Raw genomic sequence first — 119254 nt, forward strand, 5'->3', positions numbered from 1 at the left:
TGACACTAATACATTGTTGGTGGAATTGTGAACACATCCAGCCATTCTGGAGAGCAATTTGGAACTATGCTCAAAAAGTTATCAAGCTGTGCATACCCTTTGATCCAGCAGTGTGACTACTGGGCTTATACCTCAAAGAGATCTTAAAGAAAGGAAAGGGACTTGTATGTGCAAGAATGTTTGTGGCAGTCCTTTTTGTAGTGGCCAGAAACTGGAAACTGAGTAGATGCCCATCAATTGGAGAATGGTTGAATAAATTGTAGTATATGAATATTATGGAATATTATTGTTCGGTAAGAAACGACCAACAGGATGATTTCGGAAAGGCTAGGAGACTTACACGAACTGATGCTGAAACAAGCAGGGCCAGGAGATCATTATATACTTCAACAAGGATACTGTATGAAGATGTATTCTGATGGAAGTGGATTTCTTTGACAAAGAGAAGATCTACCTCTGTTTCAATTGATCGATGATGGACAGAAGCAGCTACACCCAAAGAAAGAACACTAGGAAATGAATGTAAACTGTTTGCATTTTTGTTTTTCTTCCCGGGTTATTTATACCTTCTGAATCCAATTTTCCCTGTGCAACAAGAGAACTGTTCGGTTCTGCACACATATATTTTATCTAGGATATACTGTAACCTATTCATCATGTAAAGGACTGCTTGCCATCTGGGGGAGGAGAGGAGGGGGTGGAGGGAGAGAGGGGAAAAAACGGAACAGAAGTGAGTGCAAGGGTTAATGTTGTAAAAAATTACCCTGGCATGGGTTCTGTCAATAAGAAGTTATTATAAAAAAAAAGATTATCTTCAATTTTATTACTAAAGCATAGCAACAGAACAGAGAGTTATTAATACTTAGGAAGATACTTCAAGACTAAGTAATGGAGAAACCCTCACACTGATAACGGACTCATAAAAACCCTGGCTCAAAGTCTGTTTCTGACATTAGTTGTTACCACAGACAAGTGGTATGTCAGAAACTATTGTTTCATCTTTAAAATGGGAATATCTGTAGCACCAAATCCTAAGACTTATGATGAGTCATAATGAGTGTTTTGCAAACTTTAAAATTTTATGAGTCCATTATCATATTAGCTGAAAGTAATTTGAGAACAAATGAAAATGCAGCAACTTTTGAAGAAAATGACAGGGAGTGAATAATTCAGTATTACTCCTACTAACTGATTTTCTCTGCAGTAAGTCAATAAAAATCAAGTTATCCAGATCATAAGAAACAGTGGTACTATAATAGTAGTTGTGATTCTCAAAGATTCATCAGTGGGGAATAATTACAACTAAAGAGCTGACAGTGTAAATTCCTACTTTTAATCTTCATGGAAACAGTGCTGAGCAAGCCAAAGGCAAAAAAAAAAAATGGCTACTTTCCACTTCTGCACTATTACCCCATTAGAAAAGCTCTTCGGGATGTTGTGTTACCTGGACAGCTGTGCTGAAGCCTGCAGGAAACCATCAAAAAAGGGATGCTTGGGCTGAGCTGTGGCAAGGAGGCTGTTTCTCCTTACCAGTAGGTCCCAGACCAGAAGGAACCTGACACTCCATGAGAAAGAGCAGAAGTGGGCAGGAGGCTGTGAATGCCTCTGAATCTACCAGCACAATTAAAAATGAGCAGTACTTTGAGTCTGGGATGAAGTGCTCACCTTCATTTATAAATATACTGCTCTACACATAACATGAAATGGACCTGGTTGTCTGTCGGGTTGAAATTAAAGCTAGGTTTCAACAATAAGACGAATCAAATCAGTTCCATTTGTTCAATAATGAATAGAACCAGCTATACCCAGCGAAAGAACTCTGGGAAATGAGTGTGAACTACTATATAGCATTTCCAATCTCTCTGTTTTTGTCCACCTGCATTTTTGATTTCCTTCGCAGGTTAATTGTACATTATTTCAAAGTGCAATTCTTCTTGTGCAGCAAAACAACTGTATGGATATGTATACATATATTGTATTTAACATATACTTTAACATATTTAACATGTATTGGGGTCTACCTGTCATCTGGGGGAGGGGGTGGAAGGAGGGGAAAAATTGGAACAAAAGGTTTTGTAATTGTCAATGCTAAAAAATTACCTATGCATGTATCTTGTAAATAAAAAGCTGTAATAAAAAAATGCACTGAAAAAAAAAGAAATTAAAGCTAGTGCTTTTTCTTTTAGAACATCAGGATTTTCTGCATCAGAAAAAACTTGCCTCAGATGTGGAATGCCACTGCATCTGACATAGTAAAAATAATATTAAAGAGAAGGCAATGGAGAGACATGTATGGAAGTGGGCATGAACAGGATGTAGATATATAATGAATTAATTTTGAAGAGTGTGAATAAAGATTATCATAATGTCATTCTTTATCTTATAAAAAAAAAGATTGGTTAGTCATATTGAAAAATGACAAAGTTTTAATGTTTTACTATGGAGGAAGGAAGTTCTCTAACATACTGAGTATTATCCTCTGCAGTGAAGTTATGGAAAAATTTGGACATAAGTAGAATGAGATGGGTAGTCATGGATAGGTTGCATTTCTGGAGGGAGTATCCAAATTGATGAGATTACAGATCCATTTGAATGTTTTCTTTTTTTGTATTGCAATTGGGATTTCTCTTAAGTTGATTATATCTGTATATATTTGTACCAGACTGAAATTTTTACAACTTTTTTAGGTCAAAAAAAAATTCTTACTTAACATTTTGTGCACTTAAGCTCTGAAGCATTTGACTATTGTATTAGTTTCTATTTTTTTATAAATACAAAATCTCTTCTCATCTGCTTTTTTATATTTTTATGCAATTTAACTATCTTAAATGTTTTTACTGCTTAAAATGGTTTTATCAGTTTTCCTTCCTATTTTTTTATTATGTACCTTTATGTTATTAATCTTTTATATTTACAACAAATCAATTTTACATAGTATTATTTTGTATAAATCCTATAAAATAAAACTTTGGCAATTTGATAAAAATCTATATAGGGTTATATTATCATTTTATGAAATATCCATATCCATAATCCAGCCATCAACCCTGAATATGTCTACAATTATTTAGGCCTTATTTTATTTCTTTTTTTAAAAAACGTAATGGCTTTTACATACTTTGCTGGATTATTCTCTAATAATGCATTCCTTTATCATTAAAGGGATTTTTTTCTATTTTCTATATTTAGGTGGTTTTTAGATATATAGAAAGAGTCAATTTTTTATGTATCTTATATAATGTTAATTTACTTAAGTAATTGTTTAAATTCATTTTGGTTGATTTTTTTTTTTAGGAATCTAAAAAATATTTTTAAAATGTCTATTTTTTGTTACATTGCTTTGGGAATACAGACACTTTCTAGTGCAGTGTCTAATAAAAGTGGAGAAAATGAGTAACTTCTTACTGAACTGATTGAAAAAGCATTATTTAACAAGGAGAAACAATTGGAGCTATCCTGTTTTATCACTTTTGATTTTACTAGGAAAGATATTTTTCTTCCTTTAATGAATAGTATATTTTGTTGAAGGTCTTTTCTGTGCTTATTCAAATGACTTGGTTTGAATATTTAATTATGATTAGACTTCCAAAACAATTGAACTATGCCTATATTTCTATTCAAAGTCACTATTACCAAACACTATAAACATATTTTTAAAAATATATTATTTTAGATAAATATTCCTGGGTGATAATGAAAAACAAAACTTGCCTCTTTTCTAACCCATTTTCAAATTCTCTGACTGCTGAAAGTTGCCTAAAAACATGTGTATATAGTCACTCCTTACCACACCAAGTGGTCAATCAATTATTACTTACTGTACTAAAATATGGCAAACTAATAAGAATACAAAAGCAAACTCTGCAGGTTAAATTCAGACCATTTATTTGTAAACAGGATAACCCCAGCACACGGCCATGATGGCTTGTCACATGCTCTCAATTCCACATCAACTACTCAATAGAAGCCTTTAAAAAGTTACATGGAACTAATAATTACGGTTTCTTTCACAAATTGTATTTAACAAGCACTAAGAGTAAATAACAGTATCCTAGGTAGTCTGTTATTGCTTATAGACACTGCAGCTTTGGATCCATTGAAATGACCCATTAGATATGCCTGAGTTATCAAACTGTACTGCTAGAATCAAACTCAGAAACTGGGTAAAAGGCTGGAGGATAGACATGGTTCTGGCACACCACACAAGCCACCTTCCAGAACTTAAAAAATAGACCTTCCTCATAAAAATTATGTGATACTGTTAAATTTCATCCAATTTTTAAAAAAAGTTAAAATTGCATCCATAGTATTTCATTTTGTACAGAAAAGTTTTACCCAGTGGATTTTAATGGACTGTTATGAGGACTTATTTGTACACTCCAGCCCATTTTATATATATTGTTTAAATCTGCAGCTTGATAATAACCTGCATATTCTATAAATACATATAACCAGAAGGGAATGATAAACACATAAACCTCCTGATAGATGACAAAGCCTTCAGAAAGTCAGGTTCCAAAGGCAAAGGGTAAAAAGACCATTATAGCACCGCTCATCTACAAGTAGAAATGGGGCCAAGTGTTCAAAGGCAGCCTCCATGTTTGTGATTATAATTATTCTTGCCCCAGTTTGTATGCCCCCAATTTTAGATTTGAAAAATGGCAAGTATAAAAACTTAGATGTGAAAAGTTGTGACTTTACATATGGAAGCCATGTCATATTAAAACCGAGGTGTGACAGGCTGTTATGAGAATTCAGTTTGTTACAACTGGCTCCAGATTTGACAGCCTAATGTCACAGATACCAGCATATGGAATCAGCACATTTTCACAATTTCATTTGAAGTTAGTTTTGAAAATGGCAGATATTTTTAAAAGCAGATGAATCTACTATATTAACTTCACCTGGAAAAAAAAAAAAGACAGAAGCTCAGGGATAAAAGCCTCAGTTATTTCATTCCAGTTACTTTCTATTTATTTTTAAAGTATTTTATCAACATTTTAAGGCATTAATTTATCAACATAGTAAGACTACTAACAATTTAAGAATTTTAGAAAATCCATGCTGTTAAAAATAACCTGGGGTTTTATTTTCCACAATGACTCCCAAAAACCGTGGCTCTGCTAACCACCACACCCTCGTGATCCACGGGAAACACCCTTCTGCTGTTCACAGACCTCAAGTACGCCTTTTCTGTTTGGTGCCACAAGTCCAGGAGGCCAGCTCTGACGCACTGGGAAGCTGGGCGTGCTTTGAAGATGTCACTTGAGGTTAGAAGAATGTGTCAGGCACTCCCTTCCTCAGGGGACCCTACCTGTGCTTGTTAAACTAAGGTAGCAGTGTGTGAAGGGGAAAAGTAAAAGTGAAGAATGCCACAGACCACTCAGAAACAAGAAGAACTGCAATTAAAAAAAATCATTTCAACAGGAAAGAAAATAGCCACACAGTAATCCTGAGAAAATTCAATATGGGATAAAATTGATGAAAGGGATAGTGTTTCTGGAACCATAAATAAATGGGATGGACTAGGGTTTCCAGCCATTCTACTAATTTGAATATAAAATGTGTTCACATTTATAAAAAGATTAAAACCATGCCTACACATTCAATGATTTCACCAGTAAAAGAAAAAGATATTTTCTTGTCCATTATCTGTCAAATTTTATATTCACCATTGATCTTATTTAAACAAACCAGTAGAAAGCATTTTTTTTTTTTGGAGGATCAGTTTTCTTCTTAAAAGGTGTTACCCTACATTGTCACCTTTCAAAAAGCTTTGAAGCCTTCTTTGTCAAGTTAGGAAACTTTTTACAGAAAAGGCTTATTAATATATCTTTTTTTCTGACAATGAGTATTTTACAGAGTTAGAGAAGGAGCATTCTGTGGGAACAGTTTTAACATTTTAAGAAATGTTATGTCTGGGGGATGTCTATTAGCAATTAAAGGGAAGTTTAAATATTTCAATAGGTATGTAACATTCTAAAAATATACTACATCTAGAAGACTTTAATATTTTAATTAGTTTTGATTTTTAATACTCTACATAATGCCATTTGACTGCAATTGCTTTTTCTAATCATCTGTCTCTAATACAGTATGAATCTTGAATGAACCAGAAACTCCTAAAATGGGCCAGATTGTCTCCCTAATAAGAACATTGTGTTCCTTCTGAACCCTGCTGAAGACATGAGAATGCTGATCCATTTGCATTTTTTCTGTTTGTTGGGTTCTTCAGAGTTTTGCAGCCATGAAATTTATATGTGGTTTCACGAGGGGAAACAGTGGCAGACCCCGCTTGAATTCCGTCATGTTTTCGATAACTTCTGGCTGCAGTTGTGGGTGAAAAAAAAACAATTCTTAGCATCTTTAATTGAAGAGGCATATGGAAACAAGAGGGCAAATTGTTTTCTTATCCACACATCAGACAGGATCTCAAATTTTCCATAGCAGATGGAGGACAATGGGGATTTCTACATAAATCTATGGTATAAAGCTAGTGCTGCTTATAGCAAGACAGACAGCTATTCCTTGCCTTCCTCCTCTGAGAGTGCCCACTTGGAAAGACTACACCAAGAGTTCCCTGCTGCTCTGAGAGCTTAGCACAGTGAAGGGCAACTTCTCCACACAAATGGCAGGTCCTCCATCACACAAGAATCATGACTGAACCCCACGCATGAAGGGTTCATGAGGTGAGAAAAGCAAATACTTCAAGCCCCAGGGAGACATAAAATGAGAGAAGGAACATCCAAACACCTGGGCTGGGTCAAGGAAGAAACCAGGCCCACAGATCTGAAATTCTAACACCCCCTTGGGATCTCGAGGCTCTCCGTTATAGGCTGCATCAATTAACAAATCCCTCCCTTCTTTGGGTAATCATCTAAATACAACATTTCCAGCAAAGATTTAGCTTTCTTACTTGGGGTAAGGCTGGAGCTTGTGTCAAATTTACATCATTCTGACATGGAAACTCTCCAACAACAGGACCTACAAGATAACAAGAATTATATATCACATAGATCTTTTTACTGGCACACTTAGAGCAGTTTCCAAAAAGACCTCATCAAGTTTCTCATATAAAATGCAATTAAATGTGTAGTTTCTTTTTAAACAAAATTACTATATGATCATAATAACTTGACTTGTTGCTAAAAAATACTGCTTTAAAATAAAATAACAATTCTTTAGTTTTTAATATAAAAAAAAGTTTTTTGCAATAGGTCTTCTCTGTTCCTTTCCTATTCATCTAACTGTTCACCAAATCAGTGCTTTGAGCTGGGTAGGAGTATCCAAGGCACCTAGGGGCAATTATAGCTTTCCTTGGTAGAATGATTATAAAAGCCTAGAAGCAATAACTCTTAGGTCTCTCTTTTGATGTTTCTGTGATAGTAAAGGTCACACAACTGACATTTTTCATGATTAGCCATTCAACTACTTCAGTGAGATAATTAAGGGTAAAAAAAAGGCAAAATAATGAAGAAAGCTCCATGGTCAAATGCCCTTAACAATATTTCTCACATCCAAGAATATACTAAAATGAAACAAAATAAACAAAACAAGTAGCTCCCAGCAGTAATAAAAGTTACTCACTAAAACCTTTAAATTTGTGCCTTATTTTCTGTAAGGCCCCAAGAGGTGCTCATTTGCATGGTTACTAAAGAAAATCTATATTGCCAAATGGGAAAGATATTAAAGGTTCCCCAACATAAGAAATGGGAGCACATCTTTAGGGAAGCAATTTGAAGGGAATATGGAGAAATCAACTACAGAGATGGAGAAGACAAAAATATCAATCAAAAGGAAGCTCCGTTTTTTTTTTTTTTTAACCTTTTAATGTCAAGCTGGCTCCACAAGCTTAGAGCTTGAAGGAGAAAACAAATCTAATAGCAGACAGAATAGACATGTGATAATTCTCATAGAATGAATTTTAGTGAATCAGAATTTTAATAAAATTTATCAACACAACCAAAAGCACTGATAGTGCGGATTCACTACATGGGGTACATCTTCACCAGGGGCTTGGTGTATGGTGGCCTAGTCATTTTCATTTAGGGAGAGAATATTCTCATAAACCTGTGTGTATAAACTGATGCTGAGTGAAACAAGCAGGGCCAGGAGATCATTATATACTTCAACAACAATACTACATGATGATCAATTCTGATGGACGTGACCATCTTCAGCAATAAGATGAACCAAATCAGTTCCAATGGAGCAGTAATGAACTGAACCAGCTACACCCAGTGAAAGAACTCTGGGAGATGACTAAGAACCATTACATAGAATTTCTAATCCCTATATTTTTGCCGGCCCGCATTTTGGATTTCCTTCACAGGCTAATTGTACAATATTTCAGAGTCTAATTCTTTTTGTACAGCAAAGTAACAGTTTGATCATATATACTTATTTTATATTTAATTTATACTTTAATGTATTTAACATCTACTGGTCATCCTGCCATCTAGGGGAGGGAGTAGGCGGAAGGAGGGGAAAAATTGCAACAAAAGATTTGGCAATTGTCAATGCTGTAAAATTACCCATGCATATAACTTGTAAATAAAAAGCTATTAAAAAAAAATAAAAAAATAAACCTCTGTGTATAGAACTGACTTACATTTATTATGTCTCAACTGTTAACCACAGCTGTAAAATAAAGCCACTATTTGATTAAAGGAAAATTCTATTCATTGGAGAGGGATGGGGTTAAAATTGAGACATTCACAATCTACCTATATGAATCTCTTTTCTATCAGATCCGTTTCAATAACGTCAAAGCTCCAGATACTCTCAGACGTAGATCCACTGAACAGGACAAAATTAAGAATATTTTTGCTGGGCTTTGAGAAACCACCCAACATCTCCTGCCTGGCATTTAGCATTGATGAAATGCAAAATAATTGAAAGTTACTAGTACTTTTTAAAAATATAAGTAAAACATAAAGTAGATGTGATACTTACAGGAATCCATTTCCCTGGCAAGAACATGTACGGATACCTTGTGCCTCCTGGGGGCATCTACAGCCAACATTTCCTGCAGAGAAAAGGCAAAATCAGCTATTTCCCTTTTGACAGAATAAATGAGAGGGGCTATCCGTATGAATAAAAAAAATCAACTGGTTACAAGGCCAGGATAGGATCAATCCTGGAAAATGGTTTCAATAACGTTATAAAAAAAAAATAAAAAATAAAAAAATAACGTTATAATGGGGGCAGTTAGGTGTTGCAGTGGTCAAATCTCACCTCCTTAACACTTCCTACTATGTGAGCCTGGGCAAGTCACTTAACCCCAACTCTCTCAACAAAACAAAACAAAACAAAAACAATGTTATAATGTAAACTAGAGGAAAAGTATGTAATCTTTATTACAGTGAAACAGAGATCAAACAAATTATAATGAGATGAAAAAGACCTCTATTATACAATGCATTTTAGCAACATCTTAACATTTTGCCATAAGGGCAAAAGATAAGACTTAAAGGAGAAATGATATTTTCAACATGCCAACTTTTTGAATGTATATGTCTCTTCCTCTCTGTACCAAAACTAATTCTTATACTGTAGTTCTTTGGACAGAAAAGAAATAATATGTATGAAAAGGCCAAACGCAGTATTTTAGTGAATATGCTCTTATATTTGGTAGTGACAACTGATCTAAACACATATTCCAAAATAAAACACATTTCAGTGTTGGGGGAAGAGGGGTGGAGAATATTTTACATATTGTTGATTTTAAATATTCTCAAGTCCAAAGGTTCAAAAATGCCAGGTATAAAGCTGGATATGTTTTGTAAGGCTGGCAAAGATCTTCTAAATTTAAGAATAAAATTCTGCTTTTTGTCCTCAAGAACTTTTGACAATACAAACACAAGGAAGGGGGGCACTGGGAATCAAGGAGAGAAGTTAGTATTATTTCCATCTGGGTATATAAAGAAGATCTAAGTGATAGATAACACAGCAAAGCAGACTTTCTCTGTAGATTCACTGCTCACTATTTCCCTCCATTAAGGGATAAAAAAACTGATTCTACATGAAGGCTCTTGGACTTTCTATATTTCTGTCCCTCATCAATGTCAATGCATTTCTTCTCTAGTCTCACAAATGGGAGAATCTCTAAATTTGTCTCATCTACTGTCAAATTTTGACCTACTTAATCTTAAATCCTTGATATTGCTATATTTTCCATGGCTGCTTTCCTTCCTTGTTCCTTCATTAATATATTTTCATCATCTTTGGTTTATTTCCACTACTTAGCATTAAAAAGACAATTCCCTTACCACCAACCTTCAACAATTCAAGAGTTTGACAACTTTATTGTCAAGAAAAGGTTGCAGGACACCAAAGACAATACAAGAAGGTTGATCTACTATGCAATATATACTATCTATATCAAATATGTAGAATAATCTATAATGCGATCATTTACATTTTCTAGTTAATTTTTTTTCTTGTAACAAAAAAAGAGGGAAAAGCTACTCCAAAGGCCATGAGAAAAAGCAGGATTGAAAAATATTTCTCTCTGCATGTTTATATGCAATTATCATCCTTATAGGTACTATTTACTCTTACAATCTGGTAATTTACTTAATTGGTAATGATTTTGTGTGTACTCTAGTACATTTCTAAAGTGCTTAAGTTATATAAACCAATTATTTTATATTCAAATAGTCTCAACTTATAAATGTAGTAATAGAGTACTACATAATAAGATATAGTAATGAATGCATATAAGATAAGAAATTAGAGAAAATTTAAAGAAACTTTTAACTACTGACTCTTAAATGTTTCGATAAATAAAATCAATATTGAGAAGTACAGCCAAATAAAGCAAGGGACAGAGCATTGGACCTGGAGATGGGAAGACCTGAGTTCAAATCCTGCCTTAGACATTTACTAGCTGTTTGACTCTGGGCAAATCACTTAACCTCAGTTTTAAAGATTTTAAAAGGAGGCTAATGACACCACCTACTTCCCAGGGGTACTGCGAAGATCAAATAAGATGGGGCTAAGCAAAATGCGTAACATATACTAAAGTGCAATTTAAAAAATGTTTCTCCTTTTCCCTTACACTGTCTAATAATTACAAGATATAATAAGCAAAAAACAGGACACACATACATATAAAATTAGTTTAGCCAATCAGCAACAATTTAACTTCTACCAAATGCTTTATCTGCATAAAATAATAACAAACCATCACTGAAGATGACAAGAAAGTAAGACCCATCTTTCTCCACAAAAGACCACTTTTGAAATTACAGAGACAAACCAGCCAAAGATAGCTGGGATTTCATTATTCCTTAAGACATAAACAAATAACTCCATTCCATAACTGACATTTTCAGAACTTCAATCACCAGCTGCTACCTGGATCCACTGTATGTATATCAATAACCACATTTTCAAAAAGAAGGCATTTCCTTCATTCTTGTGAGAGATATTACAGTTGTGAATGATGCTCTAACCCTAAACTGTCACATTTCTTCTCCCCATTCACACAGCTACCATTCCAATGATATAAAATTGTTTACAAAGCCTATTTTTGCATGAGACCTGGTGCATGGTACAGTGTCGTAACTGGCAAAAGAGAGAGAGAGAGAGGAAGAGATACTGTAGGTCTGCCTTTTATAGAGAGTTAAGAAAAAAATTGAAGTGAAAGAATTGGAGCAGCACTGCCAGTATCTGTCTTCCTGGCTGCAGTTACTCAAATCTCATTACTTTGTACTCATCACAAAGCAGTTAAGACTACAACCAACATAATGCCTTAGAAAGCTAACACATTTTTATAAATATGATGGTGCTTCCTCACTACTGTGCTCAATAGGGGGGTGATCACGAGCACATAGCACTTAACTTCTGTCTCAGTGTCCTCATTTGCAGGACAAGAATAATACTTCTATCTACCTACCTCACAGGGAAATGAGGAAACCACTTTGTAAACTTTAATGCACTGTACAAATGGGAGTTATTATTCCACACTTAACAGCTGTATAATGCCTGGTAAAGTGCCAGAATGATGAGTGATTTCACAGGAAAGACATGGAACAGAGTTGGGCAGGAGAGCAAATGCAGGGGCTGCATCATCCTCCATGGGAGGGAGTGCCGGGACTGACCATCAAGCAGCACAGCTAGAGCTCCTTCTCCTCAGGAAGCAGCCACCATGGTAACCTCACACTACCATGCTGGGTGCTGATCCAGCTCTCAAGGACAGCTCTAGCACCAGCCCTACAATTTCTCTGGTTTGCCCTTTCTCTTCTTCTTTTAGCCTGAGAGCTTTCTGAGAGACTGGAGTGACCCAGGAGTCACACACCCACTACAGGCCAGACAAGGACTGGAACCTGAGGGTCCTTGGCTAGAAGGCTGTCCCTCTATAGCCACTACACTACACTATCTTAAAACTTTTATATGGGCATGGGGCATTGCCTTCATTTTAGAGATGTTATTCTAAAGAACAATGCAAGCACTTTTATACTCCTAATTACTGTTAGGCATAGTGTGTCCTTGGAAAAGCGTTGTGAACCAGATGAGGGAAGCAATGCTACAATGTGGCTACTATATTCCCAATAAGGACCCAAAGTACATTTCTGACATGACTAATCAGATCATAAAAGGAAAAAGTCATTCATTTAATATAAAAATGATGCCCCAAATCCCATAAAATTAACATACAACAGTCCTTGCTATTGAAGTATATGTGCAACATACGAAAAAAAAATCCGTTTTTCATATCTCTTAAGTTTCACTTTTTAGAAGCCAATATGCTTCACTATACATTAGACATTTAATAATTATTTGCATTCTTTCTTAAATTTAGAATATTTTTGGAAGGAATTCTCAGATTGCTTTTTTAAAAAGCTGTCTAGGAAAAGTTTTGAACTAATGTTGTCCTTTTCTCTGGAAAAACCTGTAAATAGCGCCCCCCCCCCCCAAAAAAAAAGACACAAATTCATTCTCCTAGTAGCAGAATGATTTATAAGTGTCTTACTTTGATTATGCTCATAAAGAGTAATAAAACAGAATAGGTATATGTGTGTGTGTGTATGGGGGGTCCCCCAAAGTTTTCTTTGTCTCAGACTCCACAATGGTAAAAAAGGATGGAGACTGGAGGGTGGGGATGCAGGGGAGTGTGTGACTTCTGGCCTTCCTCTCCTATGGTTCTAAATCTGATCATATGAGCCAGCAGCTCTTATGAAGAAAAGGAATTATCACTGTATTAACAACTCTTATGGTTGGTGTCATTCACCATTTACTTATTTTTCTTATTCCTTCATTGAACTATGGGGAAGAAGGGGAAGATTGCAAAATGGAAACAAGACAGTTATTTGGAGAAGTAGATGGAATAGCCAAATACTTTTGATTGCAGTGATGGTAGGTCAGTTTATGGGATGATTGTTTGGATTAGATGAGAAAAACTCAAAAGATTTATTTTTCCCCCCTTTATTAATTTCTTAAAAAGTACTATGTGGTAGATCTGTTGTAGTAGACTCTTGCAAACTTCCCCCCCGAACCTCCCCGCCCCATCTCTTGCTACCTATGTTAGGAACACACACTTCGCAGCAAAAACCATCAAATGAATGGATAAAGACAGCTAGATGGTCCAGTGACTAGAGCCTTCACTTGGGAATCACAAATATTTGAGTTCAAATATGGCCTCAGACAATTTCTTACTGTGACTCTGGGCAAGTCACTTACACTGTTTGCCTCAGCTTCCTCATCTGTAAAATAGGAATAACAATAGCAACTGTCTCTCAGGGTTACTGTGAGGAGCAAATTAGACAACCGTAAAATGCTTAGCACAGTTCCTGGCATCTAGTAGGGGCTTAACATTTGTTTGTCTATCCATATATTTTAAAAGGATATATAGTAATGGATATGTGTTGATTAGACATTGTGGAACAAGTAAAATGGAAAAATATGAAAGTGCAAAAAGTCTGTATTAGTACCTGGGGTAATATTCATATATATATACATGTACCAACAAAAATTCAAATTACACTATTTTTCAAACTCCAGATGCCTTTACTAAGCAGAAATTTAAAAATACCAAATTGTTATTGTAGATTGATCATAAATAAGTTTAACTCCAAAATGTAGAGATAACCATAAATTTGTTTTTTTCTAATTAACATTCTCCATATTTGCATAGAACTTACCTTATAAAACTTGATGATATCATCTTTGCTAAGTGTCTTTAAATAAGCAACTTCTGTGTTATCTGGAAATCAATTTAAAAAAATCCATCAATATATTAAAAAGTGGTTACCAATAACCCCATTATACTTCTTTAAATGCAAATTTTAAGTGACCAAGCATGTAGAAAATTGTTTTAATTTTTTAAAGGTTATATTGGTTAATAATGAGAAAAATATGTTTCAGAGTCTTTTTTAAGAGACCTGGGTTTGAGAACATCTCAGTCAAATCTAAGCTGATAGACATATTATGAGGAAATAAAGATCAGAAGCTTGAAATCTTCTAAGTATGAGACTGTGCTGATGTCTAAGTAATTTCTTCAGTTGTTTCTTGCTGATTCCCTCTCTCCTGAATTCTCCACAACACTAATTTCAAACCTTTTTTTACAATCTTTCTGATTCTCTAATTTCACATGATTCCTACCCTCCATATCTCCTTAGCAGAAGACCACTTTTTTTTAATTAAAATTTTTTATTTTCAAACTGAGTAGATGCCCATCAATTGGAGAATGGCTGAATAAATTGTGGTATATGAATATTATGGAATATTATTTTTCGGTAAGAAATGATCAACAGGATGATTTCAGAAAGGCCTGGAGAGACTTACACAAACTGATGCTGAGTGAAACGAGCAAGGCCAGGAGATCATTATATACTTCAACAACAATACTATATGATTACCAATTCTGATGGACCTGGCCGTCTTCAGCAATGAGATGAACCAAATCAGTTCCAATGGAGCAGTAATGAACTGAACCAGCTACACCCAGTGAAAGAACTCTGGGAAATGATTAAGAACCATTACATTGAATTCCCAATCCCTACATTTTTGCCTGCCTGCATTTTGGATTTCCTTCACAGGCTAATTGTACAACATTTCAGAGTCCGATTCTTTTTGTACAGCAAAATAACAGTTTAGCCATGTATACTTATTGTGTATCTAATTTATACTTTAATATATTTAACATTTACTGGTCATCCTCTCATCTAGGGGAGGGAGTGGGGGGAAGGAGGGGAAAAATTGAAACAAAAGGTTTGGCAATTGTCAATGCTGTAAAATTATCCATATATATAACTTGTAAATAAAAAGCTATTTAAAAAAAAAACTTTTTATTTTCAAAACATGCATGGATAATTTTTCAACACTGATCCTTGCAAAAACTTGTATTTCAAATTTCCCCATTCCCTCCCCTAGACAGCAAAGTAATCCAATATATGTTAAACATGTGCAATTCCAAAAGACCATTTAAAAAAAAACTTCATTTAAATAATAGAGGCCACACTTCCCTTAATCTAAAAATATTTTCTTATCTCTATTCATTCTTTTTACTCCTCTCCTGTTTTGGAGGATTTTTTTAGGATAAAATCCTCCATTTGTGTTTCAAATGCTTTCCTATATATCTTCAATTTTTGGATTTTTCTTTCCCCTCGTCCCTTGCTTTCTGCACAAATGTATATGTTGCCCCTGCTATTTAAAAAAAACAAACAAACAAAAAAAAAAAACCTTTTTTTCAGTCCTTTCTAACTCAAGCTGCTGCCCCATTTGTTACCCCACTTGTCACCTCTTAGCCAGGAGTGGGGAACATCTGGCCTGCAGGCCAAATGAGGCCTGTGAAATCATTTGTTAAGGCATTTTCCTTCAGTTCTCTATCACCCTCCTTAACACATCTGCTGCATGCCCTGTTTGTAGTGGCTAGAAACTGGAAAATGAATGGATGCCCATCAATTGGAAAATGGCTGGGTAAATTGTGGTATATGAATGTTATGGAATATTATTGCTCTGTAAGGAATGACCAGCAGGATGAATACAGAGAGGCTTGGAGAGACCTACATGGACTGATGCTGAGTGAGATGAGCAGAACCAGGAGATCATTATACACTTCGACAACGATATTGTGTGAGGATGTATTCTGATGGAAGTGGATTTCTCTGACAAAGAGACTTAACTGAGTTTCATTGGAGAAGTGATGGACAGAAACAGCTACACCCAAAGAAGGAATACTGGGAAATGAATGTGAACTATTTGCATTTTTGATTTTCTTCCCGAGTTATTTTTACCTTCTGAATCCAATTCTCCCTGTGCAACAAAAGAACTGTTCGGTTCTGCAAATATGTATTGTATCTAGATATACTGCAACATATTTAACATATCTAGGACTGCTTGCCATCCTGGGGGGAGGGGGGGAGGAGGAGGGAGGGAGGGGAAAAAACGAAACATAAGTGATTGCAAGGGATAATGTCGTGTAAAAATTATCCTGGCATGGATTCTGTCAATACAAAGTTATTATTAAATAAAATAAAATTAAAAAAAATAATAATAAAATTAAAAAAAAAAAAACACATCTGCTGCATTTGACACTCTTACTAGTCATTCCATTCTCTGGTTTGTCACACTGGACTCTCCCAATCCTCCTGCTCTCAATCCGGGGTAATTTCTTCTTAAATACTTCCATTTTCCCAAGCCACTATCCTTGGCATTTTTGGTTTCTTCCTCTTTATGATTTCCCTTCCTTCCTTCTAGTCACATGGGTCTTAACACATCTCTTCAGTTACACTCTACTTCTTCCCCTCTGTGTACATCCAAGCAAGTAACCAGGTACCATCCATTCAGTGTCAGAAGGGTTTCTCATGTCCACTGCCACAATTTCCATTCCCACTCCAGTCTAATCCTTCATTGCCTGAATAATTACTTCAAGCCTCCCACAGGATTTCCACACAAGTCAGTTATCCCTGCCTCAAGTCTAATTCATTACTACCTGAATAATTCTACTTACAAAAATAATAATTATGAGCATGTCTCTTCCCTTTTCAAGAACTTTATCTACTCCCTACCCACCACCAGAATCTCAACTTATCTTCTCTGGCATCTCCATGACCTGACCACCACCTCTCTCTGGCCTCCCATCTCTCCTTCCTTTGGCTATAATGAAGGTAAACTACATGTTACTTCCCAAACATAGTGCATTCCCTCTATTTCTACATTCATTTATTCACAGCTTTCCCCTGTTTACAATTCCCTTTCCCTCATAATTCCTTATATCAATATCTTAATTTATCCCCTCTTTTAAGGTTCAACATAAGGATTGTCTCTTCCACAAACATTTCTGTGAGAGTCCTACCCCCATAGAAGTAATATTAAACATTAAAGCCCTTCATATGAGTGATCATAATAGGAATAGCAATAATGATCATGATAACAGATGATACTTATAGAGCACTTCATGGTCTGCAAAGTGATTTACATATTATTTCCTCTGAATCACACAACAGTCCTCTGGTTTTTGCTACCATTATCTTTACTTGATAGAGAGGGAGAAAAAAGAACTGAAGGATGCTAAGTGACTTATCCAGGATCACACAGCTACTCAGTTTCTGAATCAGGCTTCCCCTTCAAGTTTTGCTGAGATTCCATTACATCCCTAGCTGTTATCTTATGGCATTTATCAGACTCTGCACTTTATGACAATTACACTTGGTTATTAATACGGAAGCTTATTTTTCCAGGATATTGTTAACACACATTTTATTCCCTTTCTGCCCAGAGGGTAATAACCAAACACCAATCATTTTTATGTCCCCCCAGAGCTGATGTGAACTGACCCTAAAGCCTACTTTCTATCTCTTAGATCACACAAGTTTCTACTATAACATGGTAATTGGAATTAATATATAAATGCTCCAATCTAACACTAAGGCTGTAAATAACTGACTTGTTCTGCCTTACCTCGGTCAAAATTATACTGCTGAGAGATGATTTCTCCCCAATATTTAGCACACTCTGCAGACAGTTTCTTTGGTTTATCTAGCCGACGGATCGCTAAGGCTTGAATGTGTTTCTGGAAGGCCTCCTCGTTCATGTCTTCTATAGATTTTTCCATAGATAACAAGAAAGCTTCCACTCTGCTTTCTAAATAGTGAGGTGGTTTTTCAGATTGGATGATAAATCGAAGACCTTGGATACCATTGGCTCGACGGGGACCACTGAATACAATGTAACCTTGAAGATAGAGTCAAAAAACAGTTATAATTTCTGAATCATGAGAGATTTTTGGTTAAATTTGAAAAATCAATGTAATTAGCAAAAGTGTTAAAAAAAAAAAAAAAAAAGGCTACATAGTGCTTCAGGCTATTAGCCTCCAAAAAAAATTTTTTTTTAAATCATCTGGATTTAGTTTCTAAAGATGAAAATATAGTTTCTAAATAACTGAAAATATAAGCAACCCCTTTCTTGTATAATGGCAAGCAGGTCTTTCTTATACTCACACTTCTAATTTTTCATCTTGGATAGCTCCTTCCATTCAGGCTGCACACTTTTACTCACTCCCAAAATTCTTAAGCAACAGAACATGGATTCCTTTATACCCTTCAAACTATCACCTTTTCTACTCTTTTCTCTTTCACATCCTTCAAATTAGTCAGCTACCTCCAGAGTTTCCTAAAAATTCACCCATTCCAATTTAGCTTCCATCTCAGCATAATAGAAAGAACACTGGTCTTTGTCTTGAATTCAGATCTTTTTCAAACTGTAGCTCTAACATTTACTAGATGAAGTATGACTCTGAGCAAGTGACTGAAGTGCTCTCAGCCTGTTTCCTAATCTGTAAAATGGGGACAATAATACTTCGTACAAACTCTGACAGTTTTCATATGCTATGATTACTGTGTGCTTTTATAATACAATAATCAAAGACTTCCTAATTATCTAATTAAAGGTTATATTTTCCATTTTAATTTTTCCCTTTTCCCCAGTATTTTGTTTTTCAAGAATTTAGTCTTCCCCTTGGTTTGCTTTCTACTAAGATTTCTCAGCAAGTCTATCAAAAAATGAAAAATAACATTCTCGGACAGAGTATTCCATAGGGTTCCATTCTTCCTTCTTACTCTTCTCATCATATAACAGATGTTACCTTTGGCAACATCATCTAGTTTTGGACATCTGCTCTCAAAAATAAGACACTAAGTCATGTGTCCCTTATTCATGCTTAATTTTAAAAGACACCCTGGTCCTGATCTACAAGAGATCATGGATGTTGCACTCCCCACTTTCCACCTCTAGGCCTTTACATTGCTGTGCCCTATGTGTGGAATATTCTCTCTATTCCCCCTCTGCACCTTCTGTAATCCCATATTTACTTCAAGACTCAGGGTTCAACTCCTGATGCCCCCCGGCTATTAATGCCCCCCCATTCCCAAATTACTTTTAAGTTATTTCATATTTGTTCTTTTGTGTGATTGTGTGTGTGTATCCCCTGATAGAATGTAAACTTGAGGCAGAGACTCAATTCACTTATGAATTGCATCTCCCATGACCAGCACATAGTAGACACTTAACAACAATCTGTTGACTGACTAAATGATTCCTTGTATTGGTACAAAATAATATCAGCTCAAGAGCACAGTTAAGAAAGAGTTCTTCCTCTTCCCTTCCCATTCTCCCCCCATATCTCATTTTTCCATTATGGAGAAAAGTATCTCAAATTATCTCTAGCCTTTCTCCATATCCATTTATGAAATTGCTACTCCTTCTTACATAAAATCTCTCTTTTCACTTTAACCTAGAATACTTGTTTTTTCTTCCCTGGAATATCATTTCCTCTTTATTGGATTCGCCCAACTGTACCTACCACGTGGCTCTTCAAATCAAAGATTACAGTTGTTGCCTGATGCCATCCCTAAATTTCTGCACCAGCTCTCAGGAGGCCCCAAGTCCTCCTCTTAGGGTAGTCTAGGTTATTTTACTCTTTGATTTCACTTGTAGACAAGCCACAAAGCTGCTTTCATCTAACTGTCCCCTCCCTGACTTGCAATCTTTTTCAAAACAGTCTCATGCTCCAAGCCCGCCATTTCTTTCTTCACTCCCCCCCCAATCTGCCCCATCATTTCTTGATTATTATTTTCAAAAAATGATTCCTAAATGGTAAAAGTTAAAGACTAAAGGATACAGTTAGTTATTAAACTTTCCAGTTCTAAAACTTGATCATATTTACCTAAACAGCTTCTGAAATTTCACATTCTCGGGTTTATCAGAAACAGCCTTCTTATGCTGTCCAGTATGAACAGACTTTTAGCTCTAAGGTCCCTGACTTCATCCTAATTCTGTGCTCTTCTCCTCATTCCTAACATGTAGACCTAAAAATGATATAAATGTGATACTGCCAGTCCACGTGTGGCTTTACTGTCTCGTGTCGATTTCTCCTACAGAGGTGTACCCTTCTTTCTTAGTCTCTAAAGTTCAGAGAAGAAAGGGACAAGGTTATTATTGTATTTTTTTCTATGCATCATCTGTACTTAAAACATTCTTTCTGAGAATGCTGATTGTTTACCTCACCTGAAATTCTGCTCCTTTTTTTTCCTCCTCAAAATATCCAAAGGGGGAGAGAACTCACCTAGCTGCTCCTTGGTACGCAGAGTGTTGAAACAAGGCTCTGAGATGATCTGGCAGAAGAGTTCCAAAAACATGTTCTCTGAGGTACTCTGCATATCCGTTTGGTAATAGATTTCAATACCACAGTTATTGTGAACTTCGTTTCTCTGCTGATAAACAAACCAGCCCCCTAGGAAAAGTTGCAAAAAATAACTGTTAGACTCCAAAATTCAATTACATTGAGGTAGTTCAATCTTCTTTGACAGATGAGAAAAATGAGCCCCAAAGAGATGAAAGGATGGACCCAGGGTCAGGATGAGACCTCAGGCCTCCCAGCAGCAGCAGAGTTCTCTCTCCCTAGGTGATAGTGCCTCATTTCTTTTTTTAAAACTGAGGCTGAGGAATTTGCTAATTAAAAAAACAAAACAATATTGACATATAATTATAAAGTGCCAAACAAATGTGTAAAATCAATCAATTTACCTCAAATAGAGGGGAAAGAGGGAAAATTCAGTAAAATTATATTTGTTTTTTGAATATTTGGCAGCAGGGTGACTCTGTGGAATGAGAGCCAGATGTAGGAGCCATGAAGACCTAAGCTCAAACTCCACCTCAGACACTCAGAGCTGTGTGTCCCTTGGAGCATGTCACATAACCTCATATGATTATTTAAATGTAGCTATTTTTATTTCTTATTTTACCTACAAAGCATTAATGTTCAAAAAAACCCATAGAAAGACAGTCACATATACAAAGAAGTGTATGTGTGCTTCCTTTCAACATAGCATTTTGCAATATGAAAAGCTATACACAAATGTCAGCTATGATGATTATAGGAGAATTTCAACAGAAATATCTTTAAGAGACTTTTCTGATTCAGAAAGGCATTCTTAAATGATAAAACTTAAAGACTAAAGCACACTAAAGTATCTTCCAGCTCTAAAACTATGATCCTATGTCTAATGCCTAAATCATTTTAGGAAGAAAGATACACACAAGTTTGGTGAGTGAGCTATTTATTGCAAAAATGTCTAATTTGTTTAAGAAATTGCAATCGTTTGTAAATCTGTGTATGTCGATCTAGTAATAGCTACAGTTTGAGCCCCACTTGTAATAAGGGAAAAAAACAAAAGTAAATACACAATACTACTTTTTAGTCTTCCATTCCTAGGCTCATCTTTAACATAAAAACTTTGACCTAATTTGGGACCATTTTTATGTTTACATTTTTAAAAGTCTAATGTGGTAAATCCAAGAGTCTAATATCTCCATAAGTTCATCTCCAATCAAGGAAGAATATTACCTTAGTAGCAGAAGGATAAACAGAAGCACAAAGCATTGACACTTAGTTGTTCTACCCTCAATCCCCATCAATTGCTGACATGAACAGCAATTCAATTTTTGGTCAAGATAGGTTAAGGATAGGGTCAGCTAGGTGGCATAGTGGATGCAGAGCACCAGCCCTGAAGTCAGGAGGATCTGAGTTCAAATTTAGTCTCAGACACTTAACACTTCCTAGTTGTATGATCCTGGGAAGTCATTTAATTCCAAGTGCTTCAGCAAAAAAATAAAAATAATAATTAAAAAAATAAAGATATGTTAAGGATGAAATATCAACATGTGAAAGTAACTTCCACAAATCCAAAAAGTTTCTTTAAAATGCTTTCATTGACAGAATAAAACATTTTTAGAAATGGAAAAGACCTTAGAAATAACCTAGACTAGTCCCTCATTTAAACAATGAAGGATCTAAAGTCCAAAGAAGTAAAATGACTTCACCACCACCAGATAGTCAGTCTGAGAGCTAGGACTTAAAGCCTTTCCCACCCTGCCCCAAGTCCTCAGCTGTCTACCACATCAAGTCACTTGTCATAATGGCTAGAAAAAAGCTAAAGGTTTAGCAAGAATAGTTAAGCTAACTGGTGATATCAAAGCCAAAAAATTTCTGAAACCACTTACAGTTAAAATAAGTAACTATCTCTAAAGTATTAATTTTTAGAGAAAATAATTCCATAATCATACAGAGAATTCTCAAACTTTCTAATCTAAACGACAGCTTTTTTCCATGCTATTTTTGGTCCTTTGAGAATACATACAAAAAAACTATGCTACTGGTTCTAGAATTAGCTTCCACTATATCATTGTGCTAAGAAAGATACTTAATAATTTTGGTGAAAGAATTTTCACCAAAAAAATGAAAAAATGTAGCAAATTCCAATATATAAAATACTGGTATTTATGGAGGTTCACTTTCTTATAAAGAGCATAAAACAAGAGTACATATTTTATCATTGGTCATGAGTTATTTTTGTTCAAATTTTTTCTGCCAAAGACTCTTTTGGCAGCTCATCTTTATATATACAGTGCCAATATTTGTAAACAAGAGTTACTACATGCTTCACTGGCTTTTAACTTTATTCCCTGACTCTTCTCTATACTATTCATATTCTGCTCTCTCCTGAATATCCCTGGAACAATAGCTCCAGATGTCAACTGAAGTCTTGTCTTCAGTTTCTTCCCTTTAAAATTGCTTATCCATGCTAGAATGCTATACTCTTGACCCAACACAAATCCAAATTCCACTTAGTTAAGAAAATAATTAAGCACCCAGCATGTGCAAAGACTTCACATCTAAATTAGCAGAGGGAACATCTATCAACATCCACATCAAATGTCATACAAGTGCAAATTATTTCCTCATTTATAAAACGGCACCTACTGTCGGGGAGTTGAACTTCTCGGTATCGTACAAGCTGACTTGGAAGGAGAGGTTTAGTATGAGCATGTTCAATGAGTGTGTCTTCAACCATTTGCATAACTCCTAATGCAGCCTAAAAAGAAAGATATCCATTATTATATTTTACACAAATATACAGATATAATGTCTTTTAAGAAGTAATCAGAGTCAATTTGTGCATATTTCTACGATGTATATATTTCTTTTCTATAGAAAAATAAGCCAATTTCCATAATTGAAACATTCATAAAAGTTTATTTCTGGTCCTACATAAATGCATTTTTATTTATACAACTATCCAAAAATTAAATTCATCAATAAAATGAAGTTTCAATTGAGGTATATATCATTAAAAATCAAGACTTTGCTATTCCCCCATTTGCAATTGTAAGAATAAGGGGAAAGCCAAGTTTTAAATTACTGAAGAAACAAAGATTTCACAGCTTACAGGGTCAGAGCAGTTGGATACCCATTTCAAGAGGCCTTCAAATTGTCTAAAAATCACTATGAACTAATGTGAATTCTTTCCATCTAGTAGGACAATGTTGGATGAAAAGTGAGTAAGGCTGAATGAGTTGTCACATGTGGTCACACATGTCATAATTTCTTTGGCTTAATTATCTTTCTTATGAGGTAGGATGCAATCAGATGTTATAAGTTAAAAATATAGGGAAGTGATAGGTATTCAAAAATAAGTGTATGACTGATATAAAATGTTTCAAATATACAGTGACAATAAAACATTTCTTTTATCTCTACTTATTTAAGCAATGTCAGATTGCCCCAGAATTTACTCATTTCTCTGGTGTGTTGCTATGGTATCTGGCAATCAGAGATGTTCCACAAGAGGCATGTATACAGCTGGGAAAAGAGGATCAGAGTAGAAACTATAAGCACATAAAGGAGAAGAGATGATTAACCTACAAGACTTAGTGAGAAAGAGGAGAGAGTACCATCATTGCTGATTGTGACAGATATGGCAATAATTTGATTTGAGCAATCCATCATTAGGATCTAAGTTGGAAAACAAAATAAAATAATGGCTTATACGTAATAAGTGATCCATAAATATTTTTAATTAATAAATGTTGAAGATAAAAATAGAAATGTTTTAATCTTATTTTAGAATGACAGTTTCAACTTAAATCTCAGTGGAAAAAACACAACTCAATCTAACCTTTAAAGATGAAACCAGTAAAAATAGTAGATGAAAACAGCAATATGTAATAAAAGTTTGGAAATCAAAAGGAATTGAATCTACTCATCTAGAATGTTAAATAGTTGTCTGATTCTCTAGCAATCCTAAGTTAAATTGAAGTCTAAAAGCCCTGAAAATTCAAAGATTGATATTACAGCTGAATGAATGACTGTGGGCTAATCCTTAACTTCTCTGAGCCTAAGTTTCTTCATCTGTAAAATAATTAGAGTAATATCTGTAATACCTACATCTCAACAGTGTTGTGAGCATCAAATTAGATAAGTAGGAAAAATGCTGTCCAAAATTTAATGTGTCCTATAAATAGCAGCTATTGCTGTTGTTATTAACAGTAAAATTATGACTCTGGAGAAGGAGGAAGCATCAAATTGACTGAATAGATCAAGAAGTGGTAATAATCATTTGATTCTAGGTAGGTGCCAGTTAGTTTACAATGCTGGACAAGGAGCAAGAATTTAGTTAGTCTAAATTTCTCAGAGAAAAAGTCTTTTATATTAAAAATGTTCTGGACATCAAAGAAATAGGACCTTGGTTAAGCAAGCTTATTCTGTTCTACCCATTCTTTTGATTAACTCCCTAAAGCAAACTAAGGTCAGCAGAACAATGTGACCATATTATAGAATTACAGAATCCCATTATTGAAAGATACCTCATATGCCATAAATTCAAACCCAAAGTTGAACATAAGTATGCATAAACCCTTTCAATATACTTTTTAAATTAGGTAAGAGTGAAAATATAGCCAGAATTGCTGCACAAAGAACTATGAAAACCTAAACACATAATAAAAATGGCACAAACCTGTTTTGCTATATTTCCATGAAGAAGAGCTTCGATATGTAACCGTGACAAGAGTTGAGGTATAAAGGCCTTAAGGCGAGGGAGAGTAACATCTATAATGTTAAGATACCATTAATTCAATAACATGAAATTAAATATTAAAATATACAAGAGCCAAAAATAGCTTGAGAAACATACCTACCACCCACTTTTGAATGTGTCACTATTTAAACGAAATCAATTTTCCCTCCCCATTGTAATCCAAACTCTACTAAAAACAATTTCTAGCAGCATAGTGATGGTGATAGGGAAAAACGGATGTAATGTTGACAATGAAGGTAAATTTTCCCATTAAATGGAATAAAAAGAAAACTTCCACGATAGAACAGGTGGAAAGAGGGCAGTTTTGGCTTGAAGGGGCTACAGTTTAGAACTATACAGATGTAAACAAAATTCAGGCCAATATGAATTTCTGATCCTTGATCTGTTTACATGCTATCTGAGTATGAGCAATATAAAATTTCAAGTGGAAATAAGTGGTTGGGATGAGGAACTGTGTTAACTCTGCCTCAAACAAACTGGACAACTAACTATAATCTGGACATATCCTAGGGCTTCCCCTCCCTAAGACTTTGCTCAAAAAGATGCTGTATGTCTTTATCTTTACCACTAAACAGCTTCTCATCCATTAAAACTAATTGCAAATACTAACCCATCCACTCTTATCCCCCAATAAATGCCTTTTCAGTCTTGTCAAGCTGGCAGCAACCTTTAAACCTGAGGTCTTTACTGCAATTTTGACAGTTTTATCCTCTCTACTGTCCCAGTCATGTATTATTCCACATAATTATATTCATATGAATCAAACCTCGTTCCACCAGATTAAAAACTCTTAGAAGGTAGGCACTATGGTAGATTCTTCTAAAAGTTAGGTTCTTCCCCTGCATCTAGCACATTCTCTGAAATACTATAGATAAAATGTTAAATAAATTTAAATAAATGCTGGTTTAACTAAATGAACAGAAGGGTCATTTCTTGAAGAAGAAGGGAAGGAAAACTGAATCCACCTTCATAAAAATATATTTTTGGAAGGAATTTTTTCATGCCTATTATATTAGTTATTCTTATAAGGCTGCTGTACTTCAAAACTCACTTGTCATTTGACCCAGGCTTAAATCACTTTAGAAATGGCTTTAGTTTCCTATTATGGTGAACTGTTCATTCACCTCACAAAATGATTAGAATCACTCACATAGTGTTGGAAATTAAAAACATTATTTAGTAAACTAAGATAATAAATATGTGTTGTTTCAATCTGTAAAAATAATATTAACTATCCTGAAGTCATTTATTTTATTAAATTATTTTCACAATTTTTGCATAAATGTAAATGCTTCATATAATTTATAAATATAATAGTTTTAAATATTTTGTTGCTAATATGAAATAATCTTCACATCAAAAGCATACTACCCTCCTCTAATAAATATGTATAAGGAGCTTTTGTTATTGAAAAAAATTCAAAATTCAAAAATATTTCCTTTCCTTTTATTTGTTGTGTACCTATTTAATTGACACAGGAAAAATGACTGGTAGAAAAGGAAAACCTGGTAAAGGAAAGGAAACCCACACTATAAGACACATATTTTCAGATTCTACCCATGTTTGCTAACATCCTTGAATTTAATCACTTAACTGATTAGGCTCAAAAGAACAGCAATAAAGGCCAGAATCTTGAAAAGTTGCAAACCCTAATTCTTCAGCTTTTGTAAATTGTGACTATTTTGTGTTTAGATCATTAAATTTCAACTATCTAAGCTTGCTTATTTTAGTGATGCTGTAAGAGTTCCAAAATGTTTTAAAAGCCACTGTGATAAACCCAAATAATGCTAGGTAAACTCCATTGATGCCCTACTGTGATATGCCATTATGATCTAGGTTTCTAGGAGGCTGGACACAGTACTGACCTCTGTTAAATCCTACCAAGCTGAAAAGGCTTTAAATATGGACCTAGTGATGGACAATACATCAACCAATACATCAACCAACCAAGGACCAGCTAAGTTCAGAAAGACATATCAACTAGCAGGAAGGCTACAAGCCAGCAGACCTGTGAGTCACTAGGGTGTTATGCTCAACACTGGCAGTTTACACCAATGAAATCACAGCTCACTGATGTATTTTTGAGGTGACACCAGACAAAAAACCCAAATATTAAGATTAAAGTGGCTAAGGGAGTTCTCACCATCTAGAGCTTCTTTTAGTTCATCTTTGGTCCAGGCCACTTCAGTCATTAACAGTCGGAGATAATACATAGCATGCTGGTGAGGTTGTTCCGCTCGAAAGTTGTTAAGAGATCGCATATACTGTGTGAAGGATAAGGCATGTACCAAACCAATTAGCCATTAGAATATTTTTTTCTTTGTAAGTTATTTTCTCATAATGCATAACATATCATGGCTCTGTTTGTGCCTTTCCAAGGTTTAAGGGATGCTCTATCCAGTTGTATGAAAGTAAAAACTTTTCTGGCATTTAAGTAGTACCAAGAAAGACCTTCCATCCTCCAGACCACTACTTTCTTGGATCAATCAGATAGCACTGCAGTTACTCCTTTCAAGTGCCCATAATTTGATCACCTTTGACTTAAGAATGGAAAACACAGAGAACTTACCGCTTCCTTGATAATTTCAAATCTTTTTTCATCAATCTCAAAAGTGGCCATTTTCTCAATAATCTTCTTTAGCAAAATAGGCTGCTTGTCATTGTATCCTTTTACAGAGAGCTATAGAAAGAGTTCAGGTTGTTATAAACTCAAGTATTAAAGTAAGATTTCTATTTGTATAAAGTTCAGCCATTTTAACATTCAGAAAAATGTTATATGAACAAAAAAGAAAATGCAGAGCAAAAAAGATTCACTTACCTCATTATAAAAATAACAACTAACATCTTTATTTATTATGACTGTTCCAACAAATGTTGCCCAAACATAATTAATATATTATGGGCATAATTATATGAAACCATCAGAAATTATTTCGGCGACAGGCACCACACTATTTTGTTATTTAAATTCTTGATTCAAAGCTAAGAATATTTTTAGGATTTAACTTTAAAAACACTTTTTGAAGAAGAGAAAGCTTTAGGCATCTTACTGAGGATACAATCTAGGGAATGTCTGCCCTGCTTTATCATATTATTCCACTTAACACAAGTTTTTTTCAAGTGACAAACAAAACACAAATAGACTCCTAAAAAACACAGCTTCTGCTGTCTGCTACTATTCTGTCCCTGATATCTCTCATTTTTTTAACCAGGCCCTTGCTCTCTCATTTGGTGGTTAGAACTGATAACCAAATATAAAAAGACCACTTTTAACCCTCAGAAAGATCACATCATTTAGCTCAACCACATAATTTAATAGATGCAGAAATCTGAAGCACCAAGGAAAGAGACTTGTCTGAGGTTCTATGTGTAACAAAAGTAGGAGGGTGGAGTTTCTATCTGAGAGCTGAGGATTCCAAATCTAGTGATCTTTCCATTAGCCATCCTACCTTTCCAAAACTGAATCATATTTCTAAAGTAAACTAACTGGCTTTTTGATTTCTATAGGCAGTACAAGTACTCAAATCTCCCCTCTTTCAAAGATTAAGGTGGGCCTTAAAGGAATGAGGTCACCCAGCCAAGATCATAGGGCCAGGTACTTGGGCTTCTGATGCTCCCCAGCAGAGGTAAGAAATGCTCTGGCATTTCCCTCATAGACACACATTTCTAGGGCCATATGTCATACGAAATGGGGGTGACTCAAGTCTATACTAGGACTTTAGACATCCAAGAAGCAGGATAGAGTGAAGGAGGTGGCAGTTAGGACACTTTGGTCCAATGTTAGCTCTTACACTTCCTAACTGAACAAGTACATGCAAGACCCATTAACTCAAGTTTTTTCCTCACAGAATGCTTCTAAGGAAAACAATAGATAATCTAGCTTTATCTTTAAGATTATCAAGTAGAAGCAAAATGATTTCTTTCCAAATGAAAAAAGCACTGATATTAAAAGTCTCTTATTACTAGAATTTGAAAAGTCAGTATTAATATGCCATTCAAAATTATAATTTTTGCATTAAATAAAGAGCTAGAAAAAATTCCTAGCCCAACTCTTTTATCTTACCACAAAGGAACTTGGGACCTAGTGAGCTTAGCCACCCCATCTAGGCTTGTTTGCTCATCTATAAAATCAGGAAGTTAGACTAGCTGATGTCTGAGATCCCTGCCAGTTGTAAGTCTATGATCCTACAAGAAGCAAAGCAAAAAATTTTGCCCAAGATGTTATAGTTACTAAGTGGCAGAACCAGACAGTGACCCAAATCCCTTGACTCCTGGGTCAGGAGTAGGATTGAATAAGACTAGAATGAACTGGACCAGGAGTTAGGCGTGCCTAGTATTATTAGAGAGAAAGGGAAAAGAAGGAAAAGAGGATTTCTTTCCATTATACCTGCTGCCTCTCAACTTTAAAATATGAACAATCATAAGAAAAATCTATTTATTACATAAAAATATATAACCAAACCAACTGGTGAAGGAATAGAAAATTAATGCAATAAAGAAACCTTTTAACTGAGAATTCCAAAGGCTATATGTTTCAGATTATTTATATCAGGCTGCTCCCAGAATAAATTTTATAGAAGATTAATATATGCTACAATAGGAATATTAATTTAGAAGTAAACTGCATGCCAAACTGAGTAACATCTAAAGTTGGTTTAGAATTAATAAATTGTAAAAAGAAAGCTCCAGATCTTTCTAGAAACATTAATAATGCTGATATATAATATATTCATGCATACTGGCTTTCCATGAACCAGTAGAAATTACAGAAACTCTGAATCTTTAAAAATTTTTTTTCCTTTGTAGAAGATAACATTTCCATAAGGATGGGAAAAGTAACATGCTTTTAGTATGAATCAGTATGTCAAACATCTAAAACACGGTGAAGAATGCAAGTGAAGTGCTCACACACATGTATACATACACACTGAAGCTTGAATGAATTGATCATTAATGCTTCAAATGTAATTGCATTTCTCATTCATGAAAAAAGATGCAAGGAGAAAAACATCAACCATCTCACTTAGAAATGCATAAATTAATGCTTTCCCAAGCTCAACATAAGGCTTTTATGCTGTTTTTTGTGTCTTTTTACTCTCCCATTTTTTTACTTACAAGTATTGCATTCATTCCTGATGCAATGCCATAGTTCAAACCTGAGAGGCGAGCTGCATATGTATACTCTTTTAAATCATCCTTCAATAACCTGATAAACAGGTATGTCATGTTGCAATGGAGAGGATCAGCATAAATGTAGCGACTAACAAAAAGAAAAACAAAAGAAATGCTTTGATACCTCAAGCAGTGACATGATAATGAAGAAACATGACCGAAGAGTATGAATATGCAGCTTCATGGTCTGGATTTCAAGGAAAAAGAAGATAATATTTTATTTCATGCTGATAGGAAAATTTCATTCCCTTCTGTTGTCAGAAACTTTGACTTCTGATACCAAATGGGACAAAGCTAACCATAAATTAGGATCTAAAACTGTATTTGAAGATAAAAATCTCATGATTTGATTAAAGATGTGGGGGGAAAAAACAAAGTGGTTTATAGGAAAAGAAAGACTGTAGACCTAAAGACCTAGAATGAGAGTAAACTTAAAAATTTAAGAGATGAGAAAACATAATTAGCCAAAGATTAAAAAAGAAACTTAACTCATATCCTCCATCAAAAATACTTTCATCAACCAATATAAGATAGTGTTGATGAGTGGAAGGCTCTAGAGTCTGGGTACTTACATACATCCCATAGATGGTATTTTGGAGGTCATAGCTCAAGCCAGCAAGCTCTGCTGCATATGCATACTCGTTGAGGGAGTCTTTGAGGAGCTCAAGGTACAAATAGGCCATGTTACAGTGCAAGGGATCCACATAAGCAAATGGGCTGGAAGAAAACGTGCAAAGTAAAAGAGCTGGTTTATTAATTTCCTATTTTGGTTTGGCCTTTTCAAATGGAACTTTCACCCACATCTGGGCCATCCACTTTCTGGAGGATCTCTTATCCATAAAACTGCTTTGAAAGCCCTTTTGTGCAGGGAGGTTGAAATCAGAATAAATACCAAACTGCTCAGCTTGTAATTAATAGAAAAGACAAATGGATCACTCAGAACGATTGTTCTGAATATGAACACATTTCACAGAAACTGGAGTCAAGCCCTTTCTTGAAACACTCAGAGCCACTCTATAATATTGCTGGCCTGAGCTTGAAGATGGCTCAGTGGTAGAGAACTCATCATTCCCTCAGGTGGTCTTTTCTATTGTAGAAGCAAGGCTAATGAAAAAGTTTTTTCTTTTACTAAGCTGTTATCACTTCTACCAAGGATCTTCACTTCTGTTCTCTGGAACCAAGAAGAATATGACAATATTCTTAATCCATATGGCAATTTTTCACACATGCTTAAAAAGTCCATCCTATGAACATATTATGAGACGCAGTTCAGTACCCCCAACACATACCTTTATGGGGGCTTAATATTTATCCTTAGAGTTGGCTCCAACCTAAAACAATTTATGTCTTCTTGGATTTTCAACTATGATTAAATTTATTAGATAGAATTTTCAGCACTCTGTTGTTCAAAACTGTGATAAACATGTCAATTAAAGCTTCACCCTACTCACTGATAAAAATAATAAACTGAATTATCCCCTTGAAATTCCATATAGGAAAAACACATTAACAAGTGCAATGGATGGCAATGGGATTGACTGCAAAAAAGACATCACTGAAAAATTCTCCTTTTCCCATGCTCCTTCCCCCTGAGAAGGATCATAAAGTTGGAAATCATATGGCTATTGAAGTAATAAAATGATTTCTATTAAAATGAACTTCAGTGGAGAGAAAGGAATCTTCTGTTTTTCTAAGTCCAGGAGGAAATGAGCTTGAATGAAAGAGTTGAGAACTTTAAATATGTTACTTCCATTTTCTCCCCATACCAACATAAATAAGCTATCCAACTATTTTCCATGTTGGATAATTTGCAACGCGTGGTTCTGTCTACAATATTAGTAAGTAAACAATACATAAGGGGGAAAACATCTTAGGAAATTATCAATGTGTAAAAGGAGAAGAGTTCAAGTCCTTAAAATATGATTCTAGAACCACATACATAACAAAGCCAAGGGCCATTTGCTTTCACAAAGGTGGAAAGTGGGACTCAATGTAAAATGGTTTTTGCAAGGTCACAAACAGGGTAGAGCTTCAGCTGAGCCCCAGCCTATCCCCCATGAACAGCAACCAGCTAGAAAGTATTACCCACAATGCACAGGGCAGAGAACTAGAAGCCTGGCATGAAAACCAACAAGTTCTGATCCAACCAGCCATGGTTGCCAAAGCCTACCAGATTATAACTGTGCTAATAATAGCAATATTAGATAAGTAGGTGTTTAAATAACACACCACTTCAGGTGCTCCTTCCCTCTCCTCCCTCACTTCTTGTACATGCACATCTCCTACCCCCCACAAACATACGTTTCCCCTACATTCCTCTTTCTTTCTCTTGCTTGGGGGTAGAAGTGGGGGTGGGGTGGGAAAAAAGCCAAACTATTTTTTTAAAAGGGATCTACTGACAAAGTCAAGCTACCATAACTATTTAATGATGGTATAAAATAAACTGCATATCTCTAAAGTACTTTTACAATTTTAATGATGCACTCAAAGGTCAATTCAAGAATTACAGAGCTGGATCTTGAATTCAGATCCAGGGCTCTTTCTGTATTATATCATAGCTACTTCAGTCTCCAGACCTCAAAGGGAACCTGGGCTACTGTGGTATGGACACCAAATCCTTGCTGCTAGTCCAATCTCACCTGAGAAAGATATATAGCTCAGTGACCAATGTCAACAAAGCATGCAAGATAAAATATGTTTTCAATGTAATAATACCTTCATAAATCAAAAGAAAAAATGGAAAGAAATATCTTATCAAAAATGATTATAAAATTAATTAAAAGTGATATAAATCTCTTAGGAGGCTTTAAAAGACATGTAGAAATGTGAGCAACAAAATCATCCTTTAGAAAACATAAGATTCTATTCTCACTATAAAGTTTATAAATTCCCTTTACCACTTCTCTTCAATGGAGATTTGCTCCTAATAAATAATTCTTTATTGAATGAAGATCAGGAAAAGATGATGTTCTAAAATTTGGCATATATTTGTTTTTTTAAACTGAGAAAGCTTCTTCCAGACAGAAGCATATGAATATTTAGTGTCCCTTTCTTCTGCCTTTTCTTTTGATAATCTTTGCTAAATTAATCATTGATTTATTCTAAGGCTGATATGGGTGTGTCTCCGTTGCTGGACAATTATCAAAATACAAAAGAAACAATTTCCCAATGGACCTAACAGAACAGTCTAATGTGTATAGTTACAGTTATTCAATGAAATAATTTTATCAGATTTTAATTTTGTTTGAAAATGTTAAAATGAACTATAAAATTAAAATACAAAATTAAGTTTCATAGCAATCTTGATCATCTTCAAAATCTGATACAAAAGTCAATGAATGATGCAAGAATTAAATTAACATTGTGCTATGAAACAGTCTTTGCACTTCTATAATCTTGATTCAATCTTCAGTGAAATGCTATATTTTAGAGATTTCTTTTGCTTCCCACTCCAAAATGTGAGTACACACACCCATATTCATATCCACACCCACATCTCTCTCTCTCAATTATGAAAAACCATTTCCAAATACTATATGCAAAGAGCTAATGACCAAAGTGATATTTAAACCCATCCTGATAATAAGAATAACTTGAAAAATTCTATAATTCTGAAATTTGTAATTAAATTTCTTAACAAATTATTGTAAAAGAAGCCGGTGATAAAAGTATCTTTCCTATTAGACCAATAATCAATTTGCATTAATTAAAATTTAAAATGAGAAATGCACTTATAAATTTAACTATGCTTTTTTCCTTCTATTTATTTAAATGAGAATAAGCCAGAATGGCATCTAGAATAAGCAATTTTACAGGAAAAAATGGAGCTTTTAGAAATTATTCAGCACATTCCCCTTGGATTTAGGCAAGGGTATTTATACCATATTCCTTGAAAAGAGTGATCTATTTTTTTTTTTAATTACATAACTTTCTCCATGTTCCATTACCCCTCAAAGTTATAAGGCTGTCCTAAACTTTAATATATATGCTTCAGCTAAAAATTCATCTCATTATCTTTTGTTCTGAATCTATTAAAAAGGGAGATCAATCCAATAGTATTCTTTTTATTATTTGAAGGTCAAACAGATCCTATCAACTTGCTCTTCTCAAACCAAGCTCCTTTTGTTCGTAGTACTATAGCCTGAAAGAATTATAAAATTTAAGAAATGAAGTTGCTGGATTTGTTGGATTACATACCTGAAAAATTCAAAGTTGAGACAAGCTTTTGGCAAGAAAAATTTATCATCTTGTTTAAACCAGAGTTTGCTCATGGCTGTGTCCTATGACAAAGAAATATATAGTTTTGTTAGGATAAAGCTGGTAATTTATGTTAAAGTTTTCCATTATTCTTCAATATAGCTAGGATGACAGTAATTCAGAGAGGTCTCCAGAAAGACCTTTAGTTCAACCACCCCAAACATTCTCAATCTTACTGTTTATTAAGTGATTGGAGGGAACAGACTGTTTATTGTTTGCCACTGAAACTAATAATCCCAACCTATACCATGGACTAAATCCTGTGCTAGACAGGATTAATCAATAGATATCTTACTTTCCCCCACCCCCAATCCCATCTCTTTGAGGAATGAATAACAGTGATAGGAAGAGACTGAGAGGGGGGAAAGAGTAAGTATATGAGACCCTTGTACTGGTTCTATACTTAATTCCAAAGGACTACAAAACCCTAAGGTTTCTGGCATGATTAGCTCAATTGCTTTTATGTTTAAGGGAATTAGAAGCTCATGTGAAATGACTAAACTCCTCAGAGAGGTAGAAAATATAACAAATTTGCTTCCTGTATTTTCTCTTTAAAAAATAGCTACAATGATCAGCTTTCCCCCCTTTCTCCTTTTAACTTCACATTTCAATCAAAAACACTAGGATTTAACTGGCTTCTTTTGTTCAGAACTTGGCTATTGTTATTACTGACTCTTCCCTGTCCCTCAAGTCTTATTAAGCACCTATAAGTCTACCTCCCCAGTATCTTCAGGGTCCCTTCCCTCTGGTCTATTCCTACCATCACATCCCTAATCTAGGCCCCCTTTTCAGTATCATACTGTATTACTACATCTGATTTTCTTGCTTCTAATTATCTTCCATATCACTGTCAGATTAATTATCCTTCTGCATGAACTGGTTCTGTTCAAAAACATTCATCCATTCAAAAAAGATTCCCTACTGCCTACCAAGAAAGTTCTAATTACTCTGCCTGAAATAAAAGCTATTTACAGTCTGGAGCCTACCTTTCCAGCTTAATTTTATCTTTTATTACTATCCTTTGTGTACCATTGCTTTAGAAAAATATTTATTCTCTAATTCCTCATCTCCTAACACATCCTTCTCTTAACTACTTTCATAATTCTACCTTGTATTTGGGAATATCTACCTTCTCCCTCCATTTCCTACTTAATTCCTAACACAATCTTTAGGATCAATTTAAATCTACTCCTTCCATGAAGCTTTCTAATATCTCATTGTTAAATGACGTCGTCATTGTAAAGCTTTGTCTTGTAATAATGCGCTTATTTTAGTCATATAATATATATAGTATAATAATGATATCATACCTACATTTGAAGAAAGAAGAAAGGGTAGAATCTTAATCTGAAGTCTGTAAGCTTTCTTTTTAAAGAATATATTTAGTATCTATATTTCAATATAATTACTTTCTTTTATAATCCTTTAATTTTTGTCTGATACATTTACATTCCCCAGAGTGCCGCCAAGTGGGTTCAAGACACAAAAGAGCTTCAGAACATTCCCCCCATAAGGGAAACTAGGTTTTCCCTAAACTGTGAATCTTCCCCAGTCCCTAACAATATGTTCTGAACAAAATCTGTACTGAACTGAAGGCTTATTTTTTTAAAGGTAAAGAAATATACATGTATAGTATGTGTATATATACATGTACATGTGTGTATACATATGTGTAGTGTTTTATATACACATAAATATGTAATATATATAACATATATTGATGCTTACACAGAAGTATAGTTGCTTAATCTGTCATTTTTTAGGAAAAATGGTTAATTCACACAAAATTTATTTGACAAAAAAAAAAAAGCAAATCCATATGCTCAGATCAAATAAAATTTTCTACATTATAATACTGATCACACTGATGGGTTACTAGATTCTCAATCGTAGGAAGGGACCTAACTGATCTAGTCTACTTTTTTTTATAGATGAGAGTCTCTGTTTTTCTAATTTCTAAATATAAGTGAATTGGAAAAAAGTTGTTAAGAAGAAAAAGTTTACATAAGGAAAAATGCAATCCTTAATTCTAAGCAAATTCAAATATAAAAAGGTGAAAAGAACTTAAGAGTCAGAGTCCCTACTCCTAATTTCACGCAGTGATTCTAAATTAGGGATTCCTAACTTTTCCCCAACTCTTGCAATTTAATAAAGACTATGGATTCCCCCCTTCTCAGAACAGTATTTTTATATGAATAAAATAAAATAAGTCATTAACAATAATCAGTAAGTTAATTATTAATAAAAATAAATTAATAAAATGAAACAAATAGTATCAAAATAGCTTACAAAATCTATGGACTTCAATTTAAGTACTTTTACTTCAGACAGATGAGAATCTAGCTAACTTCAAAATATTGCAATGATAAGAAATGCAATAATTGACCTCAGTGGGCAATTACGGAGTTTTACAAAATTTCCACATTTTCTATATTTTTAAAAATATAAGCATAATCTCATTTTCGTTTTCCTGAATGGTTACTGGAAAACAGAGAGCAAAGTCACTCTCTTCAATATACAATTAAGATAAAGAGTACTTTGCTCCAACTTAATCTTTTTTTTTTTCCTTCAAAGAAAGTCATCCCAAATTTCCATAAAACTTGTTTTCTAGCTTTTTAAAAAGCTTTATTGGTTATTCTTTCCTCTGAATTACAAAATTATCTTTTCTCACACCCTCTGAGATTATAGTCACTATGTAGGACACAACACTGAATATTAAGCTATCACTATCATCAAAAAAAAAAAAAAATATATATATATATATATATATATATATATATAGAGAGAGAGAGAGAGAGAGAGAGAGAGAGAGAGAGAGAGATTTTTATCTATCTATCTAAATAGATAGATATGGAGAGAGAGAGAAAGGAGAAAGAAAGAGAGAGAGAATATGAGATTATGAGATACCCTTCTATCAGACCCAGCACAAACTTCAATTGTTACCTTAATGAGAGCAGGGTACGATGTTGCTTCCTTTTCTAGAGGCAAGATCTCAAAATTTGTAGGAATAAATTCATTCTTTGTTGGAAGCTTAAACTTTCCATTTAAGTCAGCATTTTTCCATTTCTGGAGTGAAAATGATAAATTAAATGAACTCAAAAGTTCTTTAAAAATTCTCTTTTGTTAAAAAAAAAATTTATATATATTTTAAGGTAATATTTGCCAGAGTATGCATGTGCTATCTTTTATACAGAAAAGATAAGCATTAGTACTTAAGAACTAACTGGTTTTATATTGATCTATCTATATATACTTATTCCTTGGTGACAAGATTTCTTCATTTGCATAAATCTGTGATGATGGAAAGAAACTTCAGCTCAGTACCCACAAGAACATTAGCATCATATCCATGTCCATGACACCTTGTTTATATGTGATAATAATGAACTAAACTAACCAGTCACAGATCATTAATGAAAAACAAAACTATTAAATCTGTATAGGATGGGAAGCATTCCAAAAGCTAAATTCATCCACCAACTTACTTATCCATATTTTTAGAACTTGCTATCTTTTAGTAGTAGAAAATTAGTTCTTTCTATAGCTTGATGGTCATGCCAATTAGAACAGAAATAAAAAAGGTAATTTTTTGGTTAATTTATCTAGAATAAAAAGTAAATGAAATGAAATGTGATTCTAAATGTTTAAATTTATACATAGTTACTATTTAAAATTAAAATTTTGTAAAAACAAAGTTTACTTTTAAATTATTCTTGTTTATCTTCAGCTCACAAATAATTACCAAATAGGAGGAGACAGCACCAGAATACGAGGCTTCAACTTTATTTACTTGTTAAGATCAATGGAGCTAACTGGTTTCTGTCACATTAAATGCACTAAGGTTCCCATTTTACAATGTGGAGATTGTCAAAGCCCGCTAAAGTATTGCTTATTTCATGTGATATATGCCAGAAAGAGCAACTAACTACATGGAGGAAAATCCTAAAAATCTTTCCCTTTATGCCTGTATTCTTCCTCTTTTTCCCCTTCTCCTCCCTCCCCCGCCACCTATCTGTTTAGCAGGACAGGCATAAACCACAAGGCTTCCATTCTATCCTTGGGATTCCCTTTTAGTTGACTTTTGTCAAGCTTACCTCAATGACCTCATCTGGTATTGCCTCCTGTTTATATTGTGTTCCATACCACTCTTCTGTTTGATCTGTTTGTCCTTCAAAAGATTTGGAAACTATTGCAACCCTAAGAACAAAAATGGACAGAAAACACTGACGTTGTAAACCAACAACACCATCAGAAACTATTAAACAAAGCACAAAAAAATCCTGCTAGGACATAAAATTCTAGTAAGACAGAGAAACGCTTTCAGAATCTAGCATAAATCGCAATGGCTTGCCAGGTACACATTGTGTTCTTTTTCTTATCTAAAATAATCATCAATTAGATATCCTTTAATCATAGTTCTACTCTCAGAGAAAGAATTAGGGTGTGAAAAACATCTTTTTGCTTTGATAATTTAGAGAGGATGACTAACTCCTGAGCTAGAATCGGGGAAATAACAATACAATTCAGCAAGTTTTTGGGGTTTTTTTTGAGTGCCTACTTTGTACCAAGAACCATCTAAATGCTAGGTATTCAAGAACAAAATTAAAAAATGAAACAAGAAGGAAGGCAGGAATACAGATTCTGAGGACAAAAAGGGGGAAACTAAACTAATGCCAGGAAGTTAAAAAAGTAGTAGAAGTTAAAGTAGAAAGGAAAAATTGTGCATGACAGAATGAAGTTCTACTTGTAAGGAAATTTCAGCTAATCTGACAAAGCAACATCATCTCATGTTCCATTTGGCCCCCAAAAGGACACATAGGCACCAACAGATAAGAAAAGACTTGTTACAGCATCCAGAAGGAAAAGATACACAGCAATGAAATTCTTTTCTTAAGAATATAATGATAATTGTGAGTACACAAGATAAATCAAAAGGCACCACTCTCCTTGAAGTATGCTAAAGAGAACTTGCCAAGACCCCAAACACCCTCTAAGTACTATACCTACTTCTACTGAATTAGTACCTGCTTCTATCATATCACTAATTAATAAGTAATATAGCCAGAAAAAAAACAAAAAGCATCTCAAGAGACTCAGAAGTCCTGGGCAGGAAACAAACAGCTTTTTGAGGAACAAGTGATCTTTCCAAATATATATTTGAAAGAAAGGAAGACTTAAAAAAAAAAAAAAAGCCAAAATGTTTGGTTAGTTTTCTTAGCCCAGATGCCTAGGACACTAAAAGGACAACAGAGAAACAGAATGCATCTCTAGAAGGCTAAGAAAACGAATTTAGCAGATAATTAATAAATGTGGTATATGCCCGATTTAAAAAAGGGGGGGTGGAGTGGGAGGGTGGGAGGAGGCAGGACCTTGAAGCCAAAATATGAAAGGAAGGAGAAAAGACCAAAGATAAAACTACAAAAATCAGGGAATAAGTGCAGATGAAAGTAGAAAGAAGTAAAGTAAGCAAACACAATTGAATTTTTGGAAGAAAATAAGAGGAAAGATGGTCAAGAGGAATACTTCTGGCCTCAGATGAACATATAATAATTATTCAAGGAGCATATGGGAAAAACAGAATCTGAAATTTTAACACAAGGTAAATATGTTTTTATAGATATTACTTAAGTTTTACAAGACATAAATCCATAAACCTTAGAGTACAAACAAAATGAACAGCATTTGGAGTTTAGGACTGACTTAAAGATAGTGCTAAACATTCTCCCAATACAGATTACAACTGATATAAAGCTAAATAAAAGAAAATTGAGGAGACTTCAAATACTTCAACATTTAGTAAAAGACTAATTCTTACCAAAACACAAATTCTTTGCTTGCCTTTATGATAATTTCATTTCTCAGAAGATAGAAGATCTATTCTAGAGTTTACAGGAGTAAAAAATGGAAAACAGCAGATATGTAGCCTAAACTTTAGGAAAGCAGATTCTGAAATATTCAGAGAAGATGAGAAACCATGAAAACTCAGTTTGCCTAATTGGATTTACAGTCTAGTCATCCTGGTTGCTTACACAGCCTCCAAATTTCATCCTATTACCAAAGATCAGAAAAAAGAAAGAAAAATTGCTTATCCAATATGATTCAGCATCTAGCACAATGCTTTGTATAAAATAAATGCTTAAAATTAAAATAAAAGCTTAAAATTAAAATAAAAGATGGAAAGTTCTAAAGTAAAAAACCTTAAGTAAATTCTAATAATTCTAATAAAGAAGTAAAATAGGAAGTATTCCCTCCCACCCCAATATCAGTAAACAGAGGATTCACTAATTCCATCAAAAAACACCAATCCTTATTTTCAAAGCATGTAGTTTAAGGTTCAGATTTTAAAAGAACATGCATAGAATGATGAACACACAGGTAAGCACTGTTGTCCAAGAGTAACATAAATCTAAAGACACATAAGCCCTCAAAGGGACAGAACATTATGGGGGGAAAAATTGCTATAAATCATCAAATAAACTTTTCAATGGGCTATATTAATAGCAAGGAAAGAAAAAAGACCAAACCCCTAAACTTAAGATGCAGAAATGCTAACAAATGACTGAGAAAAGGAAAAAAATACTCTGCTCCCATCTTCTCTAGCAAGAATTATTGAAATAGAAAAGGGCTGAATAAACCTAGAATAATTTCAGTCTGTGATGAAATCTCAGCTGATCCCTATAGAAACCCTTGCAGTCATTGCCTTAACTCTAGCTCTTGTGCTTCTCCTTCCTTGCTGAGGACAGAAGAGAGGTAACCAGCTCACTGAGCCTGTTTTCATCAGCCTGATGGGGAGGCTACTAGGAAGGTAAGAGTCATCAAAGAGGGGAACAGTAGAGCTACAACACAAAGAGAGAAGGGTCCCTTCTGCTGCTTTCCCTCCATTCCTTGTAACCTTGATACTGGCCCAGGAGAAACAGTATTGCAAAATGGAGAGCAAGCTGGTTTCAGTTGGGAAGACTTACACTCAAGTGCCACCTCTGATGCCCACTGAATGGCAGATGCTAAGAGCAAGTGACTTAACAATGTCTCAGGAAATTCTGTGACTGAGCCTGTGTCAATCTGCATGGGCAGGAGGAGTGTGTTCACTGGGTGTTCCTGATAATGGAATCACAGGTCTGGTCCCTCCCCAAAAAAAATCTCTACCAGACTAAACAAGATAAAAGACAGCCTCTATGGGAAGACTGGCCAAATTTTTTAATCTTAACAAAGTAAAACTCATTATCTGGCAAATATTATATACAGATGTTATGTCCAAAAATAACTATTTTTAAATATCTATTGAATCCCACATTCCAATAGATAAACCAGATAAATTCTATTCAAGCTTCTTGACATCATGATTACTTTCTGCATGCCATGGGATAAAAAGACATGGCCACCATATCTATAGTGAAACTTAATTTTTTCTACACTAGCTGCATTTAGTTTTAAGGTCAGTGTGTTTTTAACGCTGTAGAAATGAATACAATTACTAAAAGCTAAATACAGACATTCCATTCTCAGTGTGATTTAAACCTCAAGATTCTTATCAATCATTCAAAAATTGAGAAAGCAAATTGTAAGCCTATAAGCCTTGTGTACAGGGTACAAGGTGATCTTCGGTATTTTCGAATTATAGAAATGTGGCTGGAAGTTCTTTTAGTACAAGGTTTCAGTGGCCTGGAGAATCACATTCAGGGGCACAATGATATACATATCGAGCATAGCCATATTTAACTGAGAACAGCACCAAATAAAGATGCCATGTCAAACTGGGAAACCTGTCATGTCAGCTGACATGTTGATGCAGGACAATGCAGCCTCCGACTCTCACTATGTAATCCTAAGAATCAGTCTTTTAGGCCTCAGTTTCCTCGTAAGTATAATAAAGGAGGATGCATCAGTTGACTTCTCAGGTCCTCTCTAACTCCCAGTCTAAGATTCTAACGTTATCCATTGATGGGAAATTCTCCAAGAAACTCTAGAATTCAGATTACACAAGGGGTCTAAGAATTAAGTTTTAAAAAAGAAAATGCTTTAAGAACTACTGGTTGCAAAGCCTGAAGCCTAAGTATATAAAAGTCAAATCCTGCTGTTTGAGAAATTAGGTAATCAATATTGGTCTAAGTATTTCTGAAGCCAAAGCAGAAAGGGGGGGGGGGGGGGGAGGGCAGGAAGTACAAGCATTCTAAAGGGAGGCCTTTTTGCTGAAAGCAAAGAAGAAAAGCAACTTTTTATGTAATCACAAACTGCTATAGTTCTATTCAATTCAGTTGAACAAATATTCACTAAGCACCTAATGAATTAGGCATACCACAAGGCACTAAAGCTATAAGATTTAAACTTGTCACAGTCCTTGCTCTAAATGAGCTTTCAAGGAGAAATACAAAATGTACGTTGAAAAATATAATACAAAACAGATATGATGGGGAAAAGTGCTCTTAGGAAATTTGAGAACAGGAATACTTTCAGGTGAAGTGAGCAAGAGAAGGAAGCAAGGAAGCACCATGAAAGCTGCTTGCCTTGAAGGAACAGAGGACTGGGAAAGTCATAACACAATAATAATTCAAGGTCTTAATGATGAATAGCTTTGGGAAAAATCACTTCTCTCTGGGTCTGAATTTCCTCAGCTGTAAAATGAAAAGGAACCAATCTGGGTGATCTCTCAGGCACCATTATTTCCAAATTTTACGATTCTACGATCCTACCATCCTTGTAACTTTCCAAATCCACTATTATGTTCTAATACACTGCCTCTATGACAAGAGTCATAAAGAAGAGGTTAAATTATGCTCTATAATCTCAAGAAGAAAAGATTATGTATAATGAATACCAAATACTAACATAGTATTTTTTAAAAGAAGCACAGAAAGAATTAAGTTTTAGATTAGTTACTTCTAAAATCATTCAAGTAGAATCTTTGATTCCCCACAATGACAGACAAGAGAGATCTTACTGCACCTTTTAATGCCAACTCTTTTTGTGTATAATCCTTAAAATACCCCTAGGGATTAAATTATTAACAACAGCTAAATTAAAGTGATAATAAAAAATACTGAATTTTTGTGTGTGTGACAATTTATTCCCAAACTTTATTAATAAAGTACTTATTCAACATTTGATATGAACTGAATTATATAAATAAGTCATTAATGATGACTTATAAAATTCTTTTGATTTTCATTGGTCTTTTAAAACATAATTTATAACAATGTCATCCTCAAAATGACTTACCGAACATTTTCTGGCCTCAGTTTATCAAGAACCATCTCTATTAAATCAGGGCGAAATTCTTCTAGCAAATATTCTGCTGCAAGCACTTCTTCTAGGGGATAGTACTTTTAAAAAGAAAACAGTCTTAAGATACCAAATAGTCATGAAGTAAAAAAAGACACATCTACATTTTTATTTTATTAAATCCATTCTCTTTCCCTCTAAATACGTCTCTCTTCCCAATTTCCCTATCACTGCTGCAGGCCTTTCCCTCACCTTTACCATTTTGGCTGTGGACCTAAGCTTCATCCTTAACTCTTCACCCTTGTACATCATGATCCCCTCCCACCCTTTGTTTAATCTGTCACTGCACCTCTTACATACGCCCCCCTCTTGGCTCTGACTTGCCATCACTCTGCTGAGGCCCAAACTGATCACCTGAGGCCCAGACTTGACTCTAAAAATCTTTCCCCCACCTAGGTCATCCCACATTCAGTTATCACCCCCCTTCTCATTCCCACTCCAGAGGTTTCCTGTTTCCTCTGATACAAAATCCTTCATAATCTTGCTCCCTCCTCCTGGTGCCAGCTCCAGGAGCTATGACCCAGTGACTCCAGCCTCCTCGATTTTTCTTGTCTTCTGACTTCTAATTCTTCCCCATATCTAGAATGTTCTTCCCTTGTTTCTACCTCCTAGTTTCCCTGCAGCTTCACCAAGAATTCTTTTTTGAACTCCTTAATCGTACTGCTTTCCCTCTGAGATTATCTCCAGTATGCCCTGCACATAGCTTGTTTGTACATGGTTGTTTGCATGTTGTCTTTTCCGTTAAATTGTAACCTCCTTGAGAGCAGAAACTGTTTTTGCTTAGCACAATAACTGAGACATATAATAGACTTTTCATTAAGGCCTGTTGAATTGGTTTGACTTTCTCCATTAATTTTTTATCCCACAACGGACAAGTTTCTCAAATTCTACTTTTGCAGCCTTCTTGTAATTTTATATTTTCAAGAGTTTTGGGGAGTTTATCCCACAAACAAAGGCAACATTTCATGTGTTTGAATACAAGTGTGAGATAGACTAGATACAGATGACTCTAGAAGAAATATTTGATGGTAAAATGCTGGCATCTACAGGGCATTTTTTAAATGATTAGCTCAATTAAAGATACATTCCCTTCTGTTGGGCAAAAACTGCTGTGTCAGTAAACCCAGTACTTTGTTCTGCTGTGAATAAGCATTTTAAATGAGAAAGAAAAAGGTAAGAATGCCCAAAAACTGAGCAGCTAAATGAGTAGCACCCTAGATGAAATCTATAAAAGTGTACAAGGTCATGATCACAAACTGTTATCAATATTTAAAGAAGGTTCAAAATTCAGCTCTGAACATTGGACCTTAATTATTATCTCCAGACCTCATTAGCTTCATCTGTAAAATGACCAATGGATCCATATTTTAAGGGAGTATTTAATCTGAATCATTTTTCAACATCAACAACAACAAAAAGAATTATCCAAATTTCTGTACTATCCCAATTTAACTGGCTCCAAAACCTTATGAGTTTCTTTCAGATCAACCACCATGCTTTAGTCTCCCCTCAGAAGATTGGTAAAGACTATTGGTAAAATAATTTGGGAAAACTAGCTCTTCTAAATCATAACCACCTCAAAAAAGTTCTGGTTCTTTTTGGTGGACTAGGGCATGTCTTTCTGAAATCATAAATTGCTTGGGATAAAGCAGCTGAATATTTAATTGGTAACTCTAGGGCACAAGAATATACAGTTCCCCGGACAATCACTGACACCTCCAGGAAGGAAGTCAACTCCATCTCAACTCTAGTCACAAAGTGCTGGCCACAAGGGAATCAGGTCACACATACATTTTAGGATTTTAAAAACAAAAACAAGGGGTTTAGTCACAATTGTTCCAGATTATTTGTTTTTGGTATAAGAACTGGTACTGAACCTGCAATTTTATTAGTTTAGGGAATTTTCAGATACAGAAATTCCAAAATATCTTACACATATTTTTTTTTAATTACTTACATGCAATATTCCTGCAATTTTAGATGTATAACCTCTAGGTCTCTCTTTATCTTTAAACCTAAAAGCAACAGCATTCAAATCCTAAAACAGAAAATTAATTCCATCAGGCATAGCAAATCAATTCTAATAAAAAGTCTACTCTAGTAGTACAACTTCTATTCCATTTTACATTTTATAATTTTTCTGAAAAGCATTCCCCCCCCCCTTTTTTGGTCTAAGGCAATTTTATATGTATTTGTTTGAGGAAACATGGTCCAGAAACAAAGTCAAATGAGAAATAATCTTTTAAATTTCTGAAATAACTCTGCTCACCTCATAGAACATATAATAAGAAGCAAAACTAGGCAAAAAGTGAATGAAAATGCATGTCTATTGCACAAAAAAGTGATGAGAAAATAGAATACATGCAAAATGCATCAGGTGTACAGAATCTGATCTCAGGGGGTCAAGAAAAGTACATCAAAAGAAAAGCACCCTTCCAATACAATTGTTGAAAGAAATAAACTAACGTCTAAGTTGAGTGCAATGATTCTGCTTTACAAAGATGTCTCTCACATTAAAATAAATGGATTTTATTGAATTAAGTCAAAGGATCTTTACTAAAAGGGACACTCCAAAATGTAGTCATATTTTTTTAAGCACGAACATCATTTGCTTCATACAATAAATAATACAATAGCCAGACTATTTCCAAGCATTGCTACTTAAAAATATTCTTTAGGGCAGAGCACATTTCAATAATAAAATTTTGAATTTAAAAAGGAAAGCTATCCCATTTGATTTTCTGACACATTCTTATTGTTTTTCAAATATAAGATCATGAAAGTTTACAGTAATTTACTAAATATTTATCAAGCAGAATAAGAAAATTACTGTATTTACTTATTGATACTGGAACTTATAGCTAGGGCACAGCAGCATAAGGATTAAGAGGTCCCAAAGGATTAAGAGGTACTAGCTCAGTACAAGCCAGAATTCTGGTAAGAAGAGAATTTGATTCCTTCTATCCTCTTTGGAAGCTTATAAGCTAACTGGGCCTCAAGGCAACTAACAATATGGCTCAGAGAACACTATAGCTCACCTACCACTATTCAAAATTGAAAAAACAAAACAAAACAATTTCAAATTTCAGCTGGGTCACTGATGAGTTCCAATCTAATTATTCACATGTACTGTTGTAAAATATATATATATATTATATATATAAGCTCCTTAAAAAAAAATTTGGTGAAACAAATGTACCTTGCACTCTTGGAAAACCCATTCTTGAGGTCCTTCTGTACGTAACTTCTGAATGTATTGAAACATGTGCAAAATTATATCTTCAACATGTACTGGAAAAAAGGGGCACACTTAAAAATCGTTCAGTCCTTGTATCCTTCAAATCCGTGAGCCCACTCCTAAGGTAAAGTAAGGCAAGTAGAATATGGTCCCTCTTAGAAATGAAGTCCTCACCTCCCAGCGATTGGTGGCATGGCCCAAGCATTCCTGTGAGGTGATATTCTGGGCCCATGGAATCAATAAAGTTTCAAAAGACATGCTACAGGAGCAGCAGCCCCAAGAATACCAGCATAAGGAGACGAGAAGCAAAGGGAAAAGGAGTTAAGAACACACCTGGCCCACTGCAGACTGGAAAGATAGGCTGGTTAATATTTTTCAAGAACTGTCATAGTTTTCATTTACAAGTTAAAAAAATATCTATGACATGAGGGCCAAGTGACATGGAAAATTAGAAATGTGAGCTTGTAAAGTACAGAAATTTGAAAGCTTATAGATTTATAATCTAAATTATATTCATGGGTTAAGAAAATAAAAGATATAAACTACATAAGATAAATTTTCATCAAAAACAAGGAGTGTAATACTTACAAAGTCCTTCCTCTGTCAAATCCACATTAATGATGAAAAACATAAAGCCTCTGGCTCCTTCCTTTTGACCTCCTACAAGAGTGTTTACCCAGCCTGCAATTCACAAAAGGAACTAATGTGATTTTCCTCCTATTCCTCTCAATGCAGATAAATTCCATTATTGTTGATATTATACATCATACATATATGAACACAGGCGTACATGCATAGACAAACACACCTTCTTTCTATAAATCTGTCACAGAAATTCAACACTATACTCAAAACATTCTCTTCTCTCTTCACCTTTCACAATCAAAACTTATTTTACTAGCTTTCAGGGTGGCAAAAGAATAAAATAGGGTTAAATTTTCCAAATTTAGATTATTCACACCTTCTACTTTCTCTGTTCGTATACTAGTATTGTAAAATAGTACTCAATAAAGCAACACAAATAAGAATACGGACTAGAATCAATTCAACTGACTCCAAGAAATATATATAATACACACAAACTACAAATCTAATGCTTGATGATACAATTCGGGCCAAGCCATTTTTGGATAAGTCTATTCATCCCTCACTTCATATACATTAAAAAAAAAAAAAAAAAGACTTGTAATTACTAACTTTGCATTGTAATGAGTTTCACTTCTTACTTGCCATCTTTTCACTTCATGAGAAAAACATTAAAATTATGAATTCTTAAGGATAGCTTAGCTATCAAATCCAATAAAGATAATAAAAAGACATGAGTGCTGTAGAAAGAAAGGCACAAAATACCGTGCTGCCAATCAGTTACAATCTTTCTAAAAAGTAATTTCAAATTACTGTATGCCAATAAAATAACTAAGATGTCTATGTTCTTTGACAGAGAGGTTTCACTGACAAGCTTAAAAGTGTGGAAAAATCTTTATGAAATGACACAGAGTAAAATAAACTGAGCCAGGAAAACAATATGCACAATGACTACTACAATATAAATTGAAATAATCACAACAAAAATCAAAAAATTAATGTTGTAAAATTATGAAGAACAAGCATGGCTTGAAAGAAGAGACACAAGTCATCCCACCTCTTTATAGAGGCGGGAGGTTAAATGCGAATTAGTTTTCTAATTGTTTTTCTTTTTCTATTGTCTTTAATGAGTCTATCTGTTAACAATACAGAGTGACTCTTTTGAGAGGAAATGGGTTAGAAATACTGGGGAAAATTTTAGTGAAATTTTAAAAAGAGGCATCAATAGTTGTTGTTTTTTTTAAAATACATTCTATTAATCCCAAAGACCACATCTCAAATACAGTTATGCATCAAAGTAATCTCCATAGCAATCTTGAGAAAGAACTGACTGGCAAAATTAAGAACTATGAGGTTCACATGTTGGGAAATTATCCACAAATTGATTATCAAGAGACTTACCCTTTGATTTGAGTTCTGATAAGAGACTTCCAGGGCCTTCATGTCCAATAAGATGACCAAGATAATGACCAGGGTTTGACTTATAATATTTCTGAAGGTCAGGTATTGGAAATGTAACATATAGATTTCTGATGTCCTTAATGGGTACAACTTTGTAAAGTTGCTGAAAATAAAGATATTAGGCTAGTTAAAACTCACTGAATCTAATATTCACTAATGACAAGACTATTGGTAACATGCTAATTTGGGGGAAACTAAATATCAGATATACATTTCAAATTTATAACATCTATAAATTGAATAAAATTAATGAGAAGGCATATTTGTAGATTTCTTTACAACTCAACTTGCTTCAAGAAGCACTGGACAAAGAAGTTTGGAGACCTGTAATATCCATTCCATTCCTAATTCAAGGTATGTGATACTTCAGACTTTACTTTTCTGGGTCTTAGTTTATTCATTTGTAAATGAGAATAATAATGCTGTTATTATTCCCTCCTCAGGGATATTGTGCATATTAAATGGAATTATGAAAGTGAAAGTATTTTATCACTGCAAAATGTTAAAAAATAAGTTAATGTTAGAAAGTTCAAAACTGGCACTGGAAAATAACTACAATTTACTGAACTTTCTTCATGTTGCGCTCACTATAACTACTTTTTACTGTAGCATAATACCAAATATAATTAAATTTTGCCTTACAAATAATACAACAAAAAGGGTATTGTTCTTCTATTCTTCTCTAGACAAGTTTCTATAAATTCAGATCTAAGAGAAAAATATTTACTCACCCTAAGATGCTCTTCTTGGAAAGGGTGTTCAGGAAATTCTGGAAGTGGGACATTTTTGTTCTCTACTTCTGAAAATAGCTTCACAACTAGTTCGGTCAACTCATCTAGTGATTCTGCACAAAATAAGCCATTGGAATCATGAATTAAATTAATATCAGGGAACACCTGATATTTTAGCCAATAAAATCATTTAACATAATTTTTAGCCTTAATAAGAAACTATAAAGCAAAAGCACATATAACTATATTAAAACAAAAAGTCCTCAAAAAAAAAACCCAGTAGACTCTAAAAAAGACTTTTAATCGTAACAAACTTAGAGAAAAGTTGAGACTATTATATAGCTGAAGAGCAATATAAGAGTACAGTATTGAACAATTAAGTTTGATAACAACTACTGAATGACTGAGGTCTTTTTCCCAGATCATTCACAATTGGAGGGCACAAAGAAGTGAAATGAACACTTGAAGAACACTTTATACCAAGAACACTTTATAAACTGGAATGGGTAAAACAAACATGATGAGAGGGAATTGAACCCCAAGATATGTTAGGAACTAGTATAAAAGCATTTAACTGTCTTAGGAGATTTGATTTTCCAGAGGCACACATTCTACATTTATAAATATTAGAGGAAAAAATACATAGTGGCCTCTCAAAATTAGTTGTCACAAAGCACAGGAGAGGTACTATCAATTATGCAATTACTACATTTGTTACACCTATATTTTGACAGAACCCATAATCCTTCAACATGAACTTAGTACCCTCATTAGCAAAAATCATTAAAACAGGAAGTTATCCGATAGCACTATTCCTCCCTTAGCCAAGAATCTCCTCTCTCCTTTCCTTCCTCAAAGACAGAAGCCTTCTTTTACTTTCATACACGATTTTTCTTTTGCAGGCTAGTATTGGAACATCTCTATTTGCCATTCAATTGATTTTTTTACTCTTCATGTTATTTTCACATAATTAAAGATGATTTGAGGATGTTTTTCATAAAGTCAAGCACCAAAATTACTAATTATAATTCTAAAAAATTTGTATGCTAAATTCCAAAATGAACCAAACTCTTAAAAATGGTGAAGTCAATAAAAAACTTTTTTTTAAAAAGTTGTTTTTTAATAAAAAGAGACAGACCTACTACTTGGGGAAGATGACAAAGGGAGAATTAAAAAAAGGCAAATCTTATTATTGCTTCTATCTCCTCTACCAAGAACACTTTATAAACTGGAATGGGTAAAACAAACAGGGTGAGAGGGAATTGAACCCCAAGATATGTTAGGAACTAGTATAAAAACATTTAACTGTCTTAGGAGATTTGATTTTCCAGAGGCACATATTCTACATTTATAGATACTAGAGGAAAAAATTAGTTGTCACAAAGCACAGGAGAGGTACTATCAAATCAGAAAAGGATAAAAAGAGACTTTTAAAATCAAGGTAATAGCTAAAAAGATTGAAAATATAAATTTCAGATAGTTATATTGATACCAATAATTACAGAAATTTTAGTTTGTGATAAAGGCCAGTAAAATCTACTAAGAATAAATAAAATCAAAGCAGCATCATTTCATATTTTTTTTCAGCAAAATACTTGATAAAAACACTTAAAATTTTGCATATAGGATCTGAAAATCATTTCTGGCAATCTTTATGGACAAGGTAGAGAAGGACCCTGTGACAGTCCAAGCATGAAGGACTTTGGTAGCTTTAAAAACTGGAATAAGACCTGAAGCATTCTGCATACAACTCTGACAAGCAGGCAAGTCTATAGTGCAAAAGCCATCACTTCTTGTCCTGATAGTTAAAAACAATAGATGACAGAATCAAAAATAAAAATTATTTCAAAAGACCTAAACAATGAATCAAAATAAACAAGAGGAAATTTAACAGAAATAGTTCTAAGGTCCTATTGTTTATAGATTTCTTTTTTTAAAATGTACAAAACATGATAAAGAGAGGAGCAATTAAACTCAAGGGTTTAATTAAACTGAGTTTATATAACAAGAGTTTTATACATAAGCCAGAAATGTGAAGTTTTTAAAAGTCAGTTAATAATAAAAGCTTTTATTGAATGCCAGCTATGGCCAGGCATTTGTACTAACCTTGAAGTTACAAACAAAAGCAAAAAACAATCTGTTCTCTGAGATGCTAAAAGTCTAATGGGGAACACAACATAAAATAGTTATGTACAATCAAAATATAAACAGGACAAATGAAAGATAATCAGTAATGAAAAGGCCCTAGCAATGAAGGGAAATCAGGAAGGGTTTCCATAAAAGATGGGGTAGATGATATCTGAAAGAAAGCCGGGAAGGTACCAGTGAAAATGAGAAGGCTATGAGGAATAGACAGTGAAAATCTCCCAAGTCTGGAGATGAAGTGTCATTTCTGAGGAATAGCTAGGAGTTGGTTGTCACTGGATCACACAGTGTGGAGAAAAGAGTTAGGAGAGGAAGGTAGTCAAAAGACTGGAAAGGCAGGAAAATGGGCAAGTTGTGGAAGGTTTGAATGCTACAGGATTTTATATTTGATTCTAAAAGTGATAAGGAGCCCTCAAAGAACAGTGTAATAACATGGTCACATATGTGTTTTTTGAATATTGATTTGACAGTGGAGGGAGGAATAATTTGGAGTAGAGAGTGCTAAGTCAAGAAGATCATCCAAGCAGGTTGCTGCAATGGTCCAGGCAGGAGGCAATGAAGGCCTGCCATGGGGAGAAGAGAAAAGAGGGCACACCTAACAGAGGTTAGGAAGGGTTTGACAACATTCTTAATATGGGGAATGAAAGAGAGGCTACAACCCCTGAGGAACGAGGGGACAGTCACACAGTGTAATTCTGAACAAAAACAGTCAAATCCAGAAAGAGGGAAAAGAGGGAGAAAAGGGGTTCAGTTTTGGACATGGTGAGCCTAGAAGTTAAGAGAGAGAAGCTCCTTGAAATAATCTGTCGTTTTTCAACCTTGGAAAGCTGCCCCAGACATTGAGAGATTAAGGCTTCAGTCACATAACTAAGTCTATGGCAGAGAGAGAATTTGAACTGATCCAGATCTTCCCAACTCCCAAACCTATCCCCTCCATTCACTACATCGTAGCTCCTCTGATCTCCATGAGACTATGGTAATCTAAACAGCATTTAAAGGAGATAATACAAGAGTTCTTATGGAACCAAATAACATTTCAAATAAACAAATGTACTATGAATAATACTTCTATCTAGAAAGGTGACAGCTTTCTTCAAGATTATTAAGAGCAGAGAAGTATATTAAAGATCTTCCAATTGAAACCTTTCATTTTAAAAATAGGAAAATTGGGCTAACCAATGGGAGACTAAAGTTGGAGCCCTTTCCTTTTGCTTTTCATTTTAATACCAGTGTCCTTTCTACAACATGACACTCAATTATCTCTATGGCTTTTTTTTTTAAACTGAATATAAAGTAAACAACAAAATGGGGCAAGTAGGTGGCACAGTGAATAGAGCACTAGCCCTGAAATCAGGAGGATCTGAGTTCAAATTGGGCCTCAGACACTTAACACTTTCTAGTTGTGTGACCCTGGGCAAGTTACTTAACCCCAATTGTCTCAGCAAATAAATAAATAGAATTAAAAAAAAAAGTAAACAAAGTGTTTTAGTGAACACAAGGTTATTGTTGAAATAAAGGCCCATCATCATTTATAACAAGTTTTTCTTTGATGTTACATATGATATGATTCTATGTAAGGCATGGAAGATCACAATCTCTGAAAGAACTGAGATTGAAAATTACTCAAAATAAAACTGAAAGATGCAGGGGAAAAAGAATAGGCTACAATATATAACCAACAAAGATGTGTGCAGAAGCAGTATAAAAGATGCCAGCAGAGATGTGTATAAATCAAAAAAAAGATAATAAGTTTCAATAACGAATGCAAAGGGAACTGATCCTATAGGACTCCCACTACTGTGAAAATTCAAATAAAGTAGCAACTTATACTGTGTAGGTTCCTAACTCAAAGAACTGTCAGACAGACAAGACAGTTAAGTCCTTTATAATACAGTTTATTTGACCAATTTCCTTCCTCTTTTCCCCTAAAAATAATAACATTATATAAATAAGATTTTATGTTTACATAACATTTTATGTTTATAAAATGTTTTAGATGCATCTTTTTATTTGATCCTCATTATAATCTAATAGGCAGGTTAAAAAATTATACTCCATTTTGAATAAGATGAAACTAAGGCTGAGAATAATTTAGATACTTGGTCAAAGTAATGCAGGAAATGGCAGAACCAAGACATCAAATATGCTATTTACTCCATATATTGTTTCTGAATTTTTAGGGAAAAAAAAAAACACTCTATGTGGTGCAATGAATATCTTGGTGCACATCATGGAAGGTGGGGGAGAACTGCTTTCCTCTTCCTTTCTAAACATGTCATGTCAATGTTAACAACATTAGAGGGATGAACAAAAAATGTATTCTAATGGAATCTCTTTCTTTAACGCTTCTGAATAGCATACAGAAGCCAGGGTCAGCTGTCATGTTCACTGAGGTCTATACCACAAATATAAAAACCACAGTCTGGCTCGCCAAAAGTAATATTTCTATTGTGGGGGAATTAAAACACTTGTGTTTGCTTTAGGTATATGTTACTTCTCTCAAATTCAGCTTGGACATAAATAACTACAAATAAAGTGGGCACCAAATGTCACCATATTTCATTTTGAGTACTCTCTATTTGTTCTAATACTTACCTTTTAAAATAGGTCATATTTTTAAAATCCATAATGTTATTTATATTATTCTTGTTCTTTGGCAAGTTTCTGAAATGCTTACCTCGTCCCAGCACACAAATAGCCATTAAGTTGGATGAGTAATAAGTAGAATGGAATTTCAGTAATTCTTGTCTTACATCAATGCCTTCTTGGGTTGGTCTTGTTTCCAAGGTATATTTGTTACCTGAAAAGAAAAATCTTGGTTTAAAAATTTTTAAACATTAAGACAAATTTGTATCAACTCATAAGATTAAATATTACTACCTTTCTGACTGTTCTAAATCCCTCTAAACTCTACTATAGGATTGTTATTAACAACACAAAACAACTAGCTTAGTCTGGACAAACTCAGGAAAAATATAATCTAAATTTATTAAAAATCATCTGCAGACTTCAAAGTGAATTTGCACAGAGAGCAATATAAAGATCAGAACAGAAAGAAAACTAAATAATAAAATATTATTAATAATTAAAAGATACTCTTTTATCTATATACTGGCTATTTTTCCTAAGAACTTAACACTCCTGGTCATTAAAACCTGTAGATCAGTGTAACAGGTTAGATATATAAGAAGCAAGTCAATGACTATAATCTACTATTTAATAAACCCAAAGACTCCAGTTTCTTGAATAAGTACTTACTATTTGACAAAAATTACTGGGAACACTGAAAAATAAGAAATTAAGCATAGACCAACATTGTCCCACCCTATATTAAGATAAGGTTAAAATGGATAAATGATTTAGACATAAAGGATGATACAATAAGCAAATTAGGAGAGTAAATGATAATTTACCCATTAGGTCTTGGGAGAAAAGAGGAATATATGACTAAACAAGAAAGAAAATATTACGAAATGGAAAATTGATAATTTTGATTACTTAAATTTTTTGCAAGAATAAAATCAAGATTAGAAGGGAAGCAGAAAACTGAAAAACAATTTTTATAGCCAGTGTTTCTGATAAAAGCCTCATTTCTAAAATATATACAGAACTGGGTCAATTATTTATAACAATACAAGTCATTCCCCAAATAATAAGTGGTCAAAGAATATGTTGAATAACTCATGGTATATTAGCATTATGGAATACTATTATTCTTTAAGAAATAAGGAGGCAGGTAGAAGAAATAATTGATAGAGCACTGGACCTGAAGTTAGGAGAACCAGAGTTCAAATCTAACTTGAAACACTAGCACTTATTAAGATGGGTAACCCTGGACAAGTTACTTAGCCCTAACTACCTCACTACCACTCCCCCCCTCCCCAACAACCCCTCCCCCTAAAAAAAATACAAAGAAAACTGAGTTACAAAAAATGATGAACAAAATGATTTCAGAAAAGTCTGGAAAAAATTACATGAACTGATGCTGAGTGAAAGTGAGAAGGACATGAGAACATTGTACACAATAACAAACATGACTGTGTGACAATCACACTTAGCTCTTTTTAGAAATTCGGCGATCCTAGGCAATTCCAATAAACTTTGAATGGAAAATGCTATCCACATTCCAGAGAGAGAATTAATACAGACAGAATATAAATTGAGACATATTATTTTTACCTTTTATTTTCTCATTTTTTTGGGGGGGTTCTGATTTTTCTTTCCTAACATAACGTGGAAATATATTAAAAATGAATGGACACATATAACTTTTATTAGATTGCTTGTCAGCATGGGGAGGGGGAAAGTAGAGAAGCGGTAAAAAAAAATTTGGAACTCTTACAAAAATGAAAGTTGAAAACCATATTTACATGTAATTAGAAAAATAATACACCATTAAAAACAATGTTTTTAAATTAATGTGTCTGAAAAGAGTTCATTAAACACTTCAAGATTCCTGTTTTCAGATACCATAAAAATTTAAAGATGAAATGACACTCTCAAAAATTAAAAGCATTTCTATACAATGATATATATATATATATACATACATACACACACATATATATATATACACATACACACACATACACACATATATATAAATTTGTAAAACAAAAGGAGTCAAATAACTACAAAATGCATAAAATACTTGGGGATCAAGCTCCCAAAGAATGTAAAAGGTTTGTATATATTAAATTACAAAATGCTCCCTAAAGAAATAACAATTTAAATAGTTCAGAGTTAATATCCAGTGCTCATAGCTAAGTCATGCCAATATAATAAAAATGTCAATATTAATTTAACACTCTTAAAGCTACACCAAGGAAACTGTATAGAACTTAATAAGGTAATCACAAAATTCATTTGGAAAAAAAGATCTAGATTATCAAGTGAAATGATCAAAGTAGGGATGAAAGTGGATAGCATTTCCAGGGTTCAAACTATATTATAAAGCATCAAACATCAAAATATTATACCAAAGAACAGAGACAGATCAAAAGAAGAGATTAAACAAGAAATATTTATAAACAACAGAATCCAATGTTGATAATCCAGTGTTTGATAAAGTGTAAAATATAAATTACCTAAGAAAAAACTCACTATTTGAGAAAACTACTGGAAAAATTGTTAAGTAGCATAGCAGAAAATAAATTTAGATTAACACTTTGCACCACATTCCACAATTCATTCTTAAAATCAAAGATTATTATTATTTTTTAAAGTGGAAGAGAAACAGATGATATACCTCTTCACAGCTCCTGGGAAGAAGTATATTCTTACCCAAGCAAGAGATAGAGGTAATTACAAAAAATGAATAACTTTTAGATTACTTGAAACTAAAAACCTTCTATGTAAAAAATTTTAATGTATCCCAGATAAAAAGGGAAGTGGAAGAATGAGAAAAAAAATCTTTGCACCAAATTTCTCTGATAAGGATTTGGTATAGAAATATATAAAGAAAATACACACAAATTCTCTCTGTAGATAGAGATAACTATTGTCCAGCTGTCATTTCCCAATAGATAAGTGGCCCCAGGAGATATATAAACAATCTTGAAAAGAACTACAAAGTTTTCATAATCACCTGGAAAAAAATAAAAAATTCAGAAAGATCTAAAAAGCCCTTCAGTTTTCATTATTTCACTCCCTATAAATTAGCAAAATAACCAAAAAATGCCAATACTCAACATTGAAGAGATTACAGAAGAAAAGGAACACTTAATATATTGCTGGTGGGACTGTAAAATGGTATGACTATTTTCTAAAGTAATTTGGAATTATGCAAAAAAAAAAAAAAGATTTAAATATTCACATATCTTTGATCCAAAGATCTAATGCTAAATATATAACTCAATAAAGAAGGTCATCATAATTTTTTTTAAATGCTCCAGATATACCTAAGAATTTATAACATCATTTTCTGTGAAAACTAAGAACTAAAAACAAAGTGGATGTCCACTGATTCAAAATAGATGAACAAATTATAATACGTGATTAAGTGAAATACTAGGGAAGAGGAAAGGGAGAAAGGAAAGAGAAAGGCATAACAAGAATAAATAAGATGGCAGGAAATATAGAATTAGTTATTGTAACTGTGAATGTGAATGGAATGAAGTCTCCCATAAAATGGAAGCAGATAGCAGACTGGATTAAAAACCAGAATCCAACAACATGCTGTTTACTAGAAATACAATTAAAGCATAGTGATACATTCAGAGTAAAGGTAAAAGGCTGGAGTAGAATCTATTATGCTTCTTATCAAGTAAAAAAAACAGGAATAGCCATCCTGATCTCAGATCAAGTAAAAGCAAAGATAGATCTAATTAAAAGAGATAAAGAAGGAAACTATATTTTACTAAATAGACAATGGAGAGATAAATGAAGCAATAAAACAATAAAAGATAATGAAGCAGTATCAATACTAAACATATATGCACCAAGTGGTACAGCATCTAAATTCCTAGAGAAGTTGAGAGATGCAAGAAGAAATAGACAGCAAAACCAAACTAATAGAGGAATCTCAACCTTGCTCTCTCTCAAAACTACATAAATCGAACTACAAAATGAATAAGAAGTTAAGGAGGTAAACAAAATGTTAGAAAAATTAGGTATGATAGATCTTTGAAGAAAATTAAATAGAGACAGAAAGGAGTTTTTTTCTCAGCGGTTCATAGAACTTATACAAAAATTGACCATGTATTACAGCATAAAAACCTCAAAATCAAATACAGAAAGGCAGAAATAGTAAATGCATTTTTTTCAGATCATGATGCAATAAAAATCACATGCAATATAAAGATTAATTTCAAAAATTAATTGGAAATTAAATAATCTAATCCTAAAGAATGAATGGGTAAAACAGCAAATTATAGACACAATCAATAATTTCATCCAAGAGAATGACAATAATGAGACAACATACCAAAATTTGTGGGAAACAGCTAAAGTGGTTATTAGGGGAAATTTTATATCTCTAGATACTTATTTGCATAAAATAGAGAAAGAGAAGCAATGAATTGGACTTACAAGTAAAAAAACTAGAAAAAGAACAAATTAAAAACTCTCAATTAAATACCAAATTTGAAATTCTGCAAATAAAAAGGGAGATTAATAAAATTGAAAATAAGAAAACTATGGAATTAACAAATAAAACTAAGAGTTGATTTTATTAAAAAAAAACAATAGATACTTTAATTAGAAAAAGGAAAGAAGAAAATCAAATCTTTAGTCTCAAAAATGAAAAGGGAGAACTTTCCACCAATGACCAGGAAATATTAATGTGCTGTAAGAAACAATGAATACCAATAACATATAACATATATGATGACTATAGAAAAATAACAAAGATTCACAAGATACAAAGGGAAATAAGCTGAACCAAGAAAACAACATATACAATGACTACAACAAATAAATGGAAAGATATCACCATAAAACAATCAAAAATGGATGTTCCAAAATTACAAAGAAGAAATTGGCTTTAAGAGGGAAATAAACCAAGAAAATCTGGGAATTTGTTCTATGTAATGGCTCTCTGGGAAGAAAAGGGGTACAGTGAAAATTTTTGGTAATATGAAAACAAAAGACACCAACAAAGTTTTATTTTTAAAGATCTATCAGAAAAAATTGCTCCATCAACCTCTGATAATAAACATCAGGGAAGGCATAAGCAGCAGAAATACATGCTTGACAATGCTAACTAGAAGGATTGTCAGAACTAAGCTCTTTCTAGAACAAGTCAAACTTCTTTACTCTTCCCTAACTCACTTTCTATTTTATTTCACACAATGAGACTGACACTAAAAAGAATGAAATAGAATATATTTTAAAAGGTAGGAAAAGATTTGTTATTGAAGTGGAAGATATCCCTGAATACAGTCAGACTATCAACTTATCAGAACTAAAATCAGAATTAGTTTAAAAACAAAAACAAGAAGAATCACAGAAAAACCTGTTAAATTACAATAATTTAACCCTGAACTATTTATAAACAAAAATGAAAGTGTTACTTCATGCTCACACCTCTTTTCTCAAACAAGGTACTAACAATATAGAAATGTGAATTTTTTGGGGGGGAATCTATAAGTCTGATCTTTCTTCTATCTTCTAAATCATGGTTTTCCAAATATTTTTTCTCCTTTTCTTTTCACATTGTTTCATTGAAGTCATAAGGAATCAAAATATGTTGATTTTACTTGGAGGGTGTCTTAATAGTTCTTAACAAAATTTCTCTATGACTTAGCAATGTATATGGCTAAATAACTTTTCATTATTTCCATGATAGTCTTGTAATATTTATCATTAGTATTGTTAATTCACAATAACCAAATATCCCATTTTGTATTGACACCCTCCAAAGGCAACTTAGTCTAGCAGATAAGCAAGAGAAGAAACAAAAGAGCACAAAATCACGAAGAGCTCAAAGAAGGATCACTGATGTCAAATGCTACAGAAAGACCAAGAAAGAAGAAGACTAAGAAAAGACCATCAGATCTGAAATTAAGAGATCATTGTTACATTGCTGAATAGTTTTAATAAAATGATAAGTCAGACTGTAGAGAACTAAAAAACAAGTGAGAAGAGAAGAAGAGGAAGCAATCAGCTTTTCCTATGGATTGATTGGGTTGTGAAAAGGAGGATAAATAAAGATTGACAGCTAAAGAGAATGAGAAAGATTCTGATAAAGATATCTTCAGTATGGGGACACTTGGGGTGGTTTGTAGGCAGTAGAAAAGAAATCAGAAGACAGGAAAAGATGCAATATTAGTGAGTAAGATCGATTTTGGAACCAAACTGCTAGAGAATTTAAGAAGAATTGGGATTAAGAGTTTGTGTAAAGGGACTGGTCTGGCAAATAAATTCTTCAATAAAAGAGAAAGTAGAGCAGCATAAAGGGTTTTGAGATGTACAAATGAGAAGAAAAGGAAAAGTATGAGATAAGTTTCTAAGCTGAGTGTACAGAGGCAGAGGATACTATATTTAACCTTAGGAAAGAAGAGGCTTGGAACAGCCTCGTTGTATAGAAAAAAAAAAGGAAAACTGATCTAGGAGAGTAAGAGGTCGGACTTGCCCCAGTGAGAGTGTATGTGAGATTAAATAACAAATGTATAAGAAACCTTCAGCTCTGGTATGAGATTTCCTCTAGTCACATTGAGCAGCACACTTAGGTAAGAACAGAAGAGTTGGGAAATCATCCAAAGTTGGACTTGGCAACATAGGAGCATGTGTTCTTCAGAGAGAGCTAGGCAAAAGATTCAAGAATAGAGGATAACACTGGGTTGAATAGTTAATAGCTGGGTAAAGATAAGGGAACAGTGAAGTTAGTACCAAGCATGAGAGGTCTGAAGGACCCAGTAAGGATAATGAATAAATTTAGGAAGAAAAAGGCAAAAAAAAAAAAAGGATGGAATGACAGGCTATGACTTGGTAAAAGAGTTTTGAATTATCTAAGTGGAACACATATGGATGATGACAAAAATCAAGGTGATGACCATTCCTATGTAATAAAAATGATAACCAGCACTGACATAAAAGCACTTTAAGGTTTGCAAAGTTCTTTACAAATATTATTTCCTTTGATCCTCACAATAATCCTATGAGGTAGTTGCTATTATATACATTTTATAAATGAGGAAATTGAAGCAGACAAGCAGTTAAGTGACTCGCCTATGGTTACACAATAAGTGTCTGAAATTGAATTTGAATTGAGTTTTCCTAACTTCAAGTTCAATGCTCACTGCCATATGCTACCTCTAGCTGTGCAACTGTATTTGCCTATGTATAGTTAAGATGAAGTGGAGGAGGAATTACTGGAAACTGTGCCATGGAGAAACTGGGATGTGAGGGGGTATGACAGAAAGGGAAAGGATAAGAGTTTATTTCCTTAATATTCCTTCTTATATACCATATCTCCAGGCACCTTGTTCCTTATACAATACATGTCTGAAATACAGAAATACTTCAGAATTACAGAACATTATTTATTAAGCAGCATAGAAGTTATTCAATTTCAGTCTCTTACTTACAAAGCATTTTATAGTATTTACTATAAACATTTCTAGTATTTTACATCTACAGCTCTTCTCATTTACATGTCATTTTGAAACTTTTTATAGCTTTATACATACATCATGTTGAAATTGTATTACTATTCCAAATCTGCTAAATATTGAAGCTTCATCCCAATACCCTCTCTAACATAAACCCTTTGCTCTTTGACTATCAACTAGCAGTATAAAAAGTTTTTAATGAATTAAAATGCACAGAAATGTTTTACAAGATTGCACATGTAAAACATATCAAATTGCTTGTCTTCTCAGAGAAAGGAGAGGGAAGGGAAAGGGAGGGAGAAAATTTGGAACTCAAAAAATTTTAAAACAAACGTTAAAAATTGTTTTTAGATATATTTTGGGGAAAATATATTAAGTTTTAAAAACATTAGAAAGAATTACTTTTGAGAATGAGACATATACTTTTTACACATAACTAATATAGGAAGAAGTTGGCTTCCTATGCCATATTTGTTATAAAGGTATTGCTTTGTTTTTCAGCTGGGAAAATAGAAAATAGTTTTTGTTAACTATTTTAAAAACTTAAAAAAAAAAACATCATAGATCCAGATACTCAAAAATCCAACTAAGAAAGAAAAAACTATTTAACAACTGCAAATACTCTCAAAGAAAAAAATGGATTTTCCATAAGGACTATATAAATAAAGGTACCATTTTTTTGTGTCACAGACCCCAGAATGAAGCCTATAGATGCCTGTTCAGAATCTCTCTCTAAATCCATAAAATAAAACATGTAAGATTACAAAGAAAATCAATTACAAATGAGAACATAAAATGGTAACCTTCCCCAAATAACAGAATCCCTGATAATTAGAATGAATAGAAATCAATGAAGTAGGGTATCATTTATTATCTTGATGCTTATCAAACATCAAAATGTTTACCAGAAATAATTTGAAAAATAAGTTAGGGAGAAACAATCTAAGACTCAAAACTATTCCCAGAAAAGCATGATTTAAAAAAAAGAGGGGGAGAGAGGGCTGGACGCTATATTTCAATAAATAATAAATGGAAATGACATCTATCAGAACCAGAGGGCAAAATAAAAATAGAGGAGATGAGGATAAGGAAAAGAAAACGATGATTTTCTGCTAACCCTTCTCTCAAAAAAGAAACTTAAAACAATACACCAAAGTGCAGAAGGAAGTTCAAGGCACAGAAAGGAACAGTTTTGAAAGGAAATTTATTTTACACTTTAAAAAGTAAATGAATTTGGACCAATTAGAGCTTATTCAGTATTTACTGTGTGACAGACAATAAAATAACCACTCAGGAATTCAATGACAGACAAAAAATAAGATTCTTTCACTCTAGAAGCATACATTCTAATGAGTTGTTATCTTATATAAGGGGTATCTGAAACTAAATAACTCCCCTATAGTAAATCCCAATGCTTTCCCATTATCTAGAATGAAATAAAAACTTTTCAACATGATTTTTAAAGCCTTTCCCAAACCGGTTCCAACCCATCTTCTTCCAGTATCATTATACACTTCTTTGTTTTCCCACACTTCTAAGCCACTATGATGACATTCTTGCCAAAAATAACATTGAAGCACTAGCCCTCCCAACTCCATGTCACTGCACAACCCAATGCCTAAACCAGAATGTATTTCCCACTCAACTCTAGTCTTTTAGAAACCCATTCTTCTGTCAGGGGGCTATATGTACAAGCTGCATGCAAACTTGGTTATCTCAACTGCCAGTGACCTCCCTTCCTAACTAATTTGTATTTAATTTTAAATTTTAATTTAAACTTGTACTTAGCTACTTTGTAGAGATTTATTCTTTATATATTTATAATATACCTCTTATCTCCACTAATTATATATAAGCTCTGAGATTAGGCAATATTTCATTCTTTGTATTTGTATCCTCAGTGAATACACATATATAACAGGAACTTAATAAATGCTTCTGTTTGGTTGACTTGCAGATGCTATGGCATTGGAATCTGATGGGTTTATTGTTATCTTTGATGTTGGTTTGCACATCACTATGTTAAGAGTAAAATCAGTGTATCCCACAGTGGCTAATCAGACCAATAAACGCCCTGCTATACACAAATATTCCCTATGAACACTGGGGGTGGGTTTTCTAACTTGGAACACTTTTTCTGGGCTGCTTCCACTCTTCTTTGCCCATGGAGTCTCTTCTCTGATGAGAGCACGCCATGCTAGGCGGTCCTGTGCCAGCGTCTCCCATGTCGTACAATCAATTCTCAAGTTCTTAGAAGAGACTTTGAGAGGGTCCTCTTATTGCTGACACACACAATGCCAGAGCCAACTCAGTGTCTGAGAGGCTATAAACAAAGTGTGGGGGAGGAGAGCTATTAGACTACCTCTACAGAGCCTCGTGCTGACCTCATTGGGTCTGCCTGTGAAACCTGGACAGTATATGGACATCTCTACACCAGGAAATAATCGTTTCCATTTAAACTCAGTCTCAGGAAGGTTCTGAAGCTCACCTGGCAAGATGAGATACCAAATCTTAAGGTCCTTTTTCTTTCTACTAAGCATTCAAACATAACTTCAAAGAGCACAACTCCACTGGGCTGGCCACATTGTTTGAATGCCAAATGGATACTTGTCAAAAGACTATTCTATGGAGAACTCACATGGTGGGGCAAGTGCTCACACAGTGATCAGAAAAGGTTAGGATTTAATAGAGATAACTATAACATGATACCAAGCCATCATGTAGCAGGAAGGGGGACATTCTTATTATATAATAACAGGGAAAGCCAAATTAGAGATGATTTATTTCATTTTTCTCCTTTGGGAAGAGACAAGGCTGATTAATAATAAAAATTATAATTATATTAATAATGAAAATGATGATCATGATCATGAAAAAGAAAAAATAGGAAAAAGAGGGGTTGTTGTGGTTGGGAAAATTGATCTCTGTGTCAAGAAGAGCTGTATTAAAGTCTCTTTTTTGAATGTTGATTAAAATGGATCTAAATAATAAAAACAAGCAAACTTCAATGGCCCAGAGCCTTACCTGATTTAAGCACCATTGAAACCTACTGGCTATATTTGGGGAAAAAAAAAATTGTCAAAAGATTACTTGACAGTTAATGTGAAAAACATTTGGTTTCTTAATAAAGAATAAAAAATATAATACCAAATCATATCACACAAGTAATATCATCAAAAGAATAGATAAAATTCTATATTAATTTAAAATATAAACCAATTTAATCATTTTTTAAATAAGCAAATGGGATATTTTTAAAAGCAAAAAAAAAATTTTTTAAAGCTTCATGTACAATCTTTTTTTATCCTGCTTTGAAAAAATATTTGTTTGTTAAATTCTGAAGTTTTAAAATGCTTTTGAAAAATATAAACATCTTAATTCTAGGTTTAAATTAATAAGCAGACCAATAGGTGGGTGAATCAAAATAGCAGAGGAAGAGGAATCACTAGAAATTTAGTTCATTTCCCATGCCCCACTCAAAGATGAGAGAATGTACACTACTACATTATTATTAAAAAAGCCAAAACGTCACAATGGAACAGTACAAAACCTTAATTAACACATACCTCCTTTCTCAATTATGTGACTTTCACAAAAATTATGTATTAGAACAAAAAATTGCAGAAAAGTAGAAATATTAAATGCATGTTTTATTAACCATAATGCAATAAAAATTACAGTCAATAAAGGATCTTTGAAGCAGATTAAAATGTAACTGGAAACTTGATAGCTTAATCATAAAGAATGAGATCAATGAAAAAATATTTGAAAATAATTTCCATTAAAGATAATCCAATTGTGCGTGCCCTCTGACCTGGCAATACAGACTTTATACTCCCAAGAAATTAAAGGAAAAGGAAAAGGATCTATATATTAAAAAAATATTTATAGCAACTATTTGTGATGGCAAAAAAATTGGAAACTAAGAGGATTCCATCGATTAGAGATCCTCAACAAATTATGGTATATAATTGTGATGGAATACTATTGTGCTGTAAGAAACAGCAAGTGGAATGGCGTCAGAAAAAACTTAGAAAAATTTGTATGAATTAGCTGATAAAAAACAAAATTAACAAAACTGGGAAAACAATTTACACAATATCAGAAATACCATAAAGATAATCAACTTAAAAATACTTAATAACTCTGACCCACACAACAGTTAATCACAATTCGAAAGGACTCATAGTGCACACTGAACTATGTTTTCTTCTCCTTTAGACATGACTAATATGGGAATTGCACAACTATACATTTTTGTAATGGGTTTTGTTTTTCTAAAGAGTAGCAAGAAGGAAGAAAATTTGGACTGGAAAATAAAACTGAATTTTTAAAAAAATCAACAAAAGTTGGTAAAAAATGTTCCAGTTAGCTCCAACTGTATCATGCTGTCAAAATTTTATTCTGTCCCCTGGTTTTAGTAATGCCTCCTTAATGTGTTTATCTTGATACTGCTCCTAAAGGTCTCATCATTCAATATCATATTAACATAATACATTCAAGAACATTCACTATTCACCAAAGAATTATTAAACAACTGTGTGGAAAACACTATGTCAGGTGCTGGTTGATTTTGCTAAAAAAAAAAAATTTCTTCCTATTTTTGTTATGAGGAGTGATTTGATGGATAGGAGGGAATCAATTAGTCAATAAACAATTATTAAACACCTGTTGTGTAACAGGCACTGTCCTAAGGACCAAGGACACAAAAATAAGAAAAAGAAGAATATATTCAGACATGAAAATGAAATTAAAAACAAACAAAAATTAATTCAAAACATTTTTTAAAGAAAACAATGCTATTACCCAAATTTTTAATCTCATTTTTCTCTTTTTCTTATATGATTCTTTCTTTTATTTTTTCAATAGTATTTATTTTTCCAATTACATGTACATTTCCTTCCACAAAGGTTTTTTTTTCTCATGCTAACCTCCCCAAATGAAATACCTTCCCCTACTTTATGTCTAAAAAAATTCCATTCTTTAAAGCCTAGTTAAAGTGCTCACTTCTCAGAAGTTAATCAGTCTGCTCTGGGACCAGCACCCAGAAATTATTTCACTCTGTGAAATTCTATAGCATTTCTGGTCCATACAATTATCTATCATTTGCCATTTATTGTCTAATATTTCTAGTTTAATATTCTCTAGGCCTATGTCTTATTTTCCCAATTAAATTATTAATTTTTTTAAAGATAAGGGCTATGTCTTATATTCAGAATCTGAATGTGACAGCTGGAAATTATGTAATTTAACCCTCTGTTCACATGTTCACCATGGTACCTTGCACATAATAAGTTTCTAAGTATTTCCAAATGGAAAATGCAAGCCTGCCTACACAACATCTTACTCAAATTTCCAACAACCATGTGACTCAGCGATAATCTATGAAGATTATTGAATGCTAGGAATATTATGCAATTACCACGTAAGATAGATTGATTAGAAACACATAAACATATGACTAACAAAGATTCCACCTATATTTTTTTATTTTTATACTACATTTCTATACCCATCTACTCTTCTTCCATTTCATCCATGTCAAAGACAACTAACACTTTTTTCCCCTCACACACTTTATCAAGAAAACACTAGACATTCAAAATAACTTGTACTTTTATTCCAACCTCCAAGCCTACCTTAAAAAATCTGTGTTGCTTATTTAGAGGACTCCTACAGAAGAGCAGGCAAATTGGTAGAGTACTTTGATTTCTCTACACCTTCAAAAAAAAAAAAAAATACTCCTGTCCAAATAGATCCAGAAAATATACCAGACCAAATCAGGATTTGTAGAAATCCAAAACAAACAAACAAACAAACAAAAATCACATCATTTATCCAGCCATGTTGAATATGGAAACAGAAGGAATTGCAACCATTGGACAGAGGGCCTGGCCAGAAGCTCTCCAGCGCAGGAAGAGGCTGGGCACTAGGATAAGAAAAGATCCTACATCAGGGTACCATAACCCCAAACGGGATGTAACATACCCGTAGCTCTCTTGCTCACTACCTAGTTCCAAATCATGGATCCAAGGAAGAGGAAAAGACTAGTACCCAAAAGGAACATGCCAGGTGGCATCCAGGAAGAACTGTAAGCCTGTCTTGTGCAGTGAGCAAGGAGCAAGTTCAGAAGCAGGCAGTGGAGGTGGATCAGGAACTCAGTACCTGCTTCCAGCTCAGTCTGAAGCCTGCAGGGGAACAGCCAGGGCAGGAACACCAAGCCAAAGAAGAACTTGAGGTTCTGTCAGTCTGACACAGTAGGCCTTTCCAGCAGGCTAATGTGGAATGAGTCCAATAGAAGTCCACTGTTGTTCAGATCCAAACCCAGCTCTGGAACTTGCAGGGCTCAGAGAAAGGAGTCAATGATCAGACTTTGCCACAGATAAGATCACTCTGGGAGGAACAAAAGCTTATAGATCCCTATTTATAAATGTATGAAACAATTTATACAACAAGAAGAATATTGTGAAGACCAACAACTTTAGGAACTCAGATGTGCATAATGACAAATCACGACTCCGGAAGACTAATGATGAAACATGTTACCTCCTAATAGAGGTGAAAAGAGTAGTGAACAGAATGAGACATGAAGGTATAAGTATGTGTATGTATGTATAAGCATACACATGTGTATGTATATAATTTTTTTTTGGACATGGTGCTAAAGAAATTTGTTTTGCTTAATAATATATGTTTATAAGAGATGTTTTCTTTTTTTATTCTCAAATGGAGAGGAAGAGAAGAAAGCAGATTTTTGTTGCTTGAAGAAACAAAAATTTAATTAATCAAAAATAAAAACAAGAATTTTAAAAGATTTGTCATAGGAGGGAGAAAAAAAAGGTGCCATTAATACCACACTATTCTCCACCCTCAAAGAACTCATTTGGTTCCTCACTTCCAAGCTTTTGCTTCTTTCCTATGTCTAGAATACCCTTCACTTGCCTTTTTTGCCTTTATAAATATATTCTTTAAAGGACAACTGAAATATTTCTCCTCAAGTACCATTCAATCTGTTTCAAACTTTACACTAACACATTCTACTTTGTACCTAAAGCACTAATTTAATGTATTTTTTTTTTAATTCAGAGTTCTCTTCCATTTCTTACTCCCTTAGCAGACAACAAGTTCCATTAGGCAGGAACAGTATCTTACCAAATTTCCCGACTTTGCCTAGTACTGTTCAAGTAATATATATTTAATGTTTATTGACGCTACACAGAGAGACAAAATACAACTGCATAACAACATAAAAGAAAAGCAAAAGATAAAAACAAATTGCCGGGGAAAGCTAGATGGCGCAGTTAATAGTGTCTAGCCCTGGAGTCAGGAGGACTGGAGTTCAAAGGTGGCCTCAGACACTTAATACTTCCTAGCTGTATGACCCAGGGACAAGGTACTTAACTCCGACTACCAAACAAAATGTCCCAAAAAACCAAACTGATCACCTACAAGTGTGAATTGAATTTTTAAAAAAGAGAAAAATAAGCATTCTGACACTAAAGAGAGAAGACACAATCACTCCATTTTCATTCCAGCCACAACACCTAGGAGCTAATGTCACTGGGATGCAAAGGCTTCTATTTACCACGGCAATGACAGCCCCTGGATGCTGGGATCTCAGGCTCTCTGCTGGGCTCTGGAGCCAGAGGAGCTGAATATCATTCCCCTTTACAATTCAGTATTCTGATAAGGATTTAGAGAATTCAGTCTTATTTGCTGAGAAACCTCATTCAGCAGGTGTAACGTGAAGTTAGAATTTACCATGCTTAATTTCATACAAGTTTATAAAAATAACTATAGGCCAACTATTTACAAAAATTACAAGCTTCAAGACAGAAATCTGCTGGGGACAGATGCCACAATGTGACTGTGAAAATATCAGGTCTGAGAACACTAGAACATGTGGAAGAACAGGCACTAAAATCAGACAAAAAACACTTAAATTATTAAATTAGTACTTATGTTTTCCATGACTGCAAGTATAACTTAGTTTTAAATATGTGATTTGTCTTTTTAGAGAAAGACAACTCTCTAAATAAAATACTTTCCAATTTAATTTTTACACATACTGCTTTTTCAGTTCTTACTGACACAAGATATTTCAAATCAACTATAAAGCATTTCTGTACTGGTGCCTTTTCATTACAACTTTAAGGTTGCCTTTTATCTTTATATCAGTCATTTCAAATCCTTTCCCCTTGATGCATCCTCCTCAGTGACAAAGAGAAGACAAAAACATCTGATGCAGTGATTTTAACTGTCAATGTATACAATATCCTGTACTAGAGTAAAGTCCTGACTTTCTGCTAAGAGAGTTAAGGGTATTTCATCCTCTGCTCTCTGAAAGCCCCATTGGTTTTTTCCACCACTCCCAAACTGATAGGCATTCACTTTGTCTACATTTCTTTGCAATCACATGAAATGCTGTTCTGAATATTTTGACATATACCGGAGCTGATTTCTTCAAAGTATATGCTCAGTATGAGGGAAATCTGGAGTCAAAGAAGCAATTTGACAACTTTCCTTGAAAAATTAATTCTAAACAGAAATTCAAAACATGAGGATCATCTAAAGTATTACTGTACATGGTTTCCCACAGCCCCTCCAATGACAACTCTCCCCAACAACTTTGTTAACACTTGCATGGTATGAGAGTAAAACTTACAATTGTTTTAATTTTCTTATCTTTTACTATTAATTATTTGAACATCTACTTTGTTTTTTAATTTCTTTTTCAGTCTGTAATCCAGTTGGACACTTTTCTTTTTTTTTCTTTTTTTTTTTTTTTAATTTTATTTTATTTAATAATAACTTTGTATTGACAGAATCCATGCCAGGATAATTTTTACACGACATTATCCCTTGCAATCACTTATGTTTCGTTTTTTCCCCTCCCTCCCTCCTTCCCCCCCCCCCCCCAGGATGGCAAGCAGTCCTATATATGTTAAATATGTTGCAGTATATCCTAGATACAATACATATTTGCAGAACCGAACAGTTCTCTTGTTGCACAGGGAGAATTGGATTCAGAAGGTAAAAATAACTCAGGAAGAAAATCAAAAATGCAAATAGTTCACATTCATTTCCCAGTATTCCTTCTTTGGTTGTAGCTGTTTCTGCAGTTGGACACTTTTCAACTCAAAATACTTGCTATACCTTATTTTGTTAGCAGAGAGAGAAAGGTGGGAGAGCAACACCCGAAGTTTAATTTAGTTTAGATGATTCTTTATATTTCATATTAGTTCTTCTAAATAGGAAGAAAGGATAGGGAACCTTGACAACTCTCTAGTTTCTTCAAGTCAGGTCTTTATAAAATAACTTCATTATTTTATCTGAAGTTAAGACTTCCTAGATAACTAGCTATGTAAATTCTAAAAGTATAAAAGCATATTCTGCAGTTACAAATGGAAATTTTGAGGATTATTCAGTATTTTGCATTCAATGAAAAACTTCTTTCTAGTATTAGCAGTGTGGTTAAGTGGAAAAAGCATCAAACTTGATCAAGAGTTCAGGATTTGAATCTCAGCTTTTAAATCTACTATCCAGGGGACCACAAACAAGCTACTTAATCTCTCTCAGTCTCAATCTATTCATACACAAAAATGGGGGGAAAATACAGTAACAGCACCTCACTGAATATTATACACAGTGGCAACAAAATTATGTGATGATCAATTCTGATGGATGTGGCTCTTTTAATCAAAGAGGTGATTAAGATTAAATCCAACAGATTTGTGATGAAGAGAGCCATCTGCACCCAGAGAGAGAACTGTCGAGACTGAGTGTGAATCACAACATAGTATATTTGTAACTTTTTTGTTGTTTACTCGATTTTTTTTCTTTCTTTCTCATTTTTTCCTTTTTGATCTGAGTTTTCTTGTGCAGCATGATAAATGTGGAAGCATGTATAGAAAAATTGCACATGTTTAACATATACTGGATTGCTTACTCTTAGGGTAAGGAATGAGAGAGAAGGAAGAAAAAGTTGAAACACTTTTTTTTTTGCGAGGGTGAATGTTGAAAACTATCTTTGCATGTTATTTTAAAAATTAAAAGAGTTCCAGAGTTGTGGAAGTCATAAATGATAAAAAATGAAGTTTATTGGCATAGTAGTAGCTTAAACTTTTCAGAAATAAAATACATAAAAAAGGTATCTGCTCACATTTTTCCTGAACATATTTTATAGAAATCCATAGGACTTCTTTTTTGATGCCCTTCCATGAGTATGCAATGTGCCAGAGTGAGGAGAAATGGTCATAGAGCTAACAAGGCTGGTTCAGGACCTTCCTCTGACATACATTGGCTGTGTGGCCCTGGGAATGTCACTTACACCTCTCAATGTTTTAATATATTAGAGCTAATAAAACCCTGGGTCCAGTACCTAGCCTTATTGTTTGGACACTACATATACATATGCTTCTTTATTTTCAAGATATCCATTTTTTAATATAAAATTGGTCTCTACAAATGAATTAAGACTAAATGACTAAACAGACTCTAAATTTAATGAATTATTAAAATCATATTTGAAATAATCAGGGCTAATATTTATGAATTGAGCTAAGCAGAATAAATAAATTAATAATCAAAAGAAACGGTTACCTTTCTTTGTCTTCAAAAAATGGGGCTAAATTTTTGACTATTTAATAATTACCTTCCTGCTTCTTAAAAATTCTGGTCAAATTGAAATTTAAATGATATAGGTATTATTAAAAGTTGCCCAGAGAACATTGCTTTCATTGAATGGCCCTAAATTTCCAAGCTCACACATGAAGTCAGGACCCATAAGCGGACCACAATTTTCCAAACCTTTATCGTTTTAGTGTAATGTGGGCTCTCAAGAGCTCTTTTTAAAGATGAGGCAAACAAATGTGTAGTTGACTTGCTCAGGGTCATACAGCTAGAACTATAAGACAGAATTTGAATTCAGTTCTTCCTGACTCCAGAAGCAGGGCTCAATTCACCATACTAATGAACTGTTCTGCTGCTCTCCCTGAGAAGATTCTATTAGCTACCAAACTAATCAGAGTATCAGAATACCTCTGATGTAAGAACAAGAGATGTGTATAACTAAGTTTCAGACATTGCATACATAAAAAAAAATTATATACAAGATACTTATTCTTTAATATTTATTATTCTGTTTATTTTTCAATAAATTTTTATTTATTATAGTTATATTATTTATTTATTCTTTAAATATTTATTTATTCTTTAAATATTTAAAGGCACAGATATTTATTCTTTAAAAAATAAATAAATTTTTTTTTAAATGTTAAAGATATTTATTCTTTCTGTCCTATGTTTCTTGGCCTTGAGTATCAACTGTCTATTTTACTGACAACAAACTATTTTTGTTGCCTATTAAACTTGTCTCTAATTCTATATGCAATTGCCATGGCTGACACATGAAAACACAGAAACACAAAGTGAAATTACATCAGAGGACTAGGAATAAATTCTAAAAAAAAATGGTAGACAAACATTCAAAATCATCGACTACCCCCTCTCCCAAAAAAAGAAGCTGCTTATTTTAACTAAGTGTTTTTTATCAGAATTAAAGTCTGATTAAGGAATGGTCTCATAAGAAGAATGTAGTAATATCTGTAGAGTCCTTATTCCAGAGGCTGACCCAAAGACTAGGCACTGTATAATGCTTATTCCTTCTACACACACACTCTCTTTCTCTCTCTCTCTCTCTCTCTCATTCTGGGAAAATAAATAAAAAAGTCCTCCACTTCTGTTTTATAAGTAGCTTTAAGGATTAAATACCCCAGCATCTAAGGTTAAAGTACATTAGTAGGTGGTAATTTTTTTAGTGGCTAGATTAATATACTCTGTTAAAAGTTCTGTTGCACAGTGAACACTTTAACAACCAAGATGTTTATGTCACATAATGAAATCTGAAATAACAACCACTGAAATACAGTAGATTGCTGAGTCCTACTTGAATATACAACCTGTAAAGAACAAAGCTTAATTCTGACGTATGAAAATGTGCCACAAATTGGTGTCCAGAGTGTCACACTGCTGAACTATTACTGTCACTATTATGAAGACTAAGTTAAAAACAAAGCAAAGGAGCATCGAGGTGGGCAGTGGATAGAACACCAGGCCTGAAATCAGGAGGATCTGAGTTCAAATCTGGCCTCAGACACTTAACACTTCCTAACTGTGTGACCCTGGGCAAGTCACTTAACCCCAATTGCCTCAGCAAAAAACAAACAAAAAAAGTCCAAGAGGGAATGTCCTGGGGAGAAGGGGGTTGTGGGGGAGGAGGGGTTCAGAGTTGCCATAACATTTTCTAACCAACTGACAAACCTGTTCCAAATTTACTAAAGGGATGGTTGGGGTTTCCTGTAGCTTTCTCCAGCTGAAACAGTCTCCAGGCATCATTCATTACGTTCTTCTCATGTTCCGAATCAACTGCATTCACCTCTCTCTCTTTGCAGCTCTCATCAAACAAAGGACACAAGAAAAACTGGGCAAATCTAAAACAATGAAAAATGATATGGTTTAAGTTATTTGAAAATGAGCTCCTTTAAAACAATGCTATCTTTGATGGTCTTACTGGACAGAGAATACAAAAACAACTGAGCAGATAAAAAGTACTATGATGTAAGAAAAATAGCATCTCGGTATATTTCACATCAAGAGTCATATCTCAGATGTTTCTTGATTTAAAAAAGTCTAAGCTATATTTATTCAGACAGGTTTATGATAATAACTTATTATTTAATGAGTCTGTTAAAAGATTCCTATGTGGGTGCATTCTCTTTGGAACTACTTACCAAAATAAAAAAACAAAACAATCAAAAGGTGATGGTCCTATGGTCTACACCTCTGTATTTTCACTATTTTGCATATTTTCTCAGTTAGTCTATAAGCATTTATTAAGCTCCTACTATGAGCTTCGTGCCCCAAGGATCCAAAGAGAAAGTCCTTGCCCTCAAGGAATGTACAATTTTTGAGGGAGACGCTAACAGCTGTGTACAAAGAAGATTTATATGGGATAAACTGGAAATCACACCAAAGGGAAGGCATAAGCATTAAAGGAAAGGTTTCCTTCAGAACATGAACCTTTAGCAGAGGCTTATAGGAAGCTGGGAAAACTAGAGGCAAAGAAGAAAGAGAAGGCCTGGGATGAAGGGGAGCCAATGAGAACAGAAACAGAGAAGAAGCTGGACTTAAAGTCCATGGGAATAAGGTATAGTAAAACTGAAAAAGCAGGAGAAGCCTGGGAAGAAAGAGCTTTAAGATCTTTTTATATTTGGTCCTGGGGGCAATAAGAGCTATAGGAGTTCACTGCGAGAGGGGAATGACATGGTCAGACCAATCTGGGTGCTGAATGCAAGATGGACCAGAGTTAGGAGAGATTTGAGGCAGGAGGACTAATCACAAAGATCAGCATGAGAGGAGACAAGGGCTTGCCCAAGTAAGGTGGCAGTATCTAAAGAAAGAAGGAGAAGAGACATTCAGAAGATGTAGAGACAGCAAGACTTGTGGAGGGATGAGGGGAAGGGGAACGAGGAGGGCGCCTGAGCTGCCAGTTGGGAGACTGAGAGGTTGACAGGAATTCAGTTTGGGATACGCTGTGCTTATGTCTATACAACAGCTAAGTCAAGATGTTCAATAAGCAGTTGGAATTATGAGACAATATGAGTATGGAATTATTCCAGTATGGAATAATGAGGCCAGGAAAGAGATCAGAGTTAGACAAATAAATCGAAAAGTCATCTGCATTTACTACCAGAAACATAAATTAATAATAGCCTACTTTTTAAATCTCTATTAAAAAGACTCCAGAAATTCAAATAAAAAACACCTTTATATGATAAGAAATGAATGAAGGGAAAAAAAAGATAAATAACAATCAAATGGTGATTATAGTACTTGAAAGTAAATTTTTTTAATTGAATAAAAAAAAGATTCAATAACATATGATATACAAAAATAATAAATACATTAACTCCTCATGATTGTATTTTGAACTACAACCAAGTAGAAATAACTGCCTAATTAATAATTTACCTAAGTCTTGTTTCAATTTAAACTTTCTCTATCACAGTAACCCAAAGTTATTCACCTATTTTATAACAAAACTTAAAATTGATATTAAAAAAAAAACAAACAGAAAATAATCAAATATGATTCTAATATTAGCTAATCCCAACAAAGCTGAAGAGGGAAGGGAACAAGCATTGATGGAGCACATACTATTCGCCAGGCATTGTCTTAGGGGTTTTACAAATACTAGCTTCTCTAATTTTCAACCCTGTGAAGTAGGTGCTATTTAACAGTTAAGGAAACAAATACAGAGAGATTGGGTGATTTGTTAGTAAGGTGTGAGGTTAGATTTAAACTCAGGTCTTCCTGAACTCAAGCCCAACATTCTTTCCTTTGTGTCAGTCTGCTGCAGCAAGGATGAGTCGAGACTAGAAGACATGGTCCAATGAGTAAGGCTGATTGATAATCAACTAGAAGACCTATAAGACTCTTTAAACTATCCATAACTCTCAATATATAAAAAAGAAACTCAAATGCATCTCTGACTATTCTATGCAATTATGTATACTTTTTAAAATGTTACATATTTATACAATTTGAAGAGATGAGAAGCAATTTACAGATTACTTAAATCCAATTCTATTTTACAATTGCTGAGTTAAGATAGAGACCAAGAAAAAGTCAATTGACCCAAAATAAACTCTCAATATTAAAATCAGGTGGAGAATATATACTTAATACTGTCTTTCTCAAACTATGAACAACTTATGCTGCATGTCTGAAAAGGCAGTCTAAAATAAGATCATAAAATTAAGTACATTAACTCTTCTCACGACTTAATTTTGAACTGCTACCAAGTAGAAATAACTGTCTAAAAACTTACTTAAATCTTGTTTCAATTTAAACTGTCTATATCACAATAACCCAAAGTTATTGACCTATTTTATAATAACAAAACATTTATTTATAAAAATATGATCTGATGCTGGTAAAGATTTTATAAGTCAAGGAAGCATTTTGTAGGCCTAAAGACTATGTCAGTGGTCACACCATTATTTTTCCTCTAAAAAAAAAAAAAAAAAAAAAGATTATGTGATGATCAATTCTGATGGATGTGACTTTTTAACAATGAGGTAATTCAGGCCAATTCCAACAGACTTGTGATGGAAAGAGTCAACTGCATCCAGAGTGAGGATTATGGGGACTGAATATGGATCACAACATAGTATTTTTGCCCTTTTTGTTATTTGCTTGCTTTTTTTTCTTTTCTCCTTTTTTTTCCTTTTTGACCTGATTTTGTTTGTGCAGCAAGATAAATATGGAAATATATATAGTAGAATTGTGCATGTTTTAACATATATTGGATTACTTGCTCTCTAGGGGAGAGGCAGAGAGAAAAATTTGGAACTCAGGCTTTTTGCAAGGGTGAGTGTTGAAAACTATCTTTGCATATGTTTTGAAAATAAAAAGCTATTACTAAAAAATTAATAAAACAATGTTATTATTAGCTTAAAAATGAACAAGCATTAAAAAAAACTAAAGCAGTACTGCTCATCACTTCAGCCAAAATATATAAATATGAAGATAGCAAAAATAATAGTCATTGCTAATGTAACAGATGTAAAGTAGATCAATGCATAACAAATTCATGTTTACCTGTCCAGGGCCCCCTCCAGGTGTTTATGTGATACATCAAAGTAGTAGTTGGTATGTTCTCCACTTGTGAAAGCATTTGAACTCCCTGCATGCTCACTGAGGAATTGGCTATATTCATTTTCTTTTGGATATTTCTTCGTTCCCAAGAAGAGCATATGTTCACAAAAATGGCTTAAACCAGCAATATTTGGGGGATCTGATAATGATCCTAGAGAAGAAATCATATAAACTTGAGTACTGAATCACAAACAAGTTTACAAGATTAAACAAATATAATGACAATTATTGAACCCTAAAATGGAAAGTTCTCTCACAGTCCATTTGCTACAAATCATAAGATGAAACCTATCCAACTCCCTCACACAATCCATCCCACAATGGGACAATAAATAAATATTTATTGGGAATAAATTTGCTTCCCTTACGTCAAACTCAGATCTCTTTCTCTTCAATGCTTATTTTTTCACCCTCTTTCACATGACAACCTATCAAATACATGAAAGTCCTTTCCACTTCTATCCCAAGTCTTCTCGTCTCCATACTTGGTATCCTCAGTTCTTAAGTAAAAGATCTTTACTGGGCATAAATTTCATCAGACTGCTCACCATCCTGATTATCCGCTTCTAAACATGCTCAATTCTGCCTGACTTTCCTACATCAATAAACAATCAAGAAGAATCCACTATGTGCTTGATATAGTACTGGACTAAGGAAGAACTCTTAACTGAAAACAATGCTTTAAATGTGTTATAAGAAGGGAGCAGAACTATCCCCTTCTGTGTTCTGGACCCATTGCCTTTTTTCATTGATATCAGAGACAGTGAGGTGCTATGATGAGAGTGTGCTGGGCTTGGAGTCAGGAAGACCTGAGTTCAAACCCACCCTCAGATACCTGGCAAGCCACTAGGAACCTCTGCTTGCTTCAGTTTCTTGCATAACAAGATGGGGATAATAATAGCACTTTGCTCCCAAGGTGGCTGGGAGGAGCACAAGAGATTAATATTTGTAATGCTTTTAGCACAATGAATGGCACATAGTAGGTACTTCTAAAATATCTGCTTCCTTTCCTTCAGCTTTTTTTTTTTTTGCTGCCAAATCATATTGTTGACTGTCCCAGATCTTATAAATCACTCAAGTCTGCAAGTCAAATATCCAAAATGATTAAAAATAACAAAATCACTAATAAAAATTCTAAGAAAATTCCAATAATCCAATCCTAGAATATGGAATACATGCTCAAGACCTCATAGGTAATAACAGACATGGGACTGAAATCCAGTTTTCAACTTCAAATTTAGTGCTTCATTATAGCAGGTTAAATAAATTCTATGAAAACTAAGTATTAATTAGGATTTCTTTAAACTAGGGCTTTTATGTGAACTTTTAATTATTTGATTTACAAAAATTCAATTCACATGCAACTTTATAGAAACACACCTACTGCATATTATTAACTGTTGTTCATATAGAAACACCTATATGCCTTAAAATTGAGTCTTTTTTAGCATTTCAATAGAAATGGATTCTGATGGAGAGACATATGCAACCAGAAAGAGAACTCTGCTGAATATGGATCACAACATAGCACTTTCACCTTTTTTGTTTATTTGCTTGCTTTTGTTTCTCTCACTTTTTGTCTTTTTGATCTGATTGTTCTTGTGCAGCATGATAAATGCAGAAATATGTATATAAAAACTGCACATGTTTAACATATACTGGATGACTTGCTGTCTAGGGGAGGAGGTTGAGGAAAAGAGAGGGAGGAAAATTTGGAACAAAGGTTTTGCAAGAGTGAATGTTGAAAACTATCTGAAAACTATATCAGATTGCTTCCTGTGTCTTGGGGAGGGGGAAGCTAAGGGAGAGGAGAAAAAAAATTTCAAGCTCAAAATCTTACAAAATAAATTTTGAAAACTATCTTTTACATGTAACTAAAAAAAAAATACTACAGAAATGGTTTTTTTAAAATGATAAAGAAACAATGAATATTGTAAACTGCCTTTATATTTAACTGGAAGAAAAAAACTATGGAAAAAGTAGTAGTAATAATTTTGAAAAAGAAATGTAGAAGTCATAAGTTCTAGGACCCAGTTAAAAAAACAAAAACAAAAACAAAATACCTATGTGTACATCAAGAGCTGCTGATGACTTATCTGTGGTAGGATCACTGATGAGGAGTGCCTTGATGCCATTTATCAACTCTAATCCACGGTATTCTCGTTTATCCTCTGGAGATTTGATAATGTGATTGACTATTCTTTTAACAGCAGGGTTATCCATTTTGCCGCAAGTCCCTCTCTGAAAGCTAAAACATGAGAAATTTAAATGTTTACATTTATTTTAATAATTCACTCAGAAAGCTGAATATACAACATATCAGAGAGTCACAGGTTAATTCCAGAAGATTTGCCTAAAACCTACCTCACAGAATACAGGCATTTCTTGCCTCCCAAAAATTAAAGACTTGAATAAATGACTTAAAACCATCTGGAGTACAGCCAACATTCAAAGGTCAATATAACTCAAATTACATTAATCCATATAAAGAAATGTTTATGGAACCAAATTTTTATTTATGATAGCTGGAAATTACAGCAGTTATAGTGCAGTGAGATTTGAAAAATCAGGAGATTTACAAACTAAGTAACAGCACAAAGTAAAAAGCAAAGGGGACAGAGAAGACCTTCCATTCAATAACATTAATCAAAAAGAAATTACCAGAAAATTTCCCACCCAAGGGTAACATGTAGTTCTGAGGGATATACTAACTAACTGAAGAGTTAACAGACTAGGAAATATTTTTGAGAGTTATCTTATCTCAACCCAAAGTGATGTTTCTGCTTACTTCAACAGGATTTGAGAACCATCTGAATGTAGTGATAAAGGAAAGGAAGGGAAGAGATAGAAACAGAGAGACAGAGAGAGAGGGAAAGAAGAAGGAGGGAAGGAAAGAAGGAAGGAGGGAAGGAAAGAAGAAAGGAAGGAAGGAAGGAGGGAAGGAAAGAAGGAAGGAAGAAGTTCTCAATTAAATATATTTTTTAAACTATACAAAAAAAGATAGAGGGAAATTCAGGAGTTAATTTTGATTTATAATTTAACAAAACAAATATTATATAAAAATATTTCAGTGTCATATTCAATCCTCTTATTTTGTTCTTCTTAGTTTAAGAAAATGTTCATGTTTGTTTAAGTTCAAAGTATAAAAAATAAAATAAAAAGCACTGGGCTGGGGCTTCACTGAGTTTGCAAATTACCAAGAGAACTGGACATCAATCTGGACCAAAGGCTGCAGCAATATGGTAAAGATATTTCACAAACACCTTTATTTCCAGGGAAGTAGCCAGATGATCTTGTAAAACCAGATTAATATTTTATGAATTAGAAGTTCAAATGGGTCACTGGGTTATAAGTTATGCTCTTTTAGAATTGTAAATGTCCATATTAGGGTCACCATTTGCACATTACTGCTTTTCTTTTTCTTTTCTTTTCTTCTTTTTTTTTGGGGGGGGGGGAGAGGCCTGAGGCAATTGGGGTTAAGTGACTTGCCTAGGGTCACACAGCTAGGCCAAGTTAAGTGACAGAGGCCAAATCTGAAGACAGGACCTCTTCACTTCAGAGCTGGTACCCTATCCACTACATCATCTAGCTGCCCTATATTACTGCTTTTCAAACCACACATACAACATGGCAACCTGAAACACTATTACTGATGATCAGCAGATATGATTAAATATAATTCTCCAGAAAAACATGAAACTCAATACTATTTTATTACATGCACATGTCACTAGGATAAGCCACCAAAATCTAATTAAAAGTAAAAAGTGACAAAAGTAATGGCTAAGTCAATTAATTGTGTATCATTTCATGATAGAAGGGATTTAATACAGTGATGGTAATTTCCCAAAAGAACCAGCATGAACATATAACTTCACAGACTTCCCAAGCAGGATGGGACCAAGAATCTCAAGAGCATCATAGATAAATGAACAGCAGTCAACAAATGAAAACCAGAGAAGGTATGCACTTTCAATGGACAAGACTTACTTGGAAGAATGAGAGGTAACTGCAAAAAGCAATCATCCATAAAGCAATTTAGTTACACTACATATAGCTTACCAGATGCAGGTGCACACTTTTTGTTTTAACGATCAATAAAGATTCTAGATATAAGGTCACCATTTACAAAATTACAAATTCTAAAACTTCTATTCCCCTCATATTTTAATATGACTATCCATTTAAATTCACAAAGTGTCTCCTAAAATGCAGGAAAGCTCATCTTAATTACAAAAAGGGGAAAAAAATCTACTCCCCCTTCCCAAAATTTTAATGTATAGATTATCTCTGATTCCCAATTTCTTAACCCATATTTTTTTTAAATGATTAAACCCTAGATTTAAAGAATCCTTCTAATTGAGAACGGTATATAAAAGTCCTCAAAGTCCTTCAAAAACAACAACATAATTCATTTGAGAAATAATCCATTAATGCTGAAATACACTTTTAGACATTAAAGTTCCTGGATCACACATACTTGTATATCAAAATCAGATGGATTCCACAAGTCTGGGCAGAAATTAGTCCCATAATATTTGAGAGTCAAAGCCTATGGCTAGGAGCAATAAGAGCTTCAACTTCAAAATGACAGCGCCCTCCAAAACTACCACCACTATCAAAAGAAACAATAAAGAATTTGCCAAGCAAGACCCACGACCTACCTTTGTTTTTGCCTGTTATAAATATCTGTCTACATTTCCCAAAGCAATTTAATTCATACCTTCAGGGATAAAGAAGGAAAGGAATAAGTTTTTTCCAGTCTCCTCTGATGAAGTAACTCACCAACAGCTCGCCTGCCTCAAGTATTTATGATCTCCTGAGGTCACCTGACTCAGCTGAGCCACTTGTAAGCAATAAACAAAAAGCCTTCACTAATAACTTTAAAAGAACAAAGACTCTCCGAAAACTCGATCTAACAAAACAAGCATAAGTGCTTAAGGAAGTCAAAGTTAAAAAAGAAAAAAAATATATTTTCTTTAAAAAGCAAAATCAATGTCACATGCAAATTTATTTATAGAGATCAATAGAATTATTTTTAATAGACCATATTATAATGTAAACTTTAAAATGCACCTTTTAGTGTTCTACTGCCTTGCCTTCTAGCAATTAAATTTCTGCAGCATTTTAAAATTTATTTTTTTAAACTATAGAGTCTCCCTATTTTACCAAGGCTGGAAGTGCAGGGGGCCAGGGCCACTCACAAGTTGATCCCAGTAATGGTCAGCATGGAAGGTCTGACCTATTCTATTTCCCATACAGGGCAGTTTGCCCCCTTCAGGCAACCTAGTAGCTCCCCATTCTTGGAGACTCACTCACTGATGACAGACTCAATGCAGGTATCTCATAACTTAGCCCATGGCAGCTTAGAACTTCTGAGATCTGGTCTCCCCAGTTAGAGTATAAGCATATGCCACCATGCCCTACAAATGTCCCCTAATTCACCTAATTTTTGTAAGCTTCTGTATATTTGTAAAAACTAGTTGTAATTTTATCTTCAACTGTATAGAATCTACCAATATTAGTACTGAAAAGAATATAAAATCACCAATGAATATTCAGGCAAATGATCAAATTTCATAATTTTATAAACAAATTCTTCCTCCTAATAAAGCTAGATTTTTTTTAAGCAAAGTCTTAGGGACTAACAATGGTCCACAGATTATTCAAGGAAGTCAAGAGCCTATTCCAAAATTCATTAGATTTATAGCAAAGTTTCCTACCTAATGGAATAGAAGAATAATAACTCTAATGCACATAGAGCTTTTCAAGATTTACAAGTAACTCTTGCAAATTCCCTCATTTTAATGATGACAGCACTGAGAGTCAGAATATCAAATGACTGCCCTCCCCACCCCACCCAGGCCTACTGTCATACTAAGTAGCAGAGCCAGGAATCTAACAAATATTCTGAATTCAGGACTAAGGACCCAGGATCTTTTCAACATATCACTATCTCCCTTGTCTTCAAATTTACTAAAAATTTTATAGGACCACTGTTGTAGATGAAGTCCACTGTTCTGAGGAAAGAGAGGCTGCCTACAAGTAAAGGGAAGGAGAAACAAGGAATCAAAGACCTCACTGAAGATCAAATTTGGTGATTTTCTATGTCCCCCACCAAAAACTATGATTTTTTTTTTCTTTTCTTCCCTGTTCCCAAAAATGACAAGGGTGAAGCACACGATTGCTAAATGAATTCAAAGGACACTTTCTCAGGATGTAAGTGACACCATAGGGTCTTTCCTCAAGTTAAAGTGGTTTGTGGACGAATAATTTTTGAGGCCCACTAAGGCATAATTATTCTTTCTCTTCCAAAGAGATATGTTCATAACATAAAACTGTGAAATCCTACAACCTCCAAAGGCCATCCTAGAAATAGAACCACAGATGATAATGCCAGGTAGTACTGACACCTTCTGAGCAAGAATCAAGAAAAACAGGGCCTGACAAACAATGATGGGCCATTTAACATAATCATCAGATAGGCATACACAGGTATGTCTTCAATAAATGCTTATTGATGATAAACATTCTTGGCCACACTAAAAAATAGCGAACACATGAAGCAGAGCTATGAGTCAGCCAAGTTAATAATAATAGTAAAATATGATTTTTTAAACTGAAATTTATATGTAAAATGTAAGTTTTTCTACAATTATTCATCACTTTGGATTTAATAGTACTCTGGATCATAACTGTTATTAAAAATAAAATGATACCACCAAACTTACAACATTGGGAAATAGTGTCAGGTAAGAGCAAAATGCCAAATCAATGAAGACATTATTCCCTCCTCCCTACCATTAGTCAACACTGTCATCAACATGTCCCTCCCAGGTTGTGAAGAGCAGGATCTTTGTATCTTTGAAAAACAACAACAACAAAAACCACCTTAATTCTAAACTTTGGCAGACTAAAATATAAAATTAATTCTAGAGACAGAAGTCCTTTTCTTTAGATGCCCCCAGACCTTTGGGATAAAGGTTGCCTTAAACTTAACTACTATTCATTTCTAAAGATACTTGTCCATGAACAATTAAGGGTTCTGAGGTTTTAATCAACAGTCTAAATTTATAGTCAAAACTTGCAGTCAGATATTATCTCACTGGATCCCCAAAATACTTTATGCACTCCAGTCAGGTGCATGCTCTTTTATCCCTGTCTGTAGGCTTAGTTCTACTCAAAATTTGACCTTAGTTTTGGCATAGAGGGAGCCCACAATGCAGAAGTTGTTGGCTAATCATCAAGACAATTCATGCTGTAGGTCATCCATCCAGTTCTGATGCTAGTTCTCTGGAGACCTAGATTCATGACCTAACTTCTCTGCATCCTTATTCTCACTACCCAATTCCTGTAAACACTTGCTTGGGCTTTCCAGATCCCTGCCCTCTACTTATCCCTAAGACTGCCCCACCTAGACTACTCCAAGGACTCCAAAGCATGTTTCATTGCCTTTGTTGATCTCAGATTCTTCTTGACCCAGAGAACTCTTCTTTCCTTCCCTTTATCATTAAATCTTTATGATTAAACTTTTTTGTCATAGATTCCTTTCTTTTCACAGAAAATTTTAAATGCAAAAAGTAAAATATACAGTATAACAAAGGAAGTCCATTATATTTTACAATTGTTATTCAAAATAGTTTTTAAAAACAAGTTCACTGTATTTGATTTTTGATTTTCTTCCTGAGTTATTTTTACCTTCTGAATCCAATTCTCCCTGTGCAGTGGGAGAACTGTTCGGTTCTGCAAATGTGTATTGTATCTAGGATATACTGCAACATATTTAACACATATAGGACTGCTTGCCATCTTGGGGTGGGGGGGGGGGGGGGGGAGGAGGGAGGGAGGGGAAAAAACGAAACATAAGTGATTGCAAGGGATAATGCTGTGTAAAAATTATCCTGGCATGGATTCTGTCAATACAAAGTTATTATTAAATAAAATTAAATTTAAAAAATAAATAAATAAATAAATAAAAAATAATCCTATAAAGAAAAAAAAAAACAAGTTCACTGACCCCAAGAGTTCATAACCCTTGCAAAAAAGTAGTTATGATTCCTAGCTGCCCAGAAACTAATGCTTCCTAAAATTATGTTTTCATCAAGTTAATGGAAAATTATAAAATATTTTTTAAAATTCAGACAAAACCCAACAGAATACATTAACAAATCATGCACAAAATTTAATAAAGTTTCATTTATCAAGAATCAAAACTAGAAAGCTTAAATTAACTAGAACTATGTTTCATGTAAGAAAGCTAGTTTATACAGTTTAAGATATTATGCACTTTCATATCTTATATTTTTACCAAAGAGAAAAAATACAAGTACATAAAATTTTTTAAAAAGTGGAATAGGCATAGTATCCAGATTCCATAATTTCTCTGTATAGAAAACCTACTGTGGAAACAATAAGCTTTTATTAAATACCCATGTATCAGGAACTATACTAAGTTTTGGGGATATTAAAAAAAAAAATCAAAACCAAACAAAAACAAAACAAACAAAAGAAAAACTATCCCAATTCTCAAGGAGCTAAGTCTAATACAAGAGATAACATGCAAACAACTCCATATAAACAACTTCAAGACAAAATGGAGACTGGAGATCATCTCAAGGGGAAAGGTACTAAGACTAAGGAGAACTAGAAAACACTTCTTTCAGAAGATGGGCTGAGAGCTGGGCCTTGCCTTGCAGGAAATGAAGGAAGCCGGGAGGCAGAGATGAAGAGGGATAGAGTTCTAGACTCAGGGGGCAGCCAGTTAAAATGCATTTTGGAGTTGCAGTACTTTCTGTGAGGATCAGGAAGGATGATGATGTCACTGGATCACAGAGTTGGTGAAAGTAAAATTTAGAAAAGCTTAGGATGTAGGAAGGGACTAGGTTAGAAAGGGATTTAGTGGACTGGAGCAACTGCCAGCTGAATGAATAGGGAGATGAATGGGATGACATGGTCAGATATACAATTAAGAAAGATTAATTTGACATCTATTGGATGCAAATGGCAAGTTATATATAAATTCAGTCTTACAAAGCTGTCTGAGGCACTAAGAGACTGAGTAGCCTGCCAATGGCCACAGGGCTTCATGACTCCAAGGATAACCTTCTGTAAACCATGCTGCCTTTCTTCAACAAGTTAATATTAAGCACTTTATTCCAAAAAAATTTTAATGCCATTACAGATCCAACAATCACCCATACCTTTATACTTACAATACTGTACAGAGATCACATATTCAAAATGATGGACCTGACATGATGCTAACATATCTCTGCATCAAAGGAATCAAGTTCAGTAGTACGTTAGCATAAAGTACTGTTGGCTTAAGCTTTATAATATTACTTGATACCAGAATGAATTGGGGGAAAAAAAGTACCTCATACCTTTTACTGGAGAGGTTGGGGACTATGGGTAGGGAAAGTTGCACATATGTTGTTAGACAGTCAATCTCTTGGTCGATTTTGCTGATTATTCCTTTTTATATCTTTCCCAAAAAAGGAAGGCATGCTGGGTATGGAAAAGAAACAAATATATTCATAAATGCATGTGATATAAAAACAAAAGTCATCCTCATTAAAAACCAATAGGAAACAAAAACCTCCTTTTAAAAAAATGCCAGGTTTTTCAATTCAAAAACAGCCCAGGTAGATAGGATTTTATCAAATTTTTTTTGTCATCTCAAGTGGAATGATATTTATTGTATGAAAGTAAACAGATAGAGCTATGAATGAGATGCCCTGTAATAAAATCTTTTAAAATTTACACCACTTGAATATCTGATTAAAATTGATCAAACAGCACCCCCTCCATACACAAAACATAGCACTTGCTCACTAAAATGGAGAATCTGAATAATAATCGACCTATTGTGCTGACTTTATAAGAAGAAGTTTAAATTAAAGAATCCCTGTTACTAATATGTTTAAAACTTACAATTATTTGAGCTTGCTAGTTCACATATATGGGTATATATGTGGATATATGGAAATCTGTGGTTTCCATATATGGAAAATGGATATATATATGAAAATCTGTGGTTCATTTTCTATGATTAGTGTAAATATCTAAATAATGTTCACACATGTATGATATTTTAAAAATGTATAAAGATATGCATTGTGTTTATACAAAATAAAAACTGGTTCTCTAAGTAAATTAGTTAGAATGCTACTCTGGTATTAACCCACCTGCTTGGATGTTCTCTAAATTTCTACTTCAGTAAATGGGCAGCAGCTCTCCATTACCCCCAAGATCAACTATTAAACTCTCTGTCTGGTTTTTAAAGCCCATTATAATCTGACCTCTTTTCTTACCTTAGTCTTCTTATATCTTAACTTCTAATCCATGTCCTTTACAATCCACTAACCCTGGTTTCTTTGTAGATGTCCAAACAAAACCATTTTATTTTCCCCTGGCTATCCCCCCAACCCTGGAATACTTTCTCTTGTCAAGCTTGATTCTTCAGATAAAATCTCGTTTCCACAAGAAACCATTCCTGCTTCCCTTCATGGTAGTGTCTTCACTCTACAATTATTTCCAATTTCTTATCTTTATCAGTTTTTATACAAAGTTGTTTGCTTATGTTTCTTCCACATTAGAACATGAGCTTCCTGAAAATAGAATTTTTTTTCCTTTCTTTGTATTCCCAGTGTTTAGGGACAATAACGAGCATATAGACACTTAACAAATGTTTGTGGACTTGACTTTTCACCTTTACAACAAGACTACAAAAATACCTGTCTGTGTAGAGGATTCTTTTAGCACTATATGTTTTTGTACTAGAATGGGCCCCTTCATCCAGTTCTACTCCCAATTCATAAGAGAACTCTCCAAATATCTGAAAGGCTATGAGGCAGATCAGGAACTGTTGTACAGTAGATACTAATGTCAAGGAGTGGAAAACAAAAAAAGCATATTCTGGCTGGACAGATATGGTTTTTGAAAAATTAAAAATAAGGAGGGTTAGCATAGATCTTGTTAAGGTTTGTAAAGCACAAAAATGAAATATTTCTCATTTTCACAAATATTTCATTTTCTTACCACTTTATATTTGAGGAAATTGAGGCAAATAAAGGTTATTCAGGAACAGACAACTAGTACTTCAGGCCAAATTTAATTTGGATTTTCCTGACTTCATATCCAGCACACTAGCTACTGTGCTACCTACATGATGAAAGAAATATAATTATGAACTGGACTGCTTTGGGAACTTCGTGATTAATGATTATGTTAAAGTAAAGTCTGGATTTGCTAGGAACTCTAAAGAGCAGGGGGTTTGTATCTTTGGGTTCCTGAATTTGGATGGGGGAAAAGATTACATCTTCATTTTCGCTAACCTTTAGTTTCTTTGTGATCCTATATATTTTATTCACATTTTAAAAAACATGATTCTGAGGAGAGATCTATGGGCTTCACTAGCCTGCCAAAGGGGTCCCATGGAAATAGAAAAAAGGTTAAGAACTCTTGCTCTCCTTAACAGGAAAAATTTCTGTAGTATGAGGTACGTTCAACTAGCTAGGTTTCTTCCAATTTTTATGTGTTCAGATACTAGATAACTAGAAACAGAAAGAAACTCCAAAGCTTATAAATGAGCTTTCCCATGAAAAAGAAGGTGAAGGAATGATTCTTAGGTAGACACAGATTCTCCTTACCTTGATCTTGTATTATATCTCAAACCACTGTCTAAGTGATGCTGCTGTTTCCTACTATTGCCCAAAACACTACCTATTTGTTGGGGGAAGAGCTAACTTGTTTTCACTTACTACTTCATTTATGAATACACAGGATCAAAGATTTTAGAGCTGAAAAGGGTTTTAGAATCTTTCTAGTTCAATTCCCTTTATTTTAAAAATTAATAAATTGAGGTCTGAAGAAATTATGCAACTTGCTCAGCTTATTCCTCAATTTTATAGACAACATATGAAACACAACTTTGTACTCCGATCTTTTTACCAGTATTTGAAGAGATAGGAAAGAAAGGAATGTTACAAGTTACAAAATATAGATTGATAATCTCTGCACAATGATTTTAACTTAATCTCATTCTCAGTTCTGGATACAGGCAAATGTCTTTCCTCAGATCAGCGCCCTTGTCTGCTTTTCTTCTCTGATCTGACCAAAGATTGGTTATTATGACTCTGATCAAACTGGCTCTCTTGTTTTCCTAGGCTGACACATCCATCTGTTTTTCAGTGTCAGTCTACCCTAATTTACCTTTATTATTCTACTTCCTGTTGACTCTCAGAATAACTGCTGGATCTGGATGGGTGACATGGATATCTCCCTGTTTGTATAAGGTTTTACAGCTCCACCCACTTCAGGAGGTAGCAACCTAGCACCTTCTCGTTACACAATGACATCTGCAATTTCAGAACAATTTCTGGAAGTTACTTGGTTATCGTTTTTGTAATTATCTTTAACATACAGGTATGGTCACATAAGAAAAGATAGATTTTCTCTCGTTTTACATACATATCATACATTTGAAACATCATTCTAAGGGCAAAGGGAGCTTTTTTTTTTTTTTTAAACTAGAGAGACAAAATTTACAAAAAAGACAACTCTACTAGGGAAGAAACTAACACAATTAAAATAATTTTCACATTAGTTGTACTATGTAGGAAAAACTGGAAACTATGTTACAAATACTAAGCCTTTTTTTTAGGGAGGATCCTATTTTCTGGAACTCTGGCTCAAAAACATACTCAGCTAGTATGACAAAGTCCAACCCTCCACTCCCACCCCCTTTGGATGCTAGGCTGTGCCCTATATTGGTCACTGATTATTGCAGACCAATAGAGAAATGAAGTTCAAGAGCAGTCAGTCAAACACTAGGAGGCAGAGAATGAAAAACTTTATGAACTTGGAAAAATCTTTTCCATCCCAACAAAGAAACTGGAAGGAACAAAAAGGCAGAGGGAAGGAATGTCTATCAAGCAAATTGGAATTTTGTTGTTATTGTTTAATTAAATTTCAAGAATTAGGTAAACAGCCTTATCACAGAATCACTAGATCATACATTTCATGCTAGAAGTGTCCTTAGTGGTCATCAAATAATAGTTAGTATTTATGTAGTACTTTAAGGCTTACTAAGTGCTTTACATATGTTTCCTCATTTAATCCTCACAACAACCTAGTGAAATAAGCACTATCAGTATCCTCATTTTACAGAGGAGAAAAAACTAAGTCTGACATTAATACAAATCCCACATTTTAGAGATAAAGCAAATGAGGTTTGAGAAGTTAAATGATTTACCCAAGTTCACCAGAATTGAAGAAACCCTAAATAACATCCAGTACAACAGATGATGTAGTTAAGTTAATAAAACAGGAAATAATTTTTGCATTAATAAAGGAGAAAGCTAACAGAGATTAATGGGCATTCTATCATGTTTTTTCCTAGTTAATGATTTCTAAGATAAGTGAATTCTAAAATAGGTTTTCTTATATGTCTTTTCCTTCACAAACACTGGGAAGTATTTTAGGAATCCCAGCAACAATCTTTGTCCTTACAAATGATTAGTTGTAAGCCAAGTATCTTAATTTAAATTTCCTCTAGATGTAGAATATTTGATTTAAAGTAGGTGACATTTATATAACTCTAAGGTTTGCAAAACACTTGACATATTACTAATGTTAAATTTAACTCCAAGTGAATTCAGAATTAATCATTCTCTTTCTCTCTCTCTCTCTCTTCCTCCTTTCTCTCTATTTGTCTCTGGCTCTGGCTCTGGCTCTGTGTTGCCCTTCCTTAGGCAATCTAGTCTACTCCATCCCCCAGGACTCACTATAATTAATGTCAAACTTAATATATCTTTATTCCATCATACTTCAGGATTCCTGAGTCCAAGAGATCCCTAGCTTCAGCCTCCCCTATAGTAGCTAAAATTTATTACAGGCATATGCCACTACTCTCAGAAGAATTTATTTCTTTAGAAAGTGAAATAAACATTGCTCTTTTACAAAAATTAACCATATTTTAAATAACTAACATTGGGATGAGAGGAAAATTAGCTGAAGAGATCACAAGTATTATTCAAGGTACAAGGAAAGCTCTGAGGTTCTTTCGTGCAATTTACCCTATAGCTTCACAAGTCACCCTCCCTGACTTTCAATCTGTAACTACTCTTGAGAAAAATGGATTCTTTTTTAAAATATATTTCCTTATGAAATAAATTATGTCGATTATGTGGCTGATAAAATGAAATTCTGGTTCTATAAAAGATAAGTTAGTATGAGTATTTAGGTTAATTATTATGAATACTGAATAGTCATTATATGAACTGTCAAAAAGGAATTTTAGGGGTAGCTAGATGGTGCAGTGGATAGAGCACCAGCCCTGAAGTCAGGAGGACCACAGTTCAAATCTGACCTCAGACACTTAACACTTCCTAACTGTGTGACCCTGGGTAAATTACTTAACCCCAATTGCCTCACACACACACAAAAAAATGTTTAGTATATATTACTCAAATCTATAAAAATTATAACTGGACTTTCCATAAAAGTCATATTAGCAACTTCATCCTATAATATATGTTAAAAGAACTTCTATTCTCAGAGCTACAGACAGTAGAGATTTAAATCAAAGCAAAACTGATCACAGAAATGAGGATCCAAACGACAATCATTTTCCAGATATATAAACACATGAAATCAATTAGAACCACGGTATCACAGAACTGTAAGATGCCCTAAAGATAATTTACTTTTAAGCTCTTCAGGATCAGAGAATAAAAATGACTTGCCAAAAGTCACAAAAACTCTGAAATGTAAAAAGACTCACAGGTAGGTTAGTCTGATTCTAAATCCAGCACTTAAAGTCTGATGCTAAGCTCTAAGCTTTCAGCTCAAAAATCCAAATTGCAAAAGAAAATTGACCAACTAAAGGATCCACGGATTATACTAACTATCTAAAGGCCAAATCAAAACAGGAATTCAGATCTCCTAACTTCTAAATCAGTATTCTTTCTACTCCTACAGAGAATGACTGAACAAACAGTAGTAGCATATGTGTAATATGTTATCATATATTACCTATAACTCAATATAATAGACATGTAATTTGTAATTATATATATTCATATATAATATATATAATTGAACATAATATGTGTGTAATTTATAATTATATATTCATATATATAATATTATATATAACTGAAGAATTCAGAGAAACTTGTATAAATGCAAAATAAAGAGCCAAGACAATGTAAATAAAATGAATATTGAAAGGCATTACAACTATGCTCAAACATAAATCTTTGCTTAAATTTAATTTTTTAAAAGTATGTATTCTAGAGAGGACTGGCGAGACTTACATGAACTGATGCTAATTGAAATGAGCAGAACCAGGAGATCATTATATACCTCAACAATGATACTGTTTAAGGATGTATTCTGATGAAAGTGGATCTCTTCGATAAAGAGAGCTAATTCAATTTCAATTGATCAAAGATGGACAGAAGCAGCTACACCCAAAGAAAGAACACTGGGAAATGAATATAAACTGCTTGCATTTTTGTTTTTCTTCCTGGGTTATTTATACCTTCTGAATTCAATTCTCCCTGTGCAACAAGAAAACTGTTCGGTTCTGCACACATATATTGTATCTAGGATATACTGTAACCTATTCAACCCATAAAGGACTGCTTGCCATCTGGGGGAGGGGGTGGAGAGAGGGAGGGGAAAAATCGGAACAGAAGTGAATGCAAGGGATAATGCTGTAAAAAATTACCCTGGCATGTTGTATTGGCTAAGAAATAGATTAGTTGATCAGGGGAAAAGGTTAGGTTCACAAGACAGAATAGTCAATAACTATAGCAATCTAGTGTTTGACAAACCCAAAGATCCTAACTTTTGGGATAAGAATTCATTATTTGATAAAAACTGCTGGGATAACTGGAAATTAGTATGGCAGAAATTAGGCATGGACCCACACTTAACACCATATACCAAGATAAGATCAAAATGGGTCCATGACTTAGGCATAAAGAATGAGATTATAAATAAATTGGAGGAACATAGGATACTTTATCTCTCAGACTTGTGGAGGAGAAAGAAATTTGTGACCAAAGATGAACTAGAGACTATTACCGATCACAAAATAGAAAATTTCGATTATATCAAATTAAGAAGCCTTTGTACAAACAAAACTAATCCAAACAAGATTAGAAGGGAAGCAACAAACTGGGAAAACATCTTCACAGTTAAAGGTTCTGATGAAGGCCTCATTTCCAAAATATATAGAGAACTGACTCAAATTTATAAGAAATCAAGCCATTCTCCAATTGATAAATGGTCAAAGGATATGAACAGACAATTTTCAGATGATGAAATTGAAACTATTACCACTCACATGAAAGAGTGTTCCAAATCACTATTGATCAGAGAAATGCAAATTAAGACAACTCTGAGATATCACTACACACCTGTCAGATTGGCTAAGATGACAGGAAAAAATAATGATGAATGTTGGAGGGGATGCGGGAAAACGGGGACACTGATGCATTGTTGGTGGAGTTGTGAACGAATCCAGCCATTCTGGAGAGCAATCTGGAATTATGCCCAAAAAGTTATCAAACTGTGCATACCCTTTGATCCAGCAGTGTTTCTATTGGGCTTATACCCCAAAGAGATACTAAAAAAGGGAAAGGGACCTGTATGTGCCAAAATGTTTGTGGCAGCCTTGTTTGTAGTGACTAGAAACTGGAAAATGAATGGATGCCCATCAATTGGAGAATGGCTGGGTAAATTGTGGTATATGAATGTTATGGAATATTATTGTTCTGTAAGGAATGACCAACAGGATGAATACAGAGAGGCTTGGCGAGACTTACATGAATTGATGCTAAGTGAAATGAGCAGAACCAGGAGATCATTATACACTTTGACAACGATATTGTATGAGGATGTATTCTGATGGAAGTGGATTTCTTTGACAAAGAGACCTAACTGAGTTTCAATTGATAAATGATGGACAGAAGCAGCTACACCCAAAGAAAGAACACTGGGAAATGAATGTGAACTATCTGCATTTTTGTTTTTCTTCCCGGGTTATTTTTATCTTCGGAATCCAATTCTCCCTGTGCAACAAGAGAACTGTTCAGTTCTGCAAACATATATTGTATCTAGGATATACTGCAACATATCTAACATATATAGGACTGCTTGCCATCTAAGGGAGGGGGTAGAGGGAGGGAGGGGAAACATCGGAACAGAAACGAGTGCAAGGGATGATGTTGTAAAAAAAATTACCCTGGCATGGATTCTGTCAATATAAAGTTATTATTAAATAAAATAAAATAAAATATTAAAAAAAATTACCCTGGCATGGGTTCTATCAATAAAAAGTTATTTTTTTTTAAAAAAGTATGTATTCTTTTAACTATTTAGGGGTGAGGTAAACTGAAGTTGTACTTTATGTGAATTTGGGATTACCTGGTATGTCAAAACAAAAGGTATTTCATGGAATCTGAAAACTTAAGAACCTTAGATATCTTACAGTACCCAACCCTCAATGTCTTTATTTCACAATACTATTCTGGAATACAAGAAAATCAAAAAGTACGAGTGACTAACCTACTAATTTTACCTATAATTCCTAACTAATAACTAGTTATTATGACTCTAAAATCCTGGACTTGCTCAAGGTCATAAATTACTGAGTTTCCTTTCCTGAATCAAAACAGCGCCTACTGGATTCCTCTCTATCAGAAGCTTATTGGTTTCAACAACTTAAGTTATGGTAGGTTGGTCACTCCCTTTAATTCTGACACTCAACCATACTAATCAGATGAAAGAAACTGAACAGATCATGCAACGTGGATGGCTGGGTGTCTGTCAAGTTTTAAGGCATAATTATAAATATTATTTTAAAAGTGACAAAGAGGCACTAATGACTTACTTTTGTACCACACCTTCCAGTCTTCTACATACATAATCCTAATTATTACACTTCTTCCCAAAACTAGGAACACAAATGAGGCCCGGCTAACATTTTTTAGTCTTTTGGAACAATAACCACAAAACAACTTGTGATGATAATGTTTATTAAATATCAATACAATAAATTTTTAAATACTCTTTAAGGAACTTTCTATTACAGACCAGAATATTTAAGCCCCTCCCCAAAAATAAGATAGTAACTTAATAATAATTAGCATTTATATAGCACCTACTATGTGCTAAGAACTTTACAAATATTATTTCATTTGATCCTCACAAACCTGTGGGGTAAATGCTATTATTATCATCCCTATTTTAGTGTGAAGCAAGCAGAGGTTAAGTGACTTGCTGCCTACCCAGATTTACACAGCTAATAAAGTATCTGACGCTGGATTTGAACTCAAGTCTTCCTGACTATAGGTCCAATGCTCTATATACTGTACCATCTAGCTGCATCTTTTAAAGGAAAAAATACATACACATTAAGGGGAAAACAATATCAATTTTAAGAATCAATATTATATAAGGCAGACTCAGGAACTAGGGAAATGAAGAATTGTGCAGTTTATATCTTTGGATAAAATCATTTCAAATTATTTATGATTTCATCAGTGCAGGTGCTCCCACCACTTTGTAAACCAAAATCCATTCATGCCCTTTCACCCTCACCAATTCTTGTTCATGTTCTCTAACAAATATCCCATACAGAATCAACCTACAGGTCTTTCCCTGGGTTCACAAGATCATAAATTTGGGGCTAGAAGGAATGACAAGAATCATTTATTTCAATCTCTTCATTTTGCAGATCAAAAAACTGAGGCTCAGAAATATCAATTTGCCCAAGGTCACATGGGTTCTATGATTCAAAATCTAGTATCCTTTTCATCATGCCCTGTTATCATCTTTTAACATTTTATGCATATCAGTGTAACTGCTCATTTGGAGAGTGAGGTGGATGGGAATGGGAAAGGAAGAAACCAGACCTAGAATTTCATTCAAATGAGGAATTTCAGATGAAGGGACTTTCTATACCAAAACTGGGGACTAGCTCCACAACTTAGTTGTAGAGTCTTGGAGTTGCCTGAAGGACTGAGTGTAAGTCAATGTCAGCTTCCCAGACAAGGGCTAGCCTGTGTAGTTGATAACCCAGTTGAAGGTGCTAAAGGAAAAACAAAAAAGCATATATTAGTCCTGCCTGCAAGGAGACAATAACACACTATAGTTTATGACTAAGTTCCAAATAATGCAGTTAGTCATCTAGCATTTGTCTATTATATATCAAGCACTGTACAAAGCAAACAAACAAACGTTATTAAGAATTACTAAGTTCAGCTGATCATTAGAATCTGAACTACCAACATGCTGGAGCAGGGCATGTGACCTCTCTAATCCTGGTTCTCCTCAGCTATCAAGTGGGAAAAAAATTTTTACCAACCTCACAGAACTGCTGGGAGGAGCTATTTAAATCTTAAATTGCTTTAATATGTGATTTATAAGAAATCTGAAGAAGGGAATGTGGATTAGGGCATACAATGTGACCAAGTAACTTTCACAAATTTAGTCCACCCTGAAATCATGTAATCTAATTTTTTTTTCCTCTTCAAATAAATCTAAACCTGGAAGAATTAAGCACTACATTATTTTAAGATGCACCAAAATTTTTAATTTTGAAACTTGCTGACATTTTCACTTATTGTCTCACAAACCTAGAATGCTCTTTCTTTTCCTATCTGACTCCTGGTTTCCTTCGATTCTCAGCTAAAATATAACCTTCTATAAAAAGCCTTTCTGGATCCCCCTTAATTTTAGTGTCTTTCCTCTCTTTTTATCCTGCATGGATCTTATTCTAAAATAATTGTTTACATATTGTCTTCTCCTCTCATTAAAACATGAGCTCCTTGAGAGCCTTTCTTAATATTCTCAACAAAGAATTCCGTGCCTGGCATATAATAGGTATTCAATAAATGTTTCCTGAGAGACTGAGACAGATACATTTCAGAAGTTTAAGGTATTTTACAAACCTTAATTTAGATCATGAGAAAGTGTCTGTCAAATGACCATTAACATTTTTCACTGATACATCTGGCTAGACTATGCTTTACAATCACAATTCGGTTTGTTCTAATGATGTTCTTTTCTCACCCTAAGGATGAGAGCTCATATTCATAAAGCTCATATTCCTCAATGTTCCATAATGACTAATAGAATTGCTATCACTTTGAATAAAACACTGATAGGAAGGAGCACTACACATAATCTGTTTTAAAATCCCCAATCAGCTATCAACAAAAACCATCTGGAAGAGAAGGCCTCTTTCACTCCTATGTTTTTAGGACTGAACCTTAGATAAAGAACTCTAAATTCTGAACTCCATTTCTTCCATTAATACTTTGTAGAGCAGTGTTCTCAAACTCAAATACAAACATCCCCGAAAACACTTATTGGCTTAGAATATCACAAATTTGCATTATCTAAATTGTATTATATTTTTATTCATTTTGTTAAACATTTTCTAAAGACATTTTAATCTGATTCCTATAACATTAGAGAGTTTGGGGGGACCATTGTGGCCTCAGAGCTCCAAGTATGATAGCCCTAATATAGAGTAAAAGGCAACTATTTTTCCCTCCAAGAAGTTCCCTTCTAGCAGCAAAATCTTTCAATCCATGAAAATGTACATCAAAGAATTACAAATTTAAAGCTTGAAGAGACCTTAGAAGTTATGGAATAGTTAACGCCTTCATTTTACAGATGAAGAAACTGACATCCAGATACGTTTAGTGACTTGCAGAGTAGCACAGCTACTAAGTATCTGAGGTGGAATTTGAACTCATAGCTTTCTAACTCAAGTCTGGACCCTGTCCACTTTACCAGAAAGAGAAAAGATACAATAAACTTCAAAATTTGAAACACCTAAACATATTTGTTGTTGGTTAGTCATTTTTCAGTTGTGTCCAACTCTTCATGATCCTATTTGGAGTACTTGAGTGGTTTGTCATTTCCTTCTCCAACTCATTGTACACACGAGGAAACTAAGGCAAACAGTCTATGTGACTTGCCCAGTCACATATTGCTCATGCCACATATTGAACTGGAGAAGATGAGTCTTCCTGACTTCAGACCTGGCACCCTACCCACTGCTCCACGTAACTGCCCTTAAACCCTGTGAAATACAGGATGTAACCAATCTCTTTAACCCTTGCAGAACTGCAAAACACTTCCAAAGAACACATTGTCTCAATCACAAAAAAAAGGAAAACCTGACAATTTTAACTTAAAGAATCATAATATCAAGTGTTTTGTAACTGCAATTTTCATGTAAGAAAACAGATAAAGCATGCTCGAATGACTTTTCAAAGTAATCTGAACATTTACAGTAACATTTAAATTTAAGTACAATGTAGTTTTAGCATGAACAAAGAACAATATAATACTTTACCAAAAGGGAAAAAAGTATGTACTGCTACTAGGTGACTAAAGAACAACATGTGCTTTATACAAAAGTCTATCTAGATTTTCTATCTTCTGACTGACAATGCACTAACCAGTGTTCAAGCAGGCATGAAGAAAAAATAAAAATGTACTCCTTTCTTTTAGAACTTAAAAAATAACATAACTATCTATTGTAGCATCTGCAGATATGATAAACATAATAAATTCATCTGAGTTGTCAAATCAAGTTTTAAAGATTTTTTCCTCTCATTAATATTTATCATGACTTCATATTATGTGCAAGATGCTGTGTGTACTACATAGATATAAAGTCTAAGATAAGAGTTCTCAGTCTCTGCTTTAATTGAAAAATTGTCATATTATGTGAAAAGTTAAAGAATAAAAGATATCACATGGCACTCTTTGCCAAAGGACCAAAACAAATACTAAAGTTCTAGAGGTGAAATATAGGTTGGAAATATCAAGACCGACAAGAAAAATAATAGAAAAATCTATATGGAAGTGCCTTCCAGATTCCTCCCATCCATTTTGATGACTATTCCATAAATGCCAACAGATTAATTTCCAAAAAATACCATTTAAAGCATCACTTCCATACCCCTTAGCTGCCTATAAGACAAAGAACAAATTGCTCTGTTGAGCATTCATGTGCTTCTTCATCCAAATACTTCTGCACAAGAAACAAGAGCTTTTAAAGCCTTTCACAATATTTATTACTTTCCCCCTATATGCTAGTTCCCAGACCAGCCAAACGACTTTTTACTGATCCTCACATATAACAAACTCTACATATCTCCAGCTTTTTCACCTTTGCACCAGTTGTCTCCCATGCCAATAATATATTTCCTTCTCATGCTCCACCTCTTACAATTTTCAAAACTCTGCTCAAGCTCTATCTTGTTTACCAGTGGTCACATTCAAATAGAAATGTGAGTCAATTAACCCAGACATAAAAATCCCTGCAGTCTGTATACTGACTTGTCTTTAAATTTTAATATTATGTTTTATTGTGTTTTTATTTATTTTATAAAGTATTTTCTAATTACATTTTAATATGGTTTGGGAGTGTATGGGGCTGCATGCCTATTATTTGACACCTGTTCTATATAAAGCCTTTTCGGACCCTCAGCTACCTCTCCTCCATAAATTTATCTTGTATTTTATCTGTACAGATATATACATACACATATATTTTATCTCTCCAGATAAAAGGTAATGAGAGCAGAAGCTGTTCCAAGATCTCTGTATCCACAGAGACTAGGGCAATTATCTGAAATATGAGAGACTTAATATATGCTTGTTGATTGAAAAACTTCACTAAGTCTAGTCTCTTAAAGATATGCCATACCTATAATACCTTCTTCCTTATATCTGAATCCTACTAGTTGGTTATCTCTCACAGAGCTTTAAGCACATTGCTTTGCACCCAGGGTCATATGACAGTAAGGAGCTTAGAGAGCCGGAAGAGTCCTTGAAAGGGCCCACGTTTTCCAAATCAAGGGTACTGAAGTCTGGAAAGACTGAGATTGTCCAAGATCCCATAGCAAGATCGGAGGTGGGATATAAGCCCACTCTCCCGGACTCTACATCAGGTGCTCCTTTCCATACTATACACTACTCACTGTTTCCCTTCCCTCTCTCACATTAACAGGTGTTCAGTTTTTGACCGAAGAAACGCTGGAGAATGGTTCTAACACAAATGCACAAGCCTACCTATGTTTCCCAAATGCTGCTAGTGAAAGAAACAATTATAAAGAACAACAGCCAAAAAAACTTTTTGGTATAATATGATGGACAATAGCAAAACCCAACACAACCTTATGTTCCCAACAGAGCACGCCGTTCCTTCCTGGAAGACTCAAACCCTCCTCCTCCTCTGCAAAATGGGAAAGGCTTGGGGATGCCCTTTCAGATCTCTTCCAGATCAAAAAGCCTAGGAGACTAGGGTAGACGCGGGGAGTTGGGAGTTACGGGAAGGCAGAGGTCCAGTGAAAGCCCCCGTACAGCGGCTCAACCGGAGGCAAGCGTTGGGGAGGCTGGCAGTCCTGGCCGGGTGCTGTTCGCGGCCGGCCCTGGCCCCGGCCCAGCTGCAGCTGCTGCAGCTCCTGCTCCTCCTCCTCTTGCTCCTCCTCCTCTGCTCCTCCTCCCTACCTGCTTCTCTTCGCTTCAGGTTCTCTTCCCCTGGGGAAAGTCAGATTCCGTCAGTGGAGGTTTCTCTTCCAGTGGTCGTACCCGGTCCCACCGGAGGGACATAACTTGGCCTGACCCCCGCCACCCCGGTCGCCGCACTTTGCTGCCCGCCACAGCGCGGCGCTTCTCGGCCTCCCCGCACCGGCCTTGTGACATAGTCCCCGCGGCGACCCTAGGTCACACAAGCGGCCGATCTGTGCCCTCCGCTCTGCCCAGCCCCGGCCGGGCCCTAGCCGGCTCGCCCTGCCCGCTGCCCTCCCTCCAGGCCCGGGCTCCTCGGGTTCGTCCCGGACCGGGTGCCCGAAGAGTACTGCGGCCGGCCGGCAGTCCTGGGAGCCCGGGGGACAGTCGGCGGGAGCCGCGGGGCGGAGGCTGCGGAATCGCCCCGGCAGCTGCAGCCCACATCCCAGCCGCCCTCTCCCACGGGCCGCGGCCCAGCAGGCCGCCCGCTTACCCCGAAAGATGCTCCCCGCAGAGGCGAGCGGTGAGGACGGGGAGGAAGGTCGTGCGGAGCGCGGGGTGCAGCAGCCGCCACGCTAGCCCGTACCGCATACCCCAGCGCCACCGCCAGGAGCACTGGAAACGCTTCCTCCTTGCGCCCGGAGCTGGCCCAGCCCACTGAGCATGCTCAGTCGGACAGCTCGCACTACCCACCCCCCCACCCCTCCGGGCCGAGCGCGAGCGACGAAGAAGAGGCCGCAGCTAGGACGAGGGAGGGGGAGGAGGAGGAGGAAGAAGAAAAGCAAGAGAAGGGGGAGGTTAGCCAGAGCCCCAAGGGGCGGGGCGGGGCGGGGCGGGGCGCGGCTGCGGGATAGGGGCGCGTGCGTGCCGCGGGAGTCGGGGCTAAGCGGAGAGGCACAGGGCAAGGTCCTTTCGGTCTGGGAGGTTACTGAGAACCAGAGGGAGCCCAACGGAGAGCTGGGCAGCAAGCGGCCTTTCTCCCCCCACCTCCTGGGAGCCTCTGATGGACTCTTCAAAACCTGAGGATTGTGTATTTGCATAGACGCCCTCATTGGCTATTGTGGACTAACCGGGTGAGGGAGTTAGAGCGCACAGCGTCCACGTCCGCGCTGAAAACTGGGAATCAGGTTTCGCCCCTCAGGCAGATTGCCCCCAGTGTCCCCTGGAAGTCCCCAGTGACCATGGTCTACAGTCTCTCTAGGGCAAAAGGACGTGCGAGTGCGGGGTTCCTTCTGCCCAATGCCGTGTGTGTGTGTGTGTGTGTGTGTGTGTGTGTGTGTGTGTTTGCCGGGCTTGGTTCGGGGAGGAAGATGAGACAGTTTTACCTCTGTAAAATTTGCAATTCATTAGGAGGATAAAAGGAGTAGTAGGAAGTAGGGAGGTAGACTGCCTGGCCTGTAGTCTAGAATACAGTCCTCTTTTGGAGTCGGAATCTGGCCTTAGACACTTATTAACTATGTGGTCTTGGACAAATCACTTAACCCTGTTTACTTCAGTTTTCTCATCTGTAAAATGAACTGGAGAAAAAAATAGCAAACCACCCAGTATCTTTGCCAAGAAAACCCCAAATGAGGTCACCAAGAGTCCAACACTACTGGAAAAGATTGAAATACATTGTACGATTAACTTCCCAAACCCTACGATATTACCTGTGATATGTAGAATTAAAAATAACAAAAAGTGAAGTCCAAGGTGAAAGGGCCTTATCAATCAGGAAAGGTTCTGAAAAAAGATAGCATTTCAGTTAGCTTTACAAAAATAGTAAGAATTCAACAGTTCAAGAGAAGGAGGTTAGGCTTTGACTCAGCAGTGTTTCTACTGGGTCTGCATCCCAAGGAAATCATAAAGGAGGGAAAAGGAACCACATGTGCAAAAATGTTTGTAGCAGCCCCTTTAGTAGTAGCAAAGAATTGGAAAAGGAGTGGATGCCCATCAGTTGGGGAATGGCTGAACAAGTTGTGGTACATGAAGGTAATGGAATATTATTGTTCTATAAAAAATAACAAACTGATTATAGAAAGACCTAGATTTACATGAACTGATCTGAGCAAAACAAGCAGAACCAGAAATACATTGTACACAAAAACAGCAAATATGTATGATGATCAACTTTGAAAGGCTTGATTCTTCTCAGTATTCAGTAATCCAAAGGAATCCCAATAGACTTTGGATAGAAAATGCTCTCTACAACCAGAGAAAAAACTAAGGATATTAGATGTAAATCAATGTTAATGCTATGTTCACTTCTTTTTTGTTTTGTTTTTTTCTCTCTCCCATGGTTTTTCCTGTTTGCTTCGATTTTTCTTCTCCCAACATAGTCATAAAACAATGTGTATTAAAAAATAAACTAAAAAAAAAGACAAAAGAGAGAAGGGAGGACATTTTAGAAATAGAACAAAAGGAGTAAAAAGGTAAAGAAAAGCCAGGGTTTTTTTTCTTTGTTTTTCTAACCACTGAAGTCCTACTGGAAACTGTCCATTAAAGCCATTATGTTCTTCACTATAGATCCAATTTCATTGTAAGGTATTGCCATCCTGGACTCTATCCAAAGGAGTTTCATTACTAAAGTGCCAAAAAGACTTTATTATAATGCAGTTTCACTTATATGGCAGTCTTGTGGCATAGGGCTAGAGTATACATCCCTGTAAATGTGAAAACACTTTCAACTTAGTATACTACAGTATGTAGAATAAGCATTTTAGAGCAAGACTCCATTAGGATACTTCCACCTTTCTGAATATTTTAAGTATTGGGATGTATTAGTAGAAAATAGTCGCAAACTGATATTCTGCATGATTTGATCATCTTGATGAAAAAGTGATAATAGTAATCAATTGATTCATTTTCATGTAAATACTTCCTTTGAATATCCATAGAAAAATCTTAGCTCTTACCTAGCCATATTGGTTTTCTTACCTCTTGTTTTAACTGTCCCTAAATAACTAAAAAGAGGAAGTTCTGAAATTTTTACCCTCCTTCCTCACATCTCATAATCATTCAAGAGGATTTTTTTAACCCAAAATTTCTTTTTACTCAGAATTTCTGCTCCATAGGACAGTGATGCTGGACAATAAAGTTCACCTCCCTTCTTTCATGTCAATTGCAAATACTCCCTGCCTCCATGATTCTTAACCATTGCTCTGCATAAATCCTCACAGGGATGGGGCCCTGGGTTACTTACTAGGTGGAAAGAGTGTGAAGTACTGATAAAATTACTCCTTGAGGAAATCAGGGAAGGGCACTGATGGAGATCAGTTTAATCTTATAATCCCACCCTCTATGGAGGTTATGGGTATCCCCACCTTGCTGTGTCCAGTCAGAAATCCAAGTTACATCAAATTTTCCTTGTAAATCTGTCCATGACCACCATCTTTGCGGCACCTCTTTTGGGTTAAGTTCACCATGGCACTCTGCCTCATGGTGCTTTTCCTTTCATTCCCCAACTTATAGCTAACTCTTTTAGGGTTCTAAATTACTCAATGGATTTAGATTACAAGTTAAGGGCACACTCCAACCTCATGAGATACTCCTTTTCTTTACCCGATCGTGAGTTCCACTAAGGAAGATGATTTTTCCATTGTTAATTGTTATGTGCTTTCCCAACTCTATTTCATATTTATCATTCCCGGTATCTGCTGTATCTCTTCATTTTGTTTGTAACCTCTTCTCCTAAATAAACCTACCTTTTGCCAAAGAGAATGACTGCTGTGAAATCTTCCCATGACCTAACTCCAATATTTGCTAAATCCTAAACGTATCATTTGATGCAAATCAACAGGATCTACCTAATTCTCTCATTCTTTCATATCTCAGAGTAATACTACTTGAACTGTCTACCAGTTTCTCACTATTATCATCATCAAACTACAATATCATAAATTAAAATTAAGGTGGATGTTATGTAACTATAAGGACTTATTTTAGCTCTAGAAAAGCTATGAAAAAATGTTTCTCCCACCCTTCCTTGGAAGAATAGATTATCAGTGTAGAATGTTGCACATACTATCATAAGTGGTTTCATTGTTATGTGGTTTTGTTTAACTTTTTCTTTGTTATAAGAGAAGGTCACTGCTTTGGAAAAGCTAAGATTTGTGTGTGCACAAATTACTATAGTCATAGAAAAAATGACATCAATAAAACTAATTTTAAACACAATTGTTGAGTTCAGGTCTTCCAAAAATATTCTATAATTCAGACTTTCAAATCTTAATGAAATTTCACTTTTAATTCATGTAATCAAGAATTTCTTAAGTGGTTACTAGGTGAAAATTCTACAATAACTGGTGATATTATTCACTATTAATAAAACCGGAAATGAAAAGATGGAAGGATGAGAAAACTAATCCAACAATTTAACAAGCTATGCAGGAAGAGGTTGTGAGAGAACAGCTACTCTCATGTGGTGAAAGTAGAGCTATGAATTTTTTTACCATTTTGAAAAGCAATTTGTAACTATACTCCAAAAGTGATTAAATATTGAATATTGACCCAGATATGCCACTACTGTTAATACCAAAAAAGATCAGAGGGGAAAGGACCCATATGCACAAAAATATTTGTGACAATCCTTTTTGTGGTGGGAAACTACTGGAAACAAAATGGGTGCCCACCACTAATTGTAGGACATTAATGATATACAAATACAAATATTATTGAGTTATAAGAAATGATGAACATGATAGATTCAGAAAACTTGAGAAAACATGCATAAAATGATGTAAAGTGAGCAGAATCAGAAGAAGAATTTATATAATGAGCAGAATAATGTAAAGGAAAACAACTTTGAAAAACTTCAAATCTCTGAGCAAAGCAATGACCAAATATGCCTGCAGAAAATTGATTATGAGACATGCTTCCCATCTCTTGGAAGAGGTAGACTAGAGTTGCAAAATGAGACATTTTCAGACAGGACCCATGTGAGGATTTGTTTTGTTCAACTATACTTGTCACAAAGGGAAAGGGGCTTTTTGGGGAGGGAAGAAGTTGGTAGGTAGTCAAGATGATGAAAAAAAAAAAATAAAGCATATCAAAAATATTTTTTTAATACATAAAAGTAAACATAATGAAATTCAGAAGGGGACACAGACCAACAAGGCAACTTTGTTTCTATCATGTTAAATTTGATATATGCTCTTTTACCAAAAAAACAAAACAAAAAACAAGAAAAATCATTTCACATACTATTTTCTGTTATCTGTAAATTAAAAGTTCATGTTAAGCTTATAATAATTTTTTAAAAGAAGGGGTATGTGAAAATGGAAGAAGGAAAGACAACTTATTCTAAGAGCTCATGAAAGATATGACAATAGCTTGAAAGGATGAATGGCAGGGTTGAGTTTAAGATTATTTAAGGATAGAGGAAGTCTGGGCATATTTGTAGACAATAGAGAGAAACTGAAGATTAGAGAAATCTGAGTTGATCCAAAGTACTAGGTTCCAGAGAAGTTGGGAGAGATTGAATCAATAGTATAACTACAGGTGTTAATCTTGGCAAAGAGAAAGGCCATCTTCCTCTTTGTCAGAGACTGAAGCAAAAGAGAAATGTGAGAATTCTGAGGAAGAATTTTGAGGTGTAGAAAAAAGGAAGAGAAAGGTTATGATTGATGGCCTTCATTTATCTTAAGAGGGAAAGATGAGGGAACAAAATAAAAAATCTGTAAAAGAGAAGAATTTTGAGCAATCACTGAAATATGCAACAGTTCAGTTTCTTAAATTGTGGATCTCAACGTCATATGGGGTCTTGTAAATGTGGGGGCTTCAAAATCATGATGTATTATCTGTAAATGTTTGATTTGTATGCCTGGGGTGATATAAAAAGTTTTTGGGAGAAAGAAGTGGTGAGTTGGAAAAGTTTTAAGAAGTCCTGTGATAACCAATTAAAGACCAATAAATAAAAAGATAGTTTTGCAGCAATTGAGGGTTCAGTTGAGATTAGATAAAATAAATTTACGAGAGCCAACAAATATGATTGATTGTATAACTTCCTCCAGTTTATTTTGGGTGGGTAGGGAGAAATAGAGTGAGTACAATGATGGCAACCCTAATGTTGCTTAGCAAGGCATGAGCATCAAAAAGGAAAAGGGGACTAGGGATTCAATGGTGAGGAATTCTGGTCAAGATTAGAAGAAAAAAAAAGGGGAAAGGAAAAGCGAAGCCAGAACTCAAGTGATGGGTTTGGAAGAAGGCAGGAGATGAAATCCAGGTGACCCAATGAAAAATGCATTTAGAATTAAGGCATAGGGAGAGATGAAAGTACAGGATGTTGAATTAAGACTTTCAGTTTGGGATTACTGTTACAGAACAGTTGTGGGCAGCAGTGACATCAAAGATGAGCCCATTCCTGTGTGAGGAATGGTGAGGTAGAGTGAAGGTCACAGCACTTGTTGAAGTTGATGAACTAAGAGATCAACTATAGGACTTCTCATGTATAAGGTCAGGGGTCGAGTGAAAAAGGCTGTGAACCAAGTCCTGAACTTATTGAGAATAGCCTGGAGACAGGGACAACTGGACCAGATCTGGACAAGGTGATGTAGGCAGCTGGAATACATTTCATATGAGACATGGTAACTAAGTGATAATCTCAGAAAACTGTCCAAAGTGGCAGAATAATGAATATTCCTTCTGGGGAATAACCTTACTCATACTTCTGACTCAAGATGTTGGGAGCCATTAAAAAAAAAGAAAGTATATTCAGAAGATAAACAACAACAGTGGGGGGAAGAGGAAAAAAAAGCTAGGTTTTCCCTGAGATGTGTGAGAGAAGGAGGTATGAAAAAAGGAGAGAAACTTGGCCACAAAGAGAATAATACTTCTAAAGATACAACAGAAGGGTAGGGACCCATACCTCAAAGTTCTCATTCTCATTCCCCCTCATTGCAGGGGTGGGAGGGAGAATATATATATATATATATATATATATGCAGCTTGTCTCTGTTTATACATACGTGCTGATGATATCCATTGACTCAAGATGACAGATCCTAACATGACAACAGCAGTAAAGGAAAAGGATATTTGGAATAACTTGCTCCTCTGTCATTAACTAAGGAAGTGAACAAGTAAAGAAGGAAGCCTCAAGAAGCTGAAAAATAATATATATTATACAAATTAATTATGAGTTTACAAACTCGTAAAAGTCTGGTGAAAATATAGAATCCACAATAAATTAATCCTTTGAAAATGTAGGTTTCATCTTATGAAAGTAACACCAGCAACAAGAATTGGGTTAGGATCTCAAGCTAGAACTATAGGTAAAACTGAATAAATTGAACATTGAATGTTAAAGACAGTCAGCTAGCCTGTTCAAGAAATGATATGAAAACTGTTGTCCTGAATATTCTTCACTAAAGTTATATTATCAATGTTATGCAAGTGCTATTAAGTCCGATCAAGGTGGAAAGACTTCAGCAATAGGTTAAGTATAGGTTCAGCAATGGATAGCATATCCATTGCCCAAGGAGCAGTCTTGCTTATTTGGAGAGGTTTATCATCAGAATGTGGGCTACTGAGCAGGGCATTGCTTTTGGTCACAATACTCAAGAAAACCATCCATTTAGATATTGAGAGATATAACCCCAACTCAATTCAGGGAATATTAGTTAAATGCCCTACATTCAGGCCAGGTACTCTAGCAAGTAGATGCCCTTTAGAAGCTTGGGGTCTGCAGTGAGAAAACATGTACATCTATAAATCAACCCAAAATGCATAGAAAATAAATACAAAATTGCTGGGCCCTGAAACCTTCTACCCCACCTGTTTTCCATGACTTTTATAACACAATGCCTTGTATTGTTAGCCAAGGCATTGTATACAATACAAACCAGAATGGGGTTGAGGCAACCAGGCATGTGTTCTGCTGATAGGTGTGCACTAGGGGTTCCAGCAAGAGAATTATGGCACAAACAGTCATGCATCGAATATGTGCCAAAAACAGGGCAAGCACTCTTCTCCATTGAAAGGACCGTTGCTGAGGCATGTGACCTGGGGAAAACGGAGGATGGTTGGGGGGAAGATATAAGGGACATGGGACGAGGAAGGGGGAGAGACATCATGAGCTGTACCAAATAAAGTGTGACTATTGCAACTTTCATTGCATGTGGTGAATATCTGGTCTCGTGTATTTGGAGATTTCAAAAGAGTTATTGAGGTGACTAGGTAAGGAAAGGTACCTCCTGGTTAGGAGCAGCCTAACATAAAATAATTGCGGTATATAAGGGAAATACAAAATTGAAGAGAGGAGAATTAGGAACTGTCTTTTGTAAAAAAAAAAAAAAAAAATAGCCCTTTATTGAGCCTTGAAAGAAACTAGGCCTTTTTCTAGGAGTTGGGTGTGAAAGAAGACAGATATGGGACAATAACTTTAGAGTTAGATGAAATGTCTTGGTTTTTTTTAAATAAAGATTCACCTCTCCCTCCTAATCTCCTCTACCATTGAGAAGTCAAGAAAAAAAAATCATTATAAACATATATAAAGTAAAACAAATTTGTGAACTGTCCAAGTCAAAAAATATACAAATATCAATCTATTGAGTCCATCATCTCTCTATCAGAAGGAGGGTAGTATATTTCATTATGAGTATTCTGGAAATGTAGTTAGTCACTGAATTGATCAAAGTTCCTAAATCTTTCAGAATTTTTTGTCTTTACAATATCGTTGTTACTGTATAAATTATCCTCTCGATTCTAATCATATTATTCTGTATTGGTTCATACAAGTTTTTCCATGTTTGTCTGAAACAATCACCTTCATCATTTCTTACAGAAAAATACTATTTTGTCACTTTCATACAAAATATATTGTTCAGCCTTTCTCCAATGTATGGGCATCCACTCAGTTTTTATTTCTTTGACAACACCAATATAAATATTTTTGTACATTTGAGTCTGTGACACAGTTTAATAGCTATTAGGAAATAGTTCCAAATTGTTTACCCAAATGGCTAGACCACATGGCAGCTGCACCAACAGTGAATCAATGTACTGTTTTCCAATATCCCTTCCATTATCTGTAATTTTCTTTTTGGTAGTTTTGTCAATCTGATGTGTGAAAGAAATAAATTCATAATTCATAAATACATAATTTGTATTTCTCTAAGAAGTAGTGGGTTTTTTTCATATAGTTTTTGATAATCTAGTTTTCTTCTAAAAATGTCTATTCATATTCCTTGGTCTTTTATAAATTGGAGAATGGTCTTATATATTTGAATCAGTTCATTATACATCTTGAAAATGACACCTTTAATCAGAGAAACTTGAGATTTTCCCCTCATTTACCTGCTTCCAAGGAAAGGTTTTTTTTTTTTTTTTAATGTGGGAGATGTACTTGGTCATTAAGTAAATCAGTAAACGTTTATTAAGAAAACTGCTAATAAACACAGAGGATACAAAAAGAGCCAAAAGACAGTTCCTGTTCTCATAGAGTTTCAAAATGTTAGCGAGTAGCCAAAGGTTAGGGAAAGATTGAAAATTAGGGAGAGAGAAAGAAGATACTTTAAAGAATAGAGGATAGGATTAAAAGCTCAAAGAATAAGATTATTATATAATTGGATCCCCAGGAGTTCTGAAGGTATTCCATGGAGGTGGAATAGGTAGGAAAAGATTACAATGATGAAATTATAGTTATAATTTTTGTTTGAAATTATGATTTCATCAGATCCCAGTAAAGTAATTATCTCCTGCTAATGCAGATTGGCAAAAGTTCTGAGATCTAGAGTTTTAGAGTTGCCTGTGGCAATAAGAGATTAAAGTGACTTGCCTCAAACCCTTCAGATATATGTCTCAAAGGCAGGAATTGAGTATCTTTCGGAATTCAATAGTTCTAAATGCAAGGTCAACCTTTTATTTACTACATCATTATGTCTCTTGAATTATTGTGTATTATTACATATTTCAGGGGTAGGGAGTATGATGTCAATTTTTTTTTCTATTTCTCTGCCAACAACACATAAAGAACTCAATTATATAACTGTACTTTCATCTTAATTCCCCTAAAGGCAGTAATACAAACATTATTTCTATTTTACAGATAATGAGTCAAGTAGAGGCAAGTAAAAAAGCATTATTTTGTACTAGGCACTGTCCTAACTAAGTGCTAAAGATACAAGGGAAAGGAGAAAGGAATAAATATTTATTAAATGTTTATCACGTGCCAGGCATTCTCCTAAGTGCTTTATCATTATCTCATTTCATCTTCACAACAATCTTATGAGATAGGTGCTATCATTATCCCCATTTTACAATTGAGGAAACTGAGGCAGAAATTAAATGACTTGCTCAGGGTCATACAGCCTAATGTCTGAGGCCAGGTCTGAAATGAAATCTTCCTGTTTCTAGGTTTAGTGCTCTATCCACTGTATCACAAAGACAGATAAAAATAGTCCCTTCCCTCTAAGACTTCACATTTTAATGAAGGAAATAAAATGCAACTATACACACAAGCTATATATAGGACAAAGAGAAAGTATTCTTCTAAGAAAGGCACTAAAATTAAGTGGAATCAGGAAAGGCTTCTTATAGAAGACAAAATTTTAGTAGTTCTGAAGGAATCTAGGAGGTAGTGTTATATCAGAGAAACTGAGGCAAGACAGATTAGTTTTTAATCTTTTAATGTGGAAAGTTTAGGTTAGCTGACCAGATGGGACTCATGTCCAACTTATTCCTGCTCAAGAAACTGAGGCAGGGAATTTATATAAGATTTTAGCTAACTAGGGTTTGCAAACAGAATATATAACCTGAGAATATTGTCTTATAGGGGAAACAAAGGCAGATAAGGATAGGGAGGACACTGGGTGGGCAGACAAGCCATAATTCCAGGAAAAGATCATAACTTAATCCTGACAGGATAGGGGTTAATATAAGGAGGTCAAGGGCAGGAGACAGTGAGGCAAGGGGCAATACTCAAACCAAGGGGAAATTATCTGAGATAATGCACCTGGAGTTTGTGATACAATGGTATGTAAAGGTGATGGGAGTTCCAAGGTGTTTCTTGACTCAATTATCCCAGTCCTAATGGCAAGGAAGTGGGACTGGCCATAATAATTTTTTTTATTTTTTTATTCAGGGCATAACAGTAGAAATGAGGAGGGAGAGAATTCCAGGCCTGGGGAACAGCTAGCGAAAATGCCAGGAATTTGGAACTTGACTTGAGATTAAGCCTTGTTCAAAGAATATCAAAAAGCTTCATTAGATCAAAGAGTAGATGAAAGAGAAAAGATATAAAAAAGACAAGAAAATGGGAAGGGACCAGATGCTGAAGATATTTAAATGCCAAATGAAGATGAAATGAACAACATAAGAGCATGGACCAGAGTGGGGTAAGACTTGAGGCAGGGAAACCAATCAGCAGGCTACTGTGTAAAACAGAGGTGATGTGATAAAGGCCTACACCAGTGATATACTGTTAGAGAGAAAAAAGGGCCTATATGTACAAAGTGGAATCAACAGGACCTGGCTAATAATTGGATATGGGAAAAGGAGGGAAGTGAGAGAAGAAAGTTCATACTGTCACCTAGGTTGCAAGCTTGGGTGACTGGGCAGATGAAAGTGTCCACAGTAATAGGAAAGTCAGAAAAAAGGAGCATTTGATGGGGGGAGAATGAGTTCTATTTTGGACATGTGTTTAATTTGTCTATTGGACATCTAATTTGATATGTTGAAAAGAAATTTGAGACTGATGGTCAAAAAAGAGATTAGAGCTGAATAAGTAGATCTGAGTCATTAGCATATAATGATAAATGAAACCATGGTAGTTGATGACTTCATATCACTAATAGAGAAGAGAAAAGGACCCAGGAAGGAGCTCTAGGGGACACCCATTTTCATGAGTGTGACCTGGAGGCACATCCATCAAAGACTGAGAAGGTATGGTCAGATAGGAGGAGAACCAGAAGAGAACTTCTCCCCAAAACCAACCAACCAAAAAAAATCTAGAAAAGAAAGAATATAGGAAGAGAATAATCAGCAGTGTCAAAAGCTGCAGAGCATTGAGGAGGAGGATTTAAAAAAAAATTTTTTTTTAGATTTGGCAATTAAGAGATAATCGAGAATAACAAGGAAGCTAAGGCTCAAGGCACCTGCCCGTGGATACTCAGTTTTGGTTGTTGTTCTGTCATATCTGACTCTTTGTGACCCCATTTGTTTTCTTGGCAAAGATTCTGAAGTGGTTTGTTGTCTCTTTCTCCCGGTCATTTTACATATGAGGAAACTGAAACAAAAAGGATTAAGTGACTTGCTGAAATTCACACATCTAGTTAAGTGTCTGTGGAAGGTTTTGTACTCAGTTCTTCCGGAGGGGAAGTGCAAACAGGCTAATCTGGTTAGAACACAGAATTTGTGAATATAAGCAGGATAGCAACCTGAAATAAGGCAAGCAAGGTAGGTAGGAGCTAGATTATAGAAGACTTCATAAAACCAAAGAGGATTTTGTATTTTATCCTAGACAAGTAAAAGCTACTGGAGTTTTTGGAGTAGGCAGTGATGCAGTTAGATCTGAGCTTTAAGAATATTGATTTTTAGGGGCAGCTAGGTAGTGTACTGTATAAAGCACCAGCCCTGAAGTCAGGAGGGCCTGATTTCAAATCTAGTCTCAGACGCTTACAATTCCCTGGAATAAAGGCAGAAGTTGGGACGTAAAGAAGTTGGGATCTGCATTAGCAGGAGATAATATATGTATATTTTAGAATATCAGCTTTATAAAAAAAGAATATACATTTAGAAAGGAATAAAAGTTTTTTAAATTTATAAAGAAATAAGAGGATGAGGGAATTAAAAAATGGGGAAATATAGAACAGGTATAGATTAAAAGGAATGGAATAAAGAATGATAAAGTGGAGGGATAAAGGATCCTTGGAAGGGGGGTAAGATACCACTTGGGCAAGTGGTAGTGGGTAAAGTCGAAAGTCAGGACGCATAGGAAATAAGAGATACACACAAACATAAAATAAAGATTAGAAATAGAATTTATTAGGTTTTTTAAAAAAAGGAGCAGTAATCATGATCTCAGAGAGAGTTAAGCTAAGATTTAATCAAAAGAGAAAAATTGGGGAACTATAGTATATGTCAGCCACATTAATCAATATTGTTTTAGACGGTTTAAAATAATTAGACAATCTAAAGTTGGAATATTGCTGTGGTGAAAGAAATGATGAGTAGGTGGAGTTAGAAAAATATGGAAAGACTTGGATTTATAAAGATGTTATGCACCTTCAGAGAAAGAGAAAAAAACAAGCATAATATTATCTTAATCACTTCAATTTGCATTATTTTAGGAAGATTCTGAAAATCACATGGCAGGATAAAATACCAGACACTGAGGTCCTTTTAACTGAATTACCAAGCAATCCAACTCTACTGCAGAGAGCACAACTCCATTGAGCTGGTCACATTATTCAAATGCCAAATGTATGCTTGCCTAAAAGATTATTTTATGGAAAACTCCCACAGGGCACAAGGTGGGTCAGAAAAATTGATACAAGGACATTCTCAAGATCTCTCTCTTTTTTTTAAGGTCTCTTTTAAGAATTTTAGAATTTATTGTATGGCAGGAGACACTATTCTAGGACATGCCAGCATGGAGTGCCCTTAACAGAGAAGGTGCTGTGTGTAAAACAGAATTGAATAAGCTTAGAAGACATGCAAGATGTGCAAAATTAGAGAAGCCACCCCAAATACTTAAGAAATTATTTTTCATCCATTCATTAATTCATTGAGCAAAGAAAACTAATGCAGATTGATAGACTATTTGTAATCCAACCTGTGACAGAGCATTGGAGCTCATCTTGGTCTAATCAGCCTCAGTCAGATACATTGTAACTCTAATATAGTGATGTCATTTTGGTCCTCTTTAAGAACGAAGGACAATAACCAATATACGTATACATATAGGTTATGTATATATGTATGTACATATATGTGTGTGTATGCATATGATACATAAATATGCTTAATTTAGCCTTCTTGGGGGAGAAAAGGAGGAAGGAATAAAGTAAAAAGTACACAACAGAGAATAAAAGAAAACCTATAAGGAAGAAAAGATGGACAGCTCTGAACAATGTGTAATATTTATTATATATGCTTTCTTGAAATGGAAATTTGTTGCTTTACATCTTAAATGCTTTCATGTTCTATTGTACATGATCATTGTTTTCTTTTCTATTTAAGTTTATAATAAATAAATTTAAGAAAAAAAACTATTATCAACTTCTTGAGTATGGATTAGAAATCCAAGAAGTTAGTTGCAGGGAGATCAAGTAGGAGGCCATTGCAATAGTCCAATCTAGAAGTAATAAGGAACTAACTAGAGTGGCATTTATGTGAATGGAGAGAAGGAAACAAATCCTTGAGTTATGGAGAGAGAAATGGCATTACCTCAAAACTTAATATATGGAATGAGTGAGAGTGTGGCATCAAAGATGACACTGATATTATGATTCTGGGTAACTTTTCAGATGGTAAAGCTCTCAACAGAAAGAGGGAAATTTTTAAGAGATAATTTGGGGAAGAAAATGAATTATTTCAATTTGGAGAATGCCGTGTTTGACATGTTTTTCAAAACATCCGAAAAGCAATTGGTGAAATAGGACTAAAGCTCAGGGAAAAGGCTGTGCTGAATATAGATATGTGTGAATCATTTACATAGAGATTTTAATTGAATCCATAGGAACTGCTAAGTCACCAAGTGAAAAAAAATAAAAAGAAATGAAAAGGTCCAGCATAACATGGCCTAAGGTCCAGTCAAGGAAATGGAGAAGGAATGGTTAGACTAATAGGAAGAGAACCAAGAGAAGTCAGCCAGTCAATAAGCATTTATTAAGCTGTATCTGGGTTTTCAGAGAAAAGCAAAAGAAATTCTCTATTCTCAAAGAGTTCACAGTCTAATGGAGGTGACAACATGTAAACAATTATGTACTATATCCAGGATAAATTGGATGTAATCAACAGCTAGGAGGCACTAGAATTAAAGCGAATTGAGAAAAGCTTCCTTTAGGAGACTGGATTTTAGCTGGGACTTGAAAGAAGCAAGATGTAGAGATGAAGATGGAGAGCATTCCAGGCATGAAGGGGAGCCAATCAAAATGCCTGAATTTTGAAGAGAAAGCATTCAGGAGGAGAAGGTTAATTGTTTCAAATGCTATAGGAAGGTAGGGAAAAATGAGCACTGAGAAAAAATCACCAGACTTGGTAATTAAGAGATCACTTTGAAGAAAGCAGTTTTAATTGAGTGATAAAAGTTGGCTACTAGATTGTAGAGGTTGGAATAGATAAGAAAAGAAAATAATGACTATAGATAGATTTTTCAAATATTTTGGCTAAGAAATAAAAAGATCACAGCTAGCAGAGATAATACAATATAGTGAGGGTTTTTTGTTTTTTTTTTAAGTTTTGAAGATAATGGGCACATCCGTGAGCAGCAAGAAGCTAATTTTTGTTTTGTTCAGTTGTCTGATTTTTCGTGACCCAATTTGTAATTTCCTTAGCAAAGATATTGGAGTAGTTTGTCATTTCCTTCTTTGGCTCATTTTACAAATTTTGAGGAAAATGAAGAAGTCAAGTGATTTGCCCATGGTCAGATACTAAGTATCTCAGGTTAGTTTTGAATTAGGTTCTTCTTGACTCCAAACTTGGTGCTCTATCCACCTAGCTGCCCAGAGAAGCTGATAAAGAGATATTATAGATTAAAGAGAAATAATAGTGGGGGAAATGTGCCATAGAAGATAGGAAAATAATGGGATAAAGAGCTATGTATTGGACAAAGATTACATTTGGCAAGGACCACTTTTCCAATAAGCTCTGAAGTGAACAAAGAATGGGAGATGTCATGGGATTATAAAATAAGGAGGATAGAAAATAGTCACATTGTATGGCCTTGTTTTGTTTTGTTTTTTTCTTTGTAGCTATATACAGTAAATTCCTCAGTTTAAGAGTTGGGAGAAAGAGAATTCTATAGTATTCTGGAGAGGTTTGGAGTGAGTGGGTGGAGAATTAGAAGACTAAAACGATTGCCTTGCTGTAATGAGAGTTTAGTTGAGATCAGGTAAAAAAATTTGTGGTGGATCCAATCATCCTAGTTGCATTACTTCTCCCAACTTCATTTCAGAGCACGAAAAAGAACAAAGGAGGAAGATAAATGATATTACTGAAAAGTTGGGGTTTGGCAATATCTCCAGGACAGGAAAGTCTAGAGTAGAAAATAATGTAAAGTTTAATGGGTTAAATAAGGGATAAATATAGGGAAGGAAGATGAGTATATTCTGGGTTAGAAGAGTTGCCATACATTGGGATAAGTTTAGGAGGAAAAAAGGTTACTGTCAGAGAGAGGGATTTCAGAATTCTTGATCATGGAAGTGAAACATGTAGGTGATAGCAAGATCAAGGGTGTGGCCACATCTATGTTTGCCTGAGATGGAATGGAGGAACAGGTTATGGGGAGTTGAGAAGACTGAAAGACTGGGAGTTTGGTGTGTGAAGTAACATCACAACATATTTGTTACAATTCCCTGGAATAAAGGCAGAAGTTGGGACGTAAAGAAAGACTGTGAAATAGTCAATGAACTCACCAAGAAATCAGGGCAAATGTAGTAGATAACTAACCAGAATTTCAATCAGGTGAAAAATTTCGATGAAGTGAATCTCTTTTTTTTTTTTTTGAATGTTAAATAGTCTTTACTTTCAAGTGACCATCCCCATTCTAAATGTAACAAGTTATTCATAAGCACCCAAGTTCCATCAGCTGGTACTCTTTCATCAAGGGTAACTAAAAGGATTCTAAATGGCTATATCAGCAACGTTATTATGCTAAACCCATCTAGATAGGGCTATTTGAAGAATGCCCATTGCTTCCCAATGCTTCATTGATGTTTAATATAATGAAGCTCTAGAGAATGCTACATAAAATTGTATAAAATTTTTAACTCCTTTCTTTAAGGAATTTTCTTCATCACTAAAACCATCCAGGGATGGTAGCATTCTCCAGCTTACCAACTAAAAAGCACAAAAAGAGTTTGTATGAAATAAAAGATAAGAATATTCACTCTTTGGATGAGCTTCCAGTCTGTATGAAGTCAGATTCTTCAGACTCCAAAAAGATTAAAGTACCATACTAAATACTATACAGAAATAATTTAAAATCTTTATACAAGAATGGAATTGCAGGACGACTAAAGCTTCACATGTAGGACAACTGAACTGCCAACCTATCTATCGAATATGAGCTTATTTCTTTTATCCTATCCATTTATACGGTAGTTTTCATGGATTTCTGGATGGATGTCACACACAAAAGCCAACAGGTTTGATGAAGTGAATCTCAAATGAACAGACGCTGCTGGGTGATGGCTGCAGAGAGAGATCTAGAGTGGCACTGAGTATTCTGACTGTTAAATCATTGGGAAAGAAGGCTAAAGAGAGGAATCGGCTAGAATGACTTTTAAGTTGCAAACCTCGGAGACGGGAGGATGGTCCTAATCAAGCCCCATTTGCCTGTCACAAACAAGGAAGTGGAGGGGAGGGGTTTGGTGAAATGATAATGAACTGTTTTGGAAATGCTCTCTTGGGCATTCAGTTGGAAAGAGCCACTAGAAAGTTGGCGACGCATTTTGACTGGGTCTCGGAGGCTGGATCTCGAACACAGATCTATAGATGATCATAGTGCTTCTCCCGCAATTACACTCAGGTGGAGGAAAGCACCGG

The 119254-nt window shown here is 34.7% G+C and overlaps 1 protein-coding gene across 7 annotated transcripts; it reads right to left on the reverse strand.

Moving 5' to 3' along the window:
* Positions 1-3868: 3868 nt before the first annotated feature.
* On the reverse strand, positions 3869-102263 carry IDE (insulin degrading enzyme). Of its 7 annotated transcripts, none has more exons than XM_051981653.1 (26): positions 102063-102156; positions 87403-87526; positions 80083-80267; positions 77963-78170; positions 74621-74790; positions 54925-55047; positions 50103-50215; positions 49312-49474; positions 47914-48006; positions 47287-47378; positions 46045-46125; positions 44025-44128; positions 38906-39008; positions 37755-37877; positions 34752-34834; positions 31127-31271; positions 27952-28062; positions 27526-27646; positions 25302-25393; positions 23267-23378; positions 20570-20737; positions 17908-18180; positions 14148-14209; positions 8956-9028; positions 6917-6984; positions 3869-6327 (listed from the first exon to the last, which is right to left on the reverse strand). In XM_051981653.1, the coding sequence occupies exons 3-26, from the start codon at positions 80240-80242 to the stop codon at positions 6232-6234; spliced, it is 2937 nt and encodes a 978-aa protein (XP_051837613.1). In that variant the 5' UTR covers positions 80243-80267; positions 87403-87526; positions 102063-102156; the 3' UTR covers positions 3869-6231. The 7 variants fall into 7 exon arrangements, 6 of the variants coding, with proteins under 6 accessions (XP_051837613.1, XP_051837612.1, XP_051837614.1 ...); XM_051981652.1 differs by lacking the exon at positions 102063-102156 and adding an exon at positions 101570-101857; XM_051981654.1 differs by lacking the exon at positions 102063-102156 and adding an exon at positions 101236-101534.
* Positions 102264-119254: the final 16991 nt, after the last annotated feature.

The sequence above is a fragment of the Antechinus flavipes genome, chromosome 2 (genome assembly GCF_016432865.1).
Source record: "Antechinus flavipes isolate AdamAnt ecotype Samford, QLD, Australia chromosome 2, AdamAnt_v2, whole genome shotgun sequence".
NCBI lineage: Eukaryota > Metazoa > Chordata > Mammalia > Dasyuromorphia > Dasyuridae > Antechinus > Antechinus flavipes.

Bases quoted from the DNA above. Each gene is read 5' to 3' on its own strand.
- IDE (XM_051981651.1), bottom strand. From the start codon at position 102,160: ATGCGGTACGGGCTAGCGTGGCGGCTGCTGCACCCCGCGCTCCGCACG. The intron at 78,171-80,082 runs GTATTTTGTTTT...TTTCTTCTCTAG, and splicing joins AGCTCTTGATGTACACATAG to GATCATTATCAGATCCCCCA. The intron at 34,835-37,754 runs GTAACAATTGAA...TCTTTGTCATAG, and splicing joins CGTACCCTGCTCTCATTAAG to GACACAGCCATGAGCAAACT.